The sequence below is a fragment of the Canis aureus genome, chromosome 12 (assembly GCF_053574225.1).
Source record: "Canis aureus isolate CA01 chromosome 12, VMU_Caureus_v.1.0, whole genome shotgun sequence".
Classification (NCBI taxonomy): Eukaryota; Metazoa; Chordata; class Mammalia; order Carnivora; family Canidae; genus Canis; species Canis aureus.
In genome coordinates, this window is record NC_135622.1 from 48,250,356 (window position 1) to 48,364,551 (window position 114,196).

Consider the following 114,196-nt stretch of genomic DNA (forward strand, 5'->3'; position numbering starts at 1 on the left):
CCCTGGCTATTTGGGGTCTTTTCTGATTCCACACAAATCTTAAGATTATTTGTTCCAACGCTCTGAAGAAAGTCCATGGTATTCTGATAGGGATTGCATTAAATGTGTAAATAGCCCTGGGTAGCATTGACATTTTCACAATATTAATTCTTCCAATCCATGAGCATGGAATATTTTTCCATCTCTTTATGTCTTCCTCAATTTCTTTCAGAAGTGTTCTGTAGTTTTTAGGGTATAGATCCTTTACCTCTTTGGTTAGGGTTATTCCTAGGTACCTTATGCTTTTGGGTGCAATTGTAACTGGGATTGACTCCTTAATTTCTCTTTCTTCAGTCTCATTGTTAGTGTATAGAAATGCCACTGATTTCTGGGCATTGATTTTGTATCCTCCTGCACTGCCGAATTACTGTATGAGTTCTAGAAATCTTGGGGTGGAGTCTTTTGGGTTTTCTGTATACAGTATCATGTCATCTGCAAAGAGGGAGAGTTTGATTTCTTCTTTGCCAATTTGAATGCCTTTTATTTCTTTTTTGTTGCCTGATTGCTGAGGCTAGGACTTCTAGTACTATGTTGAATAGCAGTGGTGTGAGTGAACATCTCTGTCATGTCCCTGATCTTAGGGGAAAGGCTCCCAGTGTTTCCCCATTGAGAATGATATTTTCTGTGGGCTTTTCGTAGATGGCTTTTAAGATGCTGAGGAATGTTCCCTCTATCTCTACACTCTGGAGAGTTGAGCCTTGGTGTCCATCGAAAGATGAATGGATAAAGTAGATGTGGTCTATGTATACAATGGAATATTACTCAGCCATTAGAAATGACAAATACCCACCATTTGCTTCAACGTCGATGGAACAGGAGGATATTATGCTGAGTGAAATAAGGGGTAGTGGAAGAGGAGGTGGATGGGGGGATGAGGTGACTGGGTGACAGACACTGAGAGGAGCACTTGATGGGCTTAGCACTGGGTGTTATGCTATATCTTGGCAAATCAAACTCCAATAAAAAATATGCAAAAAACAAACAAACAAACAAACAAAAATAGGGCCTAGGAATATAGCATTGAGTGGTTCAGTGGGAAACAAGCAAGCTTGTACGGAATAAGCTTAGCAAAGTTTGTGAAGTTTGTCTTGAACTTCAGCCCTGTCCATTAGCTGAGGGTCTTAGAGTCCATCCTTATCAAGACTATGAATTTCCAGTCATATTGGTCATTCCTCCTCCATGCTCAGTTCATCTGTCCTCCCAGGAACACCTACAAATCCTATTTACTATCTATACAAGTCAACAATCCTGTCTCAGGTATGAAGTGCAATCACATACATACACCAAGATTTGGCATTTGTTATTATAAATGCTAGAGTATATAACTTACTGCTCTTTTCCATAGTGAAAGTGTCTTTGTAAATAAGAATATATTTAGTTTTTAGTCCAATAATATATTATTATGGAGTTATGTAGAAAAGTTAAAAAAGAAATGTACATAGTTTTCAGAAATGGTCTAGTTTTTAAACTGTTTTTCCAGCCACTTTTGCTTCTTAGCACAAAGATGGGAAGGGTCTTTGGGAGGAGGCAATCTGAAACCAGCCTTGGCCAGGCTGTAGTTGATTCTCAGTATATCTGGTGAATGAATAAATGTGTGTCTTCAGTATTTTCCAGAGACTCAGAAGTAAGTTTGCCTGGGTGAAAAAGCAAGTGGGAACAGGAACTAGAATTAGTGGGTCAGTTTCTGGGATCTTGGGAAAAGAAGATGGATAAGAAATAGTATCCCCTTGTGAAGTGGAAGAGCGAGGTTCTTGTCTCATGGAGTTGAAGAATTAATCTCACAGACAAAGGAGAGTGAGTAAAGCAATAAAGTTTATTAAGCAAGTATATAGAAAAAGTTGTCAAGAGTGAGAGGGGTCCAAACAGGGTTGCCACTGGGAGCTTTTAAGGGTTGGTCTTTTATTGAAAGCCAACCAGGGAACCTAAATCCTTTTAACATCTCTACTGATAGCACCATTGAGTAAGGACTAGCAATAACACCTTCAATGGCTTACTTCCTTTATAAGGTCTGATGATTCTTTGTTGGTCTCAAGTAGCTGTTTTATAATAAGATCCCACCTCTGAAACCTAGGACAAGACAGTCTGGGTTTGTCTCTTATCTCTGGTTTCCTTTCACTTCCATATTTTTGGGATTTTTGTGAGCCTGATCCCATTGCCCTCCACCTATATTTCCTTATCTAGCTCCACTTGTCCCTTACTCACTTGAAATCATCTTGTTAACAGAATTAGCTTTGGGAAAGAAATAACTCAAGGCTACTAGATGGTCTATAGATCTTGACTTGGGCTTCCACTTACCTCTAAACTCTTCAATGTCTTAGGGGAGAAGAACATGGGAAATTTGCATTTGTTTTATTTTGAGTTAGGTTAACTGAAAACAAAAGCAATCTACAATCATAGACTTGAATATTTTTTTGCTGCCTCTTCTGCTCATGTAATCCTCCTGTGCCATATGAGCCGTGTTCCCATGGAAGGTCGGAAGTGGTGGCTGAACTGATAGAACCAGTTAAAGCAAGAGAACATCCAACGTGAAGGGGTGGGCAGACAGTCTCCCTCCTGCCCAGTCTCATGCATGTGTCCGTGTGACAGTGTGATGCAAACTTGACCAAGTGGGAAGGTTGATAGACATTTATGTGTGTATTTTACACTGGATCTCATGCCAGTGTAGCCTTGTTCAATGATAGTGATCAAGACCTTCTCTAGGAGTGCTGAAGTGACTGGGCATCAAACCACTCAGCTGTGGGTTAGCCCTAAGGGATTCATGCTGCTGGGCCCTGGCCTCCAGGTCAGAAGCTCTCCAAAGCAACACTGACTCCATTCCATTTCCTGACAGCTCCAAGGCATCCCAGCTGTGCCTGTGATTGATTTCAACTGGGCTCTCCAGCCACATTCATTTCGGCCAAAAGCTGATGTTCTTGTTTACCATCCTGTGTTAAATCCTCAGCACCAGAGAAGGGGTGAATACTCTCACTGAATGCAGGAAATTAGTTGAATTTTTAAATTAAAGTCGTTTGGCAAAATGGATGCTGAGGAAGACCATCCCTAAAATAATAAAAACTAGATAATCTTACCTGTGATAAATTTGCCCCAGGGCCAGTTCTCTGAAATGTTACTATTTAACAAACAAACTAGTCCTGTGTCAAGTGAGTGAGAGGGCTTTGATCTAAGTGTAAAATCTCTTTTTCCCTTTTATGGAAGCTATGTCATAGCATCTGTTACAATCTGGCAGGCCTTTGTTTGTATGTAAAATATATCAATATTGAATATTTAATTTTGCCAGTAAGTATTATCTATTTATTTTTATGGTAAAGATGCAACAGTATTTTTCAGCTTTATTGAGATATAATTGACATAAAATTGTAACATATTTAAAATGCATATCATGATGATTTGATATACATAAACATTTTGAAGTTTCTTAACCTATTCATCACCTCACATATTTATCTTTTTTTTAAGAACATTTTAGTTTTAGGCTCTTAATATGTCAATTACATAATATAGTATTATCAACTATAATCATCAGGTCATACATTAGATCCTCTGACCTTATTCATCTTATAACTGAAAGTTTGGATCCTTTAACCAGCCTCTCCCAAATCCCCTACCTCCAGCCCCTAGCAACCAACCTGTCTGGTCTCCAGCTGGTTTATTTCACTTAGCATAATGCCCTCAAGGCCCATCCATGTTGTTGCAAATGGCAGGATTTCTTTCTTTCTTGTTGCTGAATAATATTCCATTGTATGTATAATTCCTTTATCCATTCATCCAGGGATGGGCACTTAAGTTGTCTTCCTGTCTTGGTTATTGTAACTAATGGTGCAATGAACATGGGGGTGCAGAAATCTCTTTAATATTCTGTTTCCCTATCCTTTGAATATATATACCCAGAAGCAGGATTGATGGAGCACATGGTAGTTATATGTCTAATTTTTTGAGGAATCTCTATACTGTTCTCCATAATGGCTGTACAAAGAAAGTTATTTTTAAAAAAGTTTCTCTTTGACTAGTTCAAGGGAATCCTCAAAACATCTGCTAGACCATTAGAGAAGCAGAGCAGAGGGGCTGAGCACTGGGCTTGAGCCCTGCCTCCACTATTGACTGGCAATGAGAGCTTGGTCAAGGACTCATTGTACTCATATATCAAAATTATTATGATAACAACATGTTTACTTACAATAATTCACACTATTATGTATATGCAATGAGACAGTCATAGGAAGCACTTTTAAAATACTTTTTTGCAGATATTAAATCCTCACATTAAAAAAACTATTATTACAGTAGCATTTTTAGATAAAACATTTGGCTACAAAATACCTGAGGGCTTCCTTTGTTCCATATTCAGAACAGAGTAATATGTAAATAGAAGCAGGTTAAAGGAATTTGATGTTGATGGACTAGAGAAAATAATCATTTAAGCATTTTTTGGGTGATTGGATAAAAGGAATCCAAATTCTTTTAAGATTCTATTCAGTAAGAGTTGGGTGTGGGAGAAGGGGGCTTTTATACCAGCCTCAGCATATCCATAAAGAGCTTTTGAGGTCAGCAAAGAAGGAATGCAAGAGTTTTTTCTTTAAAAAAAAATATTTTGTTTATTTGAGAGAGAGAGAGGGCACAAGGCGGGGGCAGACAGAGGGAGACAGAGAAGCACACTCCCTGCTGAGCAGAGAGTCCAACATGAGCTTGATCCCAGGACACTGAGATCAGGATCTGAGCAGAAGGCCGATGTTTAACCAACTGAGCCACCCAGGTGCCCTCAGGAGGGTTTTTGTTTGTTTGTTTGTTTGTTTGTTTGTTTGTTTTTGGCTTGAGCTTTAATCTCTGGCAAACTGTGGACTTCCACATCACTGTTGTTATCCAACCAGATGGCAGTGGTCTTGAGGATAGGAGTCATCTCATCTTTTCTGAAGCAGAACAGTAGAGGGCACAAGGTAGGTGTTTGATTAACACCCCGCTGATGGATTCTCTTGCTTCATTTCAGTTCCATCCCCAAACAGAATGTAAAACGCTATTTGATGCCTGAAACATAGCAACACTAAATATTTTTATAGATTCAGTACCATGGATTTTGTGATATGAGAACCCAGTAAATTGCTCTAAGGATACACTGCCATGCAGGGCAGTGTCTCCGACCTGTTTTGCCTTGCTCGCATAAGCACAGACCCATCCTCCAGCATCTGCGTTTATTAAAGATGGAAGAAATACCTCTTAGTGCTTGTACCCAGACCTAAAAGTGCTGCTGCACTGCACAATAACAGTCTAGTGTTCCTTATCCCTCTTCTTCTATTAATAATACATTAAACCTCAGTTATAAAAAAAAAAACTCAGAGAAAAAAAGAAAAAGAAAAGATAATGATTTCTTGACAGATCTTGAATGAAAGGCTTTAGCACAGCTTTAACTGAGCTTGACACACTATTTTTTAATGTGCACGTCCCTTCTCATTCCCAATCCCTTCATACTTAATTGAGAAGTCCCACTTAGGGCTGAAGCAAAGAGTTTAATGAACCTCCTCCCTAAAATCATTAATTCAAAATATCTGATGTTGATTATGCATTTTTTGGTGATAAGTACTCTCCCTGGTGATGTCTGCATAGAAATGGGCTGAATAACCATGTTTTGTGAATAGAACCCACACTGTTCAAATTGGAATGTTTTATTAATCACAGTTCTTAAAAGATATTGAACATTGGAGGGGGTAGATCAGGAAATAAATAATACATACTCTTGAAATGGCCCTGAGATGAGTAGCTGTTCTCTTTATAAATATTACAAACCTCACATAATCCCTTAGGTAAAGACACAATATTCAACACACATAATGATAAACAACAAAAAAACCCAGCATTTTAATTTGAACCAGAGTAGCCCTGGTTGTGGTTTGCTTATCCTGTTAATATTCCCGTAGGTCTTATTAACTAGGCTATTAGTAGCCCCAAATAATAGATGATTATCCTGAGATACAACAATCGACCCACATAGTAATACATTTGGTCACTGTCAGTGATTAAATGATATAAAATGGAAGAGATAAAGAGATAATCCATATGTAGGGAAGATGACGATATCATTTTCTGATCATGTCTAGTATCAAATTAATGTTGGACATACATGTTTTTATAGCTTCTTTAATCATTTACCTATAAAAACAGGATCTTGGAGTTGCTGAAATTGAGAAAAATTTTTATTGTATTTATTCTTTAGTAAGAATTATTATGGCATACATTAGCGCTGTGAAACTAATTGCTCTAATTAGCAACTGCTATCAGTGACAGACTAACACAGAGTATTCTGTTTTCCACAACTGTCATTAATAATTTGTTTTTTTAAGGAAAAAAGGAAGAAAGCAAAAGAAAAGGAGTTTTCAAGTAGCCATTGGTTTCTCTTGGACCAGATCGATTCATGTTCCTTTTTTCCTGTATTTTGGCTCCAGCTCCTGAGATCAGATGTTGGTACTAGGGTGGGTACATCAAGTCCCTGGAACTCTTTCTGTCCAGTGGTTCATACATTTTTGGCTTCTATTTTCACACTGATCTCCCATAATCTTTATAGATAATTATTTGTTGACATATTTTAGGCTGTCCTTTCCAGTAGCATGAGGCTGGCAACTATGCCTAATTCATCTCTGCATGACCAATATTTGAGCCTGGGATCATGTCTTATTACAATGTCTTTATACAATAGTACATTCACAAAAAAGACAAGCTGGTTGGTTGGTATTTGAATGACAAATCAATTTAGGATAAGCAAGTCTTTCCTCTGAAAAATCAGGAAAAAAAGCATATCTGCTTATATTATCCTTAAGTAGAAATGATGTATCATATATTTGCAATTCCTGATCTTGTTCAGATTGTAATAACAACAGATAGCTCTTCAGGTTTCTCTTTACAGAGAATCATACTTATGGGAAGATAGATTCTGCTTTATTTTACCAAAAATTTTTGAGGACCTACTATGATCAGGTGATGGAGGATGCAAACATATGTAAGATAAGGCATTCCTGAAGGTACACTTTGGAGAACACAGATATACATATATGATGGAAATAAAATAGATATGATAGAATGAAAAGAATTTTAAATAAACACAAAATAGGCTTGCTGCTGTCTGAAATTTAAGGTTGTTACACACACACCTGTTGAACTCACAGGCTCCTTGAGTACAAGATGTATGTTGTTGTTGTTGTTGTTGTTGTTGTTGTTGTTGTTTTATGTCTCAATTCCCAGGAAGTCCTACAAAGATAATCATATTATCAGACATTTATCTAACAAGGATACGCTCTAGAAATTTCTCTTCTTTTCTGATGCTCTTTGTTGTAGTTTTACAAGCAAGTAACCAACTCATATGGTAAGATTAACAGATTTATATCTGTATTTTTCTTCTCATTGTGTGACTGGTACCTCAGTGGGAATAACACATACAGGTCAAGAGGCAGATGTTCTCTTACAAATTGCTCAGCTTGTTCAAAGGAACAAGGTGTTTGGCAAAGGAAGAAGTCAATTTAATAATAATTTATCTAATAATGCTCTGAATATTTTATCTTCAAATGCTTTATTTTCAAATAAATTAAGAGTTCTACAAAGGTAAAAATATAGTCATAAATTGAATGAGGGACTGGATGTTTTATGTAAGAGCCAACAACAACAGGCATGAAATAATTACAAAAATGAAATGAACTTTGATTAATTTGCTGCCAAATTTGCATATCTGTCTTGTTCTTTTATTGGGGCATGGAAGAGAGGGTTGTGTGTTGGAAAGGTGAGGTTGCAAATGCAGTTGCAAATGCAGTAAAGGTAGTATTGCAAACATCACAAATCAAAGAGTTTTTTGTTTGTTTGTTTGTTTGTTTGTTTGTTTTTCTGAAACTGGTCACTCTTTGGTGTTTGGTAAGGTTAATCTTACAGTATTATTTCCAAGCACTTCATGTTGAGTTCTGGATTTGAGTTGGTTGAAATACTTCTCTCATCCCATGTATTAGAGTGAGCAAACCCTACCCAGGAACTAGACTAGAAGAACTAAAGAAATTCTGCCCACAGTGTGGCAGAAGCTTCTGGAAGGTACCCTGTTTTACAGTAAGTTAAAATGCATGGTGGTAACTGACAACCTAGCAAATCCCCACATGATTTGCTCTTTTATAGAGTGAGTGCTCCCTGAGAATGAGAAAGCTTATCCCCAAATCTTTTGTTAAACTCTTCTTGGGTTGTGCTTAAAGAGCATGAGCTGGTGTCTTTTGGGGTTTTTAGTTTGTGTATTGTGCTGAGAACATAGGAGATCTGGGTAAGCCACCTCCTCCTCTGCATTAGAGCACATAACTTTCTGTAGACCTCAATAACATGCACACCTTCTCCCACTGCCTCACAAAGCCCTTTACATCTTCATGGAAAGTCTTCATCGGAGCTCCCACAGTGAAGAAGTCAAGGAATGGAACCCTGAGTTTGTTTTAATTCACGAATCCAAATGTCCACAGCACTTCAAATAAACCTATCTTTGCTGACTGCTGCAGTGCAGTAAGGACGGTGATCTTGAGCAAGTTGCCAAACCTGCCTGTGCCTCAGTTTACCTGAGTTTACAGGTAAGCCTCAGTTTACAGTGCCTTATCTGTAAAATGGTGCCAGTGATGTACCAATCTTAGGAGACTGTTGTGAAGATTAAATGAATGAACGTATGGTAAGGGCCTTGAACATTCTCTGATAAATAGGCAGCATCAGATACATCTAAGGCATGTTGCTGATACTGTTTCCTGGGTCCTCTGTATACAGTTCCTTGAGATCCACTGTATCACTGTAGGAATGGGGACTGAGAAATCCTTGCATCCTTGGATTCCTGATCCAGGAGGTTGACAAGCCCTTTCTTATCTCTCCTTCAGTAAAAGGCATCACGTTTTTCTCCAGTCATTCATGTAATGGGGGGCACTGAACCCATATTCTCCAGGCCACACTGATCTACTCTCCCGTTCCCCAACACAGGTACCCTGCACAGCTCACCATATCACCTCTTACAGGATTCTTGTGCTTCTGCCCTGCCATCCTACCTAGACTGGGAGGTCCTGCCAGTCCTTGGTATTTTATAACTTTGAAATTCTTTAATGTTATAGTTCACACATGCAGAGTACATGGAGGCTTGTTAAGGCAGTATCTAGTGGGAAATACATTTGTGTGTGTGAGGGAGTACTACTGGGGGGTGCATATTACTCTTCTTACCATGTGGGCACCAGAATTCGATGGTAATTACACATTGTACCCTCCTTGCCCTAAAACCCGTATTTAGCAATCCCTGAAGGGGCTCTCAGAACTGTACATAAAGGCAAGAAAGATTAAGTAACAATGGCTAAACCCAGTTGATAGAAATAACTCTGTGTAGCTTTCTAACTTAGCATAATTATGTATTTAGCAAACTATAAATTGATGTTGGAAGTGTGCAGAGATGTTTCTTTCATTGTTAAAGCACTGCAGAGGCTTTCAAACTACTTTACGCTATTCTATTTTTAATAAATTATTTTTTTTACCTACATGCTTCTTTCTTCTAACAAAATCTTATGCTGAGAACCAAGTACATAAACAAGAGAGAGAGAGAGAGAGAGAGAGAAGTATGTGGGGAAGTGCAAGTGGTAGAGAGCTGTTCTGTCTAAAGAGGGAGGGTGGGTGCATGAATGGCAGTCCTAAAATATCCCTAGTCATCTCCTAGGCACCATCCATGGATATTTAGGGAAAAGTAGAACCTACTGGCTTTAAAGAGAATGATCTGTGGAATGGAATGAGTCTTGGCTCTGTAACTTACATGTAAGAAAATTGTGGAATGAATAAGTCATGGGAATAAAAGGCACAGCATGAGAAATACAATCAATGATACTGTAGTAGAGTTGTATAGTGACAGATGGTAGCCAGACTTATAGTGAGTACAGCAGAACATATAAACTTGTGTAATCACATATTGTACACCTGAAACTAATGTAACATGGTGTGTCAAATATACTAAAAAGGAAGAAAGAAAGAAAGAAAGAAAGAAAGAAAAAGAAAGGAAATAAAGAAAGAAAAGAAAGAAAATTACTGGAAAGTCTTCAGATGTCTATGAGCTACAAGATAAAGATAATAGTCAATATATTACCTTCAAGTGTTAGAAGAATCAACCAATATGTGGTATGGGATACAGCATGTCCTCCTATGAGGTGGAGACTATTATTCCTTTCTGTGTTTCACCTCATGGGAAGCCATGTGCCAGACTGGGTTGAAATCTATAACATGATTGTCACAGGCCCTAGTGGAGAAGATAGAAGAGATCCATCACCACTTCACATGTTGCTTATTGTCTCTAATGCCCCACCTGCTTTACCCCAGTAAGTCCACCAAGTCCAGACAAAGAAATCTATCAAGCAAAGATATGCCCCCTGGTTGGTGTTCACTGCTCTAGCATAAGCCTCATCCCCTGAAGGTGCTGCCAAAGTAGTGTGGCACATCTCTACTTCTGCTCACTCATTATTTTTTTAAGTCTTCACTTTCAGATTTCCTTGAAAATATGCCTACATTGCTGATGAAAGCCCACTACAAATGGACCTCAATATAAGAGAAACCTTTCACTACTCAGTCAAAGGGAGTCAAATGGTTTTTCATTACTACTTAAGGCTGGAGTTCCACGGAAGAGTTGTCTAAATTGGTTAACAGTGATTATTCACATGACTTGACGATCCAAGTGGCCCAGGGACTCCTGATCATGCTTGGAGACACCCAGGAAGGTCAGAGACCTGCATTCATCATCATTGCTGCCTCTAGACCCCACATGTCCTGCTGATTTCAGGAAATGAATAACACAGTGTTCCTAGGTTGTGCTCAGACAGGAATCAGGTCAAGGTTTCTTGCACTTTAAAGTGCCCTAACAGTGAATGACACAAGCTCTCAACAGCCACACCCAGTTCCCCCCTCCTGAGTACACACAGCCAGCTGGATGGATCTGAATGACTTCTGGCATGAGGTGATATATTCAATACTGGAAACACAGTCACTGTTAGGATATGGACTGTATCACTGTTTGATAATCTTTTATAAATAGAACACACTAATAGTTTTTATGCTCAATACTGTAGAGTATATGGGGCTTGAGCAGGGTACAAAGCAAAGCTCACTTAGGACTTAAGAATGGAACCACTTTAAATATAACTCTTAAGTGTGCATTGCCTGTATTTAGAAATGCTTCAATGAGGTTTCCTTTCCACTTTCTCAAGTGGTTCGTTGGGAGGGAATTTGAGGAGGTCTACAAATTGCAATCTGCCTTCTTTCCTATTTTCTTTTAAATTCCAAAGTGGAAGTTTTGCACCTTTGGGCATGTTGGTAACCTTGGGGCTCTGCCAGGGGGAAAAGAGAGAGTTCAGCTCAGAGTTGTACCCTGGCAACCCAGAGCAGTTTGCAGAGATGCAAGAGTGGGCAGAAAGTCATCCTGGGCCCCACAGTCCATCCTATTTCCATGGGCCTTTCTTTTCTGACTGCAATTTTCACCTCATCCAGGTGTGAAAACCTCTCCTGGGGAGAGGAAGATGCGAGCTCCTCTATCAGCAGCAGGTTGAAGTCACTGTCCTCCTTGTTACCGAGGAAGTGGGTCTGTGGCTTGGCCTCTGATTTTGCTCAGACACTTGAACTATTCATACTCTATTAGACACATATGAAGGAAGGAAATTGGACTTTCTCAGGTTGCAGATGCATCAGCAGGGATGTAGGACTGAAAATTAATTCCCTGACACAGACTGATGAAGACAGCAGTTTCCTGAAATACTGAGATACATTTTATATTTTTTATAACACATGATCTCAATGTTACATATTTTCATATTTTCCCTAGTTCAAAGTGATATTGATATTTTGACAACCGGACCTGGAATATTCTGTTTTCACCACAAAAAAACACCTTTTTTGTTAATTAGTCAAGATGTTATGAAGTTGGTCAGTGTGTCAAGTAATAAAAATACTTTAATGAAATCTATGGATCTTTTAAGGAACACAGAATGTCACTTAACTATAAAGTGCTAGATGAACTGATGCCTTTTTTAGATCTAAAGTTTAGCTATAACTGAAAATTAAAAGTCCCTTCTCTTAGTGTTCTTATGTATTTTTAAAATCTATTTTTTACATGTGATTTTTCCTTTCCCTCCTTTTATAGTAATAGTGTAACCATTGCTTATCCCTTAAGATTCATTCAGGATGCATTTGGTGAGTACCATTCTTAAGTCAACCTTGCTTATTTTTAAATCTGATCTTGTTTTTCATTTTTATTCTTACTGTGGTAAAGTCTCATGAAATCTCTGGTCATTAAGTTTTCCATGTCACTATGATCCATGGCTTCAAGAGTAAGTCCCTTTATTTTTCTGATCCCTTGTCCACTTACTTGAAATAAAGTAGTATCTGCTTGATCTCATGTCTCATTGTTTTGATGAACAAATTGCTGATGTATGTTAGAGAACTTCAAAAACTATGAAATTTTATACAAATTTGTAAGACTGTTGCTATCACTATGTTATATGTGCCCACATGGTGCTTAGTAGCAGAAGCAGTAATCTAATGAAGATGATTAAAATCTATAACAGGGAATAGCATTCAGAAGATCCTCAATGTATTGACTGAAAGAAAGACTGACTGAAGGATTTAATAAAAGTTGGCAGGATTCTCTTGACTGTGCATCAAAGCCCAATAATTGGGATCTTTTTATGCTACAAACACTTGACATCAGAGAGGACTTTTAGAAACCATAAACCATGTTGGAGAAAAAAGGCAGAAACAAAGAATCAACAAGACACAAAGGTTGCAGACATCCTCCAAATGCATCCAAGAACAACTTCCCTTCAGCTCCAGCAGCTGCCTGTGGCAGGGCTGAAGTCAGAGATGAAAAGCAGTAGTTCTTTAAAATGCTGAGTAATTTGGTGATGTGAGGCTTGTAGTCACCTATAAGCCAGGTCTCTGTGTCTCTCCAGGTTTTAAACAAATTGCTTTGTACAATGAGTCTTGACAGGGATTTGGGCAGATCAGCCAATCTTCCTATAAATGTATGAAGCTGCTCATTGTACCTCCAGTAATGGCTTTTCAGAACTGACTTTGGGGTATGTGTGTGTGTTTGTGCATGTGCACATGCACACACATACATTGTCTTCTGAAAACCAAAGCAATTATAACCATAGGCTACTGTTTCCTTCTTTTTTTTTTTAAGATTTTATTTTATTTATTCATGAGAGACACACACACACAGAGGCAGAGACAGGCAGAGGGAGAAGCAGGCTCCATGAAGGGAGACCAGCACAAGACTGGATCCCAGGACTCCAGGATCTCACCCTGGGCCAAAGGCAGCGCCAAACCGCTGAGCCACCCCAACTGCCCTAGGGTTTTCTGAAAGCAATTCTCTCTACAACCGAATTCATTTTACTTAAGATAAAATCTGGAATGGCAGTTAAACAAAGCACACTGCAGTTGTTGGAACAGTGACCGGTTACTTACATTGTACTTATTGGTGGATAAAATGTGGAGAGAAAACATGGATAAATGAAACACCAGTGACAAGGAAGTGAGGAAGTAACTGAAACAATTCTGACTTTAGACTGTGTTATTTCTGGGTTGAAAGGATCACTGGGAAAACCAATAGGTAAAGGAGGTGGATGGTTGTAGGGGAATCTAGAAAAAAAGGTCCTCCTTTGAGATATTTTCGGATACTAAGGTACTCACTCATTTATTAGAATATGGAGACTTCCAGTGCAGTAGCCAAAGATAGCTTTCAGAGTTCATGACCCCTTCAAGATTCAGTATACATTTACCTGGATCTTTGAGTTTGCTAGTGAGAGTGTAGAGCTTGTCTCCCTCTCTGTCCTATAGGAAGGAGCCATTTGGAAGTTCTGAAAGCAATCTCTTGCATAGAGGCAACTCCTTAATTGTTATTCTCCTTCTCTGTTTAACCTGTTGATATGAAAATAGATATATAAAAACAGTTTTATAGTCTATCCAAATGTGGAGTAAGCTTTCTTGAATCTGCCTGTTTTGTACTGGGCATGGGGTATCATACTCGGAGATGAATGTAGAATAACAATATAAAAATTAATTCCATGTCTTGAGCTTGAGGAATTAATGTTGTGTTGAGACCTGCGTATATATGGTAGAAAATAAAATAAAAAAGGAAAGCTACAGTAGTATCTATTACAGATATAGTGCACTCTAAGTTACCTAAGGGTTCGTAAGGCTTAGAGTCAGGTATGTGAGGGGAAGCCTGATGGTAGAGACTTCAATTCAGTAAACATGCATCAAATACCTCTCATGTCTCTTCCTGAATACTTAGGACATCAAAATGAGCCCATCGCAGCCCTTGTTTTCTGCTTGCTTATACATTTTTTAAAAAGGATTGGACAAATAGAAAATGAAAGTAAAAGTATAGTGAGTAGGAAGGCTATTTTGTTTGTTTGTTTATATGGGGGGATTGGAAATGAAGTTGACCTCAGAAAAAGCCATGCTGCAACATTTTAGCTCTAGTACCATTGCTTTCCTAAATGAAAGGTCCAAATAGCCCAGTATTTTCCATACTGAAAGTTAGGAAAGAGATGGGCTAGGTCAGCTCAATCTGATAACTGACTCGGTTTTCTCTCCATGTGCTCATTTTTTTTTTTTTTTTGACATCTCACTCTTATGGGTTAGAACATTCTGGAATGCAGTTTCACCACAATGCTCTTTCTATTATTACTCAAAGGACCTTTTGCTCAGAGAGGGCAGGAATTGGAAAGGACAAGTTTGGAAATCTTACTGGTATGAGAACCAAGACCTGCGATTTCTCTTCATTTTCTTCTCCTTGACATGCCAACAAAGTATTATTAAGCACTATTTCTCAGAGAAGTGAGAAATCATGCTTGGCTTGTATATCAGGAAAGACTTCACAGAGTAGTTGGAATTTGAAAAGAAATCTAAATACAGCTTAAGATTTTCATGGGAGACAGAGTGGAGAGAAGACATTTAACTTGCAGAGAAAATGAATGGAGATACAAAGATAAAATAATGTGAAACATTATAGGGATAGTGTGTGATTTTGTGGGAGCTTAACTATGTATTGATGAAAAAAATGAAGTAAATTCTGGAATGTAGGTGTCAACCATGTTTTGCACAATTTTAAATGCTAAAATGTGTGTAAAATCCAGTAGACAGGGAGAGAGTCATGGAGGTTTTGTTGAAGTTAGTAATGTGGTTGAAGTTTATCTTCACAAAATTAGTATGACTGTCATACGTGAATTATCTAGACTAAGGCAAGTAGGTATTAGAGAAACCAATTAATGAGCTATTAAAAGAGCCAAAGCAAAATATAATAAAAATCTAATTAATTCGATGGCAATGGGCAGGGAGAGGAGTGGGTGAATGAGATGAATATCATGAAGGTAGAATTATGCATGACTTGGCATGTGGATTTAGAATATAGTGAATGGCTCCAATGAATATAAAGAAAAATGGAAGGGTAAGTCAATATGACTCCAGAAACTGGTTGTTTAGGAACAAGAGAGTGCCATTATTGGAAACTAGATAATCAGGAGGAGAAGCTGGTTGTTCCAAACGATGGATACACAGCCCTACGGAGGACTAGATGTTTTTAGGAACATGGGTGTACTCCTTGCGAGGCCCTATTTTAGAGTGATCAATTTGGTGGGAGTGAGAGGATGGACTGAAAGAGGTAAATGCTATGAATAGCAGTTGGTTTATCATTATTAGAAGCTTCAAAAGAACCATCACAAAATGGCAGGATACATAACTAGGAAATAGTGGGCATCACAATAAAAAATGATGATTTGTGAGTCTGTAACTACACAGACTTTATGTCTAGCAAATGGTTATGCCCACTGATTTTTAAGAAAAATTTTCAGGGGCATAGAACCCACATAATTTACATATGGAAGGCAGTTTTCACCAAAAGGGGAAAAAAAAAAAAAAAAGCAGTCCTTACTAATCCTTCTGGAAGGCACACACATATCCACAGGAGAGGAGGGGAGAACTCCATGTATTTTCATTGAGGGCCCCCCATAGTCAAAGGATAAAGACAAGAAAGACACATATTGATAAAGAAATTTTAATAACTGGAAGGAAAGGATAACACTTTTCAGCTTACAGAACTTGAGTACAATTACCTGACATCTATTTTTTAAGAAAGAGAAGGAAATTTAATTGAATGCACAGTTAGACATCTATCAAAATGAATTTTCTTTAAAAACCTCATATAACAATATCCCATTTCTCTCTCAGCATAATGATTTCTTACCAACAAAGCCTGTCAGTGTTTCCTAGAAGCAATATTGAAGTGACTTCTTGCTGGAAATTCAGCAAATGAACTTTTTCTGCTCCTAGAATCTCTGTCCTCATTAGGCTAGTTAGAAATTCGCCCGGGGCTCCCAGCCCTTCTTCTCTCTGACGGATGCTAAGTGTAGAGGAGCTAATGGACACTTTAACTGTTAGGGGGCTTTCGATTCAATCCCTTGCAGCCTGGCAGCTCATTCCAAGTCCTTTCAGAGGAGCTGCAATCATATGCTCAAATATGATGGTTAAATATGGGCTGGAAGGGAAATAGCATTTTTACCCCTCTTCACTAGAGATACTTGTTAAAAACAGGAAGCCATTCCTGAACTTTTCCAACTGGCTGGAACCCTTACCCATTCAAGAGTTACCTCCCACTGGATGTCCTTGTAGCAATTTCCTCCTTGTAAGGAGAAAAGGAGGGAAAGAAGGCCTTTCTCTAGTCCCATCAATGTTGACATGGCCTCCTCCTATGGGCCATAATGTCATATATCTCTTCTTTAAAAAACCATCTAGTAGCAATTGTTAATAAAACAAAACACTCTTAAAACAGTTTGAATTTCAAAGAAAGGAAAACTGACAAGTACCCTGTGAACCTGAATCATGTTTCCAGATAAATGTGTATTATCTGAATAGGTGTAATTAGTAGTTTTTCCAGTCACCTTATCTTTCTCTGACCACCCCTCCACACCCTTCTTGCCCCAATATCAGCACCGATAAATGGTCCGTGATTGTTCTCTGATTGTCTGTGTCCCCTGCTTCAGCATTTATTTGGAAGGATTTTAAGCGTTTGTTTCTTTCCTTCCACTTCTTAGTTCTCCCCCAACAAGCCTGGCACTGAAACTCCATTTTGCAATTCTTGATTGGATTCTTAATCTACAGGTTAAATTTGGTTTGGGGAACATTGTCTTGATGTTTCAGATGGTTTAGATTCAATAATCCACAAATGTCTAGACATTCAAATGAGGTCAGGAAAAAAAAATCTATTCTTTGAAATTTATTTAGCAATTTCAGACATCGATTTGGAAAATGTGTCTTCCGCAGGCAACTGAAAGAGAAATTTGTACTGGTTCTAAATATGAATCAAAGTGGCAAGACCCAGACTGTCTTATCTTTCTAAATGTAAGCCTTTTGGAATCTATAAAGATGCTCCTGTGAATTTGGCTGGTGCTGAAGTGTCAAGGCACAATTTATCCAAAATGACTGCCATTGCTAGGAGTCCAGAGCTGAATGTAAAGAGGCACTGTCTTGCCGAAGCATTGGAGTTCAAAATTCAATATTGATAGGATTGTTTTCTCCAGAATGTTACCTCATGATTTTTTCAAGTCTATTGACTATTTTTTTTTCTTGGAAAAAAATGATATATTCTGTCTGGTGGCTACAGAACTTGATATAAGATCTAGCTCATGTGTCTCCCAAGACTGTATAAAAACTAAAGACTTTTGAATCTGTGGTAATCTATATGCTGCTGCTCTGGCAATAGCATGTCTCATTGTTAACTCTGATGGCATGACCTAACATAATATGACACACACTAGAAGAAGTAATGTGACAAGTGGATCACGCAGGCAATGCTGCACATGAAAAATATGACATCTTATCTGAAACCAATCCTGCTTTTAGCAAAGATACTACCTCAAAGGGCACATCACTTTTGTCCACATCCTTCAAGCTTTTTGATAATATGAGATACATGTAAAGACCACATTGGCTATGGGAACAGAAGTAAGCAGTCTTCTGGCAATGACAAAAGTCAATCTTTGTGAGCTGATGTGCTCCAGCAATCAGAGGAGATATAATTAGGCAGTGAGCATAAAGAGGGGCCCCCTCTCTCCTACACTACCAGGTCTCTAAGACTGAGCTATACAACAAAGCAGTCAAGTTATTCCTGAGGAGGATAGTTGAGATAAAGGCTGTTTCTATTTGAGAAAGCATTAATCTGTTCTCCAAAGATTTCATTGCAGAGTTTCAGAACTTGGTCCTAGTTCGTTTCCTCATTCAATTTATATAATTCATGTATATATTACATGCATCAGCCAAGGTCCAGTCGGAAAGATAGAAACCACTTTAAGATTTTCAAACAGAAGAAAATTAAGTGTAGGAGCATATTTATAAATTGTTGGAAAGGGCTATAAGGAAATATAGAAAATAGTGGTTGCTACCCAGGGATTAGAAAGCAGAGGAAGTCACTACTTTCTCCTCCCAGGGCTAGAGAAAGAAAAGTGAGAAAGTGGAGGTAATTCCTTATCCCAAGCCCCACAATACTTTTGGAGTCCACGTTTTCCCTTTATCTGATACTTCTGTTACTAGGACTTAACCCCAGAATCCAACTGATAAAGGAGTCCAACAGATGTAGTTTCTAGGCTTCCAACCCCATAATACAGAGCAGAGGATATTTGTCAGGTGTGGTGGGGGGTGGAGTGGGGCTTAGTATATGAATACAATATTTGCCATATTATGCTTTAGTTATTGTTAAGAAAGGTAAACAGAGCAAGGAGATGTATACATACAGACACAACAAATTGTGAATGCACTGTAGGTGGGTAAGGTAAATGCTCATTTATTCTCAGCTATCTTCATACATCTGGAACTGGGCAGTAATACCTGATATGCATTTGCATTTAGTGGGATACAGAGGTTGCAGCATTATCTAAAGATACGATATGCTTAGCCACAGTGTACATCAAATGCTTTAATATGGCTTATACTTTAATCCTATTTGCCAAAGGTTTGCAAATCATTTTAGCACTACAGTTCTCAAAGTTTGGATTTGAAATAGTGGGTTAGAACTTATGTTTTATTATTTACTGTCTTATCAACTGAAGCATAATGAATATTGGTTATTTAACTTAAAGATTGACCCTGATGCCCATGGAAGAGAGACACATATTTAATATGTTACTATAAATCTTATAGAACACCACTTTTTTCTTTTTAGAGCAGCAAAGAATAGGAAAAAAACAAATTATGGAAAATTGGAGAATTTACATTTAAGTCTCAAAAAGAATTTCCTTTTCTTTTTTTTTTTTTTTTTTTTACATGGCACAGAAATGCCTCATTATATTGATCATCAATGGGAAGTGAGGTGTTCCACTTAGCTGGTTTCTTCACATAAACAAAGACTACGTTTTTAATTTATTTTTAATCATTGGAATATTTTTAGAGTTTATTGTTTTCCTGCATACAAAATTAATACCTGATGCAGCGGTTTGATCAAGATTGCCAACTTGGGCCATTTTTCTACTTCCATTCCTGAAGTGAAAGTGAACTAAGAGGACAGAATAATATTAAGAAATATTACTTCTGTATCACCACTAAAAAATACGGAAGGATTCAAAGCATAAACCTTCTTCATTTCAAAGTGCAAGGTAGGATTATCTTTATTCTGAAGATAACAGAACTTTTTTTTTTTCCCTTTAAAGCAGTGCCACAGTTTTAAGTATTTTGTCAATGATCAAACAGCATGTAAAGTGGTGCATCCAGGATTTAATCCAAGTCTGTTTGTTACTAAAGGCCATGCTCTTTACTTCTCCTTAAATTTATTATCCTAGCTTAAGTCATCAAGTATGATTTAAACTAGGGCTTAAAAAGTGAAAAGAATTTTAACACTCAGAATGACAGAGGTAGGAATACTAAAAGGTGAGAAAAGTTGGAAAACAATTCAAAAGCAAGAAATCACATAACATTTGGAAAGGTATCTACTTTCTCTGGAGTATATGTGGAGCAATAGTGGCAAATAAGGCAGAAGATAATGCATATCAAACTATTATACCCCAAACTAATGAAGGTAGACATGCCTTATGTAGGAGTTGAATGTCATTAAAGCTGACATATCTTTGTAGTCTAGCAATATATGATTGGAATGGAAGTCATTATAAAAGTGGCAAGGCCCATTAAGAGAATTTTTTTGATTGGAGGTGTGTTGTATGGGAAATAAAATCAGGCTTCATTCTGGGGGAATCTTTGAGGAACTAGATAAATGCAACATGAAGGTATATATATGACTGACTTAAATAACACTCATATTACTAATATTATCACATCACATTAATCTAAGAAGTAAGTATACTCTTATTTTCAGAGTAAAATGTAAATCTTTGATATGTTGAGAATGAGGATTACAGGTTACCCAGTAGATTATGCCCAATAAACAATCTGGATTTAGATCCATCAGATAGCTGAGGGCTAGATTTTGGAGTATTTATAGATAAGTGGTCATGTATCCAGTACAAAGTAACTGCCCAGATATTAATCAAACTGAATTGAATTGCATTGAACTAAATTGAATTGAACAGGATCATCAAGTGCAACAGAGAAAAAGTAGTCAAACAATTAGCAGGAAACCGACATAGTTAACTTGCAATGTTACAGAACTACAGGAGGAACAGTAAGGTATTACATGGGCATAAGGCAACTCTGTTGGAATTGGAAAGACATCTCTGGAAATGGCGATAAAGTAGTCAGAATGGTAGCCATAGTTCAAGGAATCGTGGAATGTGTGAGTGATTTTGCTTTAAAAACCTATTTATTGAGAGTCTGCTATAGTAAATACAACAAATAAAATAGTGTGATACTTTCACATGGATGTAGGTGCTTCCAGTTCATAAGGTGGACAACTCTGCCAGGTGCTAATGTAGTACTGAAGTGAATCCAATGGAGAAATTGCCCTTGAGGAGCTTACATTTGTCTTTGAGAGATGGAACAAGTACAAGAGTAACAAAGTAAAAGTGTCTCAAGAGAAGATAACAATTTTCCCTTTACCCCAGATATTCCTATTCTAGCAACATCTGGTCTTTGTCATCAATTTCTGATGAATTAATGAGAACATAAAATACATTCTTCCTTTGTTAGACTGTAAGCTCTATGAGGTCAGAGACTGTGCCTCCCTTGTTCATGCTGCTTCCTTGGTATCTAGAACATAATTTGGCCCAAGAGTTGCTCAATAAAACATTAAAAAAAGGAATGGATGGATAGATGGATGGATGGATGGATGGATGGATGGATGGATGGATGGAAAGGTGAATGCATTAGTAGATACTAGACCATTGTTCATATGTGAATACTGTTTCACATCAGTGTATTTCTTTTTTAATTGTATTTAGCCATTCATATATTTCTATTATTTCAATATTTATTTTGAAAATACGAAAGGTAGTGAAGTACTCAGCAGCTCTCCTGTTTGAAATCTGCCACATTGCATCTCTCAACCTTGTGTCCTTGATTTGTTCCTTCAACAACTTTGGCAGCAGCCAAAGTACCTTAAAAATACAATAAAAGATAGTTAGATTCTTTTGAAAGATAGAAAATGCAATTTTCTTCACTTTCTCAAAATGATATAGCTTTTGAAAATATTAGACTTTTGACCAACTTCTGAATTCAGAGCTAAAGAGTTGCCTTTCAATTACTTCCCATATGAACATAATGTGATTTGATATTGTCACCTGGTTTGGATAAATGGGAAGTTATTTGCAGTTACTGTGAGAGGTACTGAAGGACTCCTTTTGGAGAGTTGATCAGATTTTGCTAGACTTTGAAGTCCTTGGGGTCCCTGCAACCACCCAAGTACATCAAATTATTTGAGGGAGATGAGAAAACTTGTTTTGATTAAACTGAGACCATTCTCCGACTTTCTAAGCCCTCAGACAAGTTAGGAACTAATGCACACTGCACATGTCTCTTTCTGAAATGTTCTCCACCTTAGCTTTTATATGAGACTGAAATCACAGCTCTAAAATACATGAAGAAATCTGGGGATTCTGTAGAAACAGGAGTGGTGTGACATAAATATCAGGAAGGCATCTTATTTCATAAATGTTCCGGTGAATTTCTGCTATTTTGTGAAGCTGGGCTCTGCATTTCTTTCAAAATCAGTCAGGAAGCCTTTTGAGATGACTTCATTAGAAACTAATATGCCTGCAGACCAAAGAGGCCATACCCCCATAGATCAGATTATATGTTTAAGGATTGTTGTCCTTTAAAATTATATTATAAATACATGGCTAAATGTGTGCGTATTTACATTGGTGTTAGGTGTTAATCGGCTTCGTGTGAGAAGGGACATTGAGCTCATTCTCGGGAACTTTTGTGTAGGAATGCCAGATAGTCCTCTATCTAGGGAAGTGCATGGTAAATAAAGGGCAGAAAACATGATATATCGTGACATGTCAGACTTTTTTTTTCCTGACCATTTCCAGCACTGGAGAAAGGAGAGAAAAGAAAGATTTTTGCAGTAAGCATGTGAGTGTTGAAGGCCAAGTGTATTCTAAATAAATAGAAAAATGGCCAGGGTACTCTAGTGATAGAAATAGTACTGGGGAAGAGATCTAAGAAGAGTGAGAAGGGAGAAGGCAGTGAAGCCACATCTGACAGTTCTGTCCAGGAGAATTGCCACAGGAGAAGCAGAGGCATCTGGTTATGTCCATACTTACAGAATTTTCTGTTTACTTTTTATAAAACAGATGGTTCTCTGCTAAGTGAAAATGCTTAGGCTTGATCTCTACACATTCAGAAGCTAATTTATGTCCTTGATATGGAAGAGAATTATGATAAAAGGTTTGAAATTAAATCTGCAATACTTACTGTTGACATCTATTTTTTTTTTTTTTTTAGCATATAGCTCATGTCAGGCACTATTCCTTTATACTTATGAACTAATGTAAACCTCAGAACAATTTGATGAGATTACTATTACTACCTTTGTTTTACAGATGAATAAACTAAGAATCAGAAAAGGTAAATAATTTGCCCAAGAATACCCAGGGAATAAAAGGCAGTGTTGGGAATCAAGCCTGGACATTTGTACTCAAGAGTCTGCTAAATCACTGTGCTATGATTTCAGTGTGTTCAATATCTCTGTCTCATATCTTTAATGACAATGAAGTTTAATGACAATGAAGTTTTTATAACAAAATAACTCCTAATAGTTTCATATTATTGTTTGTTAGGAATATGTAATGTTATTTACTCAGTTCTTTCTTTGGTCAACAGTTAGATTGTTTTCCATTTTTGAAAATGCTATGATAAACAAAGCTGTATGAATTTTTATCTTTGCAAACACACCTCCAGGAAAACTCAGTTCTTAGCAGTGAAATGACTGGATCAAAGGATATGCATATTTTTAAGGATTTTGACATATGCTATCATAAATCATTCTCTAGAAAGATTGTCCCAAATTGCATTGTACCATCAGAGACTGAGATGATCAATATCCCTAAACCTTCATCAGAAATGATCATCTTTTCTTTATATCCGATAGTTGCTAATCTCTGTATAACTCAATGTAGTTTCATTTTGAATTTCTGATTGTTAATCAATAAAAGTTGAATATTTTCATGTGTAATGTTAATTAGATCTCCTTTTTTAGGAATTAAGTGATCTCACTGTTGTTTAATTAAGTGATCTCATGTTGTTAACACGATAATATTTTATAAAGTACAGTTATCATCTCTATATTTGAAAATATTGCCCAAGAGATTTAATTTTATACTTTTTAGATATAAAGAAGCTTTTTGAAAATTCACACGGTCAAATGCAACAATATTTTTCTTTAGAGTCTTAGCATTTGTTTAGATGGTTAGAAAACCTTTCTCTAATCTCAATAGTATATAATTGCTCTCATTTTGTATTGTTCTTTACAGAGTTTAAAAAAAGAACAACTATGTGATTTATTTTGATGAATGAGCTGAAGTAGGCAGCTTGCTTTTTGTTTGTTCTCAAATAATTAGCACTTGTCCTGTTTATCAAGTGACTTTTTAGCCACTAGTCATTATGATCACAATTTTTATTCATACTATTAACCTGAATTATTATATTATTAACATATAATATTAATGTATTGAGTAATGTTGAAACATACTTCATTAATTTAGCTGCTAATATGAATCAGTTCTTTTCTTTGAGATATTTATCTTAATTATCATGGTGTTTTTATTTGGCTACTAGAAAATATCTTGTTTTTAATTGTACAAATAATACAGACTTATTGCAGAAACAAATCACACAGTAGAAGAAAAAAGACAGGCCATACTTGCTATTAGGTTTTTACATTAGATCCTTCCATCTCTGTTGGCTGTTGTTTTTGACAGACGTCTTTCAAGATACTGTACATCTGATTTACAATCTATTTTTAAATTCAATCATAGCGGGTTTTTTTTTCTCTCTACCTAGATAAACGTCTTAAAACATCAAGTATAATGACTAAATAGTTTGGCACACACACAAATGTGCTGCAGTTTATTCAACCAATCATAGATTTTCTTACATTTTGTCATTTTCCAGTGTTGCTTTTATGAACAGTAATATAACTTTCATATGTTTAAATCTTTGGGGAAAGATATGCTTGATTGTAAGAAGGTAAAGCATAATTTTTCTTGGGAGTTCTATCAGTTTTCCCTTTTATCCTGCATAACATACCTCAACAAAAGTCCTTTTCCTAAAACACTGTTTTAAATATAGGAATATTTTATTTTCATCGAGGTGCATACATTTGAAACGCCCTGCTTTTGAGATCCTATTTACATACAAGATTGTGTAACCACCATACAAGAGGCTCTATCCTGCCTATGCCACTCAGGACCCTGATTTGTCTCTCAGCTTCCCTGCCTGCCTCCCAATTGTCCTTAGTTGGAAGCCTGGAGTTCTGGGGCTAAAGGATGTCTGTGCTGCCCTCACCTGCATTACTTGAGGAAAGAGGACCTTCCAGCACTACTTTTCTTACTGCCCCCTACCTTTTGAATACTCCTCAAGTGCTTCATGGAGGGACATAGGGATATGTTGGCAAGGTGTTGGATTCCTGCTTGGTGGCTTGCCATTTGTGGATTCTACATTGTCACACCATTTCAGCTCACAGCCTGATGGATAGCCCGATGGTCTATCCCCTTTCTTCCTAATTGGATAAATTTGACATGTAACATTGTGTAAACTTAAGTTGTACACAGTGTTATTTTAATACATTTATATATTTCAATATGGTAGTCATTGTAATAATATTTATCACATTATGTACTTATTGTATAATATTGTCTATGTTAAATAAACTGTATGTTAAATGTCTATGGCTATTTGAACACTTTAAATAAATTTGTATTTTTTTAAAGATTTTATTTATTTATTCATGAAAGACACAGAAAGAGAATCAGAGACACAGGCAGAGGGAGGAGAAGCAGGCTCCATGCAAGGAGCCTGATGTGGGACTCAATCCCAGGAATCTGGGATCAGGCTCTGAGCCAAAGGCAGATGCTCAACCACTGAGCCATCCAGGCATCTCATAAATTTGTATTTTTAAACACAATTAATCTTATCCTACCACCCACCCCTGTCCCCTGGTAACCACCATTGTACTGTTTTTTTTTTTTTACATGTTTAATTTTTAAAGATTGCACATTAAGTGATATGTAGTACTTGTTCTTCTCTGTCTAGCTTATTTTGCATAGCATAATGTGCTCAAGGTCCATCAATGTTGATGCAAATGGCAAGATATTCTCCTTTCTCATGACTTAATAATATCCCATTGTGTATATATACCATATCACTTTTATCCATTCATCCATTGATGGGCATTTGGGTTGTTTCCATATGTTGGCTATTGTGAATAATGCTATAATAAACACGGGGCTGCATATATCATATCTTGTCAAATTCCTATTTTCATTTCCTTTGGCTATATTCCCAGAAATATAATTGTTGGATTGTATGGTAGGTCTATTTTTAATTTTGTTGAGGAACCCTCCCATTGTTTTCCATAGTAGTTGGACTAATTTACATTCCCATCAACAGTGTATAAGGGCTCCTTTTGTTTTTTTTACCACTTTCTTGCCAGCACTTCTTGTCTCTTGTCTTCTTGATGATAAGCCATTCTTTTTTAAGTAAACTCTATGCCCAACATAGGGCTTGAACCCTAGCTTGAGCTAGGCAAGTGCTCCTTGATGATAGCCGTTCTTTTTTTTCTGTTTTTTTTTTGTTTTTTTAATTTTTTTTTATGATAGCCATTCTAACAGATACAAGCTGATATTATATTGTGATTTTTATTTGCATTTCTCTAATGAATATCGATGCATAGCATCTTCTCATGTGACTGTTGGCCATTTTGATGTCCTGATTTATCCCTCCTTAGAAGATTCCTCACCTTTCTGTATTGGCAAAGATAAAAGAAATGGTCTCTTCCTTCCTATAAGAAAGCCACTCTGTTGTTTAGTTCATTTCAGTTTCTTTGTGTCCTTAATCTTCAAATGCTTTTCAAAAACTATGGTATTATAACTTCTTGGACTTGTTTTGGTATTTGGTGTATGCTCTATTGTTTCTTGTAAATTTTCTACATCAGAACCTAGTGCAGGACTTGTAATGTTTCTAATCTTGAAATATAGATCCTTAACTATATCTATCTATCATCTATCATATATATATACACGCACTCACACACATAGAGATATACACCAATACCAAAATATGAAATACAGATATATATATATACATATATATATCTGTAACTATGGGTATAGCTTATTTCTCATTTATAATGCTAGGAACAGTATATTCCCTGATTTCACTGATGATGCTTGCTGTGATTTGTTCTGTTATATGGCTCTTTTAAAAATTTTAGTTGTTGAGTAAATCAATTATACTATGATTTCTTTCTCTAATTGTATTAATCATTTTTATATCTTAAATTCATTTCTTCTTATGTCATAATGTTTACTGTTTTACTCTTTTCTAATTGTAATTAACAAACATTTTATAAGCTTAAATAAGAGTATGTAAATCTATAAAATTTCCTCTAGTTATATCTTTTTTTTCATGTCATAAGTTTTGGTAAAGGCTTCTTACATCTCTTAGTGATAAATAGATTTTTATCACTGTTTTACTCACTTTTTGATGAAATAATTACTTATCAGAGTGGTTTTTTCATTTCCTAGTTAACAGCACTAATTACCGTTAGTGCTTCATTGCATGTAAAGTATTTACAGCTTATAGTTTCATTTTTCTTTACTGAGTAGAATATGACCAGTGTTATTCCTATTCTGAAGACAACTGAAAAGCATGTTTAATTTTGTTTATAAAACATAGATTTTGAACATTTACCAATTAAATCAAGTCTGGTAATTGATTTAAATTCCCTCCATTTTTATTCCTACATGCCACATTTCTCAATGAAAGGAAGTTATAAATATAACTTGATAACCAGATGATTTGGAAAGCAGAGGAAATGGGATTGGAGCTAACATTCAAACACCTGCCAGAAAATAAGATAAAGTCCTAAACAAGAGGTAGTATCAGTAGAAATGTGACTCAAGTAATAGATAAATCATCAAACCCAAAAGATAAAATACTGATCTTATATTGATATGCACTTTACCTTTTCAAAGTTATTTTGTATGCGTTTTCTCCTATTTGTAACAACTAAATGTTTGTTTAATGCAGTTTCTTTATTTTAGAAGATTTATTTATTTATTTTATTGTTTTAGAGAGTGAACAGGGATGGGGCAGAGAGAAAGGGAGAAGGAGTCTTAAGCAGACTCCATGCCAAGCACAGAGCCCAATATAAAGCGTGATCCCATAACCCTGAGATCATGACCTGAGATGAAACCAAGAGTAGGATGCTTAACCATTTGCACCATCTAGGCACCCCTGGTTAATATAATTTCTAATTCATAGATATGGAAATTTACAGAAATTAATCAGTTTTCCTGACATCACACTACTTTTAAGTGGCAGAGCCAAGGACTCAGATAATTTTTCTAACCATTAATTGTCTTTATACAACATTGGAATTGTCTGTATACATAGTTTAAAAGGTCTTGCTACTAAATGAATTGGAAAAAAAATTAAAAAGTATAGAAGGCTAGAGGTTAGGTTAATTCAGCAGCTCATCAGACGTCCAGGTTATCTCCAATTTTTCTCCTATTCATTCCCAATAAAGTTAGTTTCTGTTCTTAGACTTATACCCCTACATCCTCAAGACAGCTAGAATGACTACAAGCATCACATTCTCATATTATAACATCCAAAGAACCCCCTTTCCACAATAAAAGCTGTCTCCCTTCCTTGTGTCACCTTTTAAGAGTGAGGAAATCTTCTTAGAATACTCCTCAGGGGATTGAATTGTGTTGCATGACCAATCCTAACTAATTATGGGCAAGGAAAATGAAATTACTGTTATTAATTTATACTTATCAAGATTTAGACCTTGGGACATGAGAGGTTAATTGACTTCTGATCCTAAAAAAAGAAACAGAAAAAGAAAAAAAAGTACAGAATTCTATTGTCAAGACTAAGGCAGAGGAGTGGCTTTGGGTAGATGACAAACAGTGTCTGTGGTACAGATATAAAGATGGGAGATAAGATAAGAGGATGAGCCAAAAAACTATCATGGACCACACATCCTGGGAAATGGGAAAATAGATTATTATTGAGAGAAATATGAAAAGAACAAAGAGATGTCAGTCTTGACAGAAAGATGATAGCTTTGGTTTGGCACAAGTTGGTCAGAGGTGGTATTTTCAAAAGGAATCGCAGGCACATAGTTAGAAAGATTTGAAGCACACAACAGCAGTCAGAGGACGATATTGAATCTTGAAAACTTCTTTAGAGATACGTTTGTCAATGCCATGGAAGTAAGATTGCTGAGAATGACACTGAAAAGAACAAAGACTGAGCATTAGGATTCATCCCTAATTGAGACTATAAAGACTGAATAAATGAAGAAGGTACAGGTGGAAACAGAGTAGATATTATTTTTAAAAAGCCAATGTCCCTCTACTGCAAACAAAGACTACCAGACTCATCATTGAATTATTAACATCCTCCATCGTTTTTCTTCTCTATAAGCAAATATTTTAAAATTTTTAGATGTTCCATCTAGTGGCTGTACATCATTTATTTAATCATTCCTCTGTTTTGGGATATTTACTTACTTAGAGTTATGTTTTTTTACATCGGCTCCTTTAATCTAGTTTCAGTTTTCTACCTCAGAGTCTGAGCCAAGAGGTATATAGTCCCAGAGCAAGAAAATAAAGATATTTTTAGCAAGACAATTGTCTTGAAAACAATGATTAAGATAGAGAAAAACTGCTTGAAATTTCTTTGGTATATGATGAAATAAGCTTGATCTACTGAGACCATATATTCTCTCAGTTCAGAGTGATACATTTACAGTCACTAAAGCTTAGCCACAAGGTTGGATTCAGGAAGAAGGAGAATGTGATGTAAAGAAAGTAAAAATAAAATCCTATCCTTCTTGTCCTGAAGTATTGTGCAAAGACAAGAAGACAATGGAAGAAAAAGTAGTTGGATCCAATGGGTTTCCCAATATTCTTTATCAGACTTAAACCCACAGAGTTAAAAATGAGACGTATTGATTGAAAAAATGGGGGGTCAGGAGAGAACTCTTCTTCATTTGGTGCTGTACAAATATAAGGAAACCCTGAATAACTAATAGATAAAATTTCTACTCAGAAAGGATTCTGATTTGCTTTCCTAAGCTTCCCATAATCCCTGTGTAGCCTGGACACTGTGGCAGGGGTATGGTGACCCTATAATATAGGCTGAAAATGAACTAATAATGTTGTAGGTTGTATGACAGAGGAAGTGACATAGAATTAGGAATATCTAGAACCTGAGCTAGATTGAACAACAATGGAGTTAGGAAAGAGATCAATAGGCTTTAACTGAAATGCTAAGAAACTGATTTACATTTTATCAATTAAGGATATTAGCAATAAATGCCAGAAAAAAATGCCAAGGAATATTATGATAGCTGTCTCCAAAGTGGCCACTATCTATTTCTTTTCTCCCTTTATATGCAATAATATTATTCTGTTAAGAAGTAGAGTATATGACTGTTCCCTTTGAATCTAGATTTTCCTTTGGGACTTGTTTCACCAATAGAATGTGATAAAAGTAATGTTCTAGGACTTCTGAGGCTACATCATTAGAGGCTTTGAAGCCTCCACCTAGGTCTCGGAACTTCAGGTACCATATTAGGAGAAGTACAAGGCACATAGCAAAGGTCACCTGTTGGCTTTCCATCTGACAGCCTAAGGTGAGCCTAATCCATGGACAGAATCAACTGTCAGCCATGTGAATTAGCCATTTTGGATATACAGTCCAGATGAGACTTTAGGTAGTTTCAGCACTGTAGCTGCAATCCTGAGTGATCTGGAGACAGAAATATCCAGCTAAGCCCAATATACCCATAAAACTATGAAAGATACTCTCAATTTCCAATTTTCAGAGTGGTTTGTAACACAGCAAAAGATGACCAGGGCAGATGAGATCAGTCCAAACACCCCAACAGAGGCCTCTGCAGCCAAGTTCAAACTGGATCTGGGGGATGGCATTTTGGTATGAGGACTCTTTCACTACGTACACAAGAGGTCATGAAGCCTTTTTCCTAAATGCATTTTTGAGTAGAGCAGATTAGTGGATAAGCATAAGAAAAACTGAACATTTTTTCCCAAATAGTAACCATTACTTGAAATAATTTTGAGAGGATCCCTGGGTGGCTTAGCGGTTTAGCACCTGCCTTTGGCCCAGGATAGAATCCCACATTGGGCTCCCTACATGGAGCCTGCTTCTCCCTCCTCCTGTCTCTCTCTCTCTCTCTCTCTCTCTCTCTCTCTCTGCGTGTGTGTCTCATGAATAATTAAATAAAATCTTTAAAAAAAAGAGTTTTGAAATTACCATATAAGGCTAATTAAGATTATATACAGTAAGTGGAAGCCTATGAGGAAGATGAGATCATGTACAGGCAAATAAAATGTATTTTATATAGGTTGCACTGAAATCAAATAGAACAGGAATCAGTCCATTGCAACCTGTTTTTGTAAATAAAGTTGTACTGGAACACAGCCATATCCATTTGTTTACATATTTTCTGGAACTTAGTGCTATTAACAGTCGCAGCAGAAACTGGCCTGCAAAGCCTAAAGTATTTACTCTCTGGCACTTTAAAGGAAAAGTGTACTGACCTCTATTTTTTTCAAAGATTCTTTACCTCTGACCTCTATATAATGAAAATTGGAACTGTGGTTCACACATAGATTTTAAATATTTTTTGCAGTTACGTTTTCAGGATAAATTCCTAGAAGGAGAAGCGCTAGGCCACAGAGTTTGTGCAACAAATAAAATCTTTCATATATTTTGGTTCCAATTTATCCCCAGAAAAACAGTGTCAGTTTACATATAATCAGCTCAACACAAGATGGCTAAGATCTCTATATCCTCACCATCTCCTAAAATTTAACTTTTCAGTCATATAAAAAAGGGGGGGAGGATGCAGAGATAAAGCTCTTGTATGCAAATCTTTACCATTTTTTTAAAGGTTTTATTTATTTATTAATGAGAGACAGAGAGAGAGAGAGAGAGAGAGAGAGAGAGAGAGGCAGAGACACAGGCAGAGGGAGAAGCAGGTTCCATGCTGGGAACCTGACATGGGACTCCATCCTGGGTCTCCAGGATCAGGCCCTGGACTGAAGGTGGCGCTAACTGCTGAGCCACCCAGGCTGCCCATCTTTACCATTTTTAAGGATACTTCCTACAAGTAAAATTACAGGGTCAAGGGATAGTGTATTAAAAGTGTACTGAGTCCCTTATCAGTTATTGCCAAATTATTTCTAGAAGAGTTATAATGTATGAAATTGACATATTTCACTTTACAAATAAATATATTAAATGGACATATTTATTTCATGTAGTTGTGTTAAGTAAATTGTTCACATATTATGCAAAAACTCTATCCCATATTTGTTTTTATTTGCCCTTTATTCCTCAATAAATTTGAATATTTCCCAAAAGGTTATTAATAATTTTCATTTATATAAAAGGTCTCTTAGAGTCTTTTGGCCAGCTTGTTTTGTTTTCCTAATTGTGTTCATAATAACACAATTCATTTTTAAAAATATGCATATGAGTCAGTTGCTGGACTTCTATTTCATTTCTGTGTTGATCTACTTCTATACTAGCACTAATGAGATATAGGTATTATAGATTATGATATGTTTTGGCATCTGGTAAGGCTTAGATACATGTATTATTCCTTTTCAAGTTTCGGGTTGTTCATATGCCTTTTCTTTTTCAGATTATTTTAGAAACACCCTGTCAAAGTCCATAAAAATCTTATTGAGATTTGCATGGAGATTGACTTGGTATGTTCGCAATTTCATCTAATTTTCTACTGAGATGTTTGCCACAAAAAAATTATTTTGAATTGATTATTAATTAATTATTACTATTTGTGAGAATTATAGCTACCTTTTAATTCTTAAAAGTTGTTTTGGCATAAAGATTGTTTTTATCTTGATTTGTTCATTATATTGATCTTTTAAATTGTGTATTTTCCCTTTGTTGACATATTTTATTTTCTTGACATATTTCAAATGGCAAATACTCTATTTTGTAAGTGTTTAAATAAAAGTTTTCTTCAGAGAATGAAAAATGGTTTGTTTCCTATAATGTAAATATAAACTATAATAAAATATTAATTAAAAAGAAAAACTATAATACAACTTGTTGAGATTTTTTTAAAATAGTGAGGCTAGTTTGGGTATAAATAAAGCCTTTATTTTGAGGAATTCTAAGAGTGCATATAAATAATTTTGATAGGAAAAATTTTAGGTCCAGACTTCATGGCACTCAGCCCTCATTAGTATATGACACTAGGTGGGAGGGTGGGGCTATGGATTCCATGGTGTTTCTGATTCATTTATATATCAACCCAGTTGTATCCAGGAGAATGGCAGCAGGCTTTCATTCTTGGTCCTACTATGAGGTTTTTTGTTGTTGTTGTTGTTGTTGTTGTTGTTGTTTTTTGTCTGTAGGTTATGTCTAAAGATCCTGGCCTTTTTTAAAGTATCAGCTGCCATATATTTCTCTCTATGTCAGATCTTTCTATGGGCTCTTTAGTTGACATGGTTATCTTACTATATAAAAATTACTTTAATTTGAGATGTAGGTCATCTGTTGCCTCTTCTTAATCTGAATGTAGACTGTATGTGTCATTTCAGAAGCCAGGAGGAATGGGGCAGTCTAACAATAGGATGCTCTGAAACTCAGAGTAGATACTGAGCACTGCTAATGGAAATACGATGGCGGTAACAGGCCCCTCAGTAGGCCTCTAGGGATTAAGCTATCAACCAACAAATCCTCATCTTAATGGATCAGCCAGTGAAGCTGATATCAAGATTCCTAAAAACTGTAAGCTAATATTAGCCTTTACATTAAACAAAATACAACAAAGCAAAATGCAATAAGCTCTGCAGCTTGAGATGCAAGGGCCTATGCCCATCAACCCAAGCAACTTTGTTGCTCTTTTTACTGTCATTCTTCTCTGATCCCTACCATGGATGAAAGGCAGCCATATTTTTACTATTTTTAATTTATTTTTAAATTAGGCCTTTAATCCATTTTGAGCTTATTTTCTGTATGGGTTAGACAGTGGTCCAGTTTCATTCTTTTACATGTAGCTGTCCAGCTTTCTCAGCACCATTTATGGAAGAAACTGTCTTTCCTCATTGAATAGTCTTGTCTCCTTTGTCATAAATTAATTGACTATATAATCATAGGTTTATTTCCTGGCTCTATTCTATTTCATTGATCTATGTGTCTATTTTTGTTCCAGTACCATACTGTTTTATTACAGATCTGCAGTATATCTTGAAATCTAGTATTGTGATACCTCCAGCTTCATTCTTCATTCTCAGGACTGCTTTGGTTATTTGGGGTTTTCTGTGTTTTTTTGCAAATTTTAGTATTTGTTCTACTCTTGTGAAAAATGCTCTTGGTATTTTGAAAGGGATTATATTGACTCTGTAGATTAGCAACCTGCATACAATAATACATTAAAAAAGAATATTCACCAGGATCAGTTGGGATTTATTCTGGGGATACAAGGATGGTTCAATATTCACACATCAATCAATGTCATATACCACATTAGGGATAACAAGGGATATACACCACAAAAAGGATAAAAATCATATAATCATCTCAATAAATGCAGAAATAGCATATGCCAAGAGTCAACATCCATTCATGATAAAAACTCTCAAAAAGTGGGGTTTGGGGAAAATACCTCAATATAACAAAGACCACGTATGAAAAACCCACTGCTAACATCATACTAATGGTGAAAAACTGAGAGCTTTGCCTCTAAGGTCAGGAAAGGCAGCTATCTTTGATGATGATCTTGGAACCATCCTATAGTCCCCAAATGTAAGAACATTTTTTTCCCAAGATGCCAGAATTATTTGGCTTTCTGTTATAATGGTTATATTCCAATCCACGTAGCCTCTGAGTATTAAAAACGCTTATTTGAGAAAATGGGGCCTCAGTACTTTCCAACTCTGGCTCCAAGCTGTAAGTTTAATGCTCTTATTTTGGAAATATCAGAATCTGAGCAGACTGTCCCACAGGGCCCTGGCCTACACTCATGCATTCACGTTGACACCACCTTGCTCTGATTTCTCCCACCACAGCTTTCTTCTCTAGCTATTGTTCTAACTAATTTTTCAGTTTGCCTGTGTTCTTCATTCCCTTAACTTTTCTTCAGATTTGGATTCCAAATTATTTTGGCTCTAGTTTTGCTGTCTTCCCAGGTAAAGTACACCACTATGAGTATCATCTTTTTTAACTTTTTTAACTTTTTTAACTTTTAGCTTTAAGCACACCACTATGAATAGATGCTCATGAACTCAATAGTGGTGGTGCAGACATCAAACAGTCTTACTTTTCTCTAAAGATTATTCCCAACGATGCTGTGGAAGTATCTTCACCTACTGGCAAATATATATCCTAATAATATTTGGGGGAGGTTTGGCCACTACCCTATCACTTTGTCAAAGTCAGTCCCCTTCAGTTTATATTTTTAATTTTTTTTAAATTTTTATTTATTTATGATGGTCACAGAGAGAGAGAGAGAGAGAGGCAGAGACACAGGCAGAGGGAGAAGCAGGCTCCATGCACCGGGAGCCCGGCATGGGACTCGATCCAGGATCTCCCGGATCGTGCCCTGGGCCAAAGGCAGGTGCCAAGCTGCTGTGCCACCCAGGGATCCCAGTCCCCTTCAGTTTAAATCTAAAACCACATGTCTGTATCAAAGCTGGTTCTTTTCCATTGTTAGCCACCATTGTGATTCAGAAGCTTTGAAGTGAGGAGACGTTGTGGACCAACTCTGGCATACAACCATTTAATAATATTTATTGAGTAATTATTGTCTGAAAGGATCAGATCTAGGCAATTAGAATTCATGCTTAGAGTAGAGCCTGCTAATAAATTGTGGGGTTCAGTGCAAAATGAAAATGTAGGGCTCTGGCTAGGGTTTCTTGGTCTCATGAGTCCACTGCACCAACTCATCACAGATAGGTAGACCAAGGGCTTTAAAATTCTTCTTAGAGGGGCATCTGGGTGGCTAAGTCAGTTAAGTATCTGGCTCTTGATTTTGGCTCAGATTATGATCTCAGAGTTGTGAGATAGAGCCCTGCATCAGGTTCCATGCTGGGTGTGGAGCCTGCTTAAGATTTTTTTCTTCCTCTGCTCCTCCCTTCCTCTCTTATTTTTTTTTTTAATTTTTATTTTATTTATGATAGTCGCACAGAGAGAGAGAGAGAAGCAGATAGGCAGAGGGAGAAGCAGGCTCCATGCACCGGGAGCCTGACGTGGGATTCGATCCCGGGTCTCCAGGATCGCGCCCTGGGCCAAAGGCAGGCGCCAAACCGCTGCGCCACCCAGGGATCCCTCCCTTCCTCTCTTAAAAAAAAATATATGCTTAGAAATGTTTTCAGTACTTGGACTAGTTGGTGAGTAAGAACTAGACCCCATCAACTGCTTTACCTAGAGATTCTGCTAGTCTTGCATCTGAACCTTGCTGATACCCAGGCCCCTATCAGGCTGGAGAGCAATGGTGGAACACAGGTCTCTATGCCACCACCACTCCCCAAGGGTACAGGAAGGCCAGGCAGTGCCAAAGATGCCAGAGACCAGGAAACTGGCAACCTAAAACTTACACTCTGGAGGTAGTAGGTAACAGGAGTTAGGACAGCACATTAGGTTCAGAATATAACCACCACCACCCCCCGCAAAAAAAAAAAAAAAAAACATAAACCCTGTAGCCAGACTGATCTGGAATTGGAATGTGAGCCTGTGAGCCCTTACATTACCAAGAGTAGTCATGGATAAGTCACAGAACCCTCCTCAGTGTAACAAAAGAATAAAAATAATAGTACCAAATAATAATAAGTTTGTTGTGAGAACAAAATGACCTCATATATAAAGGACTTAGTACAGCACCTAGAATGGAATAGATGCTATATAAAGGTTATTGCCTTATGATTATTACCTTTATTATTATTTGTTGCCTACCATATATCGCCTTGTATCATAGTGATTTGTCAACATTTAATTATCTTAGGCTTCTTGAAGGAAGAAATCATGTCTCATTTTCACTTCAATAATTATAACAAATCCATCTGTTCAATACATGTTTATTGGGGACTACACTAGGCACTGGAGAAACAATGATGAGCAAGATTGGCATTGTGTCTATTGCATGGAGCTTACAATCCAGAAGAAGTTTGCTTAAACAAGTAACTATAATCAGTATTAATAATTATAGTAGGAAACACACATGCTGTGAGGACACAGCAATGGAATCCAGCCAAGGGATTACTATCAACTTTTTTTTTATTACTATCTAATTTGAGACTCTATTTATTTACTAAAAAATATTGTTGAATGGATGTATACCAGAGTCGGGCCACAACCTCTTCCTATTTCAGAGCTCCTGAGTAATAACTGTGACTAGAAATGGAAAAGAGACCGTTTTTATGTAGATATGCACCTCAGGATTCATATAAAAAGTGATATTTAGGGAAGCCTGGGTGGCTCAGTGGTTGAGCATCTGCCTTCGACTTGGGTCATAATCCCGAGGTGCTGGGATCGAGTTCTGCATTGGGCTCCCCATGGGGAGCCTGTTTCTTCCTCTGCCTATGTCTCTGCCTCTCCGTGTGTCTCTCATGAATAGATAAAATATTTTAAAAAGTGATATTTACACCAAAATGAGTAGAATTTGGAAAGGCAAATAGCAGAATGGAGTAGAGATTGATTTAGGAGAGAATAGTCCAGGAAGAGAGAAGAGTTAAAGTTTTACAGGTGAGGGGAAGCATGGCACATTGGGTAAGGCAGCCATCTTTAATGACAATCTTGGCACAATATTGTAGTCCCTAAATATAAAAACAACTTTGTAATGCCATGCAATTGAGAGTCAAGTTGAGAGCAACCTTGGAGTGCCTGGGTGGCTCCATCAAATGTCTGATTCTTGATTTTAGCTCAGGTCATGATTTCAGGGTTGTGAAATTGAGCCCCATGTCAGGCTCTGTGCTGGGCATGGAGCCTGCTTAATATTTTTCTCTCCTTCTCCCTTTTCTGCTTACTGATCCCCGACTACTTATCGGTATGCGTGTACTCTCTCTCTCTCTCAAAAAAGGAACATTATGAGACATTTCAGTAGGTTTAGACTATAACCTAAAGAAACTATTGAATGACAATGAAGAAATAAAAGAATCATATTTGCATCATAAAACGATCATTCTGTCCTCCTAAAAAAAGAAATGTATTGAAGAGATGCAGGACTATAGGTAGAGACAAGGACTAAGAAACAGTATTATTAATCTAGTCAGTAGAATTGGACTATAAGGATAATTATAGCTAGAATGAGAAAGAAGGGATTGGTTAAAGTTAAGTAGTGGAATCAATAGGAATTCTTGATTACCTGGGTATAATTACTGAGGGAAAGACCCTAGGATTACACCTGGGTTTCTGTTGGCGATGCCAATTACTGAAATAAGCACAAAGAGAGGAAGGTTTGGGGTGGAGAATGAGTTCAGAGTAAAGGGAAATGGTTCTGTTACCTCCAAGTGGTAATGTCCAGTAGGGAATTAGTGTAAAAACTTAACAGTGTACAACCATCTCATGTACATATCATCTGATTTCCAGAGTCCTTGGAAGTAGGACTGACATGACATTTTAGGAATGAAACTGAAATCTATATAGGTGAGATAGTCATCCACATTCACCCAGAAAGTAAAAAGGCTGGGCAGAAAAGAAGCTTTGCCCTCTTATTTCTTGTCTAATGCTCTTTGCTCTGTGGCTTATGATCTCCTAGAAGGTACTATGCAAGAGCTCACAGAATGGGTGAATTTTAATTCTTTGTATAGAATACAATGGACTATTTTACCACATTTATTGTACAAGGTTATTTGTAGATATTGAAGGATGAAGTGAGCAGACCATGAAAAATGAGAAAAATTATAAAGGACCTGAAAATAAAACTTCTACTTCATTGGAAAGGCACCTCCATTATTTGGCTTTCAGCACATTTAATTCTTTATTTTAAGAATGTGTGTCAGTGCAAAATGATCTCAAATTGCATTTCTTTCTCCATGCTGTTGATGGAATGCTGCTTTTTAAAGTGCTGATTACAAATTAATCAACATTACGTAAAATAAATTGTGGGAGGTGGTCAAAGAGAATCAGAAATAATATTTCCTGAATGGTTGCCCTTAGTATCATCATAGAAATGACATCTCATATAAGGTTAGCACAGGAGCACATTTACAGAATAAATTATAAACAAGATTGAATGGAATAACAGTGAAGAAAAATAGGGAGGCTTATGACACAAGGAAGAGAAAAAATGTTGGAAGAGAAGTGAAAAATTATAAATGGTGGCACATAAACATTGCAGTTTAGGCAGGGAAACTATTTGAATATAGAGGAACAAGATTGGAAGATAGATGGAGAAATAAATCCCAGGCAAGGACAGGAGAGAGCTATGTGATTGAAAAGTGTCAGTCTGACTTCCTTCTGGAAGAAGCTGGTCTCTCCCAAGACCTGACATTGTGCTGAAGTGGCCCCAGCCAGAGCAGGTGTGACAGCTCTTGTTTCCATTGTCCCTGGTACCATCTTCCAAGCCTTGTTAACTGCATGTCTAAAAGAATATTTTCTCCTTTAAAGAGAAAATACAAAGAGAAATAAAAAATAGAGTTGCAACTCTATACATTTTAACTTAAACAAAAGTCTTGTTTGTATTTCTTGTCAGTCTTTAGACTATGATCTAGATTAATCTAAGGTCCAATTACTAGAATTCAGATGTGTGTTCTGAATGAGTGAAGTATCAATCATAGTACTGCTGTTGGCTTTATCTATGTGATTAGCTTTGAAAATAGCTCCTTAATAGGTCTCTGAAAGGAAAAAGAAGGAAGGCTTTTTCTGCCTTAAAAGTGGCAAACCTTGGCTCTAGCTAATCACAAAGACTCCAAAGGAGTTGTCATCATCCTTTCAAAAGGAAGGAACAAAATGTTCTCCAAAACCTGAGCATACATTTTCCACAGAGCCCTTTAAGATTCTGAGCCCCGTATACTAGTCACTTTTCCCTTGTGGGGATCTAGATGTAGTAGAAGGACGTCAAGTCCAGGAAATAGATGACAAGAGATATTTTTATCTGTGGCTGAAAAATTCTGATTCTAGTGAGCTCCTTGATTTCATGTTGATAAAGTACAAAGTGAGCTGTGAGGGCAGTGCAAATAAAGACAAATAAGTGCGAATTCACAAATGCTTAATCACTTTAAAATGGTTCTCAAACTTAACTGTACTTCAGAATAATCTGGAAAGTTTGTTGAAACATTGCTGGGCCCCACCTCCAAAGGGTCTTAATCAGTAGGTAAGGTAAGGCCTGAAAATGTGTATTTCTAACAAATTCCAAAGTGATGCCGACGCTGCCAGTCCAGGACCACCCTTAAGAACCACTCCTCAGTATCATACAGTGATTAGTGGCAGTGCCAGGACTGAAGCTGAGTTAACCTCACAGCCAGCATGCCCCTTCCCCCTGCATGCTATATGGTCTGTGCATTCATCAATCTATGTGCTTATTTGTTCCGGCAAGTCCTGGTTTGGATTAATTAAGCTATTATTCAACAAGACAGAGGAGGTCCTGTGACCTCTAGCCAGTTCTGTCTGCTTTGTTTTCAGCATCACAATCTTCAAATAAACCACATACACATGCACACTATTTAAAATGGCTAAGTTCTTCCAATGGATTACTCTTAAACTCCCTGACCTATAGGGTCAGATAAGTTCAAAGGTACAGAGTAACAGAGTATGGTTTACCCCTTTAGGTATCTTGATCTACCCACTGAAACCCATACTCAGGAACACGTGAAAAGCAAGCAGTCATCACACATGGTCATTTCCATGATACCCTAAGTGTGCATATCTATCTGCCCTGTTACTCTGCATTCTCATCTTTCATATTTTTAGCTCCCTTTAATTTCCATATTTGTGCTGCCCTCGTATATGCTCATTCTTCTTGTATGTAACCTATTCAGAAAGTGGTTCTTTTGCTTTTTATTTTTTGAGTTAACTTCTTTTTCAAACAAGATTTTGACGTTTACCTTCTGGAGCCACCCACTCCCATGTGGGTAACAAAACTAACAACAGACAAGGTGCTGCTGGCCATGCACCTGTCACACCTGTTCTGCTGATGGGTGCTGGTTATAGAGGAGGGTCAGAGAGAAACAGCACATTGTACCTACAGACAAGACCCTGGAGCTAAAAGATAAGACTCCTTTAGGAATACAGCTTCAACTCTGTTGCTTTCACTGTTGTTACCAAATTGAAACCAAACAAAATATCCAGGTAAATCTAAATTTTTGAAGCCACTCTGTATCTACCTCTTACAGGATGCTTTCTAAAGCATCACAGCCCCAATATCTGCCATCTGAATTTCTGATAAAGACTGTAATATCTGTGAAGTTTGAGCTCTTGCCAAGCCCTGACCGAAGTACTTCACTTGTATTATGTCATTTAAGAACCACGTGCCTTTATCAGAGAAGTATTGTTTTTTTTCACATTTCACATGTGAGGAAATTAAGACTTGGTTGTTAAGTAACATGTCCAGAGTTACTCTTGTAATCAGGGTCACAGCTAGTATTTCAGCCTCATCAGTCGGATGCCAGACATCACACGAAGATGGGTGTGATGTCTGCTTTGCTGTGACACAGACAGCTAATCACATGGCACTTTCACAGTTATTGTTTGACAGATTTGAGATGAATATCTTATGAACAAATGTACCTCAATTCAACATAGACATGTGGTGCACCAATTGGGTTTCCAGCCAGCTGTGTGCAAGGATCCCTTGCAATGTGGAGGTGGGAAAACGGAACCATTGAATTTGGTTCCTACCTAAGGAAACTTTATGTATGCAAATAAGCTGTGGAGAATTGGATGGAAGAACATATGGCTAAGAGGCCAAATGTGTGAAAAGCAAACTATAAAATATGTATTTTAGCTAAAACTGAAGACTAAAAAAAGAGACTAAGTAGGCTAAATAGTATAAAGGAGTATCTTCCAAAATCAGGGGCAGAACTGCCCCCAGCTCAAATGGTGACAGACTGGCTGCCTAATGTCCTAGGGACTTAGGCATGTATCTGTTGCGCTGGGGGTATTTACAATGCCCTCTCATTTTAATATTTATTTAGAAGTTAATTACTGTCACTGTCAGCTCTTTTATCTCAACAACATTTCAGAGAAATGTATTCAGGCATTATGTGACTTGTAAGTAAGATTAACAAGAAAGTTCAGAGAAGTGTAATAATCAAGGGATTTGGCTGTTAATAAAGAACTTAATGAAAAACAAATGAGTTAACACCACACTGAATTTGAATTTGGCTAAAGCAAATTCTAGAATTACATACAGTACACTTTCTTAAGCATATGTCATTGTACACTTAGAATCAAAATTAACGATCAATGACCACATTCGTGTGCAAGTGGGCAACGAGAATACCAACTTTGAGGATTATTTTACATTCAAAACCCAGGGCTTTGCCTCTATCACTGAAACCTTTAAATAAACACAAATGTGCTTTCAGGTGGGTTTCATTGGATGTACTGTCTGCATCATGCCCTCATGCACACATACACACACACACACAGACACGCTGACACACTACTGATGAATTGATAGAGTGTATTACTCCTGTTCTACAGATGGCTAAAGGGATTAAGCAAATATCGTTGCTGCAGCATGAGGCTGAGCCTTTGTATTCATTTATAAAGTTAGGGAAGTCACTGAAGAGAAAGAAAAATCATGCAACTGGAATGGAGAAGAAAAGCTCCAATTATAGTTCCAGAATTGGGCTGCCACCTTTACTGTTAACAGAGTGTGCACGTTTCTCAGAAGTGACACCTGCATTGTCTATTGGGAAACATTGAATCCCTGAAGTTGTATTAAGGAGGCTGGTGAGCACACAATTGAATGGAAATGATGTCAGTTCTTTCTCCGATAGAAGAAGCTGCACTAATTTAAATAGGAACATATCAGAGGGTTCTCTGGACCCCTCTTAATTTGATTTCAGTTGCAATGTACCATTCTGCCCTTACAGAATACCTGGAGATTGCATAAACATATGACTATTTGAATGTAGGCATTGCTCTGATGTTCCCACTGCCCTTTGTATATGCCTCTATCCACGATTTGATTAGTTTGTGTTAGCTAGAAGGCCATGTTTTATTTAACGTAGCATGGCCCATGACCAAAGTGTGCTGTATGCAGATGGTCGGCACCTGAGGAATATTTTTTGACAAGAATGGCAGTACACTTACAAAAACACCTCTTTTTCTCAGGGTCACATCCAACAGCTTCACCTATGATAGACCACAGCTGAGCACTTGAGAGGCCAACTCCGAACAGTTAGACTGGAAGTGACGGTGAGGCCAGTGATTAAAATCTGTGTCTTACCAGAAGGATATTCTTTTGAGCCTTCATGTAATATCCAACTTCCTGTCCTTATTTTTGTCCCTAGTAATCGTTGCAGTGCCTTGAACATAGTTGGTTGTCAATATATGAATGTTGCACCAAGAAAGTGTTTTTTGTGTGTTGAGAGATTTCAACCGGAAAATGTTGAATGTGCTTAATGTTTGGGCACTTAAAAAACATAAGTTCTGGTAATCTGGTAAAGCAGTTCATGGTAGCAGCTGATTCTCTTGTGATTAAAAAAAAAATGAAGTGTTTTCGTATTGACTACTTCCAGACAGCATCATTTTTTTTTTTTTTTTTTTTTTTTGTCCACATCAGGAGAAGACCTGGGTTGCTCAGCCTGCTGCTAAGTTTGCTATGAGAGTATAAAGTCAAGACAGATGCAGATGCTAACAGGATGCTGACACCTTTTCAGATAACTGGCTTCATCTGTCTGCCTGTTTATGGGGAGAACTGATTATCAGTCATGTGCAAATGCAGGGGAACCGATCTGATCTCTGCGCTGTTTTACACCAAAGGCAGAGCCATCTCTCTATCCCACATTCACTCAGCGAGGCAGGAAATATAATTAAGCTTTCATGCATATTCCCACAGTACCCTGCATAGTCATTCAATCATTAGAGGAAAAAAAAAGAGTCCGTGTCAGCAATGCTTGCTTGTTTGAAGACACTACCTAAAACTTAAGAGCTCTGAGAGGCAGAAGAGGGGATGTGAGGCGTGGGTATGGAGGGTGGGTTTCTCAGGGAAGTAAAAGGGAAGCCAAAGGCAATTGTGGGCAGTTTTGGCAATAGACACAAAGTATATTTAGTCAGTTAACACATATTCCAAGAGTTTTTTTTTTTAATAAAAAAATTAATGTCAACATTGAACTGCGTAAAAGAGTACAAAGTCCTTGGCCACAGTCAGGTGGTCAGTATTTCTAGAGTATAGTAATCGCTAGTTAGCTGGACCTAGAGTGTCAAGGGACTTCATGATCGTTTGTAGAAGCTGTTCACACAAAGAAATGTTACTGTAGCAATGATCATAAGACCTGATTTGAATTCTAGGTTTGTTAATTATTGTGTGAACTTAAGCAAATTATTTAACCACTAGAGCATCAATTTCCTCATCCATAAAATGCATGTGCTTATACCTAATCATAGTATTATTGTGTGGATCAAATCAAACAATGTATTATATTCCAAGCAACCCATAGACTGCCTAGACCTCTGTAAGCTGTGGTTGGTTTTATTAACCTTTCGTCGACATTCCCAGAATGTGTTCCGTGAAACACTAGTTATACCAAATGTAAATATATACAGAAATACATTTAGAAAGCACTACATACTAGATCCTCTTTTTGATAGTTATAGTCCATGCTAGAATTTTAAAGGCTCTGAAAAGGCCTGAGGTTAAAGCAATAACAACAACAACAAACACCTATGTGCTTAACCCAGCATTTCCCAAATGTATTTGACAATGGGTCCTGTGTTTCACATATTTAATTCTTACTAATATGTCTAATTAGTCACTAATTGTGGCTCCTTTGTCACAAAAATGTGCCACAGATTATATTTTGAGGAAAAGTCACCTTTATCCAAATTCTTCAGTTTCCAGGTCTCTAAAGCTCCTGAATAAATTTTTACCCTATACAAGTTTCCCCTGCTATCTGAAAGTAGAGCATTCCTGTGAAATCTTTCATAAGCCATAATGGTAAAAACAAAGGCGCAACTGTCATTAAATTTTATGGACATTTTTTTGAGCATTCTCAAACCCAAAAAATAACCTTTCTTGGGTTTTTCAGATATCTTAGGACACATCTTGCTAACAGAATCACAAAATAAATTGAGATAAAACACACATGCTCACAGACAGTTCAGAGCCTTGGCAGCTTGAAACTGAGATGCTGAGTGTGATTCCAGAGGAAAGAGCTGGGTGGTGCCACTGTCACTGCTCGTGCTATGAGCTGCCTCTATAACAGCTTGCTACTAAACAAATGTTGAACACTATTTTCACTTTTAGCCTTTTTTCGTAAAAGGAAAAAGCACATTTGAATTTCTTTCAGTTAGCAAAAACAGGTATCGATGTTAAATCTTTCATAAAAGTAAAGTGGTGTAACATGAACTTTCAGGTATTGGCCCTTACCCCAGGGCACTTCATATCATATTGCATTGGAAGACAAAATATTCTATAACTGAGATTCAAATTTGGCTGCATACTGAAATCAGCTAGAGTGTTTTAAAAATTACTGATGCTTGGGTCCCCTCCCTAGAGATTCTCAAATAATTGGTATACATGGTGGCCTAGGAACACTGTTTGAAACACAATAGGTAATTCCAAATGCAGCCAATTTTAAGAACTAGTACAAAAAAAAAAAAAAAAATCCCAGGGCTATTATTTCTAATGCAGTTGACATATTTTTCACTCAAATTTGAGGGAAAGACTGCAATGTTTCTGACAAAGCTCAAGAGTATGGTAAATATGCAGTGATTATGAACACTATCACTCATCCTGTAATTAATTCAGTTAACAGTCATACTCTGGTCACAAAGGCAATAGCCATGTTCAACAGGTTTTGTTCAACCTTTACTTCTGGCTACTGCAGTTCTCAAAGCTCTTTTGATTCTCTAAACTACTACTCATCTGGTTGCCCAGTTAATTACTTTTTGGTATGTGTCTAGCTCACTCTTCCCTCCAAGCTGAGACCACGCACTTTAAACGTAGACAACAACTATGAAGCATGAATACAGAGATAGCATCACACAAGAAACAAGAACTTCGGAGGAAGACAGACATGAACGTAAACACTGATTCTCCTTCTTATCAACAGTGTGATCTTAGACATTTTCTTCAATTTTTCTGAGCTCAATTTCTTTATCTATAAAATAGGGCTGATAATACTGACCTGGAAGAGTTGTTATGAAGAGCCTGTGGGACACGGTCCTCAAAGTTCATATACCAGGGCATAACCCATGAGAGATAACCAAACAAAGGAAGCTCTTATTACTATCCATGTTGACCATCTTGAGACCTCAATTGATTGCACCCATATGTGTAGTGAGCAGAAGAGTTGACTCTTCAGAAGGAAATCTTGCAAAATTCTTATCTTTGGGTCCAAGGACTTCTGGCATTTTATGCAGAGTGATTTCCCTTGAATTCATTATTTTCCTGCTATTAAAAAAAAAAAAAAGAACTGAAGGGGGAATTAATATGGTCACATCAATGCATTAATTTGGGGAGGGAATATATTACCACTCTGGATAAGTAATGTCCTTAAATAGAAAAAAAAAAACCTTGATGAAATCTTATTTCTGTTGGACTTGAAGGTATTTCCAGTAAATACCATGAGAGGCCAAGAGAGAGAAAAAATGAAAAAGATTGGAATACAATATAACAATCACATTAGCAAGTTATTATCCATGCTAATGAAATCTGTAAAGAAACCACCTTTCATTACACAGGGAGACCCCAGAGCTTGTGGAGGTATGTGTGGTTACAGTATGGCCTTAGAGGTTTAGGGCTTTGGCTGCATATCTGTACCAGACCCATAGTCATTCGATATATTGAGTTAGTTATTACTTTCTCTTCTATCAGCAACTCACTGACATCAACAAACATGCTCCATTTCTGTTATGGTTGGGCCTTATTGACTTATTCCTGGACTAGCTATATAGCACTTGCTTCCTAGAATGGAATCAAAGTTGGGTGTAAAGTAGTGGCCTTATGGCCTTAGCTTTGCCTATTCTCAGTGTAGACACACAAAGTTCAGAGCAAAGGTTATCATAGAGGGAAGCAGAATGGGAAAAGAATGCAGGAAGTCACTAAATAATCTCCTGTCATAGGTCTGGGGTGCTATGCCTGCATCTTTGATTGCCTGATGAGTTGCTCTCTGATTTTCTGAGGCCTTTATCTGGAGCCTGTGACTCTTTCCCAAAGATACCCAGGCAGAGAGGAGAATACGATCAGAGCCTTGGCACAACCAGCAGACAGGGTTTAGAAATGGTGATGTACCTTTCAAGAGGGTATCCAGGATCTGCAGGTATACAGAGCCCTGAGAGGACTCGTCACTCAACTCCCACTGTATAATGGATACCCTAGTCATTACGGAATATGCCAAATTCATATGTCCGGAAAGAAAAAAACAAAACAAAACAAAACAAAACAGTGTTAATTCTTTCATAGCACAATGCCTGGAAAATATTCAAAACTCAATAATATTAGCTATTATTATTATTACTATGAAACAAAGGGAAGGAAGTATAACATCTGGTGATACAAAAGGGTCTAGTAAGGTAAGAAATGGTCAAAGGTCATTGGCTTTAACAGCATGGAGGTCATGGTAACCTGATAAGGCACTTCTGGCAAAATACACTAAGTAGTGAATGGAAGGGAAAGAAACTAGATGGAAAGTAGAACACCTTTTTAAGAAATTTGCATGAGGATCAGGGAAATACAGATCAAAACCACAATGAGATCCCACCTCACACCAGTGAGAATGGGGAAAATTAACAAGGCAGGAAACCACAAATGTTGGAGAGGATGCGGAGAAAAGGGAACCCTCTTGCACTGTTGGTGGGAATGTGACCTGGTGCAGCCACTCTGGAAAACTGTGTGGAGGTTCCTCAAAGAGTTAAAAATAGACCTGCCCTATGACCCAGCAATTGCACTGTTGGGGATTTACCCCAAAGATTCAGATGCAATGAAACGCCGGGACACCTGCACCCAGATGTTTCTAGCAGCAATGTCCACAATAGCCAAACTGTGGAAGGAGCCTCGGTGTCCATCGAAAGATGAGTGGATAAAGAAGATGTGGTTTACGTATACAATGAAATATTCCTCAGCCATTAGAAACGACAAATACCCACCATTTGCTTCAACGTGGATGGAGCTGGAGGGTATTATGCTGAGTGAAGTAAGTCAGTCAGAGAAGGACAAACATTATATGTTCTCATTCATGTGGGGAATATAAATAATAGTGAAAGGGAATATAAGGGACGGGAGAAGAAATATGTGGGAAATATCAGAAAGGGAGACAGAACATGAAGACTCCTAACTCTGGGAAACGAACTAGGGGTGGTGGAAGGGGAGGAGGGTAAGGGGTGGGGGTGACTGGGTGATGGGCACTGAGGGGGGCACTTGACGGGATGAGTACTGGGTGTTATTCTGTAAGTTGGCAAATTGAACATCAATAAAAAATAAATTTATTATAAAAAAAAAAGAAAGAAATTTGCATGAGGGCAGCCCAGGTGGCTCCACGGTTTAGCACCGCCTTCAGCCCAGGGTGCAATCCTGGAGACCCGAGATCGAGTCCCACGTCAGGCTCCCTGCATGGAGCCTGCTTCTCCCTCCGCCTGTGTCTCTGCCTCCCTCTCTCTCGCTCTCTCTCTCATGAGTAAATAAATAAATCTTTTTTTTTTTTTTTTAAAGAAATTGGCATGAGAAGGATCTGCCAAAGACTAGGCTGCAGCCTGAGAGGGAACACTGGGTCAGTAAAATCATTTTTGTCTTTTTAAATTTTTTTTTTCTCATCTAGGTTATGGAGCTTGTGGTAATGCTGAAGTAAGCATGATTCCCAGCAGCAACCTCACACCTCCCCTACTTCATGGTCTTATCTGCTGGAGGTCTCTGAAGCATCCATGGCTTTCCTGGTATCTAGGTACCCTCCAAAAGCAAGACCTTCTAGAACAACTGGGTATTTATGTCTAAATTGCTAGCCCATAGGAAATATGTAAGAAGGGTCAGAATGATGTTTTGTTTTGTTTTTTTTCCCCTCTGTGTTCTTTATGCATAGTTGTGACCTGAAGTTGAAATATTAGAAGCCTTTTCTTTCTTGAGTCATGACTCATTCACTCCTCTTTCTGGGAACCCAGAGGGACTAGATAGATCCCACAACACAGGCCTTATGGACTGAGCCTAAAGAAAGCCCTTGAGCTGCTTGTAGGGCAACTGTTCAAAGGGTGAGCAAAGACTGCTGTCTGCCTAAGAGGGGTTGAGTGTCCTGCCCTGGAGAATGACAACCCTGTAGTCTTCTACTAGAATTGCCCTTTTGGGGGCTGCCTGGTCTTTGTTTGAAGTCTTCAGTCTTCTTAAAAAGATTCCTAAGAGGAGCGCTTGGGTGGCTCAGTTGGTTAAGCTTCTGACTTTGATTTTGGCTTAAGTCATGATCTCAGGATCTTAGGACCTCAAGCCCTACATGGAGCCCCAGGGCACCATGGAGCCCCAGGGCAGCATTGATTCCTACGCTCAGCAAGGAGTCTGCTAAAGGTTCTCACTCTCCCTCTACCTCCCCATGCTCATGCTCTCTCTCACTCTAAAATAAATAAATAAATCTTAAAAAAAAAAAAAAAAAAAAAAAAGAAAGATTTCTAAGAGCTTTGAAAGCTTGGGTACAAAAGCATTATGGAATCAAACCATTTCTACTTTCTTTCTGTTGTACTTTTTGTCTATTCTTTAAGGAGTATTACAGATGGACAGTTGGTTGTAAAAATCAGTCTTTGGTCATTCCCCCTTCCTGAAGTCCCTTAAATGCATTCATACAGTGATTTCCCTTAGAGTTTACTTCCTAAACTTCTCTCCTTCAAGTGTGTTAGTGATTCTTTTCCCCTCTTGTTGGTCACATCTGCAATTTTTTTTTCTTTTTTTTGTGCAATATTTTCTTATTGACAAAATAGCTTTTGAGAGACACTGAACAGTTGGGCTCAAGATTGTATATGTGAATCCTTGTACTCTATGATTATCCAAACCTGGCTGGTTGGCACAACTAGCAGTGCTCATTATCTAAATGATATATCTTTGTTTTGAGAAGATAACATGACTGAGACTTTGGAAACTTTCCAGATGTTGATTAAAAAATGAACTCTATGCAAAGTTTATTCATTTTTAAAATTAAGATGGTATGTCCTTTTAAACTCTGCTAGCTCTCTATTGCCTTTAGGATAAATTCTAAGCCCTTTGGCATAGCAAAAAAAGTACCTTACAATCAAGCCCTGACTTACTTTTCTAGCATCATCTTTTGAGCTTTTCTGAATCTGTTTACTAAGCTACAGTCATACATATTTTCCTCACATTTGCAAATGCTATTTCCCTGCCTACATGTCTCTAGTTCCACACCCAAGTCTAATTGGAAATTATTCCTGATAATTTTATATCTAATTCAAATATTAACTCTTTTGTAAAATTTCTGGCAAATCCCTACATAGAAATCTCATTTATATATACCTGTACTGCAACCGTATTACATTAATTTTAATTGGTTGGTTTCACTCACTGTGGGCATCTTACATTAATATCTGATTCCAAATGTCTCACTGAATTTCTTGTAAATAGTAGTTAATAAATGAAATGTTTAAATTATTTATTGCTTACTCAAAATAAATTGCTCATATTATTTCCAAACCTTATTAAAAATGCTGTAGTCACCAATCCTTGACCAGCTGGTTGTTCCTGACATCCTCCCAAAAGAATATCATTCCCTTAAGTTAGGTCTTTGATTTCTATTAGAGAATGTCCATTGGCTTCAGAGAAATCAGAATGGTTAGCTTTTGGTTTCTTGGTAGGCTAGGTGATCCCAAATGAAAATGTGGGTAAAGAAAACCAACTTAGTGCTTATCTGTCTCGTCTTATTCTTGCTAAATATGGAAAGAATCAAAGAATGGGTAAGCAGCCAAGCAATGATCTGGAATCCATACAGGACTAGAATGTAGGCCATCTAATCAACATTTCTAGGATTATGGAAAATAAGATTAGATTAAAATATTCGAGTCCTATTTTTGGTTATGCCATCAATAAACTGGGTAATTTAAAACAAGGCCCTTATATTCTGAGTTTTGGTTGCTCTATCTGCAAAATGAGCAAAACTACTCCTGTATTATAAAAGTGTTATGAAGATTAAATGTGATAAAGGAGAGGCATGGAACACTGCATAAATCACCTCACAATATGTATTATAATTTTTATTACAAAATTAATTCTAGTTAATGCCTTTGTGGCAGATAAAGAACCCTGTAGGTCACAGCTGTGATTGACTCTCACTAGCTTTGCTTCCTCCATAATGGCAGAATTTTCTCATGGAGTAATCACTGGCAGCTTGTCAGGAATATGCCTTTTTGTCCCTCCCCTGTACTATGCACCACTCAAAGGAAAGGTATCTGAATGACTGGATTTCAGGTATCGGAGGGAGAAGAGAATGAAAGGTCTAGAGTGCAGTAGTAGAGTGCTTTTCAGGGAGATCATTATCCACAATGGTCTCATATGATCTCAGAAAGCAGTCACCCTTACTAGGGTATGTCTGCACGAGGCTATGCCTCACACGCCCAACCAAGCCTTCCCTCTAACCACCAGGACTGCTGGAATTTTCCCTTAGCCTCTCTGTAGCTGATAAATACTTGTACAAAGATGGCAACGAGGGTAGGATGCAGGTAGTTTTACAGCTTTCTCTGTTTTGTAGTAAGGGTGGTGGCGAAGAATACTTTGTAGAGGAGAATTTAATATGTGTCCATGCACAAAACCTAGATTTCAATTTCTTGATGGAAATTGGAATTTTAAAAAATGTAACGTGTCTTACACCTTAAGCATTTGAGAAAGATCCATATCAAGCTAGATTTCTTCTACATCTTCACACTGAAAACAGTGTGTATTGATACCTGTATCTGTACATAGGTAGTATATACTATCTATCTATCTGTCTATCTATCTATCTATCCATCCACAATGAAAAAACATGGACAACATTGTATTTGCCTTGGCAATCATGATCAGACTGGCCAACTCCTATTACCCTATGATTGTAGCCTTTAATCACCTCTTGTCCAGGTTGCTAATATTGCTAAAGGCATATATGTTGTGTGTGTTTGTGTGTGTGTGTGTGTGTGTGTGTGTGTGTGGATTAGGTAACACTTCGAAAGACACTGTATGATGAAAAGAGACATTCCTTGGTGGATACCTTGTTATCTTCTTATTAATAAGATGCCCAAAGCTCAGATTAACTCCCTAAGACTTTGAAGATTGCCCCAATAGGCTTTTCTGAAAATCAGAGCATTGTAACCACTAGCTACCCTTTAGCCACCCATATTGAAATTTGGATATAAAAGTGATCCCATTTTTTTTGCCCCGTTTTATTTCCCCTTGTGGCTCTATTATCACCAAGGGGCACTCGGATTTATTTACCTTAATAGCATATTTCATTCTTTTCCATAGGACTAGAGATAAATGGATTTGTAAAGAGAAATGGAATTTGGTTTTTCTCCTTTTGGTAACTTAGTAGGAATTCCAAAATTATTACTTGGGAGATTTTCCTCACTGTGACTAGATTATTGTCTGTGCTACATTTTAATTTCTTCTGCCCATATCAACATTTTTAAAAACATTTAAAAAAACATTTTAAAAAGATATGACTACTTAAAGACACATTGTGGTTCACTCTCTCTGGATATGAAGAAAAAGAGGTGAACAAGTTTCTGTTAATTAAAAGTGTGTGCTGGAGGGAGTGAGACCGTTGTGGGTCATTCTTTTGGTTGTTAATTTTGTGGTTAGTAAGCTGTGCCCTGTAGCACCTTGTGTCTGTTTCACTATCACTCTGGACATTTAAATGCTAGTTATCATGGTTTTTAAAATTATTGTATGTGAATTTTCCATATTTGGTTCCCTGGACATGATAAGCCATTGTTAAGCTCATGTTCATGAAGATATCATAGCTCCTATTTCTTTCCTGATGGTAGGGCACATACTTCATGCAGAAGTATAAAGAACTGATAGTGTTTTCCAATTTGCTGGGTTATTAGAGGAAGAAGCTACATAGTAAGGAGATGGAGGGAATGGAAACTTTTGTGCAACAGAGCAGGGAAAGATGGGCCAGAAGTGGGGATAAGGAGGCCCTACAAGAGCCACAGAGGCTAGTGTTTTAGATTTTGCTAACATAGCTGGGCATGTAAAGGCAGACAATTGGCTAGAAAGCTAGCTGGCTCAACAAAGTATGCTCACACAAAATTACCTTCTTGACAATGAACCTTACTAGACTTCCCCCAACTTTGTGTGTGTGTGTGTGTGTGTGTGTATTTCATGACTTATTAAATAGATTAGCTACATTGATTTTTACTTTGAGATTTCCAGGCAATCACACAATACTTGAATTTTTCAATCATGTTGCTACATTATATGTTAATAAAAGCCAATAGCAAACATTTAAAAAGTTTTCCTAGATTAGGGTCCTTCCAAGAATCAATAATCTCATTGACACGGTTCAAAAAGCTATCAATTCTATGAGGACCACTAATGGCTGAAGAAAGCATGCATGTAAACACCACCAGAAAAATCAATGTTCTTTCCAAGTCATCGATAATTCTTGATGGAAATTGGAATTTTAAAAAATGTAACATGTGTCTTACACCTTAAGCATTTGAGAAGGATCCATATCAAGCTATCTAGTGTCCTGGTGTCCAGGACAAGGCAACTATGGGTTAGATCTTATTGATCTGATAACTTATGCAGGTTCTAAGATTACAGTGTCGTATATATCACTCATTTGATAGCAGAGCAACCCTGTGAAGTGGAGAAGAAGGTATTCTCCTCTCACTGTTGTAAGACTTCTTAAGTCTCAGAATAAGAGAAGTTGTACATTGGCTGAGACACTTAGGGGATAGCTGGGAGTAAAGGTCTTCTGATTCCTATGTTTTTGCCCTTGGCGGTGATGGTTGCCCACACTATTGTGACTGGACATGTCATAATTACTTCTTATTTACCAATTCTCAGTAGGTTACAGATAAGCAGTTTCCAGGGAAACCTGAAAACTAGTAAAGGAGTAAAGGATCTGGAAGGGTCAAATACACAGTGTACCTCACCGTGTATTAACATAAGAGTATTCATTGAAGGTTAAGAACTGTACTTTTTCATACCCTACTATTGTCTCAGTGGTTACTGGAGTATCTCTACTTTCTCAAGTGGAAAGTATTGGGCATTTCTTCCCATGCATTCCCATTTTAGAGGAGATAATGATAAACAGAGAGTTCCTTAGTGAGATAGCCATAGCCAGCTACTAACCCCAAGACTGCTTCTTCTAGCAATGAAGAAATCTTTTATCCTCTAACAGTGTAACTTCTCTGTAGTGGATTCTGTCTTTGGTTGAATATTTTTACAATACAAATTTTTATTAAAATGAAAAGAAATGTTTACAAATGAAATGAAGCATCACCCTCAAAGAAACAGAATAGGTGAATGAAATGATCCTAGAAACTCCTCAATGTAATAATGAATTCAACATTCTTCAATCAAATTTAAAATTTAATTATAGGTAATTGTTCTGTTTTTAATGAAGTACTTTTGACATAATGCTCCATTATTATATAATTAGATAATTAACTCCATTAATCACCTTACAACTTATTTTTCTCTATGTTTTCTTTAAATATTTATATACTATGCCCATTTTTACAGCCACAAAGCTCACCATAATCAAGAATGTGAGTCAGGGAGAGCAATAAAAGAACTTGGTGAAAGACAGTTACTGTGATTTCCCCAAGTGTACCTCCCATGCTCCTTGATTTATCAAAAAATTAAATGTTTGCAAAATCTTTGATATTCTCAAGCCTATCACAGGCATTCAACATTTCATCTACCATTTGCTGACCATCTAATATGTGTCATTCATGCATGTCACTAGTCTTGGATTTGAAGGAAAGAGATAATAAGAGATGACTAAGGTGTAATCTTTAACCTAAAGGAGCTCATAATTTATTGATGGAGAACTTTTGAAGGATGTTCATGGCTCCTTCTCTTAAGAAGTTCACAGTGTAAAATAGGAAATCTGTCACAGATAGGAGAAACATATTAGATTTAGTGCCCTCAAAATGGCAGGAGAGTTTTTCTAGCTGCATCCAATCTTCTTCTGGTGACCTTGACCTGGTTTTGTTTACATATTGAGTTAACTCTGCACACACATGGGTCCTTACAGGTCTGCAGTAGACAGCTCAGGTCCCTGTTTACATTCTTGCCTCTTTGTTGATATACTAGTATGGCATGGTACTCATTTTCCATGTTCGTATGTCATTAAAGAATTATGTTTAAACTGCACTTACTTGGACCAGGAACAGTGCCTAGCCCAGCTCTGCAGTCTTACACTGTATAATCTTAGGCAGGTTACTTAACCTTGTCATGCCTCAGTTTCCTCACCTGTAGAATGGGATATTCATAGAGTAGTGAGAATTTTAGAAGTTAACAAATATAAATCACATCACTTTCTAGCACACAGTAAAAATGCAAAATGATAAGTATTATTTCTATTCTATTTTTTATTAGCCTTAGCTAGGGATGCAATGAAAACAGACTCTATCAATATCTTCTTTCCTTTCATAAACTCACATTGGAATATCCATGAATTATTTTCATGGGAGTGGTTACAGGATTGTGTGTATTATGAATCTTCTTTTTTTTCGGAGGCAAAAAAAGAAAGAGAGAGAGAGAGATTGAATTGATTATTGTCTTAAAGTATCTTTTCCATTGCTTTGATTGTCTTAATGGTTATTTCCATGGGTATTGCACTAGTGAGCATTCTCATGGCTAAAAGAAGAAAAATAAAATGGAAAGGATGAGCAAAAAGATAGGAAAGTAACCTTCTCTTATTGCTGACTTAACTAGAATTTCATTGCTTAACTGCTTCAATTCTATTTACATGTGGTTACCCTAGATTCTGTACAATTTATTTATTGTCATTGTAGAGGACTCTTTCAAATTTGGTAAGCCACCTGAAACCTGGATATTGAAAATATCTTATGGAGGAACTATCTGCTTTGGGAGAAAGTTCCTGAAGAAAGCCTTTAGGAATCTCAACATTAGTTGAGAAATCAAGTGATTAAATATTGTAGTAACAAATGTTTTCTCTTGGAACTGTCCCAAAGGTTTTTTTTTTCTCTTTTTCATAATTAGTAAGAAAAAAAATCACACACTCAAAGGAATACTATAATGGACACCCTAATAGAGTATACTATGGGCTTTCTGCTGGGTGTCCATTATGCACTGAACTGACTATGGAACTCATGGGCGCATGGTAAAGGCAGGTTTCACTGAGAAAAATGGCGTTGCCCCTCAGGTTGGCCTTCTCCTCACACACCAGTGGGAACTGCTGCTCACAGAAGAAAATACAGCCAATCAGAAATGAGACGGAGAACCTGATATTTCACTAAGATACTGAGAGATGGGGCAGAAACTGACCCAGGGATTTTTGCTTATCTTGTCTCTAAAAATATTAAATTTCTTCAAAGTTGAGGTTCACATATTCTTTCTTTTCTCCAAGCACCTAGCTCACTGGTTATGCTCAGCAAAGAATTGTTACTTTGTTGATTGGTCATGGGTGGAAACTAAGATAACAGGTACTGAAATTTAATGATGAATATGGGGCAAGAGATCTGGAAAGTTCTATACTTTCATTATGTGACTTAATCCTCACAGCCAACAGTACCAGTAGACCTAAGGTCAACAGGACCAGTTCCAAATTGCAGATGAGTAAACTAAGGCTCAGATAGGCTAGATAAATTTTCCATAATCAAAACTATGTTTCTATCTCAGTTCCATCTTTGCACATTACCTGGAAAAAAAATGAGGTTTACACTACAAAGTAATGATACCTTTTGCTTCTTTACTATTTCTTGCCCTTAATGTTAACTATTAATGTCAGAGCCCTATTTCTTTTGCATATAATTATTCATTAAGGTAGCAGGATTTTTTGAGGATTATAAGAAAGAAGAGCTACAATCTGACTTAAGAATAAAAAATCCAGGAAAATACCCCAAGACAAAAAATACAAATAGTATTTTGAAGATATTCTTCCAGCAAATAGCTTAACCAAAATGAATCCATCTTTAAATCCAGCTGCTGGGGATACTAAATTACATTCAGTTAACTGCATGATACCAACAGATTCCTAAGCACTTCAGTTGTGCTCTTTTTAAATTGCGTAAGGACTCCAGGGACTTCTTGGGAGATGGGGAAAATGGGAGTGGATATTGATTAAAAGAAAGCCTTATAACTCATCAGATGAATGAATGTAGAGCTGTTGGAAGAAACTGAGACCTCTTTTTCATAGGCATTTATAATCTAACCTGATGGGAGACACCAAGGGCTCAGAAGCAAGACGAATCTCTATGAACTTCAGTTTCCCAACCTGTAAAATAGGAAAGCAAACACCTGCTCCCACGACCCCCACACCTTAGCAAAAGGAGAAAAGTTGTATGATAGTCACATGTTGGAGCTCAGCAGCTCCAGGTTCTCTATTTTTCCCCTCCTAATCTCATCCCTGTGCTTTGGTTGAGGTGCTGTTTGTAAGGCAATGTTGTTTGCGAAGGTTGCTCTGTCAAATAGCCTTTTTCTTCTTCTCTGCTCCATGAAAGAGTAAAACAAGGCTCTTAAAATCCACAATTCCGGGGACGCCTGATGCTCAACAGTCCAGCAGTTGAGCATCTGCCTTTGGCTAGGGCGCGATCCTGGCGTCCTGGAATCGAGTCCCACATTGGGCTCCCTGCATGGAGCCTGCTTCTCCTTTGTCCTATGTCTCTGCCTCTCTCTCTCTCTGTGTCTCTCATGAATAAATAAATAAAATAAAATAAGATCCACAATTTCTACCAATGTCAAAAAGAACTTTTCACAAGTGGATAGAGCTTCAGGTACTGTGAAGGGCAGATGGGCCAGAACTGTTCAGTAGAACTCCATGCTGGCTGGGGAGTTGTGAGGCTATACCTAGATTTTATTTATTTATTTATTTATTTATTTATTTATTTATTTATTTTTAAAGATTTTATTCACTTATTCATGAGAGACATACAGAGAGAGGCAGAGGGAAAAGCAGGCTCCTCACAGGTAGCTTGATGTGGGACTCGATCACAGGACCCTGGGATCATGACCTAAGCCAAAGACAGACACTCAACCACTGAGCCACCCAGGCATCCCTATACCTAGAGTTTAATAAGGAAGTCTAAATGTCTGACAGTCTTGTCCTGGCTAAGTCAAGTGCAAGCCAGACTGCCTTGAAGGGAAACCCTTATATTATACCAGTTAGTTGATGAGCAAGGAAAAGTTAGTGATGGCAAAGGCCAATTTCTCTGCATGGAATGGATTCAAATATACAGAAAGTACCAGGTCAAAAATGAAAAGTGGTGCTTGTTCATTCCTCTGATAGAAGAAGGATCATAAGGGAGGAGGAGTTACACTTTGCAAGAATTGAAAAGAGAGAGGACTCAGAAGACATATCAACCAGCCCCAGTGAAAGGGCAGCTATACTGTACTAGACTTCTATGACTACAGAAAGTTTCAGGCTGATGGGATAACTTCATTCTGATGGGAAAAATAAAAATTGTTTCCTCTAGTTCTGGCAGCCCAGCAAGGAAAAAGAGGTATTAGCAGAAGTCTGAGCCTTCGGGGGTCTGGCCCACATCCCAGCCATATCCTGAGAAAATGGCAGGACTTCCAAAAATTCTTGTGGCAGGCATTCGCATTTCCTGTCCTAAATGGTTAGGCCATCTGGAATGTCTATTATGGAAGCATTAAACTTATGGAACTGTCCTCACGGGCTCTCAAAACCACTTCAAGTATTCCACAGAATAAAAATAAGTTGAATAAACACAAACTATGCAGATTACCAACTCTTCTAGAGGAGGAGGCACAAATGTACCAAAGTCATATGGAATTATAAAAAAATAAAAACTAAGAATTTTTAAAGTGCATTTTGTTGAGTGATTTCAAAGGGTAAATTTAAGATATAGAACTGAATCTAAGGTCAGGACATTCTGGCCATGGTCTTCTGGACTTCTGACAGCTACCTAACATCTGTATGCTAACGGTCTCCACACAGGCAAGACAAGACCCACCTCCCAAAAAGCAGCCGAAGTGCTTTAACAATGGAGAGGCAGGCATATCATCTGTCTACAAACAAGACAGCATTACTCTTCTTTAGATGTCACTGCCACTTTAGAATGTGCATGTAAAGGAATTGACAAGTAAAAATACATAACATGAAATCTAGTCATGGTGCAAACATGCCCACACATAATATAAAAGTTTTCTGTGCCTGTTTAGCAAATTTACCACAAATTTAGCAACTTTAAACAATACCGTTTACGATCTCCCAATTACATAGGTCAGAAGTCCAAGCAGGCCTCACTGAGTTCTCTGCTTTCAGGCCAGAAGACTAAAATCACAGTATCTTCTAGGCTGGGCTCTAACCTGGAGGCAGTGGGGAAGAGTCCAATTCCAGGCTCATTCTGGCTGCTGGAAGAATTCAGTTCTATGTGGTTGTAGGACTGAGATCTCCATTCTCTCGTTGATTGTCAACTGACTCAGCTCCTTAAGGCTACCTGCATTCATTCTCACGTAGCCTTCCCTGTCTTCAAACAAGTAAGGCCACTGATTCCTTACAATTTCTCCATTACTCCCACCTGGATAATCTCCGTTTCCATATATGGAACATACTCACAGGAATAATGCCAGGAGGCAATGATCATGGAGATCATCTTAAAATTCTGCCTACCATACATAGTTTATGACTCATTCTAGAGACAGAAACAACTCTGTGCTTTCCTACCAAATGATGACTTTGGTTAAGAACATCAGAGAGGAAGCAGCCTGCATTTTTGTGTGGAATGTATAATCACAGATAGTCTGATACATGGTGGTAGATGTGGTTGTTAATTTCATATGACTACTGCTTAGTATTCTTTAAAATGACCTTGGGCATTGACCCTTGGTCATGACCTCTGCCCATATAGTTCCTTGACTTCCAATCTTACCCCATCCCCCATCATAGAAGTCTCAGGCCTGAAGCTTGAAGAAACCTCAACCTCTGGCCATAGGGCTCTTCTGAATACAGTCAGTTGTTGATGTTGCTCTGTCCACATTGATTTCCTTATATAAACCTTTTTCTCCTCCAGTCTACTCTGAATACCTCAAGGGCAGTTAAAGTGCCCAAGGGGATTCTACTCACCTGTGAATCCCCTGGTAAATCGTTTCTGAGACCTGACCCAGAACAGATGCGCAACAAATGATTGTAAAATTGAGATAGGTAGTGCCATTCCCCTGTACTGTGTTATGCATAGGCAGTAAATTATATGCCCAACAGTTTTGCATGCTGTTATGTTAGCAAAACAGATTAAGGTTTTAAGTCCCACAATAGCCAATCAATATATATTGCAACACAGAATCCATACACTTCTAAATGAGTTTGTACAGTTCAGTTACTTTCTTTCCCCATTCAGGTAATACAATTCTCATATTTAATCTGTCGTCTGATATGTGAGCTCTCAGAAGCCAGGGGATTATCTTCTTTGCTCCTACAAATGATATCAGAATTAGCTACAGTGAATATGTCAGTGCCACTTCTGCTACAGGTAACCACATGATGTGGGGAGTAGGCAGCTATGGTCAATGAAGTAGCTCTTCTCCACTCAGATTATTCCAAAAACAAATCGTCAACCCATAACAACGCCATTTTAACCCAATGAACATAGGAGGTTCAGGGCCACCAATTAAAATGTGAATAAATAAAGAAAAATATTTAAAAAATAAAAAAATAAAATGTGATGTGGAAATCTAATAGGTATAGCCAGGTCTATGACAAACAACTGCATAGGGAACATACCTACAGGGCTTCACTGCTGGATGGCACTAGGTGTGCAGACACTTCCATCCAGAATATGGCATTTAACTGCTGCCCATAAAGGATAAGGAACCACTTCTTAGATAAGCAGGGTCAGAGTGGGAACATAAGTATGCATCATTGGGGCTGCTCTGAGGAACCCCCTGATTGCAGAAACGGAATGTCTCCAGTGAAATGCAATTAAATGCTGTCCAGAGGCTAACACAGACCCAGGGACTTTTGTGGAATAAAAGATGATTGGAGAGCTGCCAAGTGAAAGAAGGGGTAGGGAAAAACTATTGTAACTTTGAATCATAAATGATCTGTCCATGGAGGGTCCCTGAGACAGGCTCAAATGACCTGCCTCTTTGCATTTCCAATAGATTAACAATGGACAGATGTCCCAAGGAATGAGGGACCATGTCAGATTTGGATACTTAAACATCAGCAAGGTCACTGAGGACAAGTTAGTAATTTAACATTTTTGTATAGGTGCTTTCTATATGTTGGTTAGGCATTAGAATATGCTAGGCTATAAATGTAAAAACCAATAGATGAGCTGTATATAAACTGATGCTAGAGAGAAAAACTAGAAAATGAAGATGGCTATGAAGGTGATGTCTTTATTGTTTACCATCATTATAGGTTACCATATATTCTATTCTAAGAATAATCCCTGGCTTTAAGCTTAAAAAATTATAGACTGAGTAAATGGTCTTCTTAGTACATCAGCATAAGCTCCTTTACATAAGGCTCAAAAGCTGTTCAGAAAACATTGCAAGTGTATTTTTCAATGAATAAGTACATCATTGAAGTAGTTCTAAATAGACCAAACTTTATAATATTTTGGTTAAAGTGGTTTTTCTCCCCCCCAGGGAGCCCTCTTGTGGGTAACAAGCATATTACTGAAACACAGATTATCAGTGACTTGGTTGAAATTGAGTTGGGAAGAATGCTTCATGTTTCATTCATGATCAGCCTGAATATGTATTCACTTTTCTGCCCCCACATTGTTTCTCCATTTATAACTTCCCAAATTTATTTTATTTTTATTTTTTTTTTAAATATTTTTTATTTATTTATTTATGATAGTCACACACACACAGAGAGAGAGAGAGAGAGAGAGAGAGAGAGAGAGGCAGAGACACAGGCAGAGGGAGAAGCAGGCTCCATGCACCGGGAGCCCGACGTGGGATTCGATCCCGAGTCTCCAGGATCACGCCCTGGGCCAAAGGCAGGCGCCAAACCGCTGCGCCACCCAGGGATCCCAACTTCCCAAATTTAATTTTAGAATCCTTGACTTCTAAGTTTTCAGAGAACTTAAAGGTCATCTGGTCTGGTGGCTCCTAAACTGACTGATCATCATTATCATCCAGGGAGTATTTGAAAAGTATATACCCTTGGGTTATACTCAAAGATATTCTGGGTAGGTATGTCTGGAAAGGGGCTACCAATCACTAGTGTTTTAAATATCCTCTGGTGATTCTGATTCTGAATCAAACTTAACAATGCAACTGTCCAGCTCCCCTTGTGATTATACTTGCTGCAACACAAAGGGTATTCATCCTGAAAGTTATTCATTATCTCAGCATATCCAACTGTGCATCTGACAGGGATAAGGTCCTGCTTAACTTCCTGTCCCCCAAGAACCTAGTGTAAGAATGAGTAAAGGGTAGATAATAAGTTCTTATTAAATTGAGTTAGGTAATTCCAATCTACTAATCAATATTGCTAATCATATTAAGGCCATAGTCCCATTGGCTTTGTACATTGGAAAACCTTAAACAAAGAGATCTCAGTATAAAGTAACCAATCAGTAGAATGACCTCACAGAATCGAGGAGCATTCAAACAAGTATCATGCATATTTGTAGTCTTTATGTTGAATGGTGGGAATAAAGTTGATATTTGTTTTCCCTCACTTATATTTTAAAAGAATCTGCTGTTATATTTCAGTTCAAGTTAATAAAGTTTTTCAGCCCTTCTCACCATTCAATGTAATGTACTTGTATGACTGCAGTAATGGAAAAAAGACAATCATGGATACTCTCATTTATATGCACAATTTTGAATTCCAAGAAAATAGGAAGCAAGTTACCATGCATTTACCTTTACAAATGCTGGGATGAGGCAAGATTGGATATAAGCAATTGGATCTGACGATAATATATTCCATTTGCAATTGTTAGAGATTTATGCAAGATAGCAGGTAACACCTTCCTTTTGAATTTCAAATGCTGTATAACCTTTTGAAGATAACAAGGGATATTCATCCGAAATAATGGTAGGAAATTTATAACAGAGACCACATAATTAGTTGTTATTTTTTGCAAGTATCATATACTCTGATAGGAACATGGTTAGGGAAAAAATATATATACTCCTTAATAAAAAATCAGCCTAGCTTCTCTCCTTTCCTTTCTCTCCCCTTCCCTTCCCTCCCCTCCCCTCTCCTCTCCTCCTCTCTCTCTTCCCTCTCCTCTCATCCCCTCCTCTCCCCTCCCTTCCTCTACTTTCCTGTACTTCAGTTGAACAGCTTGGTACATAGAGTATCCAACAATTTAGAAGAATGTAAATTAAATGTAAAAGCATTCTGAAATGCTTATGAGCTCTATTGGATTCTCAGGTTTATTTCTAAGTGTATCCTTAACAAAATAGAAAATTATATGGTTCTAGGTTAAATTCCTCATCACGATAGGTATCCATCGTCCCAAACCTAGCAATTCAATGTAAGAAGGAAAAAAAAACACGAATTTAAATATCTTAGAGTGGCCATTCTTTACATGATATTTTCCAGCAGAATTCAATACTTCACCTTCAATATCAGAGTAAAGCTACTTCAAAGCAGCCTTACTCCAACATGAGTAACTGAACAGGTGTTCCCTTAGAACCATGGCCTGGCAATTCTGTTCATTTAGGCTAATGTTTTAAGCTGATATTTCCAGATATGACCATTAACTGGTTGAGATAGCTCATGCAGAGCAACCTACTGCACTGAGTCTTCATATATCTCTAGAAAATTCTCCAATGTGCAGCGGCTACTCGTAAGTGATCGTATGCATCTCTGCCATTTCAACTTCGTCTGGTATTCAGAGAGAGAGAAAGAATCTTCTATCTCATTTCACCAAGCTCTTAATCTTCGTCAAGTGAGGTAGAATGATTCTCATTTTGCTCCCTAGAAGACCCTTTCAATTCCAAGCGTAGTTTTAAAGGCACTTCTTTTGTACCAGACCTCTTGATGCAATTTCAGAGGGAAACTCCTTGACTCCTTGGCTATTCCTCTGTCACCTTCCTCCTACTTGTATACAGCTAGAGAAAACATATTCCTAAACATAGTACCAGCTGGATAGTCATTTACTCCTCTTTACATTCATCCAGTGACTTCTAAGTCCTGCTCTGTCAAATATTAAATGAGGGATGTCCTCCTCCCTCCCCACAACACAAAACACCCTCCTTCTTTGCGAAGACAAAAAAAAGGTAATGTGTTAATAGTAATATAAGTTCTCATAAAGTAATAGCAACAAAAAATACTGTAGACAATAAAGTCTATAGGAATTCAGCATATTACATGGTTACATGGTTACATTTTCCAGAATAGCTAAGGGAAGCCCTAGGGAGAAAGAGATGTGAGAATTTAGAGGATCATGAATTTCCAGAGGAGAAAGAATATATTTTGTCTGTGGAACTCGCTGCCCTCTCAAGCAGGAGGAGGTCCAATCTGGATGCCACTCTTTAAAGGGGACTGATCCCTAGGCTGCTCAATATTTTCATATACATAGTTGTTGGCTGGCTATATTCAATCTTATGTCTGTCCTTAAATTAGAACCTAAATGTCAACTTAAGACAACAAAACTTTAGTTGAAAATGGTTGGGCACAAACTACTAAATGCAAATTATATACTGTTTGCCAAAGACATGACTTGGGAGCATACAGACAATTTCACATTACAAGTGATATCCAGAAATATCTGCATTATGATTCTTGTGTTAACTATAATACTAATGTTCCATAATTAAGTGATTTAGGTCTGGACTTCTTTTTCCTAGCCCTGATTCTGTAATTCTCTAGTTGGAAGATCACTTCTTTTTATCAGAGTTCTTCCTTTCCTTCTTCTCCTTCTCCTTCCCATCTCCTTTTCTCTTTCTTTGTTACAGAGCATTGATACTATAAAACTCAGTGTTTAAAATAAAGACCCTTTTAGTTTCCATAAAAGACCCCACTGACCATATTTCAATTCTGGGGGAGGAGCAAGATGGCGGAAGAATAGGGTCCCCAAATCACCTGTCTCCACCATATTACCTAGAAAACCTTCAAATTATCCTGAAAATCTATCAATTCGGCCTGAGATTTAAAGAGAGAACACCTGGAATGCAACAGTGAGAAGAGTTCGCGCATCTATCAAGGTAGGAAGGCGGGGAAAAGAAATAAAGAAACAAAGGCCTCCAAGGTGGAGGGGCCCCGCGAGGAGCCGGGCTGAGGCCGGGGCGAGTGTCCCCAGGACAGGAGAGCCCCGTCCCGGAGACGCAGGAGCTGCACCGACCTTCCCGGGCGGAAAGGGGCTCGCGGGGAGTTGGAGCAGGACCCAGGAGGGCGGGGATGCCCTCGGGCTCCCGGGGACACTAACAGACACCTGTGCCCCGGGAGAGTGCGCCGAGCTCCCTAAGGGCTGCAGCGCGCGCGGCCGGACCCGGAGCAGCTCGGAGGGGCTCGGGCAGAGGAAGAGGCTCCGTGCAGAGGGGCCTGCGCGGTTCCAGGAGCAGCTCGGAGGGGCTCAGGGGCGGCTCCGCGGAGGGGGTTGCGCGGCCCGGGAGCGCGAATCCACCAGCGCAGGCTCCGGAGCACAGGGCGCCGGGACACAGCCCAGGATCCGGCCTCCCCCGGGACAGGCAGAGGCCGGGAGGGCCCAGGACAGCGAGGACGCTCCTGCCCCAGCTGAGCAGATCAGCGGCCCCGCCCCGGAGCCTCCAGGCCCTGCAGACGGAGAGCTCGGGAGTCCCTGCGGGGCTGAATCCAGGTTTCCAGAGCTGCCCCGCCACTGGGGCTGTTCCTCCTGCGGCCTCACGGGGTAAACAACCCCCACTGAGCCCTGCACCAGGCAGGGGCACAGCAGCTCCCCCAAGTGCTAACACCTGAAAATCAGCACAACAGGCCCCTCCCCCAGAAAACCAGCTAGACGGACAACTTCCAGGAGAAGCCAAGGGACTTAAAGTACACAGAATCAGAAGATACTCCCCCGTGGTTCTTTTTTTATTTTTTTTGCTTTTTGATTTGTTTCCTTCCCCCACCCCCTTTTTTTCCTCCTTTCTTTTTCTTTCTCTTTTTCTTCTTTTTTTTTCTTCCTTTTTTCTCTTTCTCTTTTCTTTCCTTCTTTCTCTCCTCATTTTTCTCTTTTTCCCAATACAACTTGCTTTTGGCCACTCTGCACTGAGCAAAATGACTAGAAGGAAAACCTCACCTCAAAAGAAAGAATCAGAAACAGTCCTCTCTCCCACAGAGTTACAAAATCTGGATTACAATTCAATGTCAGAAAGCCAATTCAGAAGCACTATTATACAGCTACTGGTGGCTCTAGAAAAAAGTATAAAGGACTCAAGAGACTTCATGACTGCAGAATTTAGAGCTAATCAGGCAGAAATTAAAAATCAATTGAATGAGATGCAATCCAAACTAGAAGTCCTAACGACGAGGGTTAACGAGGTGGAAGAACGAGTGAGTGACATAGAAGACAAGTTGATAGCAAAGAGGGAAACTGAGGAAAAAAGAGACAAACAATTAAAAGACCATGAAGATAGATTAAGGGAAATAAACGACAGCCTGAGAAAGAAAAACCTATGTTTAATTGGGGTTCCCGAGGGCGCCGAAAGGGACAGAGGGCCAGAATATGTATTTGAACAAATTCTAGCTGAAAACTTTCCTAATCTGGGAAGGGAAACAGGCATTCAGATCCAGGAAATAGAGAGATCCCCCCCTAAAATCAATAAAAACCGTTCAACACCTCGACATTTAATAGTGAAGCTTGCAAATTCCAAAGATAAAGAGAAGATCCTTAAAGCAGCAAGAGACAAGAAATCCCTTACTTTTATGGGGAGGAGTATTAGGGTAACAGCAGACCTCTCCACAGAGACCTGGCAGGCCAGAAAGGGCTGGCAGGATATATTCAGGGTCCTAAATGAGAAGAACATGCAACCAAGAATACTTTATCCAGCAAGGCTCTCATTCAAAATGGAAGGAGAGATAAAGAGCTTCCAAGACAGGCAGCAACTAAAAGAATATGTGACCTCGAAACCAGCTCTGCAAGAAATTTTAAGGGGGACTCTTAAAATTCCCCTTTAAGAAGTTCAGTGGAACAGTCCACAAAAACAAGGACTGAATAGATATCATGATTACACTAAACTCATATCTGTCAATAGTAACTCTGAATGTGAACAGGCTTAATGACCCCATCAAAAGGCGCAGGGTTTCAGACTGGATAAAAAAGCAGGACCCATCTATTTGCTGTCTATAAGAGACTCATTTTAGACAGAAGGACACCTACAGCCTGAAAATAAAAGGTTGGAGAACCATTTACCATTCGAATGGTCCTCAAAAGAAAGCAGGGGTAGCCATCCTTATATCAGATAAACTAAAATTTACCCCAAAGACTGTAGTGAGAGATGAAGAGGGACACTATATCATACTTAAAGGATCTATTCAACAAGAGGACTTAACAATCCTCAATATATATGCCCCGAATGTGGGAGCTGCCAAATATATAAATCAATTATTAACCAAAGTGAAGAAATACTTAGATAATAATACACTTATACTTGGTGACTTCAATCTAGCTCTTTCTATACTCGATAGGTCTTCTAAGCACAACATCTCCAAAGAAACGAGAGCTTTAAATGATACACTGGACCAGATGGATTTCACAGATATCTACAGGACTTTACATCCAAACTCAACTGAATACACATTCTTCTCAAGCGCACATGGAACTTTCTCCAGAATAGACCACATATTGGGTCACAAATCGGGTCTGAACCGATACCAAAAGATTGGGATTGTCCCCTGCATATTCTCAGACCATAATGCCTTGAAATTAGAACTAAATCACAACAAGAAGTTTGGAAGGACCTCAAACACGTGGAGGTTAAGGACCATCCTGCTAAAAGATAAAAGGGTCAACCAGGAAATTAAGGAAGAATTAAAAAGATTCATGGAAACTAATGAGAATGAAGATACAACCGTTCAAAATCTTTGGGATGCAGCAAAAGCAGTCCTAAGGGGGAAATACATCGCAATACAAGCATCCATTCAAAAACTGGAAAGAACTCAAATACAAAAGCTAACCTTACACATAAAGGAGCTAGAGAAAAAACAGCAAATAGATCCTACACCCAGGAGAAGAAGGGAGTTAATAAAGATTCGAGCAGAACTCAACGAAATCGAGACCAGAAAACTGTGGAACAGATCAACAGACCCAGGAGTTGGTTCTTTGAAAGAATTAATAAGATAGATAAATCATTAGCCAGCCTTATTAAAAAGAAGAGAGAGAAGACTCAAATTAATAAAATCATGAATGAGAAAGGAGAGATCACTACCAACACCAAGGAAATACAAACGATTTTAAAAACATATTATGAACAGCTATACGCCAATAAATTAGGCAATCTAGAAGAAATGGACGCATTCCTGGAAAGCCACAAACTACCAAAACTGGAACAGGAAGAAATAGAAAACCTGAACAGGCCAATAACCAGGGAGGAAATTGAAGCAGTCATCAAAAACCTCCCAGGACACCAGAGTCCAGGGCCAGATGGCTTCCCAGGGGAATTTTATCAAACGTTTAAAGAAGAAACCATACCTATCCTCCTAAAGCTGTTTGGAAAGATAGAAAGAGATGGAGTGCTTCCAAATTCGTTCTATGAGGCCAGCATCACCTTAATTCCAAAACCAGACAAAGACCCCACCAAAAAGGAGAATTACAGACCAATATCCCTGATGAACATGGATGCAAAAATTCTCAACAAGATACTGGCCAATAGGATCCAACAGTACATTAAGAAAATTATTCACCATGACCAAGTAGGATTTATCCCTGGGACACAAGGCTGGTTCAACACCCGTAAAACAATCAATGTGATTCATCATATCAGCAAGAGAAAAACCAAGAACCATATGATCCTCTCATTGGATGCAGAGAAAGCATTTGACAAAATACAGCATCCATTCCTGATCAAAACTCTTCAGAGTGTAGGGATAGAGGGAACATTCCTCGACATCTTAAAAGCCATCTACGAAAAGCCCACAGCAAATATCATTCTCAATGGGGAAGCACTGGGAGCCTTTCCCCTAAGATCAGGAACAAGACAGGGATGTCCACTCTCACCACTGCTGTTCAACATAGTACTGGAAGTCCTAGCCTCAGCAATCAGACAACAAAAAGACATTAAAGGCATTCAAATTGGCAAAGAAGAAGTCAAACTCTCCCTCTTCGCCGATGACATGATACTCTACATAGAAAACCCCAAAGTCTCCACCCCAAGTTTGCTAGAACTCATACAGCAATTCGGTAGCGTGGCAGGATACAAAATCAATGCCCAGAAATCAGTGGCATTTCTATACACTAACAATGAGACTGAAGAAAGAGAAATTAAGGAGTCAATCCCATTTACAATTGCACCCAAAAGCATAAGATACCTAGGAATAAACCTAACCAAAGATGTAAAGGATCTATACCCTCAAAACTATAGAACACTTCTGAAAGAAATTGAGGAAGACACAAAGAGATGGAAAAATATTCCATGCTCATGGATTGGCAGAATTAATATTGTGAAAATGTCAATGTTACCCAGGGCAATATACACGTTTAATGCAATCCCTATCAAAATACCATGGACTTTCTTCAGAGAGTTAGAACAAATTATTTTAAGATTTGTGTGGAATCAGAAAAGACCCCGAATAGCCAGGGGAATTTTAAAAAAGAAAACCATATCTGGGGGCATCACAATGCCAGATTTCAGGTTGTACTACAAAGCTGTGGTCATCAAGACAGTGTGGTACTGGCACAAAAACAGACACATAGATCAGTGGAACAGAATAGAGAATCCAGAAGTGGACCCTGAACTTTATGGGCAACTAATATTCGATAAAGGAGGAAAGACTATCCATTGGAAGAGAGACAGTCTCTTCAATAAATGGTGCTGGGAAAATTGGACATCCACATGCAGAAGAATGACACTAGACCACTCTCTTGCACCATACACAAAGATAAACTCAAAATGGATGAAAGATCTAAATGTGAGACAAGATTCCATCAAAATCCTAGAGAAGAACACAGGCAACACCCTTTTTGAACTCGGCCATAGTAACTTCTTGCAAGATACATCCACGAAGCAAGAGAAACAAAAGCAAAAATGAACTATTGGGACTTCATCAAGATAAGAAGCTTTTGCACAGCAAAGGATACAGTCAACAAAACTCAAAGACAACCTACAGAATGGGAGAAGATATTTGCAAATGACCTATCAGATAAAGGGCTAGTTTCCAAGATCTATAAAGAACTTATTCAACTCAACACCAAAGAAACAAACAATCCAATCATGAAATGGGCAAAAGACATGAACAGAAACCTCACAGAGGAAGACATAGACATGGCCAACACGCATATGAGAAAATGCTCTGCATCACTTGCCATCAGGGAAATACAAATCAAAACCACAATGAGATACCACCTCACACCAGTGAGAATGGGGAAAATTCACAAGGCAGGAAACAACAAATGTTGGAGAGGATGTGGAGAAAAGGGAACCCTCTTACACTGTTGGTGGGAATGCGAACTGGTACAGCCACTCTGGAAAACTGTGTGGAGGTTCCTCAAAGAGTTAAAAATATACCTGCCCTACGACCCAGCAATTGCACTGTTGGGGATTTACCCCAAAGATACAAATGCAATGAAACGCCTGGACACCTGCACCCCGATGTTTCTAGCAGCAATGGCCACGATAGCCAAACTGTGGAAGGAGCCTCGGTGTCCAACGAAAGATGAGTGGATAAAGAAGATGTGGTTTATGTATACAATGGAATATTACTCAGCTATTAGAAATGACAAATACCCACCATTTGCTTCAACGTGGATGGAACTGGAGGGTATTATGCTGAGTGAAGTAAGTCAGTCGGAGAAGGACAAACATTATATGTTCTCATTCATTTGGGGAATATAAATAATAGTGAAAGGGAATATAAGGGAAGGGAGAAGAAATGTGTGGGAAATATCAGAAAGGGAGACAGAACGTAAAGACTGCTAACTCTGGGAAACGAACTAGGGGTGGTAGAAGGGGAGGAGGGCGGGGGGTGGGAGTGAATGGGTGATGGGCACTGGGGGTTATTCTGTATGTTAGTAAATTGAACACCAATAAAAAATAAATTAAAAAAAAATTTCAATTCTGGCCATTTCTGATGTTCTTTGCTATTGTGTATAAGAGAGAAAACTCAGTCAAGGCCTAACACTTCCAGTGCAAACATTCTGCTAATGCTCTCCACAAATTGCTTGTACATGGGTTTTTACAAAATGTTTTCTGTTGCAATAGTAGGAAAGGTATTGAAAAACTTCCTGGCTTTAGGTAGAACAAAATATCTTTTATTCTGAGACCCAGGGGAAGGTTTGTTTTTCTCTCTGTAATAATTGGGCTCTTAAAGTTTGCAAGGACGAATCCTCCCTGGTTACATTAGTAAGGGGGTTCCTGCATGGATAACAAGGAATAGCTCATATCATGAGACTTAAAAAAAATCATTTAGGGTACCAAGCGAGAAATTGCGTGCACTGAGTGTTTTATCATGAGTCATTTAACAGGCACACCTTCAAAGAGAGAGGTTCTTTATGGATCAGTCACTCTTTACTATGAAGCACCCCACTGAACAGAAGTTTTCACCAGAACTCTTTTTTGTATTAATCCAAGAACCTATTATGTGCCTGACACTTTCCTAGGTAGTGAGGTGTCATTGTTTTTTAAGTAACACCCCACCTTCTTTGAGCTTACATTGTAGTAGTAGAAATGAGCCTTTTTTGTTTTGTTTTGTTTTGTTTTGTTTTGTTTTGTTTTGTAGCTAGTCCAAACACAATTGACTTTGGCTCAGGCAGTAATAACCAGAGTAGCACAACTGGTTCTACTTGACCCAAATGGTGGTAGCCATTATAATGTTATACAGACAAGGCCTCTAAGAAATCTTATTATTTTTTTTATTGGATGGTATTTTAGCTTTATGAACTCTATAAGCATTGCTCCAGGGACACATTATACTTTGAAACTCTTTTCTCTATGGTCTTTCCTGCCCTCAGCCTTAAATGACCCTCTGAGAGGACTTGGAAGTAAGGCTGGGTCTTTTCTGAAAAATAGTAGTGTTGTTTCTTATGTATTTTATCCCCATGTTTGCATTGGTCACAAATATCAGGTAACCTAAAATACATATAGTAAAGATACAAAATAAGCAATGATTGAATCATGGAAAGCATGACTATTATGGTTTTACTGAAAATAAAAGAATTATTCTGACACACAGACACATCCCTTTTCTATTCAGAAAATAAATTTCTGTGCATTTAATTTTACTTCGTAATAGATCTGTGAGACTGATTCTGGCAGCATTACTGCTCCCATTTTACAGATGAATAAACAAGGCCTCATATTGTGGATACAGGAGAGTTAGAATTTAAGTACTTTCCTGGCTAGAAGCCCAGTCCTATTTCCATGTTACATGCTGCCATCCCTAAAACTGCTAATTTGATTCCGCAAATATTTATTAAACGCATGATTGAGTTTTATTTCCCCCATGCTTGCTACTTGATTGACTAGTGGTTAGAACTGATTGGTATAAGTAGCAGATTCTACAAGGCAGCTTTCATAAAGGGGCATTTTTGTGCATGATTTTAAGTGATGATGTTTAAACAGCAGGCTTGCCAACATACTCAACACTCAGAGATTAGTACCCCATAATAAATTTACACCCAGAGTTACTTGAACAAATCATTTGATTAGTACAGATATAATTTCAATGCTTAGAACAAGTAGAAGTGACTTAGGTGAAGGACCCAGGCACCTGGAGCCTGGGTATATAGGTAATAGGAACAGTGTGTGTCTGAAAACTCTAATCTTCATGTTTTCCCTGTCCTCTCAGATTCCAGAATTCTGTTTGTGGCACCTTTTGGCTCACTCACCTTTCCGATGATCTATAGCATGTAGTAGGAGACATTCATTTTGCTTTTTTTAAATCAAATTGCATTTTTCATGATTTATGAATACATAGTACATCTTATGCACAATATGATTAGGCGTAAAGAGTATTTTCCTACTTCTTGAGGTACCCTCCCCCTTAGCTTTTAGCACAGTAGTGGTACTCGCTACATTTGGAGAATAAAATTACAACATCATCAAGCAACAGAAATGCCCATTATGGAAGTAATATAAAAATGCCAAAATCCTAGTTCTCAATTCACTTCTTTGCCACTGGAGTCTATTAATTTGGCTGATTAGATTCTAAACATGTGCACCCATGTTTCTAAGGAAAAAAAACATGGAAAGAATTTGTAGTCCTTTTAAAGAAAACATTCTACTTATTGATTCACTAAAATACTCCTTTTCCCAGAACACTTTCCCATGTTTGTTCTAAGGGAGAAACGTGGTACAAAGTCTTCAGGCAGAAATTAAAGAGAGAAATATGCTTCCACTGGGATCCATTGACTATACATTTGAATAATTCTGAAATGGAAAGAAAAGTGTTCATTATTATCCTAATTCTCAAGTGTTATGTTTCTTCCCTTCAGGGTTATAATAGAAGCAGTTTCTTATGGGTCATGAAACGGTAGCCTGAGTCTCAGGAATAGGCTTCCACAGGGTCAAGGCTGGATGTCCTTGAAGTGGAATTAGAGAAATTTTACACTTGGCATCAAAAGAAAATCTAGGCAAGCCAATGGAGATGGATATTACATGAGGAATATTTACTGGGCATTTTCTGTGTGTTAGGCGCAGTCCCAATTGCTGCATATCCAATATTATACACAGCCTACAAAAGTCCATTGCAAATTAGTTATTGTGTTCCTATTTTACAACTGAAGAAAATCCATTTTGAGGATTCTGGGTATTGGGGCATGAGTATGGTCGCTCATTATAAACTGTACTTCTACAAACTGTCATAACACAAACTTCTCTGTCAGCCTGACCAAACTGAACAAGGGTTATATACATCGCTTAAGTGCTTATTTCCTATCAGAAGTGCTTTAACTCCAGCATAGGTGGAGTTCTTCATGCCTTATTGTGATGGAATATAGTCAGAACCATGATGTTCCTGATTTTGGTCATTTTTAAGTTTTTTTTTTAAAGGTTTTATTTATTTATTCATGAGAAACACACAGAGAAAGTCAGAGACACAGGCAGAGGGAGAAGCAGGCTCCATGCAGGGAGCCCGAAGCGGGACTCGATTCCGGGTCTCCAGGATCACAACCTGGACTGAAGGTGGCACTAAACCGCTGAGCCACCAAGGCTGCCCAGTAATTTTTAAATTTTGATATATTTTCTAACTCATAGAAAAGTTACAAGAATAGCATAAGGAACGTATGTATAATTCTTACTCAGATTTCTCATTGAGAGTTTTCTTTTTTCTTTTAATTTTTATTTAAATTCCAGTTGGTTAACAAATAGTGTTATATTAGTTTCAAGTGTACAATAGAGTGATTAGGCACTTCCATACATCATCCAGTGCTCACCACAAATGGACTCCTTAATTTCCATCAACTATTTCATCCAGGCCCCCACAAATCTCCCTTCTGGTAATCATCAGTTTATTCTTTATAGTTAACAGTCTGTTTCTTGTGTTTCTTTTTTCCCCATTGCTCATTTGTTTTGTTTTTTAAATTCCACATATGAGTGAAATCATATGGCATTTGTCTTTCCCTGACAGACTTATTTCACTTAGCGTAATACTCTCTCACTCTATCCATGTCATTGCAAATTCATTTTCTATGACTAAGTAATATCCATCTTCTTTATCCATTCATCAGTTGATAGACACAGGATGATTCCAAAATTTGGCTATTCTATGAACATCAGGTGCATGTATCCCTTTGAGTCAGTATTTTTGTATCCTTTGGGTAAATACCTAAGTAGTACAATTACTAGATGTCAGGGTATTTCTAGTTTCAACTTTTTGAGGAAACTCCATACTGTTTTTTAGAGTAGGTGTACCAGTTTGTATTCCTATCAACAGTGAGAGAGGGTTCCATTTTCTCTGCATCTTCTCCAAAACATATTGTCTCTTGTATTGTTGATTTTAGGCATTTTGACAGGTTTGAGGTGATATCTCACTGTAGTTTTGATTTGCATTTTCCTAAAGATCACTGACGTTGAGCATCTTTTCATGTGTCTATTGACCATCTGGATGTCTTCTTTGGAAAAATGTCTATTCATGTTTTCTGCCCATTTTTATTTTATTTATTTATTTATTTTCAAAATATTTTATTTATTTATCCATGAGAGACACACAGAGAGAGGCAAAGACATAGGCAGAGGGAGAAGCAGGCTTCAAGCAGGGAGCCGGATGTGGAACTTGATCCCGGGACTCAGGAATCACACTGCTGAGCCACCCAGGCATCCCTCTGCCCATTTTTAAATTGGATTATTCATTTTTGGTACGTTGAGTTTTATAAATTCTTTATATATATTGGATACTAACCCTTTATTGGATATTTCATTTGTAAATATCTTCTCCCATTCTGTAGGCTTTTAGTTATATTGCTGTCTTTGTTATTGGTGGTAGTGGTGTTTTTTGTTTTGTTTTGATTTGCTTTTTGTTTGATTTTTGTTTTTTTCCTGTGCAGAAGATTTTCATCTTCAGGAAGCCCCAATAGTTTATTATTTTGGCTTCTGTTTCTCTTGCCTCAGGAGAGATACCTAGTAAGAAATGGCTAAGGCTGATATTAGAGAGGTTACTGCTTGGGCTCTCTTCTTGGATAGTTATGGTTTCAAGTCTTACATTTAAGTTTAATTCATTTTGAACTTATTTTTATAAGCTGTAAGGAAGTGGCCCACTTTTATTATTTTGCATGTTGCTATACAGTTTTCCCAGCACCATTTTTTGAAGATATTGTCTTTTTCCCATTGAATACTCTTTCCTGCTTTGTCAAAGATTAATTGGCCATATAATTCTGGGCTCCTTACTGGTTTTTCTATTCTGTTCCATTGTTCTATGTGTCTGCTTTTGTGCCAGTACCATACTGTTTTGTAATATACAGCTTTGTAATATAACTTGAAGTCTGGAATTGTGATCCTTCCAGCTTTGCTTTTCTTTTTCAAGGTTACTTTGGCCACTTGGGGTCTTTGTGGTTCCATACAAATTTTAGGATAGCTCTGTGAAAAATGCTGTTGGCATTATGATAGGGATTGCATTAACTGTAGATTTCTTTGTGTAGTATAGATATTTTAATAATATTTGTTCTTCCAATCCATGGGCATGGAATTTCTTTCCATTTCTTTATGTCATCTTCAATTTCTTTCGTCAGTGTTTTATGGTTTTCAGAGTACAGATCCTTCACCTCTTTGGTTAGATTTAATCCCAGGTATCTCATTGGTTTTGGTACAACAGTAAATGGGATTGATTCCTTAATTCCTCTTTCTATTCCTTCATCATTGTTGTATAGAAATGCTACATATTTTTGTATATTGACTCTATATCCTGTGATTTTACTGATTTCCTTTATCAGTTCTAGCAGTTTTTTAGTGAATTTTTGGGGGTTTTGTATATATAGTATCATATCATTAGTAAATAGTGAAAATTTTACTTCTTCCTTGCCAATTTGTTGTCTTTTTGCTGTCTGATTGCTGTGGCTAGGACTTCTAGTACTGTGTTAAATAATAATAGTGAGACTGGACATCTTTTTTTTAAATGATTTTTATTTATTTATTCATGAGAGACACACACGTAGAGAGAGAGAGAGAGAGAGAGAGATGCAGAGACACAGGCAGAGGGAGAAGCAGGCTCCATGCAGGGAGCCTGACTTGGGACAGGATCCTGGGACTCCAGGATAATGCCTTGAGTTAAAGGCAGGCACTAAACTGCTGAGCCACCCAGGGATCCCCAAGATTGGACATCTTTGTCTTGTTCCTGACTTAGAGGAAAACCTCTAGTTTTTCCTATTGAAATATATATATATATATATATATATATATATATAGCCTTTATTATGTTGAAGTATGTTCCCTCTAAGCCTACTTTGTTGAGTGTTTTTATCATGAATGGATGTTTTACTTTTCCAAATGCTTGTTCTGCATCTATTAAACTGATCATATGGTTCTTGTGCTTTATTTTACTAATGTGATGTATCATGTTGATTGACTTGTGAAAACTGAACCATATTTGCAACCCAGGAATAAATCCCATTTGACTGTGGTAATAAGTTCTTTAATGCATTGTCAGATTCAGTTTGCTAGCATTTTGTTGAGAAATTTTGCATTCATGTTCATCAGGGATATTGGCATGTAAGTTCTCTTTCTTTGCAGTGTCTTTATCTGGCTTCAGTATCAGCCTCACATAGAATGGCTTTGGAAGTTTTCCTTCTTTTTCTATTTTTTAAAATAGTTTGAGAAGAATAAACAGTAACTTTTCTTTAAATATTTGGTAGAATTTGCCATTGAAGCCATTTGGCCCTGGATTTTTGTTTGCTAGATGTTTTTTGATTACTGATTCAATTTCTTTGCTGGTTATCAATCTGTTCAAGTTTTCAATTTCTTACTGCTTTAGTTTTGGTAAGTTATCTGTTCCTAGGAATTTATCCATTTCTTCCAGGTTGTACCATTTGTCAGAATATAGTTTTTCAATCTATTCTCTTATAATTTTTTGTATTTCTGTGCTGTTTGTTGTTCTTTTTCTTCCCTCATTTGTGATTATATTTATTTGGGTCCTTTCTCTTTTATTTTTTATAAGTCTAGCTAGAGGTTTATCTATTTTATTATTTTTTTTCAAAGAATCAACCCTTGGTTTCATTGATCTGTTCTGTTGTTATTTAGTTTCTATGTCATTTATTTCTGCTCTAATATCTATGACCTCCTTCCTTCTGCTGGTTTTAGCCTTCACTTGTTCTTTTTCTAGTTCTAGTTAGAATACAAGTTTGAAATTTTTCTTACTTCTTGAGACAGGCCTGTTTTGTAATATACATCCCTATTAAGACCACTTTTGCTGCATCCCAAAAGTTTTGGATGATTATGTTTTCATTTCCATGTCTTTTCATGTATTTTTAAATTTCTTCTTTCACTTCCTGGATGACCCACATATTATTTAGTAGCATGTTGTTTTACCTCCACATATTTGTGGTATTTCCAAATTTTTTCTTGTGGTTGATTTCTGGTTTCATGGCACTGTGGTGAGGAAACAAGCATCATATGACTCAACCTTTTTGTCTTGTTGAGGCCTGTCTGCAACCTAATATGTGAACTATTCTGGAGAAAGTTCCACAAAGAATGTGTATTCTGCTGTTTTAAGTTGGAATGTTCTAAATATGTTAACTCCAACTGGTCTACTGTGTCATTCAAGGACACTGTTTCCGTCTTTATTTCCTGTTTAGATGATCTGTCCATTTATATAAGTGGGGTGCCAAAGTCCCCTACTATTATTATGTTATTATCAATTAGTTTTTAATTAATTATTTTTGATATTTTGGTGCTATCATGTTGGGTGCATAAATATTTACAAGTGTTATATCTTCTTGTTGGATTGTCCTCTTTATAATTATATAATGTCCTTCTTTGTCTCTTTTTATAGCCCATTTTAAAGTTTAGTTTATCTGATATAAATATTACTGCTGTGGCCTTCTTTTTGACATCCACTTGCATCATAAGTGTTTCTCCACCCCTTCAGTTTTGATACCCAGGTGTCTTCAGGTCCAAAATGAATTGCTTGTAGGCAGCATATAGATGGGTCTTGTTTTTTTCTTCTTCTTTTTTTAATCCATTCTGTCACCCTACATCTTTTGAAGGAGCATAAAAATAAAGTAATTATTGATAGATATGTATTTATTGCCTACTTGGTTTGTGGTTGTTTCTGGAGATTTTTCTCTCGCCTTTTCTTGTCTTTGTTACTTTTGGTCTCTCCTTTATACTCAAATGTTCCCTTTTAATACTTCTCGAAGGGCTTATTAAGTGGTCATGAATTCCTTTAGTTTCGTTTTTCTGGGAAACTCTTTATCTCTTCTTCTATGCTGAATGATAGCCCTGTTGGATAGAATATTCTTGGCTGCAGATTTTTCCCATTCAGCACGTTGAATATGATCATGCCACTTTCTTCTGGGTTGCCAAGTTTCTGTTGAGAAAATCTCCAGCTAGCCTTATGGGTTTTCCCTTGTAAGTTAAGAACTTCTTTTGTCTTGCTTCTTTTAAGATTTTATTTAAAATCACTATACTTTGCAAATTTAGTTACAATATTCTTGGTGTTGGCCTGCTTTTGTTAATTTTGATGGGAGTTCCTTGTACTTCCTGGATCTAGATGTCTGTTTCTCCAGTTTAGGGAAATTTTCTGCCATATTTCTTAAAATAAATTTTCTGCACCCTTTCTCATCTTCTTCTGTGACTCCTTTAATACGAATGTTATTATGTTGGAGTCACAGAGATCTCTAAGTCTATTCTTGTATTGCGTATTTTCCTTTCTCTCTTTTGTTCAGCTTCATTATTTTCTATTATTTTGTCTTCTAAGTCACCAAATTGATCCTCTGGTTCTTCCAGCCTCTGCTCATTGCATCAAGCCTGTTTTCAATCTTGTTTTTTTTTTTTTGTTTGTTTGTTTGTTTGTTTGTTTTTTGCATTCTTCATCTCTGGTTCTTTTGAAATTCTTCTTTCTCTATGGTAAGGGTCTCACTGATGTCTTCTATTCTTTCCTCAAGTCCAGTGAGTATCCTTATGATTATTGCTTTAAATTCTCCATTAGGCATATCCCTTATATCTCTTTTGCTTAGATATCTGGACTTGGCTTTATTTTGTTTTTTCATTTGTGATAAATTCCTTTGTCTTGATATTTTGCCTAAGTTTCTGCCTTCTGCTGTGTGTTAGAAAAGCCAGTTTTGGGGGGCACCTGGGTGCCTCAGTTGGGTAAGCATCTGCCTTTGGCTCAGGTCATGATCTCAGGGTCCTGGGATCAAGCTCTGTTCAGGCTCCCTGCTCAGTGGGAAGTCTGCTTCTGTCTCCCCTTCTTCATGTTCTTTCTGTCTCAAATAAATTAATAAACAAATCTTTTTTAAAAAAGAAGAAGAAGCAAAGCCAGTTATGTCTCCTGCTCCTGAAATTTATAGCCTTATAAAGAAGAGGCTAAGTGGTACCCAGGGCCTGGCACTTCAGGAAGTGTCTCTGCTGTATGCTACATGCATTCTGGTGTTGTATTTTGACTGGTTTATCCTTTAGGCCAGTTGTCTGCAGAGTTTCTCCTTGCATGCTAGGCTGTTTTTGGTTCCTTGCCTGAAGGTGATGAGTTTTAACTAGATGTGCTCTGGTCTGCTTATGAAATGAGATCTGACACCAACTCCAACAGAACTGAAACCCCACAGAACACTCTGGTTGGGATATGTGGGAATTTGTGCTGGTATTCTGGGGGAGGGGCCTGCCATACTGGGACTGAGGCAAGCTTTATTGAAAAAAGCAGTCCCACCAGAAGACAGGGGACCAGCACTTGGTGTAAGCAGGTTTGGTAGCCAGTGTCCATGCTATGCTACTTCCCATAGGTGGCTCTGTGTTTATGATGAGGCTCAAGGGACGGAAATGGTGCCAGCCAGCTCTCTTGTTCCAGGTGAGGTGTTTCCATGAATGCTGCCTCTCAGGGATGTGCTCTGAGAAGAGTGAATAATCTACCCTCTATGTGCCCCAGGCATTCTTCAGATAACTATTTCCACAGTGTCTGCCTCCAAGTTGCTTGTCTGCCTTCTCTTCAGGAGCAGTGCAGTGCCCTCCAGGCTCTATCCTAGCCCAGTTAAAGAAAGGCAAAAAAAAAAAAAAAAATTCAGCCCCTCTTGTTGACAATGATCTTGGGGAAATGCTCTCCATGTGCATTCCCTGGTGTGTTCCCTTCTTTCTCACCCTTTCCAGAGACCATGGCTCCCTCCTCTCTGCAGCACCTGATCCATTGAGCCCCTAAACCACATTTCCACACTTCCTACCTACTTCAGTGTGGCCTCTTCTCTCCTTTTAGCTGTGGAGTTTGTTCTGTCAGTCTTCAGATTGATTTCTGAGGTATTTAGGATGATTTGATAGTTATCTAGTTGTGTTTGTGGAACAAGACTAGCCTAGGGTCTTCCTCTGCCACCACCATCTTCCTCTAGTCTTTCATTTGTATTCTGACCCATTTGTTTTATCATTTTTTCTCCCTCTGTCCCATGTATTACATTATGTGAATCTATGCATATTTCTTTTCTGACTCATTTGAGCATAAGTTCAAGAACTTCATAACCATTTGTTCCTATATACTTTAGGGTGTATATTTTTTTAAAGATTTTATTTATTCATGGGAGATGCAGAGAGAGATAGGCAGAGACACAGACAGAGGGAGAAGCAGGCTCCATACAGGGACCCAGATGTGGGACTCAATTCTGGGACTCCAGGATCACGCCTTGGGCCGAAGGCAGACACTCAACTGCTGAGCCACCCAGGCGTCCCTAGGGTGTATTTTCTAAGAGCAAAGTAAAAATTATCTATAAATTACTCTTAAATAATCATAGTACAGGTAGCAAAATCATAAGATTAAGAATTAATGCAATACTATTTTCTGACTTCTAGCCCACATTTAAATATCATCAGTTTTCCATGACTCTCCTTTTAATTCTTTTTCCCAGGTCAAGGTCAAATCCAAAATCATATGTGCTTTTAGTTGTCTTGCTTCTTTGCTCTCCTTTAATTGGGAATAGTTACTCAATCCTCCCTCCCTTATTTATTTATTTATTTATTTATTTATTTATTTATTTATGTTTTTCTTTCTTTAACTGGGCAGTTTTGAAACACACATGTCGATTGTTTTTTAGAATTGCCCTTTATTTTAGTTGTCTGATAGTTGCTCTTATTTAGATTCACGTTACACATTTTAGCAGATGTATTATATGTTCAATTTTATTTCTCTCTCACTGTGTCATTGCAAGAGACACATGCTATTGATTCATCCCTGTATTGATATATTGATGGTATTAGCTTTGAATCACTTGGTCAAATTGTTGGCCTTCCCCATAAGATTAGATTTTCCCTTTGTAATTAATGGAATTTATAAAGATATACTAAGTAATTTATGGTTGAAATGATGTAACTACTCTTTCATCAAACTTTCACTTGTTAATTTTAGCATTCATTACTAATTTTTTTACCTCCATTACTTCTCCTATAAGGTAGAATTCCACATAAGGGAGACTTTCCCCTTCTTCATTTATTTATGTATTTATTCATTTATTTATATCATTCTATGGACCCATGAATTCTTGTTTTATTTATTAGATTATAATCCATTCATTACTATCATTATTTATTTTGAGGCTCAAACTGTCCTAGATTTGATCAATGCAAGTCCATATAAGCTGGCTACTGTGTTCTTTTCATATGGCTTGTGGTTCCTAGAACATCCATCACTTTCTGGTTCAAGTTATTCTTTTGTACTATCTTTTAAAGGCTGTGTTGACTTTTTCTAATTATCCTAAATTTACTTTCTCTTTATTGCTCTTTTGTCTCAGTTTACTACTTGTGGGCACTTTGGAAACACAATGTACCCCCTAGACTGGTCTTTCTCTCAGTGATTGAGGGTAAACATGTTCCTAGTTCCCTGGATCATGCAAAATGGCAGACTAGTTCCATAATCAAGGCTTCTCTTTTCTGCATGTACTCTAAAAATGTGAATGTCAGCATTGGGATAGTCTTTAAATCTCTAATTTGCATCCTTGCCTCTATAACCTCTCCTTGTGGCAGATGTAGTGCTATGTGGCTCAGAAATTATTCCTTATGGGTTAGTTAAAAGGCCTGCCGAACAGAGATTCTGTACCTTCACCAGCAATATGAGTACCACAAATACAAACAGTAACTTAGCAGGTTCAGACCATACCATGTGAAAATGGAGTGCCAAGGAGAAGGTCTCAAGAACTCCCACATACCATTGACTGATTAAGTGGAAATGAGTAAAGTATATCCTGATACTTGATACCTGCTACTTAGTAGCTGTGATTTTGGAAATTCATTCATAATCTCTGATTTTCAATTTCTTCATCTGCAAAAAATGGAAGACGTGACACTTGTTCTTTTGAATTTGAAGAGATTTTTAACAGAATGCAACTGTAAATATAATGTCTTGCTAAAACACAAACTAGTTTATTGAGTTTATTTTGATATTTACTTTGTCAAGCTAAATGCACTATATAGAGTACATTCTCTTCTGGGGCCAGAACAGAAACTCAGTCTTTAATCTGCCTCCGTACTATTCATCCAGAAGTAACAAAACAGAGGATCATAGAGGAAGAAAGGAAAAAATAAAACAAGATAAAATTAGAGAGGTAGACAAACCATAACAGACTGTTAATCATAGGCAACAAACTGAGGGTTGCTGGAGGGAAGGTGGGTGGGGGGATGGGAAAACTGAGTGATGGACATTAAAGAGGGCACTTGATGTAATGAGCACTGGGTGTTATATAAAACTGATGAATCCCTGACCTCTGTCTCTGAAACCAATAATATAGTATATGTTAATTAATTGAATTTAAATAAAATTTAAAAATTAATTTTAAAAAATAGAAGTAATGTTTCTACTATGAGAGGAGTTGATTGGCATTGTTTTTCTTTTTCTTTTTCTTTTTTTTTTTGGCATTGTTTTTCATAGGCCAATAAGAAGGAAACATATTGAGTAGTATAAGTTGAATGCAGATGCCTTAGAAACCCCTGCCATTCATCTTCTCTAGGGCACATGGTACCTTTAAAGTTCTCTTTGGCCAGGATGAAAGGGGTAGTTTTACTGAGTCATTGTGGCAGGGCATGTAACCTAGGGAGAAATAAACTTCCTAAGTTCACTTTCCTTAAGGGAAATGGAGCATAAATGGAGCATCATGGAGTGTGAAAAACACTAGGGTATTGCTCCATATTGGTTCATAAGCACAGAAAAATGTTTCCCAGAAGACAAACAGACAAAATCCACTATCCTGCCAAGTACCTTGGCTCTGATTTATGCCTTATTTTAATGATATCCTCTCTTACAACTGCCTCCTTAAAATTGAAATAGCTTTGCTTTTGGATATTGTGGCATCACGTTAATTGATTATGAAATGTTGATTATATAGCAATGGGAAGATCCATAACAAATGAATTGTACCATGCCTGATAAATATTTACTGCTACTGTAACCAACTAGCTCAATGCATGCCATATAGCAGATGCTCAATAGATGCTGAATTCTTTTATCTCCTTGAACACATCTAGTTTTACATATGTGCTTTGCCTAACATAATGTTTTCCAAATTCTGGAAAAATAAAATCAGCGGAATCAATTTTATCATGATATAGTAACACTTTTTCTGAACTGATCATGTTATTGTGAATTAAGAATCAGAATTCTGAAAATTATTTTCCATAGCCAAGTATTTAGTGCAAAGTTCATCTAGAGGTATGTTCAAGGATTCATGTTATCTGACCTCAATTCTAAATGGCAAAAGTAAAACTCAACTGTAATTTGTTTGCTACATACCCAAAGTTAATGAGAACAATGACCCAAAGAAGTATCTAAGGCAAGCGCTGTGCCAATAGCAAAGTTTCAGGGCAATATGCCTCCCCTTAACTAGACCAGTTTCAAGCCACAAAGAGCCATACATTAACTATTTAAGATCATAAACTATTCAAACATCATTTTTTAAACCTCAAACATCATTAATCTTCATTTCCCCCACTCAAAGAATGCATTTCAAAAGAGTGGTTTTAATAAGAAATCTCACATTTGTCTATATATAAGGTAGCAAAATATATTTTGATAAATATTTAATTATTAAGTTATATTTATTACAGTAAATGGATCACATAAAGAAATAATGTTCACAGTTTTGAAATGTCAAGTAGAAGATTTCCCACAAATATACCTGCTCCTTAAGCACACAATCTTCAACTTTATTACTGTCTCTCATGAGTCAAAATAAGCATACAAACAAAAGTGCTAAAATCTTCATAGGGAGTGACATATAAGGGAATGTAATATAAGATACAATGAATGATTTGTCAACATTATACTTACAACTCTTTAATAATGCTTCTACAGAGAGCTAAATCTTTTTCATAATCTGTAAGTCAAAGCCTATATTAGTTAAAGTCAAACCAATGTATCAATATAAAATTAAAGGAACTAAGTTAGGTCAGTTTTATTGTCATTATATTGTCAGGACCTCATAACATAGAAAGTGAGATAACATCTTACAAAGCAGAATCAAATTATACTTTTGTTTTATTACCAGCTCTGTTTTAAGATTTCTAATCTTACAGCTAATTCACTGCAACTGATTTTTATGCAAAAATATCTATTTTTAGATCTTCCCACCAAACCACATTGAAACTTCATACTGGGTAAATGATTATTAAAATATGATATATATATGTATAATTTTTAAAATATATCCTAAATTTACTAATTTTGATATAGTTGCTAATGGTAACGTGTTTTGTCTGTGTTTACCATTCTTCCATTTAAATTAAGAAAGCATATGCTGCTCTCATTAGGAAAGTTGGCATGAATATAATTTGTATGGCCTTACCCAAGGCTTTTAGTTGGAAAGGGTAAATGTCTTTAGGCAGTCTTTGGATTAAAATAAAAAAAAATAAGCTCCCCCAAATGCCTCAAAGCTGGATCAGTGGCAAGTCAGTCTTGATGAGCTTTCATAAAGCTGGGCTTTTATTCTTGGCAACAGGAGGAAGGCCTTACTGGACTTATCTTTTTCATTTAAAAATACAAACAACAGGCTATAGCAACCAAAGCCATTTCCAGTAAGCACTGCTATGATTTAATAATTGAAGGCTAAACACTATCAAATTGAACTATTCTTTGCTATTCCCTCCACAAAATATAATTGAGCTTTAAGGCTTAACATTGACAAAACAGACCCATGAAATACATAAAATTCCTGAGAATAAATTGTACAACAGAGATAAGAAAAACACATTCTACTTAGGGGCCAAGATGATTCATAAGTAATGGACATTTGGGACTTGCAATACCTTTGAATCACGTAGTTAAGGATGCATAATCTCTTGATGGTGTCTTTGCTTCTATCTTGCTTTTGCATACAGGTCTATTATTCACATAGAAGCCAGAGAAACCCCTTTAAAACAAAAATCAGTGCATGTCTATCTTCTGCTCAGGGATTTTCAATGAGTTGTTTTCTTTTTGTGGGAAACACTTCCAAAGATACCAATATGGTTTACCATTTTATGTCATTTGGGTCTCTACTCAGATGTCACCTCCTCAAAATGTTCCCTAAATACCCTAAGAGTAAATGTTATTCTTTGTTTCCTCTGCTTTATTTTTCTTAACACTTTTCAGAGACAGATAATTTAGTGTTCATTTGTTTATCTGTAAAGTAACATGAACAATCACCACTGTACCTCTAAAACTCAGAACAGAGTCTAACACATTCTGGACAATGAAAAATATTTGTTGAATAAATGAAGGAAGATGTTCTAAAAATAGACCAGTCCAAAAACATAAAACTCACTAAGAAGGTGCACTGAACAAAGAAAGAGTAGCTACACAGTAGCCAAGACTTAGCAGGAGTCAAAGAAATAGTCTAAACATCTCTAAAGTTGAAATGGTAAGGTGAATGTTTCAGTTTGAGGAGACAATTAGAGAATGTTTCCAGTTTATTAGAGCAATCCAAACTACTAAGGAAATGTGAAAATTTGCAAATATTCCTTTCCCTAGTCATCATTTTGTAAGATTTTTTTTGAAAATAGTATAAGTATATGAAGACTAGAATATCTCACAAAATAATAAATTTTGCAAAGGTTTACATATATATACATATATATAGTCTCCTACTTGCCATTTCTGAACCAATCTTCATCTTTATGGCAGAAGTAAATTTGTCAGCATGGAGTCTCTTCTCCAAAGATCTACATATATTTTGACCATGATTTCTTAAGGCAGAAAGAAAGTCTTTCTCCTGTGCCAAAAAATTTCATGTCATAATTGCACAGTGATCTCCTTAAGGAAAGGAGTTGTTTCATTCTTCTCTGTATATCCTTTTATTATAGCACAGTGCATCATATCGAAACTGTGGTCAAGCAATATGAACTTTTGATGTTGCTGGATGAATGATTCAAGACTTAGGTGCAAGGCATATATGTTAGCAGTTCCTGAGATTGGAAGAGAAGAGATAGGGAAAATCTTGAAAAAGACTTTCTTACCAAATCACTGGAGGACAATGGAAACTAACTGGGCCAAAGAACGTTGACTCTAGAAATGTACCAAGATGGGCAAGCCAAGGTTGTGAAAATTCATTAAATCCAGGTACTTCTTGCAGATCAATATTAATGCCTGCTAAACTGGAGGCTGTAGTCTCGAGGACCAGGTTAATTTTTTTTTAAGGAAGCCAAAGGAAACTTCCTTATATAAAGAATATAAATTGTACAGTGGTGAGAAATAAAGTCAGAACCAGGAAAGTTATAGATAGTGTCAGGTCTAAGGACGAGGCAGTCCTATGTTTAGAAGAAATGAGAGATTCAGGACAGGCTTGACATGAGTCAATTACTACTAAATGATAGTAAGAGTCTGAAGTAAAGAGTGGTCCAGACTGCTTCAAAGGTCCTGGTGCATGGTGGATTTAGCCACAGTCCAGAAGTTAGTAGCTGTTTGAACTACAGGGTGGGAACAACATAGTGAAAGTATAGACTCTAAGTCTCATAACTCTAGTCACTTGCATCTGATACTCCATTAATGAGCAGCAGGCAAGGATACTTAGGAAAGAGTTTAGATCTGAGTATAAAGAGTAGGCAACAGTATCTGGACACACAGGGTGGGTGTTAGGAAAATTTCTATTAAAAAACAATGCAAATTGGGTGCCTGGGTCAGTTGAGTCAGTCAGTTGAGTCTAGACTCTTGGTTTCAGCTCAAGTCATGATCTCATAGGTGGTGAGACTGAGCACCCATACCCCTGTTGGACTCTGTGTTCAGTGGGAGTGTGCTTGAGATTCTATCCATCTGCCCCTCCCCTCCACGTGTGAAATGAGCACTTGCTAGCTCTCAAATAAATAAATACAAATCTATAAAAAAAAAACAATGAAAATCCTGGTAAAACTATAGAGCAGAGCCACCCAATAGTCCTTTCACGATGGTGTATTCATGGCCACTAGCCATGTGGTTATTGAGTACTTGAATTGTGGCTAGTGTGACTGAAAACTAAACTTTTAATTATAATTTTAATTTTAATTTAAATGACTGTGTATAGCTAGTGGCTACCATATTGGACACCATCAGGTCTAGGGTTTAACTGACAGCATGGAGACTCAGAAGCAGTGGTATGCCAAGATGAGGTAGAAATAGAAACGAAGCATTACAGGATTGCTTAAGAGTGTGTTTTAATTTTCAGCAATACATATGTGTTTATTCACATTAGTCCTATTTCACATCTAGACTGTTCTAGGAACTTGGAAGGAACTAAGTCTTTAGGACATTATTGCATCATTGGCTTTTTGGAAATCTGGGGAAAGGAAGGAGGGGGACGTGGTAGGCTTCAATATACTTAATTGTAAACCCTTTGAAGTCAGAAACTGGTTTTGCTGCTAGGGTTTTTTTGTTTGTTTGTTTGTTTGTTTGTTTACTGCTGTATTCTCAGTACCTAGAAAGTAGGTACTTAATATATATTTACTTCAATAATAAAACAGAACATAGTGTCTGATATTCCCTGCATCAATGAATTGGTAGAGATGGATTCTGGGAATCTGTGGAGACTTTCTGTTGGCTCTATAAAAAAACTTAGATGACAAAAACAGGCATCAATTTCTCCTTTGGATAAATTTATTCCTGGTTATTATGGCATTTTACTATTATTATTACTAGGAAGAAAGAATAATCATTGCTATTGCCACTTACAGCATGGGGGAGATTTGACAATCTTAACAACATTGGTGAAGGAGGGACTTCAAACAGGGCTTGCTTTTGAAGGAATGATGTGCTCTCTTACCTATTTCACAGAGGTGTTGTGAGAATTTATAAATATTTGGTCATTAAATGCTCATAAAAATGCCTGTTAAACGCCTCCGGAGTCTGTCACAGAAGATGCTTGTTTGAATGTTTAGTGGATGCAGCGCTGTCAGTGAAAAGGCAGACACTCACTGAGGAAAGGGCATTCGTAGTTTTTTGTTTATTTTAATGCTTGTTTTTCTGACTATGAAACAGTGGATTCTCACTAAAAAAGAAAAAAAAAACATGTAAAAGCTGAAAAGGTTAATGAAAAGAATGAGCAAAAACTTCAATTATATATTTTGAATTTTATATATCTCTATGTATCTACATTTCTCCATAATATTCATCTCCTTAATATTCTATATAATTCAATTTCCATAATATTCATATATATATATGGAGAGAGAGAGAGAGAGAAGGAACTAAGTCTCCTTATATATATTCCTATATAAGGAATATATATTTTCCTATATATATATTCATTCACATACTCAAGCACACTTTGAATATTTTGTACTATTTCCTACAAGTTTTTTTCTTAATGTGTGTTAAATAAAATTCTTAATTTTGTATTCTACTTTTCCTCCTATGATGATGAAGGTGGACAGCCATCTACAGCATGAATTTTAGTGTTTATCAGTCCCTCATGCAGATATTCTGTAGTTTTTGTAAAAAATTTTTTCATTTTTTGCACTATGATAAATTTTGATGCAATAATCATTATTTTGCACAAACTCTTGTCTATATATCTATACCTTTCTCTATCCCTATGTTTCTGCCTCTCTCTGTTTTACATAGATTACCAAAAGCGATATTGTTAAAGGATAACTATCCATTAAGGTTCTTGGCAAATTTTGAAAATTACCCAAATTTACACTCCCATTAGGAGTGTATGAAACTGCTCATAAAATTCATTCTCTCTACTATTGAATTTTATTAAAAAAATCTATTTTAATATGGTGAATGAAAAAATCCATATTACTTTAATTTGCAACACTGATTATTTGTGAGGCTGGTCTTTTCAACACATTTTCTGGCCTCTGTAAATTGTTCATGTTGAGTGGTCACTTTTAAAATTTTTATTTTAATTCCATTTAGTTAACATAGTCTTATCAGTTTCAGATGTACAATAAAGTGATTGAACAACTTCATACATCATCTAGTGTTAATCACTACAAGTGCACTCCTTAATCCTCATCACCTATTTAACCCATACCCCCACCCACTTCACCTCTGGTTGCCATCAGTTCTCTGTCTTTTTCTTGGTTTGTCTCTTTCTTCTTTTCCCAATGCTCATTTGTTTTGTTTCTTATTCCACGTACGAGTGAAATCATGGCATTCAACTTCCTCTGACTGACCTACTTTGCTTAGCATTATATTCTCTAGCTCCATCCAGGTTGTTGCAAATGTCAAGATTTCTTTCTTTTCCTTGCCTGAATAATATTCCTTTGGGTCTATATATGCACCACATATCCTTATCCATTCATCAACTGATAGACACTTGGGCTGCTTCCATAATTTGGCTATTGTAAATTATGGTGCATTAAACGTAGCAATGCATATATCCCTCTCAATTAGTGTTTTTGTTTTCTTTGGGTAAATATCCAGTAGTGCAATTGCTGGATCTCAGGGTAGTTCTATTTTTAAGTTTTTGAGGAACATCTATACCTCTAAAACACAGTAGCTGCCCATTTGCATTCCCACCAACAGTGCATGAGGATTCCTTTTTCTCCGCATACTTGCCAACACCTGTTGTTTCTTATATTGTTGACTTTAGCCATTCTAACAGGTGTGAGGTCATGTCTTATTGTAGCTAAGAAATGATGAGCATCTTTTCATGTGTCTGTTGATGTTCTGTATCTTTGGAGAAATGTCTGTTCACATCTTCTGCCCATTTTTAATTGGATTATTCAATTTGGGGGTGTTGAATTTTATAAGTTCTTTATATATTTTGGAAACTAACCCTTTATCAGATATGTCATTTGCAAAATCTTCTCCCATTAGGAGGATTGCCTTTTAGTTTTGCTGACTCTTTCCTTTACTGTCCAGAAGGTTTTAATTTTGATGTAGTCCCAATTGTTTATCTTTTGTTTTTGTTTCCTTGACTGAGGAGTTAGTTGTAGAAAAAAGGTGCCATAGCTAACATCAGAGAAGTTACTACCTGTGTGTCCTTCTAGGATTTTTATGGTTTCTAGTTCTCACATTTAGGTCTTTAATCTATTTTGAATTTATTTTTGTGTATGGTATAAAAAAGTGGTCCAGTTTCATTCATGAGAAAATACTATCTTTCTCCCATTGATACTCTTTCCTGCTTTGTCGAAAATTAATTGACCATATAATTGTGGGTTCATTTCTAGGTTTTCTATTCTGTGTCATTGATCAATGTGTCTATTTTTGTGCCACTTCCCTACTGTTTGATCACTATAGCTTTGTAATATAACTTGAAGTCCAGAATTGTGATCCTGCCAGCTTTGCTTTTCTTTTTCAACGTTCCTTTGGCTATTTGGGCTCTTTTCTGGTTCCATACAAATTTTAGAATTGTTTGTTCTAGTTCTGTGAAAAATACTGTTGGTGTTTTGATAGGGATTGCATTAAATATGTATATTGCTTTGGGTAGTATAGATATTTTAACAATATCTGTTATTCCAATCCTTGGGATGGAATGTTCTTTCATTTCTTTGTGTCATCTTCAATTTCTTTCATCAGTATTTTATAGTTTGTAGTGTATGAGACTTTCACCTCTTGGTTAGGTTTATTCCTAGGTATCTTATTATTTTTGGTGCAATTGTATGTGAGATAGATTCCTCAATTTCTCTTTCTGCTGACCCATTATTGGTGTATAGAAATGCAAGAGATTTCTGTATGCTGATTTTATATCTTGAAACTTTACTCAATTCATTTATTAGTTCTAACAGATTTTTGGTGAACTCTTCAGTTTTTCTATATTTAGTATCATGTCATCTGCAATTAGTAGGAGTTTTCCTTCTTCCTTACTAATCTGGATACATTTTATTTCTTTTTTGTGTTCTGATTGCTTCAGCTAGGACTTCTAGCCCTATGCTGAATAAAAGTGGTGAAAGTGGACATCCTTGACCTTAACCATTCCTGATCTTAGGGTAAATGCTCTCAGTTTTTCTCTATTAAGGCTGATGTCAACTGTGGGTTTTTCATATCTGGTCTTTATTATGTTGAGGTATATTCCCTCTAAACCTACTTTGTTGAGGATTTTTATCATGAATATATGCTGCATTTTTTCAAATGCTTTTTCTGTATCAAATGATTATATGGCTGTTATTATTTCTCTTACTCATGTGATATATCACTTTGAATTTTGAAATTTCAACTATGCTTGCAACCCAGGAATAAATCCCATGTGACTATGGTGAATGAGTTTTTAAATGTATTGTTGGATTCTGTTTGCTAGTATTTTGCTGAGAAGTTTTGCATCTATGTTCATCAGAGATACTAGCGTGTAGTACTATTTCTTTGTGGTATCTTTTGGTTTTTAAGATTTTTTATTTATTTATTTGACAGTGAGAACACACAAGCAGATGGGAAGGACAGAGGGAGAGGGAGAAACAGGCCCCCCTTGGTGAGCAGGGAGCCTCACACTGGGCTTGATCCCAGGACCTTGACATCATGACCTAAGCCAGAGGCAAACTTAACAGACTGAGCCACCCAGGTGCCCCTCTTTGTTGTATCTTTACCTGGCTTCAATGTCAGGGTAATGCTGGTTTCATAGAATGACTTTGGAAATCTCCTTCCTTTTCTAATTTTTTGGAATAGTTTGAAAAGAATAGGCATTAACTTTCCTTTAAATGTTTGAAAGACTTCACTAGTGAAGCAGTCTGATCCTGGACTTTTTGTTTGTTGGGAGTTGTTTGTTTTGCTTTGTTTTTTATTACTGATTCCATTTCTTTGATGGTTATTGCCACATTCGTATTTTCAATTTCTTCTTGTTTCAGTTTTGTTAGATTATGTTTCTAGGAATTTATCCATTTCTTCTAGATTGGCCGATTTGTTGGCATATAGTTTTTCATATTCCTTCATATTGTTACTTTTGGTTTCTCCTTTCTACTCTATAATTGTTTGTATTTCTCTGTTGTTTATTATTTCTCCTCTTTCTTTTGTGATTTTATTTACTTGTGTCCTTTTTTTTTAAGATTTTATTTATTTATTCATGAGAAACACACACATAGAGAGGTAGAGACACAGGCCGAGGGAGAAGCAGGTTCCCTGTGGGGAGCCCAATGTGGGACTCGATCCGGGGTCTCCAGGATCACGCCCTGGACTGAAGGCAGCCTAGACTGCACCAGACTGCCCTATATATTTTATTTCTGCTCTAATATTTTTTATTTCCTTCCTTCTGCTGGCTGTAGTCTACATTTGTTGTTGTTTTTCCATCTTCTTTGGTGTATGTCTAGGTTTTTTTATCTGAGATTGTTCTTCCTTCTTGACATAAGCCTGTATTGCTATAACCTTCCCTCTTAGAATGGCTTTCGCTGCATCTCAAAGGTTTTGAATCATTGTGTTTTCATTTTCATTTGTTTCCATGTGCTTTTTAATTTTTTTGTTGGATTTCTTGATTGACCTATTCATTGTTTAGTAGCATGTAATTGAATCTCCATTTATTCGTGGTCTTTCTAGATTTCTTCTTTTGGTTGACTTCTAGTTTTCTAGTTTCATAATATTGTGATCAGAAAAGATAGATGGTTTGGAAATAAAAAGAAATAAAAGATGCATGTTATGGTTTTCATCTTCTTAAATTTGTTGAGGCTTGTTTTGTGGCATAATATGTGATCTATTCTGGAGAATGTTCCGTGTGCACTTGAAAAGACTATGTATTCTGCTGTTTTAGGTTGGAATGTTCTGAATATATAGGTTAAATCCATCTGGTCCAGTGTATCATTTAAGACCACTGTTTCCTATTTGGATAATCTATCCATTGATATAAGTGGGTATCAAAGTCCCCTACTAGTACTGTGTTATTATCAATTCGTTTATAATTAATTGTTTATATATTTTGGCGCTATCATGTTGGGTGCATAAATATTTATTATAAGTGTAATATCTTCTTGTTGGATTGTCCCCTTTATGAGATAATGCCCTTCTTTGTCTCTTTTTATAGTTCATTTTAAAGTCTAGTTTGTCTGATATAAATATTATTACTCTGGCTTTCTTTTGACATCCATTTGCATGATAAGTGTTTCTCCACCCCTTTACTTTTGATACTCAGATGTCCTCATGTCCAAAATTAGTTACTTGTAAACAGCATATAGATGAGACTTATTTTTCTATGTTTTTGTTTGTTTGTTTATTTGTTTTATCCAGTCTCTCACCCAATCTCTTTTGAAGGAATATTTAGTCCATTTACATTCAAAGTAATTACTGATAAGCATGTATTTATTGCCATTTCATTACTTGTTTTATGGTTGTTTCTGAAGATTTCTCTGATCCTTTCTTGCCTTTTTTTTTTCACGGTTTACTGGTTTGCTTTAGTGATATACTTGAATTTCTTCTCTTTATTCTTTGCATATTTATTAAAGGTGTTTGTGATTATTATTAAGGTTTTTTTATAACATTTTGCACATCTAGCAGTTTATATTAAGTTGATGGTCATTTAAGTTTGAACCCATTCTTTATTCTTCTCCTATGTTTTAAGTGTATATGGTGCCATATTCTACATCCTTTTATTTTGTGAATTCCTTGGCTAACTTTTTTTTTATTACAGATTTATTCATTTTTACCTCTTTTATGTTGCCTTCCTTCATATTGCTACTTTTGGTTTCTCCTTTCTACTCAATTAGGCCCCTCTAATATTTCTTGCAGGACTAATTTAGTGGTCATGAACTACTTTACTTTTGTTTGCCTAAGAAAGTCTTCATCACTCCTTCTATTCTAAATGATAACCTTGTGGATAGAGTATTTTTGGCTGTAGTTTTTTTCCCATTGAGCACTTTGTGTATATCATTCTTCTCTCTTCTGGCTTAGACAGGTTCCGCTTAAAATTCCCCTGATGGCCTTATGTGGTTTCCTTTACATGTTACATTTTTAAATTGTTTTATTTTTTTTTGGTCTTGCTGCTTTTAAGATTTTTTTTTGCCAATTTAATTACAATGTATTTTGTTGTGTATCTGCCTTTGTTGATTTTGTCAGTGTTTTTTTGTGTCTCTTAGATATGGATATCTGTTTCCTTCCCTAGATTAGAGAAGTTTTCACCTATTATTTCTTTGAATAAATTTTCTGCCCCCTTTCTCTCTCTTCTTTTGTGACTCCTATAATGTGAATGTTATTACATTCCATAAAGTCACTGAGTTCCTTATGTCTATTCTCATTTTGCATAATTCCCTTTTCTTTCTTGTTCAGCTTGATTAGTTTCCATTGTTCTGTCTTCTAGTTCATTAATGTATTCTCCTTTTTCCAGACTGCTGTTGACTGCATCAAGCATGTTTAATCTCAGTTATTGCATTCTTCATCTCTGATTGGTTCTTTTTACCTCTATGTTAAGGGCCTTGCTGACCTCTTCCACTATTTCCCAAGTCCAGTAAGTATCCTTAGGATCACTGTTTTAAATACTCCATCAGGTATGTTACTTATATCTGTTTATCTTAGATATCTGGCCGTGGCCTTGTCCTGTTTGTTTATTTGTTTGTTTGTTTTTTTCATTTGAAACAAATTTCTCTGCCTTCTCATTTTGTTTAAGTATATGTGCCTCTTTCTGTATTTTAGGAAAGTCAGCTATATCTTCTGTTCTTGGGGCTAATGACCTTATGAAGAAGTTGTCTTATAATGCCCTGCCATGTAGTGTCCTGTTCTCCAGGACCTAGAACTTTTAGGATTGTCTCTAATGCATGCGGGTTTGTGTTCTGCTGTTTTGTCCTGGGAGTGCTCATTTCTATACTGTGTTGTTTTAAAAAATTGTTTGAGATTTACAAAGTGGGGTAGCCTGGGTGGCTCAGCAGTTTAGTGCCTGCTTCAGCCCAGGGCCTGATCCTGGAGACCTGATATCGAGTTCCATGTCAGGCTCCCTGCATGGAGACTGCTTCTTCCTCTGCCTGTGTCTCTGCCTCTCTCTCTCTTGCTCTGTGTCTCTCATGAATAAATAAATAAAATCTTTTTTTTTAAGAATTATTTACAAAGTGGAAATAGTATGTTGCAATAATGTCTTAGTTTACTATTTGCTTCATTAATTTATTTTTGTTTTTGGCCTATAAATTATATATGGAATAATCTTTGATGTCATCAATGAATGTATTCATTTATCTTCTAAATTGGTTTTAATTAAACAAAATTGATTTTCACTGTACAATATTGAAAAACAAAAAGCAGAAGTTTATTTTGATCTTTACCGTCTGCTAAAATCTTTTTATTATCCTTTCTTATCATTGCAGACATGATCTGTGTATCTAATTATCTACATATAGAGGTAATAGGACACATCTTTTATTTTACATTAACAAAATAGCAATTCTATATTTATTTTGCATCATATGTTTTAGTGAACGACATGTCTTGAATATCTTTTGGCTGACTTATGCTTTGAAAATCTATCTTCTATACACACACATGTACAGTTAACTCTAGCTAATTTTTTTGAAGGATATCTTTATTTTCTATATCAAATCTTTGACAAAATATGGCAGATATATTAATCGCATTAAAATCTAACTTTTTATTATATATTTAACTATTCTCCTGATATCATATTCTGAATAATTAATTAATTCCCCATTGGTGTGTGTTGCTTTATCATCATTACACTCTAACAAATTATGTAGTGTATTTTAAGGCTAACTAGTCTATTAAATTAGCATGTATTTTTACACCAATATAACTAACCTTTAGTTGTAATCTTATAATTGTATATCCATTAAAACCTGGGTAATTTTTGCCACTCATTGTGATTTTCTGTTTCAACATTATCTGTGTTTTCTTATAATTAAACTTTCAAATGACTTTTTCATGCCTCCCCTGCTCTTGCTAGAAAGAATGAAACAACCTAATTTGAATCTTTATCAGAATTATTTTAAAACTACAAATTGATTTAAGGAGACATTATACTTTTACAATATTTGATATTCCTCTCTAGAAACATAATATATCTCATCTTTTTATGCCTCAGTTTTGGTTTTTCATTTAATTTCCATAAGTTCTCCATCTCTTTTAGGAAGGTATTCCATGTAGTCTGTGTTGGTTTGCTCTCATGAATAGCATATTTTCTGATGGCATCTACCAATTTGTTATTTCTTGTGCATTATAAAGGTTTTGAACTACTTTGTATCTTGAATAGCATTTCCGTGAATTATTTTGTGTTTCCACAGAAGCGGCTCATAAATATTGATATTTCTATTCTTACCAATAGCTACAAATTTCATTTGTGTTTTATGTCTTCTTATCTTTGCCAATGTTTTAAAATGATGTGAATTAGCCATAAGGAACTTTGTCATAATCCTCATTTAGGTAAAAGTGCTTTTTCTAGTATTTTCCAGTAACCATATTAAATGTAATAAATGATAATTCATATTTTGTTTGTTAAAATAGATATCACATTGAACAAATTTATTTATTTATACTTATCTTTAATAAATAATTTCCTAATATCAATAATGAAATAAATTCTACTTATTGGTTATAAATTCTTCTACTAATATTTTGTCTGTATTTTAGTTAGAATTTTTGCAACTGCATTCTAAAATTTTATTGGTCTACAATTATGGGTTATATTATTCATGGTTTCCTTCTCAAGGTGATATTTGCACCACAAAATAATTTGATAATCTTTCTGTATTTTTCCAAGTGGTAGAATATTTGACTTGACATTGGAATTTCTTTATCAATAATCTAAATGAAATCTATAGCAAAACTCAGACCCTAAGCCTTTATTTTTTTCTTTCCAGTAGATAATAGACATTTTTCTTTGTTTTCTAAGATTTCTTGAAAGAAAGAAAGAAAGATTTCTTTCATCAGTTTAAAATGACCTGTGAAAGTATCTCTTTCATTAAGATTTTTGAATTTGTTGGTATAGCTTTTTATTTATTTTTTAAGATGTATTTGTTTATTCTGGAGAGAGAGAACACAAGCTGGGGGAGAGGCCAAAGAAAAGAAATAGATGGAATCCTTAAGCAGACACCCTGTTGAGTACAGAGCCTGATGTGGGGCTCAATCCCAGACCCTGAGATCATGACCTGAGCCCAAATCAAGAGGCAGCTGTCAAAACAATTGAGCCATGCAGGCATCTCAGTTATAGTTTTTTAAATAAAAATTCCTTACTCTTTAATGACCACTCTGTTGAAATCCTTTTCATTGTAATGACATATATTTGTGGGTTTTATTTTTTCTTAATTAAAACAAGCTACTTTTCTATTTAATTCATTATATTCTTTATTATTCCAAGGAGCAAATTCATCAAATTTATTTTTCAAATGTCTTTTGAATATAATCAAATCAACCAATTTTGACATTTTTAAAATTTTTTCTGCTGTCCTTAGACTGGTGTTATTTTATAGACATTGAAAGTTTAGCTTATTGATGTTTCTTAATGAATACCAAAATCATCTAGGGCCATACATTTGTCTCTGAGCAGAACTTTGGATACATTCTACAAATTTTGATAAAAATAATTGTATGGTTGCTACAGGTTTTCTCTCTCTCATTTATTGATAATAAATCTGTGTTTTTATTTTGTTTTGGTCTTTAAATTTTTATTATTACCTTCCAGTATTATGCTTCAATGGCTTTGATTCAGAGAGTCTTGTATGTTTACTTTTATACTACTTTATGCTTAATTTGTGGTCTGTGATGTTTAAAATAACTCCTTCTTCAGATCTTAAAAAGATACACCCTGTATTTGTAGGGTACATATTTCTTTAATTAAGTAATTTAAATTGTACTTTATTAATGATTATGTTCTGTTTAAAGTGGCAAATTTTGAAAATATTTTATTATCTTCTAATTTTTATAAATACATATCTTTTAAACTACTTGTCCATTAAAAACCTGGATGTTTCTGTCAATTTAGCCTTCTTTCATAATTTTATATATTTGAGGAAATATTGCTCCTCCATAGATTTTTAGCTTAATTATGGAATTATTATTGTTTTTCAATGGAAAACTAATCCATCTAGTGTAATCTGGAAGTTAAAAATACATTGATGAACTTTATCTTAATATTGTCATATTGTTGTATGATTTTAAGAAATTACACTTATGCTATATGTTCTTTCTCTTCTACATATACTGTTATTTTTTTAAAAATTCCTAATGATTATTAAAGAATGAGACATTTGTAAAATAAAACTGTAAAGGTAATTTGATTTGCAAAAAACTCATTCCTAATATTAATTTCCAAAATTATAAAAGTCATGAATTAAATACTGCCTTTTGTATTTGTCATTTCAGGTAAGTCACCTTCACTTTTCATTTTGAGGTTTTAGATATGATCACTGTCATAAAGGATGACTATACCATTTACCTTTCAATAAGTTTAATATTTGAACTCTACTTTGTTGCCAAAATTTAAATAATTACAAATGTATTTTATCTAGACTTTTTACTTTTTTATATCATGGCTATACTAGTTATTAGTTTTACTTTTTTTCTTTCCTGTTTGGGGTTATTAGTATTTTTTTAGTTGAAAACATGGTTTTCCCTTGCAAGTCTAAGAATGGTTACTTATTGGGTACATATTTATTTCACTAAAACCTTTTTCCTTAAATTCCTATGGACATTGCTCCATAGATTTCTGAGAATCTATTTCTCATAGATTTTCATTTGTCTCTGAGGTGCTGGCTTGTTTGTTTTGCCATTTTACATTGGGCAGGAGAAAGCTGAGGCCAACTTGGGTTTTTTAATGAAGCTATCCTTGTTTTACACTCAAATCTTTTTTTTTTTTTTTTTTAACCACTTTTGTTACAAACAGGAAGAGGTCTTTTTTAACTAACAAAATTGATCTTTCCATTTGGGTAATGTTTGCTTTTTTAAAAATTTTTATTTATTTATTCATGAGAGAGAGAGAGGCAGAGACACAGGCAGAAGGAGAAACAGGCTCCATGCAGGGAGCCCAACGTGGGACTCGATTCCGGGTCTCCAGGATCACGCCCTGGGCTGAACGCGGCGCCAAACTGCCGAGCCACCGGGGCTGCCCATTTGGGTAATTTTTTTTGTCTATTATATATACCTCCTTCTTTCTTCATTTTATTCTCTCTATATACCCATTTTTTAAAATTAAAAATCCAAAAGATTGGATCTTACCTCTTCTATGTGTAACATATTTTTTGTAGCTGTTTTCTATTTCTCTTTTGAATTAGTGGTGAGCCTTTCAATCTCATCTGCTGCATAATTCAGTTTCTTGAGAGGTCACTTCTGATGATCAAGTCCTTTGATTTCTACTAATCAAGGTTTTTTATTTTTTGTTTTTTTTTTTTAAGATTTTATCTATTTATTCATGAGAGGCACACAGAGAGAGAGAGACAGACAGACAGATGCAGAGACACAGGCAGAGGGAGAAGCAGACTCCATGCAGGGAGCCCGATGTGGGACTTGATCCCGGGACTCCAGGGTCAGGCCCTGGGCTGAAGGCAGGCACTAAACTGCTGCGCCACCCAGGGATCCCCATTTATCAGCATTCTTAGCCACGGAATAACAGGAGTATTCTTCAGGTTGTGACTATGGAAAATGTCACCAGACATTGCCAAATATTTTGTGGTGGGGAGACAGATGTAAAATTACTCTCAGTTGAAAACCACTTCCTTACAGCTTATAATATTTTTATATCTTGCTTTCTCTTTGTATCAGTCTTCACTGAGTGTTTTACCTATGGACCCTTTTTCTTGTTTTGATGCTTTAATCACCTGTTTGTTGATTTTTTTTTTTTTTTTTTTTTTTTTTTTTTTTTTTTTGCCTAGCTAACATTTCTACGGTGGACTTTTCTTAAGCTACAAGATCTGCTTCCTCCCACAATGTAGTAAGGAAAAATGTTTAATCTATAATTCTTCATGCATGTGTAATAAATCCAAGAGAGCAACCATAGCATTAAATACAATTTTTCTAAGGGGTATCTGAATGTCTCAGTCAGTTAGGCATCCAACTCTTGATTGTGGCTTGGGTTGTGTTCTTGGGGTCATGAGATTGAGCCCTGCATTGGACTCTGTGCTCAGCATGGAATTGGTTTGTCCCTCTCCAACTGCTCCTCTCTCCCACTCCTCAAATAAGTAAATACATAAAATATTAAAAAATTAAAATAATAAAATTTTTAAAAAAGATTTTTCTAGGAATAGCTCCTGCTTTGCATTCTTAATGAGGGGAAACAGGATAATATGCATATAACAATGCATGCCCTACTTTTCAGACCACAATATCCTGTGTACCCTCAATCCAATTGCAAATGGTATAATCTCTACTTCCTCACCCTTCCTCTGCCTCTTCTCTCTTTTTTTCTTTCTCATTTTTCTTCCCTCCTTATGTGTGTATGAGATGGTGGCAGGAATAACCATAATAATATTTGATAGATGATAAATAAGAATAGCTATTAAATACTAATTATATATGTAATCTTGGGCTAACTCTGCCATGTTACTGCTTCAAGCATCACAGTTCTTTGAAATAGGTACTGTTACTATCCCCATTTTGCAGATGATAAAATAAATACTTAGCCTAAAAGTGCCTAAGCTAGTAAGTAGTGGAGCTAAGGTATAATTCAGGTTCTGCTGACCTCAGATACTACCCACCACATTATTCTGCACAATGATTTGTGGTGTTTTTTTGTTGTTGTTGTTGTTTTGTTTTGTTTTTTGGGTTTTTTTTTTTTTTTTTTGGTCTAGGAAATAGTCACCATGATGTGAAGATGTGATGGAGATGAGGAGGAGTAGCTGCTTAAATAATGTTCTCTGACCTCAAGCAAGGATGAGACACTGCAATGAATCAAAAGCTTTTGCTACCATTTTCCTGGCTGGATGAATGTTTTAGTTCATTTGGCAGACCATTTTCCCAAGTTAAATTTATAGTCTCATATAATTGCATATTTTGGCCCAAGTTCTCTTTTGTCCCCAAATCCCAGGGGCTTATAAGTTTTTTCTAAATTATATAATTCTGTTGTAATTTTTACAGGATCTTGGAAGAGACTCTATTAGTCATTGATAGCATGAATATTAAGATTTTAACTAGAAATCTATTCATTAAGTGTTTTTATATTAATATTTTTAAGTACTAACAAAAATAGTAGTTCATCAAATACATATATGTATTATATTTATGTATTAAATTAACAAGATTAACTTTAAAAATTAAACATGTTATTTTAATTAAATATCAAATGGATTTTAAGAAGGGCCTAGAACAATGTCAGAGTACTTCTCAGAAATCTAGCTGGGAAATTCTGGTTTCCGAGACTTTTACATTGTCATAGGGCAGCCTTTATATCCTACTTTGGCTCAAGAGTTATAAATACACATGGGAAACTGAATGAAGATTTTCAATTTCTCATCCTCTGACTGACATTTTTATTTGAAAATGTCTCTTATTTTTAACAAGATACTCAACTTGCAAAAATAATTCTTCAAGTTGTACCCATACAATAGACTTACATTTTCCAGAGAATAAAATCCTTCACAGAATAGTCATAAAAAAGGCACCCTGTGTTGTAGTGGGATAAATAAATTGAATCCTAATCATGTAAAGCCAGTTTTTCATTCCATGGCCCAAGGTTAAAGTCAGTGCATAACTCTACACCTGAGCTACCTACCAAGACAGATACAACATCAGAAACTCATGCTCATTCCCTGTCTACACACACACAGCCAGAAATGGTGTTTAATTCCATTTAGTCTCCAGGATATCAAGTATCCACTACTTCTTTGTTTTGGCTAATGAAACCTTGATTTTGCTTGGAATAGCAACATGTCCAGCTCAGACTATAGACTAAAATTAATCTAAAGTAATCTTAAAGGGCCATTTGGCACATGATCATATGACACTGACCAATGAGATCAATGGAGAACTCACTAGAATTCATTTCTGGGAAAATGTTCCTTTCCAAATCCTGACAGAAGAGGACAGATACCATGAATATAGTTGGGTGCCCTCTCTCCCCTCCTTTTTCATGAGGTCTGGCACTTGCACAGCTATCTTGTATCTATGAGGAAACAAACAATAAAAGAGGATAAGAGCTGTCACTGAGGATGATGGAATGGAAGGATAGGACAAGACATGGTACTACCCTGAGCAGCTAAGTAAATGCCAGCATCTCACATTCAAATCCCTTGTCGCGTAGGAATAACAAAGCCCTGAGTTCAAGGCCTGTAAATCAGATTCCTATTGTGGCAAAACAAATTCCGAACTGGAAGCTTTCCAAAGATTTCTTCTCTATTTTACTTTTAAATTTTGGGAATGATCTCTACATATAAGAGCAGAGTAATAAAAATGAAGGAAATTTGAAGACACTTGTAGTTATTTTCTAGGCCATGGAAACTTTATGAGAAAAGTTTATCCTTCCTCACTCTCATAATCAATATTCTTTAGAATATGCAGTTGACTCTCATTATTCACTGTAGCTATAGTCTATAAAATTCCCCAGGAACACTGAATTAGTGAATACTGAACCGGTGCCCCTAAAGGAAATGGAAAGATGTAGATATAGGTATCTCATGTATTATAATCTTAAATCTTAAACAATTGATTCTGGTGGATTCTGTTTTCTTTATTTTACAAAAGAATAAATGAAGTTTAGACATTTTAAGTGACTTGCCTGGGACTGCTTCACTAACGAGAAGCAGTGACAAATTCAAACCCCGTCAATTGGACCCACAGCTTGCACCACAGTGCAGTGCCCTTGACCTGCTCTATCCTCTGGTCATCTCTAAAGCTGAAACAAGAGTCATAGTCTTGCCCTGATGGATCTCAGCTAAGAACATAGGGGAGGGGATCTAAGTGACTCACATTTTTCACTATTCTATCTGCAAATGACTGCAAACCATGACGTATTGATTTGGGGGTTACAGATAATATTTTGTTTTGTTTTGTTTCAAAGTTTTATTGTAGGCTTTGCTGCTAGATACAAAATAAAAGGCATGCAACTCTCACAAGTAGAGCAGTACATACAGAGCCTAAACTATAAAAGCCTTTTCAAAATATGAATTTGCGTTTTGGAATATATTGTGTCAGAGGTTGCCCACGTTAGCAGCTTCTGTACAAAATAGTAACACTTCCCTTATAAAGCAAACCAAACCCATCCATTACTTTGTAACTACTCTACTATGTCTGGTCTCTACCACCCAGTTTAGTCACAACTCACTTCTGTCCCTTCATAGAAACTGGGAGGTAGGTAACCTAGAAGGTCCATCCTACACAATCACCATGCAGTCAGCCTGGATCCAGTGCTGGCTACCTGTGCCCCACAAGCACACATCCCTGTCAACAGTCTTACCTATAGCCTTTAAACAAATATGAACATGAATACTCACCAGACTCCAAAGAATCTGCATACCCTCTCAGTTTGCTCGCTGATGGGCATTCCGTTTTAGCAAGTGGGTGAACTGCAAATACAGGACCCCTGAATAATGAGAATCCATGTAACTGTAATTTTGTTCTTTTCTCATTACAATTTACTTTTCTCAGTAAAAAGTAAAATCTTGTTATACCCATTTTGAATACCTCTGCTGATAGCTTTTGCTATCAAAGTATGCTTTGATTTCCGATCTTTGCTTCTCTTCATGGTTTTTTGCATTTCCTTTAGCCTCTGTGCATGGGCACATGAACAAAGGTGCTCATACACATACAGCCATATAATAGCCATGCTATATTGTGTTCTCCAATGCATACAAGTGCTATTCAGTTATTCACTGGCCCAATTCACAAAACAGCAAGCATATGGGAGTCAGTATCTCCAAAATTGAGTAAAAATGAAACATCACCGACTGAGGTAAAGGAGTGAATAGGGAATAACTGTAAATGGGTGTAAGGATTCTTTCTGGGGTTATGGAAATGCTCCAAAATTAGATTGTAGAGTGTAGTTGCACCACTTTGTAAATACATTAAACATTATTGAGTTGTACACTTTAGATAGGAGGACTGTGCTATGTAAATTATACCTCAATGAATCTGTTAATAAAAACAAAGTGATGCATCAGCTATACATGCACAGGCCTGCAGAACAATGGGGGACATAATGTCACTGCTCAGGAATTTACACTCACTGGGGATTTTCTATGTACAGTTGCCACGTTCTTGGGAGGCTTTATTATTCACCTGTCACAAGAAAGCTGCAAAACTCCATGTGCTTCCATGGGTTGGAAATGTCTATTAACTTGTCAGTAAATGAAAAAGGTGAAGGGTTTTCATCTCTGCAGATGAATTGGAACAGGTGCAACGTGTCTCCAAGATCGCTAATTAAAACTACTCAGGACTTGTATTTATTTTACATGAAAAAAGAGTTTTACATGTGTTTGAAAACTGTATGGAAATATAGCTTTTAAAAATTTGACTATAGAGTCAAGCTTTATTTCTGCTTTATATCACTTCATGAATGGAACCCTCGCTAGGGCATTTCTCATTTTTAGATAAATGCACTGGTTTTATATTCCACATACCAATGTAGCAAATCTAAGCTGTATTTATTAGCAAGAGGATTTTAGTCAGTGTGGGCATAAATATATGCTTTCAATTCGTACCATTTGTATTTGACTCCATAGAATGACACTAATATATTTTTATACACAATCTTTGGAGAGTCTGAGATTCTTGCCCTTCCAAATTGTGCATATTTCTTTGTTTATAGCTCAAGGAAAGAGACATACAGTGCATGGGAAAAGAAAAGAACTAGATGGATATATATTATAAATTTTTGAAAAAAGTCTGAATCTAAGTATAAGAAAACCTGTATTTGAAGAACTTATGAAATTTTAAACAAGTCACTAAGCCTATCTGTTCCTTAGATACTTAATCTCTTAAGGCCTAGCTCAAATGTCACTTCATTCACAAAGCTTCTGGAGATCTCTTTAGCTGGAATCAATATTTTCTTCTTCTATCCTCCCATAGAACTGTGCACCTTGAGTATATTATATAGCATAGAGGAGGAGGTGGGGAGCAGGCAGCAAGTTGAGAGACAGTGTAGTTTGGATTCTGCAACCAGGGTCAGAGTATCTGAGATGAAAGTGGAGTCTTATCCCTTACTAGCTATGTAACCTTGGAGAAGATTCTTTAGATTTCTTGTCTACCAAATTAGAGCTATAATGGTACTTGCCTTAACCAGTTTTGTTGGGAGAGTTAAGTGGGAGAAGCCAAAGAAAATGCCTGGGAGAATGTAATTGATCCATAAACAATGGTGTTGATATTAGTTATCAGGAGGGCATTGTAACATAGTAAAAAGGAAGAAAGAAAGAAAGAAGAAAGAAAGAAAGAAAGAAAGAAAGAAAGAAAGAAAGAAAGAAAGAGAAAGAAAGAAAGAAAGAAAGAAAGAAAGAAAGAAAGAAAGAAGAAAGAAAGAGAAAGAAAGAAAGAAAGAAAGAAAGAAAGAGAAAGAAAGAAAGAGAAAAGAAAAGAAAGAAAAGAAAAGAAAAGAAAAGAAAAGAAAAAAGAAAGAGAAATTTAAAAAGGGAAATTGGATTAAGTCCTGACTCAACAAGTTGCTAGCCTTGTGATATAGGAAAATCAGTTAACTTTGTGTTAATTCCCTCATCAATAACGTTTTACATATAAAGAGATAAGGATCCAATACAGTGGAGTGTGTGAACATGTTTTACAAGTGATATAGCGCTGTTCAAGTATTAGACATTATTTGGAGGAAATTGGTATTAAAAAATCTGTGATCAATTAGACCTGGACTTAAATTTAGGAATCATCCTTCACTAACCTTCTTAGTAAATTACTTGTCTTTGTGAATCAGTTTGTTAATGTCCATGACAAATGGATTGTTACTGAAAACATTAAATTACATGATATTTTAGGTACTGAACCCATGGCATATGTAGCAGGAATCAAATTGCATAATGTCATTCCTTAACACAATTTGTTTTGTTATTTATGCATATGTCTGTCTGGTTTCCTGGACTCAAAAACTATACAGTGCTCTGTTTTGCACATTCCAAAGGCCCTTGAACAAAACCATACAACAAGGAAGATTTCAGCCACATCTTGAGTTGCTGGACAAAACAGCTTTTACCCTCCAGGCTTTAGATAGAAAACCAAAAGATTCTGGGATAGGTTTCCCTTGTCATTCCTCAGGTTTTGAAAAGAAAATGAAATGAATCAACAAATAAAAAGTATTCTGACCATTTCCAAGGCCGTTAATATAAAGATATTTTATTGTACAATGGCTGTTCCAATGTCCAATAACTTGCCTGTTATCTGGCTTGCCCTGCGTTTTTCTTTAGCCTGACCACCAACGAGTGAATAGAATCTCCTGGCATTGTGTGAGTCATGGCAGGAATGAGCAGTCAGCCTCCTTATTTATGTTGAAGAAAGCAGATCATCTTTAAGAAATGTACTATTACTTCAGTGTAACCACCAGTCTACCAGCTAGAGGTGGTCTTGAACTTATCATTATTAGTACTGATCCCTTTTCTTGTCCTTAGCCCAAGTGATTGAGAAGCAGTGAAAGGCACAAGGCCAAGCCTTGTCTGAAATGGTTCCTCCCTGGCCAGATAGATTCTGGCTGGGGCCTGTCTGTAGTTAGCAGGCTTATGAAACAGTGTAAAATGTGGAAAAGAAGATCACGGGGCTTATAATTTGGTTTTGGGTAGAATAAGAGTAAAGATGCAAATCATATGTCAAAAAGAAAAATATTTAGTTTTTATACATAATTTCCTTGATACTAGGCAGCAACTGATAATCTTGAATTTACAGTGGAATATTCCTGGGCTCAACACAAAGTAACCACTGGTGGCTTTCTCTTGGTAGCTCTGCAAAACCAAAGATCATTTCTTTTTATTCAAATTTATTTATTTATTTATTTATTTATTTATTTATTTATTTATTTGATGGAGCAAGAGCATGAACAGGGGGAGTAGCAAACAGAGGAAGAAGGAGAAGCAGGCTCCCTGCTGAGCAAGGAACAGGACACAGGACTCCATCTCAGGATCCTGGGATCATGACCTGAGCTGAAGGCAGTCGCTTAACCAACTGAGCCACCCAGGTGCCTCCCCAAGGATCATTTCTGTCTGTCTTTCTGGACTCTGTTCCAGAGTTACTCTTTTTCCTAAACCCTTTACCAGGTCACATCTTACAGCCCTCAACAGTCAGCTAAAATTTTAAACAAATGGAAGACTCAGTAAACAGTAGCGGAAACAATTCAATGGCAGTGTCTCTCTGTGCCGCTGGCTGATGTTCACAGAATGAACAATGAAGTAAGAGTCAAAAAAAAAAAAAAAAAAGGGAAAAAAAAGAAAACAACGGAAAGGACAAAAAAAGCTGCCACATTTAGTAACATGTAATAATCATGCAATCAATTCAGACTCAACTGGTCAACCCACATCTTTCCGGAAGAAGAGACCTGGACCATTTTCAAGTTCTGTTTATGTGCCCACAGGAAGCAGGGTTATAAATATCCCCTGATGTACCATTTGAGCAGCTGGCCAGTCCCAGGGAGTTTCAAACATTAAACATTAATTTCCCCACCTTCTGGCTCTTCCTATTCTGTGTCCTCTCCTTGTTCTCCCTCTCAAGGCAGAATGAAACTAGGTTCTGAGTTGCACTGTGGAAAGACAAAAGAGTTTCTGCAGCTTGTAGTTTATTCTATCTGGGGAAGCAGCACAGACTTCAGGTGCTCGGGGAAGCCATCTGTAGCTCTTGAGGCGACAGAACTAGGCTGAGAATGAATGCTTTCTGGCTTCTCTGCCTCCAGCTGGAAAGACCACTGAGGAAGCCCATTTCGCAGCACTGCCTGCAGAATTGTCTTTATCCATCCCATCTGCTGTTTCCCAGTGATGGAGAGCTGCCTAAAATGTCCCAGAAACTGAGGGAAGGGCTGCCAGGGTTCCCTCCAGAGAGGCATGGCGGACTGTATTTTCCAGGTAAATCATGGAATGCTGGTATGTACCTGCCATGCATGCTCAGGGTACCTAAGCCTGAGCCTGGGGCAGAGGTTCAGATACAGGTCTGAGCATCTCAGGTGGAAAGGGAGGGATCCTTTCAGGTGTACCAAGAGAAGAGAAGTGGAAACACATGAGGCTGCTTTTGAAGTATGCAAACCATAGACCAAATTCTACTCCGTGAAATCACAAAACAAACCACAGCAACTTTTAGCTACAAATGTGGATGTAATCTGACTGAGATGAAATAGAAATCTCAAAGGTATACACAAAGGAAAGCCTAATAATGTCATGGGGAATGTGAAAAAGGAATGAAGAGGAGCTGAGGAGAGAGAAAGGAAAGTGAGCAAGGAAGGGAGGGAGATGTACTTATCCTGTGCAACGCAATCTCTGGGGAACAGGGACCTTCATCTCCTTGCCCACTGCTTATCAAGGCACATGAGAGAAGCAAAGCACAGTCTGCTCTTTGTGTGGTTTTTCATCATTTTTTTTCAGTATGTTCTGATTGAACCAAAGCCTCCATGTGGCACGCTAACAATACCCTTTACCCTCCTTTTATCCAGCCTGTTCTCCAGACTTGTCATTATTTCTCAGGCCCCACGTGTTGGGTCCCTTTCATCTTTTCTCAGAAATGATTACCTTCAGACCTGTTTGTGAAAAGCTATGACATAGCACATAAAACCCAAGACCTTTCAAACAGACCACCTTGAAAAATCCTTGTTAGTACGACACAGGGACCTTCTGGATTAATATTTGCTGTATATTATTACCACAAGATGAGTAGTAAGGTACCTCCAGGCACATTTACTTGTAAGACCTTGGGAAAGAAGAATCTGAGATGCGAATCCAGTTTATGCTTCTGTAGAGAATAAATATTTCTTTTTTTGGTAAATTTATATATAACCTACTTCTAATAACAACTTGGATGTCTTACAAAAAGACATCTTGTTAAAGAATAGGCATAGATAGTTAGAATAACAAAATGGAGAAGGATATTAATATACCAAAAATGTGACCTAATATATTAATAAAGCATTGCATTTAGCTTCCTGGAAGCCAAAGCAAAATAAATTTATATATAAATTTATATATTATTTATATATAACTATATAAAAATGTTTACAAATAAATTTACAAAATGATGTATATACTATATATGTGATATCTAATTATTTATAGTTGATAAACAAAATCATAATAGTTAATTAAAGGGGACAAATATTTCTGGAAGTAAATTCTAAAATATGTTTCAATATATTTAGATACCTTTAGTTAGATAAATTAGCATATGAGGTAAATAAAGTCATGGGAATACTTGTGTGTGTGTGGCTTTGAAAACCATCTTAGACTTCAAATTTATTCCTCATACATTTGTGTGTATGTGTAAAGGCTCTTAAAACACAGTGTTATCAAGCTGGAAATGTTATATTTCAGAATTAGCATGGAGGATCCTTTAAATGTGCCCATTCTTCCCATCTCCCAGAAAATTCTGATTTGAAGGATGTAACAGTAAGGTATTTGTTCTTAGGAATGTTATCCAATTAGCAGGGAGAAGTGGAAAGAAAGTAACAGCCACTGGAGACAGCCTTGCTGTTCTTTAAACTAGGCTGGTGTAATCTGTAGGATATGTCTGATTTTAGCTTTCTTAGGATACTTTCAAATATAACTCATACCCTGGATTTGTTCTGTCCCATTAAGGTATCTTAGTTTCTACCTCATTGTCCCAATTACTAAAAACTTTATTTTTTTCTGAGCTATACATTGCTAGTTTGACTCAAAATGTTATTCTAAAGAATCAAAGAGTAGAAGAAGAGGTTTCTTTCTTTAAATGGTCTTTGACATAAGTCCTCTTCATTATCAATTCTTGAGTGGGATATTTGTCCATGCTTCACCCATGGCATCACTATGAGCTTTCAGTAAAGTTCTACAAACCTAATCTCGGAGCATGAAACCCATTAACAAAGGATGCGACTATAGGCAATGAGGCTAAAATTTAATAATGACTGTCATTTATAGATGTCTACTAATATCTATGAATATATAATTTAACCAACAAACCCTATGAGACCAGTATTGCTACCTTGTTTTCGGATGAGTAAACTAAGTGATTTTCCCATGTATCATGCACCAAATAGATGATAGAGGACATTCTGGGCAGAGCCATAGATCTCAGCAATTATTAGGCTGAACTTGCGCTACCTTATGTATCCCTATTTGTCATGGTCTTATTTACACACCAGATAGAAACTATTTTGAAAAGCACTTTAAAGCCAGGTCAAGGCTTTAAAATCTGTGCCCATATTCTAAGGATATCCCTACTGATTATCAATGAAAGGCAGGGCCCTATTCATTGAATTGATTTCTCAACTTGAGGGTATCTGTAGTTATAATGTAGGTTTGCTGCTAGAGAAGCATAGACCCTGGAGTCACACTGTCCATGTTCAAATCCTGCCCTGACACTTTTTAGCTTTGTGACTCCACTCAAGTTAGTGTCTCTATGCCTCAGTTTTCTTTTTAATAATATGACAGTAACTATGGTGCTTATTTTAGAGGTTTCTTGTGGAGATTGAATGTGTTTTTATAGGTACAGTATTTATAAAATATCCAGCACAGAGTATGCATTCAATAAGCACTGTTTTTAGTATTTTTTTCTATTGACATTAATCTATTTGTCAATTTATTTGGACATCACACTAGCCATGTTTTTTTCAGAAGAACATGCTTTTTAGTGTGGACCTGTGAGTTCAGTGATACTTGAGGTAGCATCAAAGCCCTTCCAGGGCTCACAAAATGCAAACCTTTACCAAGCTACAAAGGAAAACACTCTCTCTGTATTTCTCCTCCAAGCATTGCTGCGCCTTCTGTCTCATAAGTCATAGCATCTGAACGAGGGAAACTTTCTCCCTGCTCAGTCTCTCTTCCTTTCTCTTACTCTCTCAAACAGACACACAGAATTTCTTACAAGATATTTTTCTTTCTATGTCACATTCTCCTTTTTTATGTTTCCCAATTTAAAATTTAAAAGACTACCTATGCTGGGAATTGTTCAGTGATGTTGATTTATGAAACTTATGCAAAAAAGGACAGTCTTACCGATGCACATATCTATTTGGCAAGGCAGCAGTGATTTATAAAAAGACAGGCTGGTGACACTCACATAAAGGCAGCTTTCATGTGGCAAGTGTAAAGGCAAAAAGAAAACCTGTTACCAATTGAATGACAAAATCTTTTGCTATTTTAAGAGGAGAGTAATTGCCACCAGAGTTTCAACTTGAAGTCCACCTGTGGAGAAGGTGCCATCTAAGTTGGGGCACCCAAGGTGAGCTTGTTTTAACTGTCCTTAATTTCTGAAGCTCAGTTTCAGGTTAGGTTGGCTGGTTTTTGTTGAATCACTGTTTATAGGTCTGCCAGCCATGAACTTCTCACAACCTGACTGAAGCTCTATACATTTTATAGTTTTTTTTTCATCTAGACGACACAGTAGAGAAACGCTATGTAATATCAAGCTTCTTTTATTTATCTTAGAAGAATATGTTTCAAATTTTGTAAGATGTGTCCTATGAAAACTAGACTTGGGAAATTAGATTTCACTCATTAGGTTTTCTGGACTATTTTCCAGTGTACTAATCTCAATCATTATTTGTCTTCTTCCTGAGAATCAGTGTTGTTCAGCACAAACAGGAGTCCAGCTTTATCTCCAGACCTTTCCCTGGCAATGAACAACATATCAGACAGAATGGCTGTGGTGAATTGTCAAATCCTTTCAATGACTGCAGAACATCCCACACATTGAATGGAAGTGGCTGCATGAATGCTTCTACCTGTCACATCAGTTAAAAGTTCACTCTTGCATTCTTCCCACCTGTATGTGTCAAGATAGGCTTGTGCCATAGATTGAATGTTTAGGTCCCCCCATAATATATTGGTTAACTACAGTTGCAACAATTTCCATCAACAAAGGTTATTTCCTGCTCAGGCTGCATGTTTGTAATGGGTCAGGTGAAGCTCAGTTCTATATCATCTTCACTCTCAGGGCCATGTTAATAGAAACACCTCTATCTTGAATTTTTCCAGTCTTGTAGTAGAAGGAAAAGGAATCATACTGAAAAACTATGAAAATAGCTACTCAGAAGTGAAAAAACATTTCTGTTCAAATTTCTTTAGCTGAAGCAAGGCATATAGTCAATATGTACCAGTCAGTAATCCTCCCTTAAGGAGGGAGCACCATTGGAATGGAAAATGGAATATTTTCTATGACAGAGAACTAACATGATCCCTCAGGTTATGATGAGAACACAAAGAAGCAGGAGTAAAATGGCCACTGCAACATCCTAAAACTGGTCCTTAGGGTAACATGTGTCTGTGTAGTGGACTGTTTAGGGAAAACTATTTTGTGATGAACATCAACACTGGAAATTTCAAGAAAGGAGGAAAGCATATTTACCATAAGTTCATTATGTGTACAGGTTAAGAATTTTAGCAGTTCAGAAAAGAAATAATGACTGGTTTAAACTGTTAGACTCTGTGAGAATCTTCCCAGAATAGTTTTTGCAGAGGAAAATGGGCATCAACAAAATCAGAGCCTGGGCTCTGCTTGAAATCAACTCTTTGCTATCCTGATGATCAGTAATGTCAAAGATGACATCCCTCTTGAGAAGGAAACTGCCCTGTATGGTCAGCAATAGATAGGACTGTGCAAGGAACTGACTGAGGGAAATGTTTTACTACAATAAGAAGCACCAGACATTTCCACAATGAATGGAAATTCCCTTTCCTTCCAAAAAGGAAAGCTGCAGCTGAGAGTAGGTGAATGTGAATCTCAGAGAGAGAATAGAGAACACTAAGAAATGGAAAAATAAAGGAAACTGAGAAGCTTAGGTTGGCAGTAGGAGGAAATTCTAGGTGGGGTGAGGGCCTCAGACAGAATAAAACTGGACAAGAACTGGAAGATGATAAGGCATAAGATGAAGCAGAATATATTCTTTACTCAAAAAGCTTGGCAATACTAAAAAAGGGGGGAGGATTATGAGTAGTAGTGAGAATAGCAGGTTCACTTTCTCAAGTCAATAAAATCTTCAAATCTTTCTATGGCAGACTCTGTGCCAGGTCCTGAGAATGGAAAGTCGAATAATGCACAGACCCTGACCTCCAGAAACTTATATCCTAATATGGGTGATAGTCAATAAATGTAAAAATTCAATATTATGATTAAGTACAAACAGAATTAAATTCAAGATGGTATTAGAACACAGGAGAATGGCATCTAGGTAAACAGAGACA

The 114,196-nt window shown here is 36.9% G+C and overlaps 1 protein-coding gene and 1 long non-coding RNA gene across 11 annotated transcripts in view; both read right to left on the reverse strand.

The window, feature by feature from the left end:
• Window positions 1–4,634: 4,634 nt before the first annotated feature.
• On the reverse strand, window positions 4,635–63,121 carry LOC144324694 (uncharacterized). Of its 7 annotated transcripts, XR_013390122.1 has the most exons (8): window positions 62,825–63,121; window positions 55,174–55,267; window positions 47,117–47,199; window positions 46,011–46,276; window positions 13,821–13,959; window positions 10,142–10,291; window positions 7,173–7,269; window positions 4,635–5,058 (listed from the first exon to the last, which is right to left on the reverse strand). XR_013390122.1 is itself a non-coding variant. In XM_077916045.1 (6 exons), the coding sequence occupies exons 4-6, from the start codon at window positions 46,070–46,072 to the stop codon at window positions 21,484–21,486; spliced, it is 315 nt and encodes a 104-aa protein (XP_077772171.1). In that variant the 5' UTR covers window positions 46,073–46,273; window positions 47,117–47,199; window positions 55,174–55,267; window positions 62,825–63,121; the 3' UTR covers window positions 20,719–21,483. The 7 variants fall into 7 exon arrangements, 3 of the variants coding, with proteins under 3 accessions (XP_077772171.1, XP_077772169.1, XP_077772170.1); XR_013390123.1 differs by lacking the exon at window positions 10,142–10,291; XM_077916045.1 differs by lacking the exons at window positions 4,635–5,058; window positions 7,173–7,269; window positions 10,142–10,291; window positions 13,821–13,959 and adding exons at window positions 20,719–21,578; window positions 25,047–25,204 and having other exon boundaries at window positions 46,011–46,273.
• A 21,653-nt stretch (window positions 63,122–84,774) lies between these two features.
• The window catches only part of LOC144324696 (uncharacterized), a 78,450-nt gene continuing 49,028 nt past the window's right edge, over window positions 84,775–114,196 (reverse strand). The window contains exons 7-10 of one of the 4 annotated variants that reach the window (XR_013390126.1): window positions 104,354–104,442; window positions 102,897–103,026; window positions 88,897–89,121; window positions 84,775–86,037 (exon numbers count right to left, since the gene is read on the reverse strand). This is a non-coding gene — a long non-coding RNA (uncharacterized LOC144324696). The remainder of the gene's footprint in view (window positions 86,038–88,896; window positions 89,122–102,896; window positions 103,027–104,353; window positions 104,443–114,196) is intronic. The other 3 variants (XR_013390127.1, XR_013390129.1, XR_013390128.1) reach the window with 3 other exon arrangements.

Excerpts from the sequence above, each read along its gene's own strand:
- LOC144324694 (XM_077916045.1), bottom strand. The coding sequence starts at position 46,072 with ATGCCCTGGTATATGAACTTTGAGGACCGTGTCCCACAGGCTCTTCAT. Across the intron at positions 25,205-46,010 it reads CTTCATAACAACTCTTCCAG|GAAGAAAGGGGATAGACCAT; the intron begins GTCAGTATTATC and ends TTATCCAATTAG. Across the intron at positions 21,579-25,046 it reads ACTTGAGGAGTATTCAAAAG|GTACTTTGGCTGCTGCCAAA; the intron begins GTAGGGGGCAGT and ends TGTATTTTTAAG.